Below are 144179 nucleotides of genomic sequence, written 5' to 3' on the forward strand. Positions count from 1 at the left end.
TGCAATGCAGTCATGAAGGATGAAACAAAATATATTTCAACAGTATGGAGACAGCCAGAAGGAAGGGTGGGGGTGAAAGTGGGCAAAGGGGAGCTAAATGGGGAGAGAAAGAGTCTTGACTTTGCGTGGTGAGCACACAACGCAGGATGCAGATGATATTTTATTGAGTTGTACCCTTGAAACCTATATGGTTTTATTAACCAACTAGAGGCCCGGTGCACAAAACTTCGTGCACTGGTGGGTGGTGGTGGGGGCTGTGTCCTTCAGCTTGCCCTGCACCCTCTCCCAGTCTGGGACCCCTTGCTCCTTACTGCCCACCTGCAGTGGAGGCGGGAGAGGCTCCCACCACTGCCACTGCGCTTGCCAGCCATGAGCCCAGCTTCTGGCTGAGCGGCGCTCCCCCTGTGGGAGCACACTGACCACCAGCACTGACCACCAAGGGGCAACTCTCCCATTGAGCGTCTGCCCCCTGGTGGTCAGTGTGCATCATAACGACTGGTCGTTCAGCTGTTCAGTTGATTTGCATATTAGGGTTTTATTATATAGGATATCACCCTCATAAATTCAATTAAAATAAAAACACACACAACGCAGCAGTGGCCCAGGCCTGGGACCACAGCTTACACAAAGTTATGTCACTGAAGTGTTAGTCTATGAGTCCAGTGACTGGCCCCTGCTATCCCAGTCACAAAGCAGAATGGGAGGCAAATAAGAGACCTATTTCTGCACTGCTGAGACAGGCACATGGGGGCAAGGAGGGGACAGTAGCGCAGAGAAAGAATACAGTTTCCACACAAGGTAAGTTTGTAAAGAACTCAAAATTACTTGAAAAAGAGAGCCAACAAAGTAAATCATTTCAGATGGAAAGTTCAGAGAGTAATAAAATAAATAGAAAAATGTGTAAAATGATATTAAAATGTTTAATATTTAAAAAAAAAGAGGGGGAATCATTAAATAAAAATAGTACTATGGAACAGAACAGGTTGGGTACTAACAATAGGTAATGTGAAAACCAACCGATACAAAATCTTAAAAATAAAAAATACAGTCATTAAAATAAAAACGCAATAGAGGGAATCAAGTCTAAATTGGTCATGAATGAGGATAGAATTAGTAAACTAAAAGCATGGATTATTTAATAAATAGCACTCCAGGAGTTGGCCATTATATATATATATATATATATATATGCCAATTTATATATTACATATAAATTATTGATTATTAGATATAGATTCTTAAAGTAACCCTAGAAGTTGGTGCTATTTTATTGTTTCCATCTTACAAATGAAGGCAAATATGGCATCTAAGGATTAGAATCCAGACTATTTCATCAGGGATTTAATCTTCATTAAGTTCCTTAATCTCATTAGAATGTCCAGATTTCTGAAACCAAAGAAATGGCTTTCTAATTGTGAGATTTCAGGCACATGTCGGAAAGACATCAAGCAGATAGCCGGGCCTCTCCAGAATCTCTGAAGGCAAATCTTTACTGAGGGCACGTCACTCAATAGTAGTACTTGGTCTCCTAAAATTTAGTTTTGATGCTGTTAAGACAACTAATTCTATAATATAACATGAAATTGTGAGGAGAAAAAAAAAACCTGACAAAATGATGGAGGGATATGTGCAAAAGAAAAAGTAAGTACTAAAAAAAGAAAAGAGAAAAAGAAAGTCTAGCTTTGGCGACTCCCAACGTGCATGTGCATGTCTGTGTGTGTTCCACCAATGACCATACACCGTCCAAATGTTCAGTGTCCCTCAGCCTTCTCCTGTCAGATGCTCATTCTTTATCACTTGCAACATCTGTTAAATATTTTTCTAGCCTCAACCAAGCCCTTCCCACGCAGCTAACTGCCAGGCATTCATTTTATCTACATCTGAAGAAGAAAGACGTAGATGAGTCAACGATGCCAGCATTTTAATGTGCGGTGTGAAAGAAGTGTGGGTGTTTGCAAAGTTGAGTTTTGCTCACTCCCCCAGGCTGGGGAACCTTTTGGGGATGACATACAATTTGTCCACTAAGCCTCAACGTCTATCCTGGTTAAGAAAGGCACTTCCCCAAAGGCCCTGGGTCAAAGCAGAGGAGATGGATTGCAAGAGAATTAAGCCCAGTCGTGAAAGTATATATCATTGGGCCTATGTGGCTATGTCGATTCCTCAAAGAGGACATGGAAGATTAAATGGGTTCTGGCTCAGAGTTTGGGGTCAAGGGTCATACCCACAACTAAATTCGAAGTGTTTTGTGGGGTAGGAGAGGCCATGGTCGGAAGGGAGGGATGACAGGATGTGATGTGGGTGCTGTCGTGTCTCGACCACATTCGGTGCAGGAGCCAGCATTAGTTTTCCGGGAGAGCCCGAATGAAGACAGGGTGAGGAGAGGGAGCAACTCTCTCTCTCAAGCTGTCCTGACATGCTCAACCTTCCTCCAGACAGGAAATTCCATCTAGCACCGTGTTTCTTGCCTTCTCTCCTCCTTATCTCTCTCATATCCATCAGGATCAAGGTGCTGAGAATGTCAGAGAACTTTCAAATGACTTTTCTAATGAAGCCTTCAACAAAAAATCTATATATATTCTGTATTGTGTCAGTGCTAAGTACGAATATATACGTGCATGAAATATAATCAGGATTGGTATTGGATCCCAAAGTTGGTCTCGGAAGTACATCTTCAGACACCCACCCAAAGAGGCCCCCTGACCAGAACAGAGAGAGGTCGTTATGATGAATGTTCAGGAGGCCCTGGCTGGTTTTGCTCAGTGGATAGAGCATCAACCTGTGGACTGAAAGGTCCTGGGTTCGATTCCGGTCAGGGGCATGTACCTTGGTTGCAGGCACATCCCCAGTAGGGAGGTGTGCAGGAGGCAGCTGATCGATGTTTCTCTCTCATCGATGTTTCTAACTCTCTATCCCTCTCTCTTCCTCTCTGTAAAAAAATCAATAAAATACATTAAAAAAATGTTTAGGAGAATTTGCACAATTGTGCTGCTTCCGCCCAGGGCCACACTCTAGCGCTCTAAATGTTCTGAAAGGGTCAGTCAGCAAGGATTTCTACTGACCAGAGAGAGTAACCAGGCTGAAGGGACTGAGGAGATTTTTATGTGTCTGAGCAAGAGACACTAAGAAAGAAAATGATTTGGGGAGCTTAAATTTCTGAGCCTAAAAAAAAAAAAAGGTTCTTCGCAAATTTATGAAAACTAGAGAACCGTGAGTAAAAAGTTCTATTTTAATTTTTGTTCCCAGATCTTTATTACAACTCATCTCTGAAGTGAGTGCCCAGGAAATTCCATTTGAAATCAGCAACCGGGCATTTGCATACAGAAAGACAGTTCACAGGCTGGGTGTGGACCTGAGGCTACCTAGAAACAGAATTTAGCTACATCTGTCTCAAGTTCCATAGCACATCTCCTCCAGAGAATCCAGCACAGGCATAGGGGGTAAACTCAGAGTGGGAACGAAGGAGAAGATTGAGGATAGGAGCAACATCTGAAGACACTTATGAGTTTCTCAGAGCAAATGAACTATGAGCCTTAATTTTCTCATTTGTAAAACTGGAAAAGTAGTACCTATTCTATCATCTCAGTCAAGAGAGTACCTGATAGAACCAAAAAGGCAAATGTCTCAGTCTGCTCAGGCTGCTATAACAAAATAGCACAGACTGGGTGGCGTAAGCAACAGGTGTTTATTTCTCATAGCTTTGGAGCCTGGGAAGTCCAAGATCAAGGTGCTTTGCAAGAGCTCTCTTCCTGGCTTGCAGATGGCTGTCTTCTTGCTGTATCCTCACATCGGGGAAGGGCAGGGGAGGAGAGGGAGAGAGCTCTGGCCTCTTCTGCTTATAAGGGCACTAATCCCATCATGGGGGTTCCCCTCCTGACCTCATCTAAACCTGCTTACTTTCCAAGCCCCCCCCCCTTCAAGTCCCCTCATATTACAGATTAAGGTTTCAACATGTAAACTGTCAGGAGCACCAATATTCAGTTTATGGCAGTAATGAAATGCGTTTCATAAATGACATAAAGCTCTATAAATTCATGATGGTATTATTATCATCCCTAACAATGTAAGCTTTATGTAACATCTGAGAGCCTGCCACAGTATTCTGTCATTTTCCCTTGAGGATCACAGAGTTATAAAGAGCTCATAGCATGTCCAAGGTTATTCAGTAATTGCTAAGCCAGGCTGGTTCAGAGGATAAGAGCTTTGGAAATATAAACCTGGCCATAAATTCCACATTCACGATTTTAATGAGTGGTGTCCTTGCAAGTTATGTAAGCTCTCTAAGGCTCGATTTCCTCATTTCTAAAAGAGGACTGATTAAAAAAAAAAAAAAAAAAACACCTCTATTTCATCAGAGTTGTGGTGAAGTTAAAGTCAGATGATATATGTTACATGCACACATTGTCCCATATTAACATCGAGTCAGAGCTTGATAAATATTGTTAGTGCTAAATGCTACCGAACGTTAAATACTTCTGCTATGTTTTGTTATTTTTAGTATTATCATTAATCAGAGAGCTGGAATAAGCCTCCAAGACTCCTGATATACAGTGCTCTTCACAAAAAGAAAGTGTCCAAATATAGCAAACCCATTACGGGCAAGAACAATTTCTTTCTTCCGGGGAAATCTTGCTGGATCTCTCAGCTGTCTGCTGCATCTAAACAGTAAAGTTGAGTGCGAGGGAAAACCGGTTCCTGGAAATAGTCATCCGGAGGCCAGTGGGTAGACTAGGACCCGGGTTATTAAGCTCAGCTGGTTTTAGCTGGGCTTTGTTGCTAGGGAACCTGTGTTTCCTGAAACCCAAGGGCAATGTACGGCCTGGTTTGAAGTCACAGGTAAAAGCTCTCTGTGCAAAAACACCACTGGATTGCCTTCTCTGCAGATAACTTGGCTGGGAGGGGAAACGCCTCGCACAGCATGTGCTTTCTTTCTGTGCTAAATCTGTTTCTTAGCGTTTGGAATTTCTACTTCAAATCAAGAACAAAAATTACCCTCCCCCCCAAAAAAAAAATCTCACAGAAAAACATGAGTGTCCAGTCGGAACTGGTAGCGTCATTCAGTGTCCAAGAGCCAAGTTCTCTGCCAGAGGGAGGCTGGATGTTTGCTTCATGTCCAAGCTCTCAGCTTGAGTAGGAAAAAAGTGAATGGATTAGCCCTGACAGATGACGGATGCTCTCAGCGAACAAGGGCCCCCAAGCCAGAAACCAGCCCTCTGTGCAGACAGCAGCCATGTCTGGGGGTGCAGGATGGGGCTGATAACAGGACCGGAAACCCATCAGAGACACCCACCCCCTTACCTCTGGGCCTCATCACAATTACCTGCCAAAGAGACCCTGCTCCAGACCAGCACCTTGTCAGCCTATTTTGTAATAGAAAACAGCTGCTCCTGTTAGGAGGCGGCGGTGGGAGGAGTGGAGAGACTGGGAAAAAGGACCATTCATAACTTTTCTGCTTGCGCAGAACTGTACGTTGCAATCAGATAGCAAGTAGGAACGGGAAATTCTAGGGACCCTGTGGGAATGATATTATCCTCCTCTAACGGGACTGATAGGAAATCAAAGCTACTGAATTTAAATCACAGATGACTGTTAATCCTTAGCCATGAGTTTAGCACAGGGGTTGCCACAGCAACGGGATATGGAGTTTGATCAGGCAATCTGGGCAGGGGGTGTCTCCATTACTGCACTCCAGTGCCTAGGACAGTGCCTATGGCTGGATGTGTGTTCAGTAAACACTTGTTGAATACATGATTAACGAAGTACATGACATGGATTTTCCAAGACTAGAAGGAGTGGACTATTTCTTTAAATATGTTTTTGATTTCAAAGAAAGGAAGGGAGAGGGGGAGAGAGATAGAAGCATCAAAGATGAGGAGAATCATTGGTCGGCTGCCTCTGCATGCCCCTACTGGGGATTGAGTCTGCAACCTGGGCACATGCCCTGACCAGGAATCCAACTGTGACCTCCTGGTCCATAGGTCGATGCTCAACCACTGAGCCACACCGATGGGCTGGAGGGAGTGGGCTTTTAAAATGAGTATGTCAGGGCTTTTGACTCAATGTTCATTTACTAGCTGTGATGTCCCAGGAAAGGTTCTTAATATATCCAAACTTTAGATGCTTTATCTATAAAATGGAACTCAAACAGCTATAGTAGATGATCTTAGAGAATATTAAATCAAATACGATTGTGTTCTTAAGTTTCTGGCATGAATTAGAAGCTCAGTAAGTGATAGAAGTTATCGGGGCCCCTCTGGTCAACAGACCACACATTAACTAGTAATATATTTAAAGGACCTCCACATTTCATAGGAAAGGATAGCAATGATACCACTAATAATGAGAAATGCTCATAACAAACAGACTGGCCTCTGGCTAACAGTAGCTAGTGAAGAGGGCCCTGGTATGTCAGTGGTACCCCAGTCACACACACACACACACACACACACACACACACACCATGCTCATTGTACCTAAGAGCTCACCAAGGGACAGTGGGCTAAAGAGGCCTTGTGTAGCCTGCTGAAGCCAGAAAGAAAGATCATTGAGAAAGCAGATACCATATGAACTGTAGGAGCAGTATGGCTGCCACGAACACCACTGTTCCATGCATTCAGATAGAGGCAACATCGTTCTTAAATCAGAGCCAGTCTCATTCTTTAAGGAGATAATCTCTCTGTAGAGACATGGACATATGCAAGTACACAATACACAGAGGAAAAAAGTTAATTCAAGAATTTAATAATATTATTTGAATCATTGTCCTCAAAATTCAAGTGTATATATTGCACTTAATAAGAGGAATAGGAAACTTTGCCTAAGGAACAATCAGAAAATAAGTAAGGTCTTCGAAATTCAAAACACAATTGCCATATACTTCCAATCTCTCTCTCTCTCTCTCTCTCTCTCTCTCTCTCTCTCTCTCTCATACACATACATAATCATGCATGTGCACATGTACAAATATAACTACAACCTCCAAATATTCTTCCAAATGTTCTCTGTGAACATTTTTTATGTAACACATTTAATTTCAGATGACGTATGATATGATTATCAAATTAGGATTCTAGCACCTCTGTACTCTCTCAGATTGTCATCTCTCTTTGAATGCTTGAGTCCATGCTCGCAGTTCGGCGGGGCTTCCTAAGTGGGGCTATGACACAAACTTTTCTGATAAAGTCTCAAGATTGCTAGGAAAGGCCTTTTGGTGCCCTTGAGTGAGGGAGTTCTCAGGAACACGTACGTCAGTGGCCCGTGACTCACTCTGGACCTAGTGAATATCCACCTTCTGTCGTGAGAGGGGACACTTAGTGTATCAGCACTTCCCCTATGAGGCTTTGTGTTTGTGAAGGACAGAGTGAGTAGAGCTGTGAGACCTTAAGTTCCTCTGAAGCCCCTTTGAAATGGTGACACGTTCAGTTCTGTCTGCCTCTCAGAAAACTGGGATATGTCTTATCAGCTGGGAGGACTATATGGCTTGAGACAGCGCCTCTAGGTGGTTCTTAATCACAGCACCCCCACCCCCACCCAGCCAGCGCTTGATTCAGAACTCTGGGTCAAAGGCACAGCCAACAGTGAGCGCAGGGCTTCCTACATCTCTCTTCACAGACCTTCTAGAAAAGCAAGTTTGGAAATGAACGAACTTAGGTTGAGAATTTAAGGGTCTGTAAAACCTTTTTCATCTACAAAGAAACAACTTTTTGCCAATGTCATTTAAGGTTCATGGGTCTTTATTATAACCTGGGCCTTTATAGGCAGTGCCTTCTCCTTAACATTTCAAGGTGTTGTGGTTTTACCAAACACAGAGAAACATACAGATTCATTTATTTGTTTTATTCTTATCATCTCCAAGCCTCCTATTCTACAATTGCAAAAGGTGACTTACTGTTAACCCTCAGTTCCACTGTGAGGATTAATTTATCGATATTACGTAAGGTATCCAAACAGTAGGAGGCACTTGCTATCTGGTAGCCATTATTAACCTCTCCTTGAATATAGTCTTATGACTACCTTGTATGGTCAGCATCGTATAATCAATATTGCATCGTCATAGAAAATCTCACGTTCACAATCCATTTCTAATAGTCTGGAAGCACTCTGAAATTTTCTTAATATTGGCATGATTCCTAGGTTTGCTTGAAAAGGTTTAGATCAGATTCAGACTATATTCAGTCTCTCTGCTTTTTCTCCGGTTCAGACACGTCCATTGTCTCCTTCAAGTGCCTCTGATTGCTAGGAACAGTTGGTTGTGAAATGTGTCTCAATGTTACATCTACTTGCAGGATACTGAGCTCTAACCCAGGCTCTGGCATTGCTCTCTGATGAGGTCTGTGTTTTGCCAAACTGAGTCACCCGCTCCCTCCCTTCTGCCAAAGACAACAGAAGCGCAATTCCAAGGAAGCTTTTGTTGTTGTTAGTTTCTCAGTCTCCAGTTTCATTCCTATCATAAATAGCATCAATTATCTGATGTGTAACTGACAGGGCAGTTAGTTGGCCTCCAATGCATCATTTAGTTCAGCTGATTCAGCAAAAACACTTGAGTGGGAATGTGCCTGTGTGTGTGTAAGACTTCAATGCCAGAATTTTCACATTAGTGGAAAAAAGCGATCCGTCTCTAGATTAATGATAAATGAGGTTCAGAACAGTCTCTAAACTGTATTTCACTTGGAGCTTCTCGAGCTGCATTTAGCAGATACTAAGTTTTGATGACCTTTGGAAAATTCACACATTTCCCAGGGTTCCAAGAGAATAGTTAGTAAAACAGGAGCCGAAGAACATAAGATTACAGAGTAATAAGAAATCGGGACTTTGCACAGTAAGTTGGCAGGCGGTAAAGAAATGAATAAAAGAATGAAGAAATGTCAGGATTTTCTGCTTATAATATCATAAAAGGAAATCAAATGCGTTACGTTTAAATTTCTACCACGCTTATGTTTCGGCATCATCAAGAGATGATGCTACCCATGACCTTTCACCTTTTACTTCGGAGTTCTTGCAACTGCCTGTACTCGGTGTCTCTCCCAGCAATCAATCAAGACATACAAAATGTTCCAAGAAAAAGAATGAAAGTTGACACATGTTTAATTACAATTCTAAAATGTAAGCTGGTTGATGGAGTTTGATTTTTTTTTTCCCTGATGTCAATATTAGGTAACAGGAAAAAGAACTCATTACATTTTTTTTCACACTTTTTCTTTTTATGGTTTTCTAGCAAAATCTGTAACTGATGAAACAACAAAAAATAAAACCCAAAGAGATAATTCATGATATTATATCTGTTACACTATGATACAAACATATCCTTTTCTAAGTAATATCAAATCTAAGGGAAAAGTAGACATTAACATCGAGGCTAAACTCTTCTCAATATGAATATCACTGTTTGTTCTGATGTCAATTACAAGGGTCCCTAAGCAGATATTTGAAATGCTTTCTATCCATAAACTGAGAAATCACAGAGCTACAGTTTTTGCATATGTGTTTATGTAAATTTTACTTTAAAAATATATTTTTATTGATTTCATAGAGAAAGGGAGAGCGAGAGCGAGAGATGGAAACATCAATGATAAAAGAGAATCATTGATCAGCTGCCTCCTACACGCCCCACACTGGGGATCAAGCCCACAACCTGGGCATGTGCCCTGACCTAGAGTTGAACCGTGACCCTCTGGTTTATAGGTGGACGCTCAACCACTGAGCCATGCCGCCTGGGCTAAATTTTACATTTTAAATGACAATTTCTAGTTTTCCCATTAAGTGAAATGCTACACTGAATAAATAAATCCAGTAACTCACAATTATGTGTCTTGGCTAGCCAAGCATTTTATTATTTTAAAATAAAATTTACTATTCCAAAAATATTGTGCTATTTTGGCAATTGTGTTTTGATAATTGTTGTTTGTATCAGAAATTGGACAGATCTCAGCACAGCACTCCCTAATATTTAAGTACAAAAGATTAGCTGTATTATTCATCTTGTATCAGTATTGAAAGCCCACAATGTAATAAATACCATGTATTGAGTTATTGAACATTTACCATATGCCAGTAAATTCACATTTCTGTCATGTAATCTTTTAACATCCCAATAGAGTAGTTAGGTTACTTTTTATTTTCAATGATAGATGGATAAAGAGAGGTTTGGAGAGGTTAGATAAATGAACAGATGAACCCATGTTAAAAATAAAAAGGTGGAGGTACTTGGAATTAAAACCAAGTTCAATAGGATTCTTTAGGTCATGAGCTATAACCTCTTCACTATCGTGACTTACACAAGTTGGCAAAAATAAATAATAAAAATAAATAAATAAAGCAAAACTAAGACAGGTCAAAGAGCTCAAATGCACATAAGATGTGCACACAGACCTTACATTTAAGGGATAACCATAGTCCAAAGGGCTGTGTATTTCTCGGCACTTCTCCTGAAAAGTTGAAGGAAATGTATTCTTTGGAGAGTGTAAGGTGTTGCATCCCCTCCATTGCTTCAGTGGCTTGCGTTTGAGGAGCATGTACTGAACCACACCTTTGAGTGGCTGGGTCTGGAAGGGAGATACATGCTTACATCATGGGTTTTAAGGAAGGTGTGTGGCAATCTACTCATCATGTTGCATGCTGTATCAAGGTCCATTGATATAATTCCTGAAGATGAATGTGATTTATTTTTAGCAATGTTGAAGTGTATGAATGTAGATTAGATCAAATTTTCTTAGGATGGCCTTTCTTTGACAATTGCCCTTGGAGTTTTAAAACAAGTTGAAGCAAAGTCTGAAGAATTTCACCGAAGTCTGCTTTCAGAATAAAACCCGTGGCATCACCAACACATCAAAACACCCCAACTATGTAACATTCAAGAATTCTTTCACTTCATTTTACCCTCATGTATTTCAGAGGAAAGCTTTTCTGGGACATTTATACTTATTTCAACAACATGCTACTGGGTAATCCTCTTGGGCTCTATAAGTTACTTCAGTGAGTGCTTTTAAGCCAAGATGCTGCAAATTAACAAGTGTTATTAAAAAAATGCAGCTTTCCAACGATGTCAACTTTGCTGGATATGTTCAAAGTCACAGGAAGTGCCCTAAATCACACTGTACTTTGCCAAAGATATTTGAGCGAAAACCTGACAGAGAATGGCCAAGCACCTTCAAAGCAGAGGAGAGGCCAAGCCAATCATTCTGACTAAGGTTCCTTCTATGAGATCTCTGGTCAGTTGTTAAAGACATGGGGCAGAAGAATTTGAACTAATAAATATAAACTGAAATTATACCTGTAAAACCACAGGGATCAATAAACGAAATCCAAGATTATTATCAATCAGAGTCATACATCCTTGGAGAGTGTGTTACTAAGTTGGAGTGCAGGACTCAGAGTTTAGCTGCCCTCTTAGACAGCTCTGAGCATGCTTCACAGGAAGCAGCCCTTCAGGTGAGACTCACCACCCACCAACACCGACAGCTGCAGAGTGGAGGAAATGGACCCCCACCCTCATCATTCCAGCAGATCGGCGACATTTGTACCCTGGAAGGTGTCCAGTCACAGGTGGAGACATTTGTCTTAAAGTCTAGCTCATTTGTATCACAGGGAATATGGATATTCTACAGTGAAAATGGATATTCTAGTACAGTGGTTCTCAACCTTTCTAATGCCGCGACCCTTTAATACAGTTCCTCATGTTGTGGTGACCCCCAATCATAAAATTACTTTCGTTGCTACTTCATAACTGTAATTTTGCTACTGTTAATGAATCATAATGTAAATATCTGTGTTTTCCGATGGTCTTAGGCGACCCTGCTACCGGGGTTGGAGTGCAGGACCATGTGGGTCACAGGTTGAGAATAGCTGCTGTAGAGCCTAAGACCATCAGAAAACACAGATATTTACATTACGATTAATAACAGTAGCATAATTACAGTTATGAAGTAGCAACAAACATAATTTTATGGTTGGGGGGTCACCACAACATGAGGAACTGTATTAAAGGGTCGCGTCATTAGAAAGGTTGAGAACCACTGTTCTAGTAGATTAAGAGCTTATATTTTAGGTACACACTGTCAGCATCCAAATCACAACTGCCATTCAGTGTCAGCCAGGTGTAAACTGCAGGACTCAGCTCAATATGAAAATGCAGGATCCCTTGTCCAAAAATCAGGGCCATTGTGCCATAAAGACACTAAAATGTAAACCTCTTTTCTTTTTTCTGAAGCCTCTCTCTCTCTCTCTCTCTCTCTCTCTCTCTCTCTCTCTCTCTCTCTCTCTCACATCATGATATTTTATTTGCTATTTAAAGTCAATATAAGTAAATAAAAATTTAAATTATTTGCACAATTTTAACATTTGTCTTTATATTTTGCAATACCAATGTAAATGCAAGAACATTTTTAAATGGTACACAGAATACTGAAATTACACAATCCATACGCATAGCTCATACCTGCATATTATTTTGTTCTTACCAAAACAGTAGAACCACAGCACAAAGCTAACACAACTGTGTTTATTTCACTTCTTGATATGTGAACAGTCTACCTACACTCTCTACCTTAGACTTACTAGTGAGTAAGGAAAAACGGAAAGAAAAGGGAAAAATGGATCATCCTATCTTTCCTTTTTGTCCTATGTCGTCACTTTAAGCATAAGTAGTTGGCTAATACAGGGAAGTAACATGGGAAAGGAGGGATATGATAGGCTGCCTGGGCATTAATATTTCTTAGAATGTCATTGCCTTCTTTCTGTGTTCAATGCAAGTTCAGCTTTGAATAGAAACTGTGGCCTCTTGGGGACATCAGTGCCCCCCCGTTCTCAGTCATTGCTATAGCATGCTTCCTCTGAACTTGCTTTGAATCTTTTGAAGCCCCATGCATTGTGGGTTGGTCCACTGGAACCCTGTGCCCATGGGGAATTGAGCAGCAAGGAAGAGCATATTCCTATATTATACATATCTCCTCTGCTCACATCTACACTCTATTATCCCACTGAGCCTCTGTTACAAAACACAAGTTTATAGATAAAATTATTAAGAAATGTAAGATAAATATGACATAGCATTAACCCAAGCATTGGGGCCCTCTGAGCATGAGGCCCTGTGCAGTTGTACAGGCTAAATATCCATGCAGCCTGCCTTACACATATTAGCTGTGTGACCTCAGGGCTATTACTAAACCTCTCTGAGCATCAGTTCTTTCTTCTGTACATTTGGAAAATAATTGCACCTGCCTCATACAATTATTGTGAAAAATAAGTCTATTCATATGTAAAATGCTTGAAATAGTGGCTGGCATATAGTGCAATATAATTAATATCTGTTATTGCTGTTTTATCATCATCATCAAATTGTTTTGGGGGCATGGAGTTTTCAAGATAATGGCCCTAAAATAAGATTAAAGGATGATCCTTGAGTTTATATATCCACACCACCCTTGTCCTCAAATTGTCACAGGGATCATAAAAACCTGTGGGGGTTTTGTCTACATTGGTATGATTGACATTTCAGGCCAGACATTCATTGTTGTCCTGTGGAGTATAGGATATCTAGCATCTTCTTTGGCCTCTGCCCATGAAAAGATAATAACCCCCCTCTCCCCGTCCCCATTTACAACAACCAAAAATTACTTTGGACATTGCCAAAGTCTCTAAGTGGACGAAATCCCCTTCCCCTCTCATCCTCCCATTGAGAAACACCGCCTTATGATTATACGGTATGCATAAGAACACTTAAAGCCATCTTGCCAAACAAGGATCAAGGGCCAAATAACCCCCATGGCATGTAGCACTAGCTCAGCACTCTTAAAACCCAACATAGCAAAATCCCAAAATGGTATCCCACTCAGACTCACCAGAGCCTTATAGCTATTTACTTCTTCCTCTCACTTCCTAAGGAGGGAGGGTCAAGCTGTTAAACAAAAGTGGAAAAAAAGAGTTCATTCAAATCTGGGAACTGTCAAGTCTCCGATAAGCTGGTCCAAGAAAACAGAAGTGAATTAAATCTGGTTCCCAGGATGGAAAGTCCTAGGAGGTATCACTGTCCAGACTCTGCGCTGGACCCGCTCCCTCCTCCCCCAGGGCAGCTCCTTGGCTTGCCTCTGCACAGACAAAGCCCTTATGGAAAGCAACACGAGGACTGTGCTGACTGCAGCGAGCTTGATTTATCAGGACTACTGGCATTCGCAAAAGCAAGTGGTCTGTTTGGATGAGATGTTTCCCAGGCAGAAAGAAAGAAAAAAATAATCTGGCTTGATTCTCCCTGCTCTTGGAACTTCTGAATGTCCTTGGTTCTTCTCAGCAGGGCAAAAACAATGGGAATCCCATCTGCAGGTGGCCCTCGGTGTTCTAGGCATGCCTCGCCCCTAACTCCCATCACCTCCTCAAGCACTTTTATTTCCTTACACAAGGAATGTTAATAAACCTACACTCGACACGTTTGTAACTCTGCGTACTCTCTAACCTTCCTCACCACACTTTCCCCATCAGGCCCCCTTCCATGTGATTTCCCCTCCCCCACCTCCAGGCCACCCCCATCTGTTTTCTGTTAGGAGTTCATTTTCAGAGTGCAGGCTGGTGGAATTTGGAGTTCAGACCCCCTCGAGTGATGAGAGTCCTGGGGCTGCTGATGGTCCCTTCATGCGGTCCCTGCCACCTCCCCCTCTTTTCCCTCCCTGTGCCCCATTCGCCCTTGTGCAATAACAGGCTGGAGCCCACATCTGTTTTCAATTCCATGTTCATTTGAACTGCTCTGGGAAAATGGAAGCTCTCACTAAAGGCTGGGGTCTTAAAGCAACAGCATGAATATAAACAACTTTATTTGACCAACAAAGGAATAGAGAGAGAGGGACCCTTCCATAGCCACACTGGAGCTGTTTCATTGAAGATCTGTCTGCCTACTCTGGTTCCTGGATGAGGCAATGTATAATCAGGAATTCTCAATTCCTTCATTCTTGGTTCTAATGTCATCTCTTACCCAATTTCCAATCTGGGAAAGTTGCCTGAATTCCACAATCTGAATCAACAGAGTGGATGTTCCCAGGCTCCGATCTCAATCTTCCTTTTATTGTCTGATCAAAACTGTAGAGTTTGTTCTCATTAAAAAGAAATAATGTAGGGGATTTTGTATTCTTTTTCTTTTTTCTTTTTTTTTCTTTTTTTTTTTTGTATCTGGTTGTATTGCCAAAATACAAGGTGAGTCACATATATGTCTTTTAGTAGGGAAGGCTGGTAAAATGTTCATCTTTCAGGCAAAGCTAACAAATGGATTTTTGAAGGTGATGCTATAGCCTCAGCCAAAATTCTGCTTCTTCGTTAGAAAAGTGAATTTGGCTATAATTATGAGGACGTTGTCTGTGGCTTACAAGCCACTGTTAAGTCATGGGGAAAATAAATCAAAAAGCTTTGGAGGCCAGAAAAAAACAACAACAAGTTTTGCTTTGTCATCATAAAAAAGAAACCCTAGTGATAGGAAGTTACCATAGTAAAGAGCATTTGGTCTTGTAATTGAGAGTGTAGAAGCTTCCTTTTCATCACTTCTCTACAATCAACCTGAGTGTATATGCCCCTGAATCATTTGATTGACACCAGAGTCACAGGTTCAGGCTAATGGCAAGAAAAGTAAAGGAAACACCCACTACAGGGATTATGTGTTCATTCATTTATTCATTATAGAAATATTAGTATTAATTTATTATTCATGCCTTATAAATCATACAACCAGAACTAGAGGCCCAGCACACGAAGTCGTGCACAGATAGGGTCCCTAGGCCTAGCCTGCGATCAGGGCTATCTTACACCTGCTCGCCAGTCCCCAGTCCTGCCCCGCTGCCATCTACCCAGTTCCCTGTAGTTCCCCATTCACCATGCGGCAATGGGAGCCTGCAGGCCAGGGGGAGGGACCGAGACCAAAAGGTGGTCAATGCACCTCACAGCGACTGGTTGAGTGGTCATTCCGATCTTCACGCTTTTATGGTCACTGGGCTTTTATTATACAGGATAATATTCATTTATTATAGACATTACATGTATAAGTAAAATAAATCAGAGAAATACAAATACATTATAATTTCACCTATATGTGACATGTAAAAAACACAATAAACAAACAAACAAACAAATCCTCTCATAGATACAGAGAACAAATTAATGGTTGTCAAATGGGAGGGGACTGGGGGGATTAAAAATACAAATTTCTAGCCGAAGCCGGTTTGGCTCAGTGGATAGAGCGTCGGTCTGTGGACTGAAAGGTCCCAGGTTCGATTCCGGTCAAGGGCATGTACCTTGGTTGCGGGCACATCCCCAGTAGGGGGTGTGCAGGAGGCAGCTGGTCGATGTTTCTCTCTCATCGATGTTTCTAGCTCTCTATTCCCTCTCCCTTCCTCTCTGTAAAAAAGCAATCAATAAATATATATATATCAAAAAAAAATACAAATTTCTAGTTATAAAAACAGTGATGGGTATGTAAAGTACAGCATAGGGTATTTAGTCTATAATATTGTAATAATTATGTATGGTATCAGATGGGTATTAGTCTTATTAGGGTGATCACTTTGTAAGGCGTATCAATGAGTAATCACTATGTTGCACACCTGATACTGACATTGTATGTCAACTGTAATTGAAAAATAATTTTTTAAAAGAACTATTAATTAAGAAGTAGCACTATCACTGATTTGTCAATAATAACCAGTGCTATTATCAAGTTTCTCTATTTTTACATTTGGTTTTTATATCAGTCTTAGAATATGACCAGTGAGCTTCTTACCCAAAGTTAGTAGCATTTGAGAGAAGATTGATTTGGACATTTAAAATATTACTCAATAGATTCACTACTTCCACAACAAACCCTATAGGTTACAAAAAGAATTTTTTATGGCATCAACTCTGAAGCCATTAATTTTAGGTTGATACCAACTTTAAATCCTAAGCATTATTGAGCACCTCTACAACCATGATCTGGCCTTTGGTTGAAACTTGGGTTGGATTAAGAGAATTCCCTTTCTTTCTAATAAGAAGCTGGTAAGGGAAGGTTTTGAAATAATGTTACTTCATCTCTATCCCCTCACTTTTTTAGCTAAGTTTGATATAATTTCTGAAATAATTAGATCTATTAATAACCTTAATCCTCCTCAAGATCCAGCTCACTTTAACTTAAATTGATCAGAAATGCAAAGAGTACAAAAGCTTTCATATGTGAAACAAAATATGTATGTGTTGAGTCACTGGGCCCATTAGAGCTTTGAGTGTCTTATCCCAGAACTCATACCCATCCAAGATTTAGCAAAAATCTAGTCAACTTTGAAATCCCAAAGGACTTTGGAAGTGTCTTAACTAAGGACAAAATTACCTTAAAGGAATAGTTTTTAATGAGCTCTTCAAAGGAAAAATCTTCCATGTAATCATTTTTTTTTAAATAAGGAGAAGCAAGGCTTAAAAAAAGAGACAGTTCTCAGATTAGTGAGAGAGAAAAATATCGGGGAAAAGCTACATTATCTCTGCCCATTGAGTTAAGAAAAGTAGTTTCTTGGGGAAAATGCAATGTGCTCAGAGGCACAGCTATGGATACGTGGGAAGATAAAGTCACATGGGATATAAGTATCATTGACTTGGGTAACAAGCTGCAAGTGCTTTGGAAGTGAGACCTGAGTTTAGGTATCAGATCTATCACTTTCCAGTTATGTAACCAAGAGTGACTTGCTAATGAAATGCACTTTAGCTTTCCTATATAACCCGTGCCTACCTGCATGCCTCCTTGTAAGGATGCCAGTTGTGCTCATTCATCTCTTTGTACCATTTAACTCAGCACAGGAGTTGTGCAACATATGCTACCTACCTGTCCTTATAGGAAAAACCATGTCATAGTAGAAGAATGTGGCTTTGGAATAAGGCAAGTGGTGCTTCAGAGACATGCCAGGCACTGACCTGCTGGTGTAATCATGAACCCTGTTGTCTCTTTTTAAAGAAGAATGACCAATACCCACCATGCTTTACATTAATATAATTTTTTATAAATTATGTAATCTCTGGCCTGTATGTATTATGTGCTCAGTTGAGGGTTTTTTGTTTTTGTTTTTGGTGTGTGTTTTTTTTTTTTTTTTTATTCCTGGGTATCTGACCAGAGGAGAAATCCCAGTAATAGCTCTGCTCATGCTCCATCAAAAACCCAACCTCCTCTTCCTCCCTGGATAACCACCAAGGTTCAAATACTCCAGGGGAAGAAAACCTCAGCCAGGTGGAGAGGTGGAAGGCCTTTATGGAGAGGGACACTTAAGGACAGAACACTATGCCAGATAATGACATATGCAGACACCCCACTCCTTAAATTAGTTCTGAGCTTTATGCCTTGGGGAGAGCTTGCTACTCTCCTGCCCCAGCAGCTCATGGCTGGTGGATGGAAGAGCAAGGGAGATGTGTTTGTCTCCCAAGGAATACTTATAAAATAATTGGTGAGGGTATTCCAGGGTTACTTTGAATGTATAAACTGTTTATTTTTTCAGTGCTGATTGGAAAGGCAAGGAGAAGGGCTAATGCACTTGGGTTCAGGGTTTGTTCCTCCTAAGGGGCTGAACCCAGGGTTCATGACTGTGCAGCCACCCCCTTTCTGGAATGGATACTATTCCCCAGCACATCCCGATGACACAAGGCCATGCCATCTCACCCCACTTCCTCCCTTTCAAACCCAGTGGGTACAAGTAGTAACCATCATTCCTGAAGCCCGTGCTTGGAAGGAATCTAGGGGAGTACTCACATGTGGGTACCCCAGAAGATTCTCTTGTACTTATTCCCACTAATTGGTTGGGGGAGGGACCGACTCTTTTCAATCAACCTCACATTAAATTGCACTTATCCCTGCATTTAGAGTTAACGAGGAAGATTTTTTTCTGAACAAATTCATCATAACTAACTCAGTCGTGACCATAAACATCTTTCACTTTTGTGAAACATAAAAGTATTCTGAGATCTGTCAAATAATGATAATAATGATAATTAATAATAAATGTTTTAGGTACCAGCCATTGTTCTGGGTGCTTTATAGGGATTAGCTTATTAATTCTCATAATGGTTATCTTCGTGGTTAAATATTATTATCCCTTTACAGATAAGGTAACAGAAACACAGAGGGGTTAGGTACTTAGGAGAAGATACTTAAGGGCAAGACTAATAAAGCGTTGAAACTTCAATCTGGAATGCAGGCACAGCTGATTCAGAGCCTGCCTCTTAGATTCTGCTGCAGAAGGCCATCTTCTTATATGACTACAGGCACTTGTGAGACAGAGGAGCATTCAATACACACTGGAAATGCTGAAAACTGATGGGGTGTAGGTCCCGGCCCTGGGAGGAGGCTCTCTCCCTATGTGTTCCTTCCTGGAGAGCTCTCTGTCCACACTGCTGGCAGGCACTGCTCCCTGTCTGCATTTCTGTGCTCAATAGCATTTTCTACCCCTTATGAGTCTGTAATCACCTAAGAAATATAAAGGGTATAAAAGCATCCTAATGGAAAAGACAATTTACTTACAAACATAAATAAGTGGATAGAAGACGTCTTCATAATGAAAATATCATTAAATATTCAATCTATAATTCTATGCCCGGTTCTACTCTCATTCATGAGGGACAATAAAAAAAGGTAAATATTGAAAAGAAATAACCTCATTGAAAGTATGTGTGTGTGTCTCTGTGTGTTAATTTTAATAAGGAAATGGAATACAAAGTAAAATAATGTGAAGGAAAAAAGCAATGATATGGTTAAAAGGTAAATTCAGTAAATGATAAAACATATACCAATTACCAATTTGGAGTATGTAAAGCATTGTGAGCAAAGGAAAGGAGATAGAATAGAGTAAAAGTGTGCTAAAACCTTTGTACATTAAAGAGGAAGTTGTAGATATTAATTAATTTTAGAGTTTTTAAAGTACTATGCATACTAAAAATTTAAAGATAATGGCTAAACAAATAAAAAAGGAGTGTGTTACTTCCAAAGTCATAGATGGAATTAGGGAAAAAAGGAAAACAAAAAGAATAAAAGATAAATGGAAGAATAAAGGCAGTGCTAAATAATGTGGTAATAAATCCAAAGATATCACTTACATAGATACATTGATTACACTTTCTAGTTTAAAAGCAAAGATACTCAAAGGAGGTTTTAAATAATCAAGTTAAAATTCTGCTTTTATTATGGTCAAACAGAAGCACCAGATACCATCCAGCTTATAACAGTTTAAACCTAAAAAAAAAAAAAATGGAAAACAAAAACATAGAAAACAGCCATCTGAAGGCAAATGTGAAAGGGAGTAAAATTTGAAAGCATAGAGGAGAATGGGGGTAGACTTACTATTTGTATTTCCTATGTGTGAGGGCAGTGTAGTGTGCATAGTATGCTATAAAACTTAGAGACCTGTGGAAAAACTTACTGTGTTTCTGTCCTGAAGAACAAGAAGACAGAGTGATGAGCAACCAGTGCCACTGTAAAGTGGGGGATTTACAGAAAAGAAAGAGCCAGATCAAGAAAACCCCACATTCTGTATATCAATTTTTCCAAGACCCTGGCTTACCCTTTAAGTATGCATATGCAAGGCAGAAAGCAAAGCAATTGGGCTTAAAATAAAATAAACTGCAATTTTAGCTGAATATCAAGGGATAAATTTTACAGGTCAGGTCCACCAAGTAAACTGTTTCATAAATAAAAATTTTTAACTTTTCATGGTGTATATCAGAATCCAGAACCCCCACAATATAACATTCATAATATTCAGGACACAATACATATTGCTCAACATATAAATAATCAGAAAAATAAGACCCCCTCCAAGGGAATTATTGGAAGCCAATCCCAAGATGACACAAATGTTTGAATAGAAAAAAAATTAAGGCAGCTATAAAAGTACGCTCTGTGAGATAAAGGAAAATATGCTTGTAATAAATTAAAAAACACAAAACCATTGGAAAACTAGAAATAAATGATAACTTTAGAATTAAAAAATACAATATTCATCTCACATACAGAGCTATAGTCTTCACTCCATTCTAATAATTAAATAACTGAACAGACTGAAAAATAAGTTCTTCCTGAATCAATAAAAGAGGACAGGACACAGGGCAAACTGTTGCCCCCAAGACTGGACTTTCAGATAGGCAAATACAGGGAGTCACCGTTTACCAGAGCAAACACAGTGGAAACCACAGAGGAAACCAGTGTTGGTGTAGGGAAACCGAAACTGGAATTGACAAATTGCTGGAGGCTTGGTATGGACAATGCTGAGAGTTAAAAATGCCAGGGGAACCCAGTGATGGGGAGTAGGGGGACACACAGTATCCATCATGGGCGGGGAGGTGCACACAATATGGTGAAATTGACCTCCAGGAGCTCCAGGAGTTCAATCAGGTTTCCATAGTAAATATCAGACACACACAAAAATCCGATTGTGATTCTGTCAGGGAGGGGAAAGGGAATAATTGTAAGCATAAACTAGCATACTATGCTTTTCTTATTTAACCAGCACTTAACCTTCTGCATATAATAATAGCCTAATCACTTTGAACATTGGTCTAAATGAACCAATTAAAAAACAGATTGTCAGAGTGGATAAAAAAACAACACTCAAGAATATGTCCTCTACAAGAAACCAACTTGAAATATAAAGATGAAAAGTAAATGAATGGAGAACTATATACCATGTTAGTACTAATCTAAAGAAAGCAGGAGTATCTATATTAACTTCAGACTGAGTGGACTTCAAAACAAGGAAATATGTTAGGGATAAAGAAGGGCATAAAAAGGGGTCAATTCCCCAAGAAGAAATACAATTTGGGGTTAGGCACTTAGAAACAGAGAGTCAAACTATATATGAGGCAAAACTGAGAATTATAAAGAGGTAGATTAATCCATTATCATAGCTGGAGACTTCAGCATGCCTCTGATTGAAATGGACAAATCTACAAGGCATAAAATTAGCAAGAACATAGTTGAACGCAACAACAAAATCAATCAACTGGACATAATTGACATTTATAGACTACTTCACCCAACAACAGCAGAATACACATGCTTTTAAAGCTCACGTGGAGTAGTCACTGAGATACACCAGATTCTGAGCCATAAAACACACCTTAACAAATTTAAAAGAACCCAAATTATACTGTCTGCTCTCAGACCACGATGGAATCAAACCAGAAAAATAGTTGGAAAAAATGCCACAATACATAGAATTGAACAGCATATTTCTAAATAACACATAGGTCAAAGAAGGAATCTCAAGAGAAATTTTAAAATATTTTAACTAAATAAAAGTGAAAATGTAATTTATCAAAATTTACAGGATGGCTCAGATCAGGTGGCTCAGCTGGTTGGAGCATTCTGCGCACCAGAAGTTTGTGGGTTTTATCCCTGGTTGGAGTGCATGTGGGAAGCAACTGATCAATGTTTCTCTCTCACATCTATGTCTCTCTCTCTCTCTCTCTCTCTCTCTCTCTCTCTCTCTCTCTCTCTCTCTCAAAGTCAATAAAACCATATCCTCCAGTGAGGATTAAAGAAAAAAAATTACAGGATTCAGGGAAAGCACTCATTAGAGACACATTTAAAGCAGTGAATGAATGCTAGTATTAGAATAAAATAAAAGTCTAAAATTAAAAATCTAAATTTCCACCTTAGAAAAATAAAAAAAAAGAAAAGCAAGTTAAGTCCAAAGTAAGCAGAAGAAATGATATAATATAAATTAGAACAAAAATCAGTGAAATTGAAAACAGAAAGTCAATAGAGAAAATCAATAAACTATAGGCTGATTCTTTGAAAAGATCAATAAAATTAATAAGTTTTTAGCCAGGCAAAGAGAAAAAAAATGGAGAAGACATGATATTCGAAAAGAGAGGACATCACTATAGATCTTAAGACCATTAAAAGGATTATAAATAAATAACAATTCTATAGCCACAAATTTAATAACTTAGATGAAATAAACCTATGCCTTGAAAAACACAATTTGCCAGAACCCATACAAGAAGAAATAGACAACCTGAATAGGTCTATCTATTAAAGAAAATTAATCACTCTTTAATAACCTTTTAAAACAGAATGTGCCAGGCCTCATGAAATGAGTTAGAAAGTTTTCTCTCTGCTTCTATTCTCTGAAAGAGATTGTAGACAATGGGTGTAATTTTGTCCCTAAATATTTGGTAGAATTTGCCAGTGATCTTATCTGGGCCTGGCAGCATGTGCTTGGCTAGTGTGGCTCAGTGGCTGAGCATCGACCTATGAACCAGGAGGTCATGGTTGGATTTCCAGTCAGGGCACATGCCCCAGTTGCAGGCTCAATCCCCAGTGTGGGGTGTGCAAGAGGCAGCCGATCAATGAATAACCTTTCTCATCATTTATGTTTCTATTTCTCTTTCCCTTTCCCTTTCTCTCTAAAATCAATAAAAATACATTTATAATCTATATATATAAAAGCCAAGCAACTGGAATGACTGGTCGCTATGACATGCACTGTGGCTGGCCAACTGGCCCAATGGGGAGTGGCTGGCCGACCAACCTACCACAGCCCCTCCTCCTGGCCAGCTCCCATAGGCCGGGATCGGGGCAGGCTGGCCAGATCCCACCCATGCACAAATTCGTGCACCAGGCCTCTAGTAATAATATTGAAACTAAACATATGATACAGAAATTGCACACTTTGATATTTATCCAACTGTGACAAAAACTTGCACTTGGATTTTTACATTTTTTACTAGAATCCCAGTGCATGAAATTTGTGCACAGGTAGGATCCCTAGTCCTGGCTGGCTATCAGGGCTGATCGGGGCCTTCCAGCTGCCAGCTGAGGCCTTCCTTCCCTGGCTGTCAGCTGCTGGCAGGGCCTTCCTTTGTTCTGTGCCGCCCCCTGGTGATCAGCACACGTCATAGTGAGCAATCAAACTTCTGTCTCCTGGTTGAACTCCTGAGGGTATACTTTGCATATTAGTCTTTTACACATATATAAATATATAAATATATATATATATATCTCAGATTTATTCATATTTGCCCAAACCTGGAAGCAACTAAAAGTAAATGAGCTACCAAGCCATGAAAAGATATGGAAAAACATCAATTGCATATTATGAAATAAAATAAGTCAATCTGAAAAGGCTACACACTGTATAATCACAACTATATGACATTATGGAAAAGGCAAAACTATAGAGAACATAAAAAGTTTAGTGGTTGCCAAGGGTTTGGGGATGAGGGAGTTAGGGATAAATATGTGGAGCATAGAATTTTCAGGACAATGAAAATATACCATACTCTGTATTATACCATAATGATAGAACATGCCATTGTACATTTTCCCAAACCCATGGAATGTAAAACACCAAAAGTGAACCATAATGTAAAATATGGAGTTGGGGTAATTATAATGTCAATGTAGGTTCATCAATTGTAACATTTCTACCACTCTGGGAATATGATAATGGGGAGCCTATGTTTGTGTGGGGGCAGATAGTATATAGGTAGTATATAGTATCTTCTGCTCAACTTTACATATAAGCTTAAAACTGCTCTAAAAATATAATGTCTTAAGAAGAGTAAAAAATAAATAAATTGCTGCAAAATGAGCAATTTTACTCAGTGTCTTAACCAATAATGGAGATAACAAAATCATTAAGCTATTTAAATAACAAGTATTTAATCTGAAGAATAGAGAGAAAAATTATGGGGTAAGAAGCCTCAAAAATATAAGGTATAATATTAAAAATTCTAATATTTGTACAGTCATTATGGAAAACAGTATGAAGTTTCCTTAAAAAATAAAAACATGACTACCATATGATCCAGAATTTCTACTACTGGATATCTGAATATATATACAGTGAATGGCCAGATTATTATGATCTCTGAACGCATAATAATCTGGCCACTCAGTGTGTATGTGTGTGTATGTGTGTGTGTGTGTGTGTGTGTGTGTGTGTGTGTGTGTGTGTATTAGAGGCCCGGTGCAGGAATTTGTGCATGGGTGGGGTCCGGCCAGCCTGGTCAGGGGGAGGGGACATGGGCGGTTGGCCAGCCTGCCTGCTGGTTGAACTCCTGGTCGAGGAGACAATTTGCATATTAGTCTTTTATTATATAGGATATACACTGAGTGGCCAGATTATTATGCATTCAGAGATCATAATAATCTGGCCACTAAGTGTATATATGTATATGTATAATATATAAATATATATCATGTATGTATATGATAAAATTAGCATCTCACAGAGATACCTGCACTCCCACGTTTATTGCAGCATTATTTAAAGTAGCTAAGATATGGAAACAACCTAAGTGTCTGTGGACAAATGAATACATTTTTAAAAAGTGACTATACGTACATACAATTCATTATTATTAATCTTTAAAAAAAGGAAATTCTGTCATTTGTGAAAACATAGACAAAGTGGAGACACATTGTGTTAAATGAAACAAGCCAGACATAGAAATAGAAATAGTGTCTGATGTCACAAATGGAACCTAAAAAAAAAAAAGTCAAACTCATAATGAGAGAGTAGAATGGAGAGGAGCAACAAAGGATCCCTCTCAGAGGGATCTAGAAAAAAAAGGAAGTGAGGCCTAAGATTACCCCACCTGACTTTTTTGAGAGTGCCCAGGATGTAATTCAGGGCTGGGTAACCCAGGTAAAGCCTGGAAATCTCCCTGGATTGAAGAGACAGAACTGAAATTCCAGATCAAGAGGGTTTGATGTCAGGAGCAAGCCACACAGAGAGAAAACTCCAGAAACAAGCAGAGAATTCTCCTTGAGTATTCAGCAAAGCACTTATCAGTACATGTGTGTGAGAAAACAACTTAAATGGGGGAAAGAAAAACCCAGAATGATTAGAGGGAATAGTAGCAGACACATACACAGTGCAGGGATGTTGCCTGTTACAAGCAAACAGATGGAAAAATCTCTTAATTTATGAGTCATGGGGTAGAGGACTCAGAAAAGTCTTGCCTCAGTCATGGAAAATAATTAGCCTAAGACTAAATTCTGCCCTGATTCCCCTAACGAATCTTCAAAGCAAGCAAGAAAGTGATCAAACTATTTGCAAGTTTCTTAACTAAGTCTCAGGACACAAACTTCCAGAGATAAAACTGAAATCCAAATGTTGAAGAGTAAAGGTAGACGGAATGAGAATAACACTGATTAAACATTAATATTAAAGGTACAGCAACTGTCCAAATGATTCACAGAAAAAAATTAATGGAAATTTAAAAAGCCTCAGGGAGCTCTGGAACAACTTCAAGTGACCTAATATGTGTATTTCAATCCCTGAAAAGGAGGAGAAAGGGACAGGAAAAGAATGACAAAACTTTTCCAATTTTGGTGAAAATGATAAGTCTACAATTTTAGAAGGACAGTCAACACTAAGCACAAGAAACATGTAGAATATTACAGTGACTAATAATTAAATTAATTAGAAGAAAATCTTAAAAGCAGCCTTGGGAAAAAGAAACATTACAAAAATAGCTAAGGATGATGATGGACTTCTTGTCTGAAATAGTATCAGTGTAGCAGTATCTTTTCAGCACTGAAAGAAAAAACTCTGAACCTAGAATGCTATACACACAGAAAATATTTTTCAAAATGGTAGATGGAAGTTGAAATAGTGCATCACCAGAAGACCAAACTATAAGAAATGTTGCAGGAAGTCCATAAGACAATCCTATATAATAAAGAGGTAATATGCAAATTGACCATCAACCCTCACACAAGATGGCCACCCCCATGTGGTCACAAGATGGCTGGCAGGGGAGGGCAGTTGTGGGCTATCAAGCCAGCAGGGGAGGGCAGTTGGGGACAACTGGGCCTGCAGGGGAGGGCGGGCAGTTGGGGGCGACCAAGCCTGCATGGGAGGTAAGTTGGGGGCAATCAGGCCAGCAGGGGAGCAGTTAGGTGTCGATCAGGCTGGCAGTGGAGTGGTTAGGGGGTGATCAGGCTGGCTGGCAGGCAGAAGCGGTTAGGGGCAATCAGGTGAGCGGTTGGGAGCAAGCAGTCCCAGATTGTGAGAGGGAGGGTGCAGGATGGGCTGAGGGACACCCGCCCCCCCTCCCCTCCCCAGTGCACAAATTTCATGCACTGGGTCTCTAGTTGAAAATAATATCATGTGAATACAGGCCAGGCCAGCATGGCTTAGTGGTTGAACATCGACCTATGTGCCAGGAGGTCATGGTTCGATTCCTGGTCAGGGCACATGCCTGGGTTGCAGGATCGATCCCCAGTATGGGGCGTGCAGAAGGCAGCTGATCAACAATTCTCTCTCATCATTGATGTTTCTATCTCTCTCTCCCTCACCTTTCCTCTCTGAAATCAATAAAAATATATTTTAAAAAAAGAACTGATACAGCAAAGACCAAACACTGTATTTTTTTCCCACTGATAGAAAATTCTAGGAAATGCAAACTATGGTGACAGAACATTCATCAATGATTGTCTGGGGCCCAGGTTGGGCTAAAGGTGTGGAGGTGATACTGTTGTAATACTTGGTTGTTATTGAACAGGAAAGGAGTGAAAGGGGAGACCTAATAGTATAGACATGCCATTTGTTCAGCTTTGCCAAAAAGCTGCACTTAATACTCCAAGTCTGTTCCTGGCCCATTGATGGGGGAAGGGACTAGGCAAAGGCAGGTTAGACACATGCCCATTAATTTCTGAGTGATGTAGGAAATGCTTGCCTGTCAATCACAACTGGAAACAGGTAATTGGCCAGAATGGGCATAGCCACAGCAAGTACCTGTAATCTAAATATATAAACTTCTAGACAAAGGAAGTTCGGCCCTGATTCCTCTCTTGGTTCTCACACACAGGGCCCTCTTGGGACTCCTGGTGCAGTGGGGCTTAGCTCCCCGGTGCCCACAGGGCACATTGCCATGTTGGGCTACAGGCATGGGCTGATGGGCTTTAATCTGGCCTGAATGCTGAACCACACCTGGCTGCATCATGGAACGGAAATTCTGGATGCTGGCCCTCTTTCTGGCTCCCCTGATGTCCCAGCTGCCCCTCTTTCAGGACTGGCTTAGGGAAAAGGGGGCATTGCAATCCGACAAATGTAACTTTACTTCTTCCACATTCCATCCTCCATGCAGACTTCTGGAAATGCTTCTTTCAGTGGCACTTCAAGAGCCTCACTCCAACTCGTGTCTGCGAAGGCTGGCCCTTTAATTTCTCCAGCATCCCAAGAACCAGAGAGAGGGATTATGTAGGAACAAGAGCAAGGTTTTGGAGATTATGGACACTTTTACTATCTTGATCGCCTTGATAGCTCATAGATACCCGCATATGTCAGAAGTTATCAAATGATACATATAAAAACAAAAATCTATAAGCAAAGTCACTATTCTCAGGCTTTACAGAAAGTTCAATTAAACAATCCTAGGTAATAAAAGGCTAATATGCAAATTGTACCCTCTGGCAGGAGTTCAACCAACTGTGCCCTCTCGCAATCCAGGACTCCTTGGGGGATGTCGGAGAGCCGGTTTCAGCCTGAACCGGCAGGCCAGGCTGAGGAACCGCACTGGTGCACGAATTCGTGCACTGGGCCTCTAGTTAAATCATAAATAGTCTCTATTCAATAAATCATTTCAGGAAATAGAAACAGAAGGAACGCCCCCCTAATCATTTAACGAGGCTATTATCACCTTGAAACAATACTAGACAGGATGGCATGAGAAAGGCAAAACACAGGACAAATCAATACCTTGGTTGTGGGTCCTCAGCTGGAAAAAAAAATACTACAAGGACATTCGGCAGCTCCTCCTGTGCCATTAGATTTATGAGGATCACTAGGGCGAGGGCTGAGCTCAGCTCCTCCAGCTCCATGTGCTCCAGCTGTTCTAGTCTTGATGTTTACCAAGCAACCAACTGTTTAGAGACAATTTAATTGTAATGAGCCCTCATAGCTAAGTGGTCTTTTATTAGCCCAAATGGAGCCCCATGCATCGGGAGGGGCCGCCTTCCCCCAAGTTCCTTCCAGTCCTTCCCTATTAAAGTGAAATATGGCTTTAATACAGTCACACCTGGGGGAAGTGCTCTCTGAGGCCACAGCCCTGGATGTCCACCCTCCCCCATTTAGGGTTGCCTCTTATTTCTTTATTCCTTGGGGCTGGGCTTTGCAACTTTTTGAATGATCAGATTCGTTTTAAAGTCAGGTAGAAACACAGCACGTGGAAAGCAAAATTGCTGGCACTTATGTGCTTTGCAGTGGACTTTGTCATAATTTAAGTTTTAAAAGAAAAGAAGGGGGGTGGGAAGAGAAAAAACAACAAATAGCCCATGGAAACAAGTGTTAGAATGTCTTTATTCGGCATGTGCTTGGGGAAACTGCAGAATAAATGACTTCCTCAAGTCCATGTTTGCATGTGTCTTGGGCTCCTGAAGCATAGGAAAGGCCACATGGGCCAGAGCATGTTGGTCTGAGTCTGTGGGAGCTGCATGGGATGGGGTTAGGAGGAGTGTTAATAAGAAAAAAGGGCCACGCATCAGCTTTTATTCCTAAGCTACTAGAAGCAGAAAACAACTCATTCAGTGCACAAATCTCAGATGAAACATTTCATCATGGACATGTCTAGCTACCTATGCACACACAGGGCTTTGCTGCCCTGAAGAACTATGTACTCAAATTCAATACAGTGTTCAGTCTGTGCTCAATCATGTTAGCAAAGGCTCAGAGCCGTTAATACCTTTGGGAAGGTCACACAGCTCTCCTGTCTTTGACTCCAAAGTCTGTGCTACAGAATATGTTCCTCTTTTCTTCAAAGTGTCTTGACAAGTTCTTTATTTAGCTAGCTTTGACATTTTCAGCCTCCTGCTGTTTTTGAAAAAACTCAAAAGTATGGCCAACTCAGTCCTTAGTAGCTTCCTCCTACACATTTTGTATGATCAAATACTCTTTCCATATGTGACATATACACGGATATGTATTCCTGAGGAACTTGTGTCCACTGGCCCTATCTTCAATATAACTTTTATAATTGCACAGTTCAAAATATCACCCACTTTCAGCTTTACATATCACCAGGCTTCATGAAGATCCAGCAAGTACCTTTGAGCTGAACCTTGGGAATTTGCTTTAGTTGACTTTTCCTCCTTAAATAGTTTGTTGGGAATATTCCCATATTACAGAAAAAGACCACAAAGCAAACATTCAAACAAACAAACAAAGAAACAAATAAAGACTGGTGAATTCCAAGTACCTAATTCCAGTGAGAGAGAAAAAAAATTATGTTGGAAGTCAGAGAAATTCTTTTGATTTATTATCTGAAATTCAGGTCAAATTCTAAACTTCTTTTTCCACTCCTTTTCCCCTCTTGCCTCCCATAGTTTTATTGAGATAGACTTATATGTCATAAATACGCCCATTTAAAAGATACAATTAAATAAACGTTAGTATACTCACAAATATGTGCAAACATCACCACAGTCAATTCTGAACACTAAACTCAAGAAAAAGTTCTATATTCTTTAAATATTACTTTCTTATCTGCCCTTTCCCCTCCCCACACCCACCCCCAGCCCTAAGCCACTGTGAATCTATTTTCTGTCTCTATAGGTTTTTCTATTCTAGATTTTCATAAGAATGAGATCCTACAGTATACAGTCATTTGTGGCTTTTTTTCACATAGCATAATGTATTCAAGTTTTGTTTTTATTCAAGCCATTCTAGTGGGTGTCAAGTGGTAACTCATTGTGAATTTGATTTGCATTTTCCTATTGTTGAGCATCTTTGCATGTGTTTATTGCATGCATGTATTGGCCATTTGTATATCTTCCTAGAAGAAATGTCTATTCAGATCTTTTACTCATTTTTAACTGGGTTCATTGTTTTTTAATTATTCAATTATAAGAGACTTGTATATATTTCTAGACACAAGCTCCTAATTAGGTATATGATCTGGCGAATGTTGTCTCTCATTCAGTGGGTTCTCTTTTTTACTTTTTTTGTGGTATCCTTTGAAGCACAACTTTTGTTTTGATGAAATTTAATTTATCTATTTTTTCTTTTGTTGCCAATGCTTTTGATGTCATATTTAAGAATCTGTTGCAAATCCAATGTAATAAAGATTTATTCCCAAGTTTTCTTTTGAGAGTTTTATAGTTTTTGCTCTTACATTTAGGTCTTTGATCAATTTTGAGTTAAGTTTTGCATATGGGTGAACAAAGATCCAACTTTATTCTTTTGTATGTGCCTATCTGCTTGTCCCAGCACCATTTATTAGGAAGACTGTTCATTCAGCATTGAATCGTCTTTGCATCTTTGTTGAAAGTCAGTTGACCATAGATGAATGGTTTTGTTTCTGGACTTTCAAATTTTATGCCATTGAAATATATCCTGGTGCCAGTACCATACTGTCTTGATTACTGTTGCTCTGTATGAATTTTTTAATCAGCAAGTGTAAATCCTCTCACTGTATTCTTCATTTTTGAAATTGCTTTGACTTTTCTGCAACCTTTTCAATTCCATATGGATTTTAGAATCAGTATATCAATTTCTACAAAGAAGTCAGCTGGAATTTTGGCAGCAGCTGTGTTAAGTCTGCAGATCAGTTTGAGGAGTGTTGCCATCATAGCAATGTGAAGTGTTCCAATCTGTGAATATGGTATGTGGCCCCTTTATTTAGATGACCTGTAATTTATTTGAGCAATATATTATGGTTTTTAAAATATAAAATTTGCCCTAGCCTGTTTGGCTCAGTGGATAGAGCGTTGGCCTGCAGACCAAAGAGTCCCGGGTTCGATTCTGATCAAGGGCACCTACCTTGGTTGCAGGCTCTTCTCTGGCTCGGGGCCTGGTCCTGGTCTGAGCCCATGCAGGAGGCAACCAATCAATGTGTTACTCTCACATCGATGTTTCTTTCTATCTTTCCCTCTCCTCCTCTCCCTAAAAATCAATGAAAAAGTATCCTCTTATGAGGATTAACAACAAAAATATATATATAATTTAACTATTTGTTAAATTTATTCTTAAGTATTTTATTCTTTTTTATACTATTGTTAATGAAATTGATTTCTTTATTTTATTGTTTTTTCAAAACACGTCTATAGAAATGCAAATTTTTTTAATTTTGGCCTTATATCCTGCAACTTTGCTGAACTCATTTATTCATCTCAATAGTTTTTAGTGCATATCTTAGAATTTTCTATATATAAGATCAGACCATTTCTGAGAAGAGATATTTTTTTACCTCTTCCTTTCAGATTTGAATCCCTTTTCTTTCTTTTTGTTGCCTTATTTCTCTGGGTAGAATATTAAATAGAAGTATTGAGAACAGGCATCCCTGCCTTGCTCTCATTCTTAGGAATAAATTATCTCTGTAATGTTTTTGCCACTTCTTTTCCTTATACTCACATCCTTTTTACTAACTCTTAATTATCCTTGGGATCTTGGCCTAGAGAGCCCTTTCTTCCTGAGATGTCTGCTAACATGCTTTCATAGTATCTTGTCATTAACACCCATGCATAGATAATTATTATTTAGTTATCTGCTCTCTCCAGTAAAATCGGAGATTCATGCGTGAGCAACTCCTCCCACATTATCTGGTCAACAAGTAGTTACTGAGCATACCAATAAATCTTTGAATGACACATAGCATAGTTAGTGCACAAAGAGGTAGTTAATAAACTGGGTATTTAGTCAATAAACATTTATTAAATACCAGTAATTTGCAAAGCATGGCAATATAAGGATTAAAAAATCATTTTTAAATGCTTTTCTTCTTTTTCTTCAAGAGGTGTTCATTGTGGCAGTATATGTTTGGGGTGGAGGTGGAAAACAGAAATACTGTGAAAGATTTAAAAGTTCAGGTGTGAACTGAGTCAGGACCAGCTAACCTCAAGGTTCTACGTGGGCACATGAATGCTATGATCATGAACATTCCTTTAATGCCCTTTAGGAATAGCAGCAGCATTCTAAATACCAGAGTCCTGTGTAGGTGTCATATCTGGAGAGGATGTGTACTTTTAACTTAATATGTAAATTTATTTAGCTCCTGTGCATTCTACTGGAAGTTAAAAAGCCCACCCTCATAAAAAGAATAAAGCAATATCATTTAAAGGGCCAATATTTTAGTAGAAATATTCCTTAGATTTTGAGAGTTGATAAGAAAGGCCCAGAGCACCACAAAGCTGGCCTTCTTAAGGTCCTTTGAAAAGAAAGCCGATACACACCTTTTTGGTCTTTGTCTTTATTAGAATAAAATTGCTTTCTAGACAGATGGCAGATGGTTCCATGTCATAAATAGCTGTTGACTTGTGGAAAACCAAATCACTCCAAAACAAAACCCAAATATTTTATTATAGGCAATTTTACTTTCAGATCATGTTTCCTGTGTTATTCTTGCAGTTTCATTTTTGTTATTACTACCAATATTTGCATGTAAACAGGATATCCGTTGCCTAGCAATTCATTATGTCTGTTGTTTCTTCTTTGCTGGAACTGATTTAGCTCTCTAGTAGGGAAGAGAACTGTCTAAATTCTCTCCCATCTACAAAATATACCCCATTTTAAAATCTGAATATGTTTGGTTTTGAAACAATTCACTCAAATGTTCTTTTGACTTATATTTGTGTTCTAATTGTTACCAGAAATGAGTTGAACTCATTACATTTAGTCATTATTGCTGTCTGCCTCACTGTATTTGTGATGACTCTATACCTACTTTAGTCAGTGGAGGTCCCCGAAAGGATATTCACTAAACTATTTTGGCAATTGAGAGAAATTGGAATGAAACAGATTTCATCAATAGGGGACTGGCTAAATATATTGTTGAATTTATGATACAAATGTACAGAGAAACTATTGTAGAACTGTTGATATTGATATAAACCTACATGAAAAAATGACCAGGATATATATAAAAGTGTGTTTTGGGGAAGGGATAGCAAGTTGTTCTGTTGAATTTTGGGGTAGTTGATGTACCTTTTTTTTTAATGTTGTTTTAAAAAATTTACCAGTACATAAGTATTATGTTTTTAATAGCTTTAGATTATCACCAGCATAATTTTAATTCAAAATATACTATTCTATCATATAGGTGTGTGTTAATTTGCATACTCTTTCATTTATTATTGAGCATTTTTTGGCTTTATAAATGATTCTGAGATGAACATAAAATGTATATGGTTTTTCTCTTCATTTCTTGGATGAGTTCACTTAAACATGTCCCACAAAGTGAGCTTAAGACTTTAAAAATTATAAGTATGATCTGGATCTAGGCAGATGCTATGACATTGCATTGGAGGTGATCATTTGTTTGGACAGACACGCTATTTTATGGTCATCTTGACAGCACTGAGAATTATGATTCTGATTTAATTTTATGAAAATGCAATAGATATATAATAAAACTCAGAAAGATTATATGCATTTATTTAATATTATATGTATTATATGTATTTATTAAAGGAGGCTACAATTGCCCAATTTAAACTTATTTACAATTTATCTTGTGTGCAATATTCCCTTTATGAATTTGGTACATTAAGGGGAGTCTTCCAGTTCCCTTTTTAGATGGCATTTTATACTTTACACTAGAGAACCGGTGAACGAAATTCGTGCATGGGTAGGGTCCCTAGGCCTGGCCAGCAATCAGGGCCAGCCAGGACCTTCCTTTGTTCCGTGCCACCCCCTCGTGGTCAGCGCATATCATAGTGAGTGATCAAACTCCTGGTTTCCTGTTCGAACTTCCAAGGGGACACTTTGGATATTAGCCTTTTATATATATAGATTATATTATGTCATAAGTGATTCTTCATACTTATTGCAGATATTACAGCCCTTTTTTCCTTGAAAATTTGATAAACATATAACTGCATTTTTTGCTGAGCTTTCTATCTTTTTATGTATCTTCCATGACCTTATAGTTAAACAATAAATTCTTATTCAAAAGATTCAAGATATGAGTACAGAATAAAATATGAAAATATTCCCTGAACCACTCCAATCCTCAGTACCCTCCCCATAGGTAAGTATCCTATCTAATAAAAGAGTAATATGCAAATTAACCATCACACCGCGACAAAAATGGCGGCACCCATAGCGGCCAGGGCAGATGCTGGCGGCGTTGCCCCGGCAACAGGAGCCCAGAACCTGCTCCTTGTCACGGGGAGGGGAGGGGGGAGGGAGGGACCTCTGGCCAGAGGATTGGGCACGGGATGCTGAGCTCATGTTGCCCCCAGCAAAGCGAGCCCAGCGTCTGTGCCCCAGATGTGAGGAGGGAGGGAAGGGGCCTCTGGCCTGAGGCCGGGGCGAGCTATGCTGGGCTCGCGGCAATGCGAGCCCAGCGTCCCTGTCCCGGCCGCGCAGAGGGAGGGGAAGACCCAGAAAAATGGATCTTCCCAGTTCCTGACACTGATGGAGCCCTATGGGTGCCGGGGTCCTCCGCCTGCACCCCTAGTCGCAGCCCAGCAGCCCCAGTTGCAGACTGGAAGCCCCCTGCCCACATTGCGGACGTGGCCAGCGTGGTGCCACGGCAGGGAGGGGGTCCAGCAGGCGCGCTACAGACATCAAGTTGCTGTCACCACAGCCACCCCCACCCCCACCCCCCCCCGCGCTCACAAGTAGTACAGTCCAAGGGGGCAACTCCTGAGGCACAGCTCCCACGGCAGCTGATGCGCACCATGCTGGCGGGGAAGCAGGACCTGGGAGCCTGGGAAGCGGGACCTGGGAGCCCAAAACCCCGAGTACCTGATCTGCTGGGCGTCATGGGCTGGGGCCCTGAGGAGGCCCCAGGACAAGCATCTTCCCAGAGGCTGTGTGGAGGGAGGGGAGGAGCCTCTGGCTAGAGGCCGGGGTGAGGGATGCTGGCGTTGTTGCAGGCTGGGCTGAGGGACACCTCTCCCCGCACCCCCCGTGCACGAATTTCAAGCACCGGGCCTCTAGTTATTGATAATTTAGTGTGTTTATCTAATTCTCTAACACTTTGACCTCTCTTTCTCTCTCTCTCTCTCTCTCTCTCTCTCTCTCCACACATACACACATATATATGTTAAAATTTTATATTTACATACATGGAATTACAAACATCTTTTTAAGACTTGCTCTTTTCATTTGATAATGTCTTCAGTCCCTTTCTATCTGTATCAGTCTTTTTAATGGTCACATTACATTCCAGAATACAAAAGTTTATCTGTTCAAGGTGTGTGTGTTTTTAATTGGGTTGTGAAAATATTTTCATATTACTCTTTGTAAGTATTGATATGTAACAAATTTATTGAAGTGGATTAATTGAATAAAGAACAAGTAAGTACTTTTTAAATTTGGAAAGATAGCCTGGCCAGTGTGGATGAGTGGTTGAGCATTGAACCAAGAGGTCACTAGTTTATTTCCAGTTAGGGCACATACCTGGGTTGTGGGCTTGATCCCCCAGTAGGGGGCATGCAGGAGGCAGCTTATAGATGTTTCTCTCTCTCTCTCTCTCAAGTCAAGAAAAACATATTTAAAAAAATAAAAAACAGCAGATGAGATACTTTTATTCATTCTTCTTTCATGAATTTGGCCCAAGCCTCTCACATCAAATTATAAGCAAAGCTTGGGCATCCACAAAGTATGAAGCAGTTATAATGTCCAATATGCCAAATGAGCTTTAAAAAATGATGGGGAAGAAAAAGTTTCCTATCCCACCTTATGCTATCAGACACAGTAGGGTCAAGATTTCAGCCCCATTCACTGCTCATTGGTCTATGTTTTTATTAATGTTTAGGGCCTATTTAAAGGTTTTTATTCTTTTCTTTTTTTTTCCTTTCTTGTTAGTTTAATTTTATCTGTTTTGACTAGACAGAGTTTTCTGTATTTCTTTATTTTTCCCAATACTGATTTGGCTAGAAATAGAAATGCATTCCATTTCTATTCTGTTGGCATTTACATTTAAATATTTAACAATCAGATCTTATATTTTTCCAACAAAGGTAAAGTATTTATCTTTCCTGTGAAGAAGTAATGACCTTAGAGTACATTAACTTTCTGACTAAACCTTCTCTGAATCCTGTAAGTTATATTTGTCTAATAGTTGAATCCTGTCCTGATTTTAAATATTTAAATACAAAACATTCTTTTTAAAGTCTACATGATTGTAGATATATGAATGTTTTACTAGTATTTTTGTTTATCAGTATTTTTGTTCTACGCAATTTAGTTTTTTCTTCTTGATTCATTTTCTTCTTGCTTAACTATGACTTTTAGTTTTTTCATTGAAGCATAAAGTTTCTTTAGATGTCTTTTATTTTTCTCATTCTTGAAGGGTAGATTAGCTAGGTACCATATTTTAGTTTTACAGCTATTTACATCTTAAATATACTATTTGATTTTCTTTTATTATCCAGAGTGTTTTTATGAGAAGTTTTATGTTTTTTCTTTATAGGAAATATTTAATTTTTTTTTCATGGTAACTTTTAGTACTTTTTTTTGTGCTTAGTATTCTTCCATTTAATTATAATATGCGTGGTGTGATTTTTTTAAATTTGGGTTTATAGTTTTTACACTTTTTAAGTGTGAGTACACTTGAATTTATTCATTTCTGGAAAAAATCATTAATTATCATTTCAAATCTTGCCTCTTCCTCATTCTCTGTAGTCTCACTTTATAGAACTTCTATGAAATAATTCTACACCTTCTATTGCATTTAAAAATTTTTATGTGCAGTCTTGATGATTTACTAAAGTCTATATTTTTAACTCTCTTTTTACTATTTATAATTTTTTTACTATTTTTCTAACCTATCTATTAATTTTTTATTTTCAATAACACTTTTTAACTTTAATATCTTTTTTGGTTCTTTACTATATCAATTTATTCCTTTTTTATAATTGTGTGCTTGTCTCATGAATTTAATTTCTTCCTGTATTTTTAAACTTGTCGTAACATCTTATATTTCTAGGTCTGTGAATATAAGTTATTCTATTTATTGGATCAGTGTGCTGTATTTTTAAGTACATCCAGCCCTTGTTAATTGAAGATTTTGTATTTGTGAACTCACCTTATGGCTAAATTTTCTTTGGAACCCCCAAATCAATACTGAGGCAGCTTTGCAGTGATGCCCATGCAAAGGACAGCAAAACATTTTAATCTTCCAATAAGCATGTCCTCAGATGAGGTTGAACAAAGTTACACTCTGTCTCCTTGTTTAGATGCTCACACTGTAAACAAATGTCTTTTTTGAAAAACTTAGTTCCATGTTTTTCACATTTTTGTGATTCTGTCAGTGGCTTTCCTGTTTAAAATAGTCCCCAGTGTGTACTGAAATGCTGTCTAGTGTCCCTAAGTGCAAGGAGGCTGTGATGTGCCATAAGGGGAAATACATGTGTTAAATAAGGCTCGTCGGGCAAGAGTTATATGAGCTGTTGGCTATGAGCTCAAGGTCAAAGAATTAACAATAAACAAGCATACCTCATTTTATTGCCCTTTGCTTTATTGTGCTTTGCAGATACTGTGTTTTTTATAAACTGAAGGTTTGTGGCAACCCTGAGTCAAGCAAGTTGATTGATGCCATTTTTGCAATAGCATTTGTTCACTTCATGCCTCTGTGGCACATGTTGGTCATTCTCACAATATTTCACACTTTTTTGTTATCCTTACATTTGTTAGGGTGCTCTGTGGTCAGTGCTCTTTGATGCTACTATTACAGTTATTTGGGGGTACCACAAACCACACCCCTACCAGACAATGCACTTCATCGGCAAGTGTTGCTTGTATTCCGACTGCTCCACCACACAGTTGTTCCTCGGGCCTTCCTATTCCAGGAGACCCAACAGTGTTCAAGCAAGAGGAAGAGTTGCAAGTCGCTCACTTTAAATCAAGCTAGAAAGGATGACGCTTAGTGGGAAAGGCATGTCAAAAACCAAGACAGCCCAAAAGCGAGGTCTCTAGCACCAAACAGTTGGCCAAGTTGTGAGCGGAGAAGAAAAGTTCTTCGAGGAAATTAAAAGTGCTATTCCAGTGAACACATGAATAAGAAAGCGAAACAGCCTTATTTCTGATATAGAGAAAGTTGTAGTGGTCTGGATGGAAGGTCAAACCAGCCACAGCCATTCCTTTAAGTCAAAGACGAATCCAGAGCAAGGCCCTACCCCTCTTCAATGCCATGAATGCTGAGCAGGGAGGAATCTGCAGAAGAAAAGTCTGAAGCTGGCAGAGGTCAGTTCATGAGGTTTCAGAAAGAAGCCATCTCTACAACATAAAAGTGCAAGGTGACACATGCAAGTGCTGATGTAGAAGCTGCAGCAAGTTAACTAGAAAATCAAGCTAAGATAATGAATAAAAGTGGCTACACTGAAAAACGGATTTTCAATGTAGACTAAATGGCTTTGTATTGGAAGAAGATGCCACTAGGACTTTTCTAGGTAGAGAGAAGAAGTCAATTCCTGGCTTCCAAGATTCAAAGTGTAGGCTGACTCTCTTGTTAGGGGCTAATGCAGCTGGTAACTGTAAGTTAGAGCCTATTGTTCATTTACCATTCTGAAAATCCTAGGGCCCTGAAGAATGATGCTCTCAAAACTATTTATAAATAGAACAACAAAGCATGGATGACATTTACAGCATGGTGTACTGACTATTTAAAGCCCACTGTTGAGACTTACTGATCAGAAAAAAAAAAAATTTCAACATTCACTGCTCATTGGTCACCCAAGAGCTCTGATGGAGATTGAACAATCAGATTAATGTTGTTTTCATGCCCACTAACATCACATCTATTCTGCATCCCACGGACCAAGGAGTAATTTGGACTTTCAAGACTTATTATTCAAGAGATATATTTTGTAAAGCTGGATGCCATAGATAGTGATTCCTCTGGAAAGAACTGGCCATTCCAGATGCCATTAAAAACATTGTGTTTCCTGGGAAGAGATCAAAATATCAACACTTACAAGAGTTTGGAAGAAGTTGATTCCAACCCTCGTGAATGACATAGAGGGTGAAAGACTTCAATAGAGGGAGTATCTCAGGCGTTGTCGAGACAGCAAGAGAACTAAAATTAGAAGTGAATCCTGAAGATGTGACTCAATCACTTCATTCACATGATAAAACATTAAATGGATGAGGGGGTGCTTCTTAGGAATGAACAAAGAAAGTGGCTTCATGAGATGGAATCTACTCCTGGCAAAGAGGCTATGAAAATTGTTGAAATAACAACAAAAGATGTAGACTATGACATAAACTTAGTTGATAAAGCAGCAACAGCACTTGAGAAGACTGACTTCAATTTAGAAAGTTCTAATCTGGGTAAAATGCTATGAAATAGCACTGCCTGCAACTGAGAAATTGTTCTTGAAAGAAAGAGTTGATCTATGCAGCAAACTTCACTGTTGTCTTATTTTAAGAAATTGCCACAGCCACCCTAGCCTTCACCAACCACCACTCTCATCAGTCAGCAGCCATCAATGTGGAGGCAAGACCAAAACAAAAATATGACTAGCTGAAGGCTCAGTTGATGGCTAGCAACTTCTGGCAATAAAGTATTTTTAACTAAGGTATGTACATTGATTTTAGACATAATGCTATGCCATCCTTAGCATAAACTACAGTACAGTGTAAACATAACTTTTATATGCACTAGAAAACAAAAAATATAATTATGTGAGTTGCTTTATGCAATATTCACTTTATTGCAATGGTGTGGAAACAAACCTGCAATATGTCTGAGATATTTCTGTACATTAAATAAATTGACTTTAAACAGAAATAAACATAAAATATAGTTATTAACTGATCAGTTGGCATAATGTTGTTACCAGAGGCTTACAGGAAGCCCTGAATTTCCCCTAGGAGCAATGATTCAGTATTCAGTATTTTAGTATTTGTGGCCACTTTCTAAAACATAACTATGGTGAATAACAAAAAGCAACTGTGTTATATTTCTGTGTATGTTTATGATTTTTACCTAAGTGTTTATATCCTATTGATGTCATCTTCCATAAGAGACATGCAGAATCTCACATTGTGATGAATCCCAGCTTTACTGATAAATAACTGACATATATGTCAATTACATTTCAATTGTATACATTTAAGGTGTACAATGTGATGATTTGACATATGTATTAATGTGGAATAATGACCACAATAAGGTTGGTTAACACACAAATCACCTTACATATTAACAAGTTTGTGTGTGTGAGAATATCAAAGATCTTGTCTCTTTTTAAAATATATTTTCATTGATTTCAGAGAGGAAAGGAGAGGGATAGAAAGATAGAAGCATCAATGATGAGAGAGAACCATTGATCAGCTGCCACCTGCATGCTCCCTCCACCCCCACTGGGGTTTGAGCCACAACTTATACAGGTGCCCTGACTGGGAATTGAACCATGACCTCCTGGTTCATAGGTCGACACTCAACCACTGAGCCAACTTGGCCAGGCAAAGATCTACTCTCTTCACAACTTTCAAGTATATAATAGAGTATGGTTGTCTGTAGTCACCATGCTGTACATTAAGTCTCCAGAATGTATTTATTTGATGAAAGTTTGTCCCATTGACAAATATCTCCTTACTTTCCAAACTTTCCAACTCTTGGTAGCCACTAGTCTATTCTCTATTTCTATGAGTTTGGCTTAAAAAAAAAAAAGATTCCACATACACGTAAGATCATAAATATTTGTTTTTCCCTGTCTGACCTATTTCACTCAGCATAATGCCAACTTCATCCATGTTGTTGCAAATGGCAGACTTTACCTTTTTATGGAATCGGGCTCCCTCCTCTCTGGTTGCGCCCCCCCCCCCCCCCCCCCAAGAACCACAGCTGCCCAGTCACCACAGCTTGGCAGCTCCTGTGTTAAGCATCTGCCTCCTGGTGGTCAGTGTGCGTCATTGCTACTGGTCAGGTCAGACAGTCGAATGGTGGAATGGTTGCTTAGGCTTTTATATAGAGAGATTTTTGTTATTCAACTTATATATTTTAGACATTTTAGATATTAATCCTTTTTCTGATATATGGTTTGCAAATATTTCTCCTATTCTGTAAACTGCCTCAACATTACGTTCTTTGCTTATTTGGTTTACATTTATTTTTTTATGTTTACATTCATTTTTGTTCCATTAGTAAGAGGCATGACTTTGGGTAAATTAAAATCCTTACAGAATATTAATTTTCTCATCTGCAAAATGAGGCTACTATGACTCATTGTGTGTGGTTGTAAGTCTGTAAGATGGTCACCCATGACCGCTCCTTGATATTAACACCCTTGTGTACTCTCTTACCCTTCAGTGTTGGGTGGAGTTACTGACTTGATTTTAATTATGAGAGTACTGGAGCAGGGGTGGAATGCCACTTCCAAGATTAGGTTACAAGTAGACTGTGGCTTTTATCTCAGGCTCTCTTTCATCTCACTCAGATCACGGTCACCCTGGGAGAAGCTAGCTACCATGCTGTGAAACAGCAATGGGGAGAGGCCCACAAGGCAGGGAACTGAGGGCTGTCGACAGCTATGTGTGAGGCCTTTGACCTGGGTCCTCCCTGAGTTGAGCCTTGAGATGTCTTCAGCCTCTGCCAAAACTTTGGTTAAAGCCTCATGACAAACTTTGTGTCATAACCATGTGGCCAAGCCACTTCCAGCTTCATGACTCACAGAAACTCACAGAAAATAAGTGTGTGTTGTTTTCAGCAGCTAGGTTTTGGGGTGATTTGTCACAGAACAAACAATAACTAACAGACTTTGCCAGTGGTATTATGATGTAAAACCTGTATGTTAAGATTTTGAGAGAGCAAGAAAAAGAAGGGAAGGTCTTGAGAAACAATATTAGGAAAGGATACCAATACAGACTTCTGTCAATTGTGAAGAATACTTATTATAATTTGCTTCTAGTTCAGCAGTTAGTGAGGTGCCACCCCACCCTCTGCGTGGGGTTTTAGAGAAGACATTTAGATGTTTCTGTTAGAAAGCTTCCCAGGAGAAACTGAGCTAGGGAGTGAGAGTCACGTGGTGCCATGTGTTCACTGACAGAACTGACTACCTCTAATGGTTACCCAGTAGATCATCTGAGGTCCCTATTGAATATCTCTTCATTTTATTTCCACTTTTAAACTTGCATGAATAGTTCTGATGATAATTACCAAATGTTGATACATATGGAAAAATCAGCATTCCACAAATATCCAGCTTGGCCAGATTTTATACACGTGTGGCTGCTTGAAATTCAGCAAATTTCATTAGAATCACATGTTTGCTTAGAAAAATAATAGCCAAAAACTGTTCTGAGAACACGCACACACACACACACACACACACACACACACACACGCATGCACACATGCGCAGGTATGCAAGTAGACAAAGAAAAGAAGAAATCTTTTTTAAAAAATATATTTTATAGATTTTTTACAGAGAGGAAGGGAGAGGAATAGAGAGCTAGAAACATCGATGAGAGAGAAACATCCATCAGCTTCCTCCTGCACACTCCCTACTGGGTATGTGCCCACAACCAAGGTACATGCCCTTGACCGGAATTGAACCTGGGACCCTTGAGCCCACAGGCCGACGCTCTATCCACTGAGCCAAACCGGTTAGGGTGAAAAGAAGAAACCTTAACTTGAACTTGTAAGAATTGTAAGTTTCTATTTGGATCTTTTGAGATCCCTCCATGCTACTACTACTACTACTACTATATCCTGAATATATCTTTTCATACTTATTCTGCCTCAGTAGATGGCTATGTTTAATGAGATAATAATACTGTCATATATTGCAGGATTGTTCACTGCCTGCATTTTAATTATTATTTTATGTATTCTATGCTAACCAGCAACTTTGCTTAATTGCTAAAATTTAGTGTAATTATTATCAAGTACATATACAGGGTGGGGCAAAAGTAGGTTTGCAGTTGTTCCTATGGAAAATAATACAATAATGAATAAATAATAATACAAGAATATACTCTGTGCTTCATGTACTCACAACTGTAAACCTAATTTTGCCCCATCCTGTATGTAGTCTCCATTAAACTGCCATTTTTCAACTACTTTACATAAATATATCTCCCTCCCTATCTTCCCTTAGCTTTAAGAATGTCATCAAGAAAACATTCCCTTATTTCTTACAACTTCAGTTCTATCTTCAAGTGCAGTCTTTTTTTCCCCCTTCAGCCTATCCTGCTTTTATCTGTAAACACCTGAAAGGCATTTAACAAGAATTATATTTATGACCCATACTGCAACCTGAGGTTCTTTACGTTTAACTCTCTGACTTTCACAACGCCTTCTGACCTTCACTCACACTCTTTTAACGCTTAGAGATTCTCCACTTTCAGGATCACCGTTGGCCATCTTCAACTTAATGTGGCCAATGAGAATTCTTGATTTTCTACCAATCCTTATCCCCTTCAAAACCTACTCCCCTGTAGTCTTCCCCATCTCAGTAAAAAGAGTTACCTATAGTTTAAACCAGACATTTAGGAGTTATCCTTGATGCCTCCCTTTCTTTTATTCCCACTTCATGAACATAAGCATGGCCTGGGAACTCATCACATGGCTGCCTCTATCTAGTCATTCAGATCCTGGCTTAAATAGTCTTTCCTCAGAGTCCTTCCTTTCCCACTCAGTGTATGGTAACCACTGCCACCTGCAATCACATCACTCTATTTAAACCATAATCACCACCTGATGTTTTCCCCATGTTTTTGTTCCTTTGTTACCTATCTCTTTCCGCCTTCTGTCCTCACTACTACAATAAAACTCCATGACAGCAGGGATGTCACATGTCTTATTAACCATAGTTGCCAGGCTCATAGTTGATAGGAAAAAAATTTTTGTGGAATTAATATTAATCTTAGGCCTCCTCCTTTCTGACTAAATAAAACCACAACAAGGCTCCTCGCTGAAATCCCTTTGGCATGCTCTTCTCATTGTCACCTGCTGCTCCTCAACATATCCCTGATTTCCCAGTTGTCCGGCCCATTTCTGAGCCTCATGTGACCCGGTCAAATCTTTGCCCTTTCTTCTTACTTCTAGTGCTCATTTCTGAATCCTGCTTTCTTTTTTTCCTACTTCTTAGCAGCCAAGAGTAGCCCAAGAAATGTGCCCACAATTAAGGAAGCTATCTAAAGTCAGTTGACCCCTCATGCATTCTTGGTTACGTTTTTTCAGCTTAATCACTAGTTAACTCCTTACCAAATTTCACAGGGCTATAACAAAATGCTGTCACTCTTCACAATCCTAGTTCTTCCTAACTTCTTACAGCAGATGGTTGGAGTCATCTATGAGGGCTTCTTTCCCATCTTTTCTCTTCACTTGTCACCATTTTCTTCTTGTTGCTTTGATATCTCAGCATCTTCATCCGTTAAATCCTTAATCCTTCTCTAGAGAATAAGGTAATCCTCTTTGCATTCAAAACGTATCCATCACATCCCCACCAAGGCTGCCTTGGCATTTTATTGCATTAATTACTTTTTCCTCATGTATCACGAATTTTCCCTTCCTATAAACATGTCCAGACCCTCATCACTCTAAAAAACTATCTTCCTTTTACATAACATACAAGATATCTTCAGTCATTCATTTTACATTTAAAAAGATATCTAAAGGTTTTTTTAAAAATATAGTTTTATTGATTTCAGAGAGGAAGGGAGAGGGGGAGAGAGAAACATCAATAATGGGAAAGAACCATTGATCGGCTGAGTCCTGCACGCCCCACTCTGGGGATCCAGCCTGCAACCCGAGTATATGCCCTGACTGGGAATCGAACCATGACCTTCTGGTTCATAGGTCAATTCTCAACCACTGAGCTATGCCGGCCTGGCTATATCTATAGTTTTCACCTCAATTTTCTGACAACCAATTTACTTTTAAGTACCTGGCTGCTCTGCTTTATTAATCTTCTTGACTATTTGGTGGTGGTGGTGGGGGGTGTGCTCTATCCTTTGAGTTCTGGCTAAGTTCTGCCTGATCATTTTCTCCAATGTTCTGCCTTTATTCCACCCTCCTTCTCGTGCCCTCCCAAGGACTTCAGTTATTTTCATTTGAACAATAAAAAAAAAATCTATATTCGTGGCCCTGATTCATAACCCTAACCTCAGTACTATGACTCAACTATTCACCAACATTTTATCAGGAAAGTACCTTAAACATCATAAATTTACCAGCTTTCAATCCAGACTTATTATCAAACCTACCTTCTTTTCTTCCCAATTTCTATGAATTATTCCCTCAAATACTTGTTTACCCAAGTACAAAATTTTGAAGTGATCCTTACACCATTTTGTTTTCTTCCAGTCCCATAGCCTGTCACATTTTCAGGTAAGCCTGGAACCCACAGGTCATAAAACACTGGTCTTAGAACAATATCCGACCAGTATGTACTGGTTACTGGTCTGTGATGCAATGAGAAAAATGAGACAGTCCAGATAGTTAGACACAGAATTAAAACTCAACCTAGAGGTCTGCCTGAGATTATGTTTTTTTTTCTATCTTTTCATGTGTTAAATGGTCTTGTATTCTTAAAGGAGAGTTGATAATGTTTGATTTGTTTTAACATGCTCATACAGCAAAACCATACAAGGTTTATATTTTAATTACCTATTAAATCCAAAACTCAAGGAAGTTCTCCTCTAAATGCCTCATCTGCAGTTTCTCCTTTCCGTTCCCACCGACACACCTAGTCTAGGTTTTCTTTTTCTCTTTTTCTTGATAATCGCAACAACCAATGTATTGACTCCTATGTCATTGCTCTCTCCCAAGTACCTTCTATACAGACCACTATCTGAGGACACTTCTAAAACCATGGCCTCCAAGTGTCACCTCCCTTCTCAACACCCCCTCTCAGGCCACCACCACTGTGGCAATTTCTCTCTTCTGCTGAGGTTCAGGATGGAGCTAAATGGAAATTAGAGCACGCTTCCTTGTCAGTCCTGACTAGTCACTTCTGGCCTGCTACCTTGATTTATTTTCTTCATAATGTTTTCACTATCGGGAATCCTCTCATCTATTTGTTTTGAGTTTACTATTTCTCTCCTTCAAACACATACTAGAATATAAGTTAATTGAAGACAGGAATTTGATTTATTTATTTTTGGGGGTTAATTTTCACCTGATGATATTTTTCCATTGGTTTTTAGAGTGGGAGGGTGGAAGAGAGATAGAGAGAAACATTGATGTGAGAGAGACACACCTATTGGTTGCCTCCCACCCAGGGATTGAGGCTGCAATTGAGGTATGTGCCCTTGGCCAGAATCAAACCCAGGACCCTTCAGTCCAAGGGTTGATGCTCTATCCACTGAGTCAAACCAGCTAGGGCAGGAATTCGATTTTTGTTCAGTACTGATCTCTAAGGCCTACTCCATGGTACAAGTCTTCTATAATTAGTTGTTGAAAATTATAAATAGGGGGAAAAGAAAAGAATGAATAAGCAAAAAAGAAGAAATGGGATCTCTCCCACTTCCAACACCTTTCCTCAGGTCAGTGGTTCTTGATGGGACGATTTTGCTCCCAGGGTCAGATGGCAGGTTTGTCTTCCTTCCTATGGCAACAAGGAGAAACTCAGCCATGTTTGTAAGGAACTCAGCGCCACATGGTCTATCCATTTATCACCATCTATTTTAGAGGGGAATGGTGTCATTGGTACCCCTGAGCCATGGGGTGGGGGGCAGATTTGCTGGTCTCCCTACCAGCAGTTGCTAGAAGTTCAATGAGTTACGCATAAAAATATATGAAAATGGTGAATGTGCATAGAGAAGAACAAAGGGCAGTCCAAGAAGAGGCTGTCGCTCTGGAAAGCCAGTCCAGCCTTCAGCAAAAGGACTCATAACGACTCAATTGTCAATTCAGCCGAAATGTTTGTGAATGGAATGCTTTCTGTTGAATGAGTGAATACAGCTCCATAACTGACAAGGTCTGATTCAAAGCGAGCTGAGAGATCCCAGCATGATCTGACGGATCAGCGACAGCACATGTGTTCCCTCCTGTCAGCCACAGTCATTTCTGGTTTGACTTGGCCACCCAGACATGAGGGAGCCAGGTTGAGGGAGAAACCCAGTCATTGACAATGTGACCAGAGAACTGTCCCTCAGCTATTTTCCACCCTGATCAGCATTTCTGATCTGAGGACAAAGGTCTCCAGGGCCAGGAAGACCTTTGCGCTGGCAGCTTTCTTCCCGTCGGAAGAATCCGATGACACGGCCTCGTAGACCCGAAAATCGAGAAGGTCATTCATTTTTCTTCTGTTGTAGAAAGGTGGTGCCAAATTCACTAGAAAATACGCTTAGAAGAAATATGATTAAAACTTTTAAAAAAGGGATACCCTTGGTGCCTTCAGGAAACTTGTTTCTGGTCTCTCAATCAGAGAGCTTTGTGTGGTTGTTTTGATGTTGTTTTTTCTTTCAATATTAGACTGACAAATTATCTCTCTAGCTGTTCCTTCTCATCCCATCCTCTATGAAGCTGGCAGGACTACTGAGAGTTGGCTTACTTTGGAAAGAGGTGTATAGTGAAGAACTGACCCTACGATTTTCCTCTATGACATGCAGATTCTGTTGAGTGAGTGATTTTATTAAACCAAGGTACTCAGCAGTTTTCCTAGAGCCTCATTTCCAAAGTATAGTTTTATTTAGTGCTCAGTCCTTCCAGAAATGCGGAAAAGACGCAGAGAAATTGCACTGATAGTCTTACCACATCTGTGTGTAAGTGCATCCATAAATGTGGATACACTTGATCTTGGCTTTTCATCAAACTAGAAGCCTAAATGTCAAGTAAAAATGAGTTGGCATACAAATCTGTCCATCCTCAAGTCTGGGTGAAGGTGGTTTTGTCTTCTACAAGCCTACCACTAGAGGGAGTAAAAGCCAGCAGTCTGCACACCCACCCGCCCGAGGCCCCCGCCAGGTTGGCTGTTTTACCTTTCTCTTTAAACAAATGATCCTCAGCTCACTTGCCCCAGAAAAATACCAGCATCTCGTAGGCTGTGTTTGTTCTGAGGTTACTATTTCTAAAAATAGTTTTCTGCAAAATTACCCTCCTGGGCTGGGAAGTGCACAGGCGGCGGCGTGGTGAGGAGGAGGTTCTCCTGCCTCAGGGACCCTGGAGGCTGGCAGTGTGGGACAAGAATGTACTAAAACGGCCCCAAACTGGTTGACGTGTGAGGACTCCAGGTGCCCCTGAAGACTGGGTCAGGCCAGATTCACCAAACCCCATCGAAGCAGCAGGTTGGCTGAGACCTGTGGCCATCCCCGTTGAACCCCAGACGTGAGGAAGCAGCCTGAGTCTGTGGCACCCCCGACACAGGTGGCAGGGGGTGGGGCAGCTCTGGATGAGAGATTTGCTTTAGCCCGATGGTGACAGATGTAGGAGGCCTTGTCAACTCTCTGGGTCTTCCAGACAGCACAAGGCCATGCATGCCTGTGTGTGTGTGTGTGTGTGTGTGTGTGTGTGTGTGTGTGTGTGTGTGTTTCCCATGCATATGCTAGAAGGTGGAAAGTGGAGACAGCCAAGATTTTCGGGTGTTTTTCCATTTCCCCCAAGTTTTCTCCCTACCCAATCTATCTTCAAATTTCTAGTAAAATGCTTTAGAGTCATTCTTCTTTTTCTATAGACTCCATTCAAAAACCCCCTAACCTTTTGCACTCGGATGTCGAGTGTGACTCGACACGGTTAGCATTAGAATAAAGGAATCGAGGAAAAAGCAAGCGAGTGCAAAGGGCTAAAGACCTAAAGCAGAGAATCTCAATATGGGATGTCTGCCCTGCATTGGGGCAGTGTTCTTGGATATCCCAGTACGGAACTGGTTGTTCCTCCTCCAGTGGCCAGTGGATCCTGCGTTCCCTGCCTGTCTGTCTTTGCCGTGATGCCTTAATGGGGAGAGTTCAGGACTAGCCTTCCCTGTGCTGGGGACACAGTGGCTGTCAGGCCCTGGGTAATGCCACACAGTTCATGGGGGAATCCAGCACACAGACCACACTGACCCAGCTGCTTCCCTCTGACATAGACCCCGGGGCATGTAGGAAGCCATTCGGGGAGGTCGCCTCCCAGGCAGGCTGCTGAGGACTGGGCTCCTCTGTGCTACCCCGATGAACTCCTGGGGGAATCTAGTCGATGGGACCCCCAAGAAGTCCACTCTCTGAGCTTTCAGTGTGATTGCTAGGTCCATACTTTCCCATTCTTTGTGTTAAAGCAGAAGGCGTACCAGACTGGGCACTAAGAGGATTCTGGCTTCTAATGCCTGGTCTGTTCATATCTAGCTCTGTTTTCAAACAAATCATTGAACTCCTCTGAGCCTCTTCTTCTGTAAAAGGAGGATGTCAGAGGAGACCTGCGTGAGCTTTCTGATTGAAAAAGTCCGTGATTTCTGTCTGGTGAATAGAGATTCTTCTACAATAGCTGGCCCACTGCTTCCACCTAAAAGTCAAGAGAGAGAGGTCCGGGTTAAAGTGCATTGCCAGCCCCGGGGTGCGGAGCCGTACTGTGTGGGAGGAAGCAAATTTAGGAGGAAACAAGCTTCATTTATTCTGCCCGATATGGTTATCTCTCTGAGGCTTGTGCCCAAGCAAGCGGAGGAAGAGGAGGGGGACACACTGTCAAATGTCAAATGTTGAGCAAAGACTTTGAAGTCTGACAATTGAGACTTCCGGTAACTTTTGTCTCTACTTTGGCAAAAAAGAAAAAGAGGGAGAGGGGGAAGGAGGGGGGAGGACTAGGGGGAGACAGACAGTGGGAGAGAGAAGATAAAAATAAATCCAAATGTGAGAGATCCTCATGTAGGTTTTATGCAAAGATTAGGCAAATAATATCTAAATGACTTGGAAGGAACCTGAGACTCTTCTTTGGCTGCCTTTAAGACTATTCCTGGCTATAGCTCCGGATTAACGCTGAACTCCAAGCCATGGTGACACTCTCACGTGGCCACAGCGCATGTGCTGAGAGGAAACATGCGTGGTCCCCACTGCTAAGGTCTCCCTGTGCCAGTGTAGGATGAGAGCCATCCTAAAGCCTCCACTCTCCAGGGCCATATGGATACTCGAGGGCATAGGAGATACACGTGCACGAATGCACAATGATAAAATGCAGCAGATCCAAAGTATGCTAGAGGGCTGCGTTTTACTAGTATACAGTCAAATACACACAGATCGGAAACACATCTGTGAGCCAGGGTGGTCTAGGAAGTCTTCATGAATGAGGTGAGTCTGAATATGTGTATACCGGGAGGTGTATTTTGAAGAACAAATCATACACAAAAATCACATTTAGTTATCAACTGCCTCCTCATCTACAAGTTTAACCAACCAAGCACATAAAATATACCTCTCTTTCTCTCTCTCTCTCTCCTCCCTCCCCCCCCCCCCACCAAAAATTTGCCCAAATATCCAGGTAGTAACCAATAGAAGGCCTAGAGCAAACTTATCCAGTTTAAATTCTGATAACTGAGGATGGAAAACTGGTGAGGCAGCAAATCAATTCTGTAGGAAGGTCCCTCATTTTGTCTGTTAAGCTTGGGCATGCCCAGCCACTAGTGACAACTACTCAGGGAACCACTAGGACCTCTCTATGTGAAAAGGATGCTATGAGTATAGGCAATTTTAGGGACACCCTCTGGGGATTTCTAGAACATTCACATACAGCATTGAGTTAGCTGGCTTCTCCACGGAGAGGACAACATCACGAGGTCAAGGAAGTGCTGGCCCCAAGAGGACCTCTGGGACACCAGGCGTGGTTCAATGTTGGCATCAGAAAAGAAAATGTGGTGAAGCGGAGCTGCTGGGGGATTTCAGGAAGGGAGGGCCTCCTTTGAGACCCTCCAGGGACAGCTGAGCGCGTTCTTGTCCATGATGCCTCTGTTCAAGGAAATTGACACTCCCAGAGCGCACGATGGAGAAAAGGGTCCTTAACTATTTCCTCTGGAAATCACCGCGGAGTGACTGCCAGGCTGTTCTAGCAGCTCACTCACCGGTGCTCTGGCCTGTGGGGCGGGGGAGAGGTGAAGTACAGGCCTGGCAGGAAAGTAACCGAGTCCATGGCTCTTCTTCTCCAACCAACCCCCACTCATCTGCCAACTGGAGAATTCTCCTGGGTCAGGTCCTATCAGATCCCAAGGAGGCCTCATCGCGTGTAGAGCAGAAAAGAAGCCACTGAGGAAACACCAGGGAGGGGGTTTCAATGTGGTGTGATTTCAGGAACCCCTTTGCAACCCCCCCCCCCCAATTATTCACAGTCCCCCAAATCCTCCTAGTAAGAGGCAAGGGCAGAAAAAGTCCTATTCCAGTTCTGTACGGGCTGCCTATGGACTGAACAAACCATGAGCAATGTCCAGGGACTCTGGTTTACTCTTTCTGCTCTGCCTTATTACCCCTCCAACCCCGGAGAAAAAAGAAACAAATGATACACAGACACAGGATGGGAGTGGGGGTGCAGTGGATGAGAGCAGGATTGTTTGGTAAGAGGAGGTATCTGTGCAGAAGGTTAGGGGATGGAGGTTGGGAGCTGAGGGAGAGGCAGTGGCCTCAGAACCAACAGCGCCATCCATTGAGGTTAGGGTGATACAGGGCCCACGAAGGCTCATAAGCAGGGGTTGGACTCTCCAACTGCAGGGGCCACAGAAGCCCCCAGTGGGCTCTAGGCCCCGAGACCTCCAATCCCAGCGACTCCATCCCTGCTCCTTTGTCTCCTGCTCCTCGCCTGCCTCCTCTGCTCCCCGCTCCGTCTCCATCCTGGGGAGCCAGCTGCAGCATGTAGGAGGAACAGGCCCTGTCACGGCTGTCTCTAGTGTGTTATTGTTAGTGTTACGTTACAAATCCCGTTTCCATGCCGGGGTCCCTCGAGGGTCATAACCAGGAGAGGCCGTGACCCTGTCAATAAACAGAACCCCAATCCTTGATGTAACCACTTTGCATTCGCTGGTCCTGCCCCACGGGTTACAGATCAGATTCCTCTCCCAGGCAGAACCGCTCCAGAGAGGCTCCCCTGGAAATGCAAGGTACGGGGTGAATGGAAGTGGCCCCGAGGTTGATCCTGGTGGCAGGTGGCAGGCTTGGCCTGTGCTCCCCACCGCGCCCACGTGTCATAGCAGGTGTAGTAGGTGCATTACCACCCATCTGACGTTTCTCTTCCTGCTGACTTCCCACGGGATGAGGCCAGGACATCACTCTTTGCTAATGGGCTACTTCCCTTCAAAGCCCCTCTACAACAGGGAGGCTTAGCTGACTGGTCCTGTTGAGCAGGGGGTGAGTGGGTGGATGAACGTTGAGCAAGGAGGAAGCTGAGCATGGAATAACCTGGCAAAGAGACAAGCTTGACTTCAGCCTACGCTCAATCTTTTTTGCAGATTAATCTACCCAGTGTAGTGTTTTCCTTCCCAAAGCAGGGCCAGCTGATAAAGGGTGGGTTGAACCAAGTGGGGAAAAAGGACTAGAATAGAGTTATATTCATTCCTTCAACAAACAGTCCCCCAGCATCTACCACATGACAGGGACACAGTGCCCACCGCATGCCGATGCCACACAGGTGAAAGAGACAAAGGACAGTGTGATTGGGGCTGTGGATTAAGGAGTATTTTTCTTTTTTCCTGTTTTGCATCTAGACCCCAACTATCTCAGGAGCTCTCGATGTCATCGCTTTGGCCTCCATACCTATCACTCTCCATCCACCCCCTGACTAGGCATAAAGAAAAAAATATTCCTGAGTGTCTATTGTAGGGACTGAAAATTTTAGAGAGAAAGACTCTGCTCATGAGCCTAGCTTCAAAGTTATACTGACATTTCTTGGTTTGTGTCTAAGATGTAGCAAAGTATGTCTTTGGGTATATGGGGAGGATGATAAGGTAGTTGAGCTAAACAGGGTGGTATTATTTCTGCTGTTCATTACAGAGCTAGAGGGAGCCTTGGAGAGCTAGAGTTCAGCCCTCTTCCCATGAATGAGGAAATCTAAGTTTGGAAAGATGAGGTTGTTTGTCCTCAGTCACAGACTCAGCTCCTGGTTTTGTCTAAATGTGTAGGGTAGACGAAGAAGCAACAGCAAAGGGATTGAGAGAAGCAAAGGAGGGGAGTCGGGGGCCAAGAGCAAGCTTCCCTTTGCTTGTCCTGGGTCTTCCCAGAAATCCTACCCCCAGGAAGGGCCATCCTCGAAGACCAGTGACCTGCAGCCTGAGACGCCAGAGGCGTACAGTCACTAAGAATGCAAGGGGTGCTGTTCCCTGCCATGCCCTGAGCACGCCAAACAGCGCCCTCCCACAGTAGGTGCTCAGTAACTATTTAGTGAATAAACAGAGCTACCTTGCAGGTCTTTCGTGGCCAAAGATCAGGAGTGAGGGGAGAGCAGGAGGAGGTCTCACAGAGGCCCACCCCCCCTTATCCAGAGCAGCTCTGAGCACATTTGCTTTACAATCTGGGCTTCCGAATCCACCTTGAGGAACCCAGAGGAACCCACTGAAAAGAACAACCATCTGGGCCAGTGTGTCCCACCCTGAGAGACTGTAACTCTTGGGGGCGTAGAGTTACTACAGGATTCGCCAAACGTATGTCTATTGTTTGAAAAATAATATCTCTGAGACAAAACAAGCATGGCTATCTCCCAAATAAGTGCAAACAGGGCTGAAATTAATACATATAAATCCATTTTTTTAAATTACAGACTAAGTGGCAATCTTTTGTCATTGTATGTCTGTGAGTATAAATGCAACCAGGTATTTTCTTATTTTATTGTTTTTCAAAAGGAATCCCCTGCTCATAATGTTTGGAGATCACAGCTCTGGACCTATTCCTTCACTTCACAATGAACACTTTAAGGATTCTTCCAGAGAAGGAGAGGGACCGGCCAAAAGTCACTCAGTCCTTTGGTAGCAGAGCCAGGTATCACTCCAGGTCATCTCAGTCCTTCTCACTTAGGTGGCATTCCCCCCAAACCCCTTGTTCTGAAGGGACAGCCTGATTCAACTTAATTTATTTTTGAAACAGAAAAACTAATTGTGTGGATTTGTGCCAGGCACTGAAATCACACGCATCATGGCTGTTGTCTTCACATTAACTCAGTGAGGCAGGTGCTATTATGCCAATTTTATAGGTTAACCTCCCGCCCCCCAAAAAAGGGGGGCCTGGAGGAGGCACATAGTTTGCACAAGGCCCCATGATTAGTAAGTTACACAGACCGATTCAATCTGTTTGACTCTGAAGCCCAGACTCTCACCACCTTCCTCCACACAACGTCAGGGGCTCACATTTGTGCAAATCACTGGGATCTACAAAACTCTAGGGCCTTGAACAGCAGCCTCAGTATGGCCAGCTCCAGCCCCATAGCCACCACTGCAGGCAAGGAGGGGTAGCAGGCTCGGGGCCCCAGGGAGTCCTGTTAGAGGGCCCGTTTCTCAAGCAGACAACACAGACCCTGAACACCAGGCCCTGCTCTGCAGCAACTCAAAGAGGCTCTCTGGTGTGGAGCTGGGCAGCCTGCAGTTGTTGCCAACACCCCCGCTGCTGTTGAGCACACCCACGTTTGAGAAACAGAGTCCTGAGAGACCTCAGAGAAGGGCAAAAGCAAAGGGCCCCAGAGAGCAAGGCTCAGCAGCCGGGCCAGCTCCCAGCTGAACCCCAGAGAGCAGCCTGGCACTTCACACAGGGGCCACGCCCTACGCCCGGCCTTCTGAGAGCCAGGGGGAGGGGCGCCTTTTATGTTTCTGGGCATGCAGAAGGTCTGCGTTTGTTTGTTTAGAACAAAGCCTATACTTAACCGGCAAAGTGAAGCAGATTTTATAAATAGATGTGAGCATGAATGCGTTTTATGATTAGCTTGTTTTCAATCACCATGCTTGACCGGTGTCTGTGCTGCACTAAGTAAATATTTCTATGGTGATAGTATACACAATACAATGGCCATTATTTAATGTTAATACAAGTACCATATGGGAGGGCTTATCATGCTGGAGCCCCAAAGCATAATAAAGGCAGATAGGAACAGATAGGCCAGGGTGGGCCCTGCTGTACAGTAGGCTTGATAAAACATCTGTTCTTGCTAATGTTGGCCATGCAAGTATTTATGCAGTGATGGTTCTCTCGGGGGATCTTAGGACCAAATCAGATCGCCAGCGTACTGTTTTTTCCTCTTACTCACTTGGCGACCTTGGCTAAATCTCTGCGTGTAATTGTTTAAACATGCATGCCTCAATTTCCCAACTCTTAGGCGCTTCGCATGCCTCTCTGGAGAGTAATGAAGGTGAACACCTGGTGGAATCTTGAGTTCTTTATTTAGAACAAAGCAACGGAGAAAGCTGGTGCTAAAAGGGTGCTTTATTATTTTAATCAATCTGCCATTATAAAGGGGAGACAAGCTCGTACATTTTTCATCTGCGTCATGAAATCTGAGCAAACTTGAAGTTTCCTGAGATTAGCACAGCGACCACGGAAAGAATAGTCTCCGGGGAAATGCACAGGGCTTCCTTCTCACTCACGGAGGGACCCCTGTGACAGTAAAGCGCACAAAACTGGAATCAAGCTCCGTGGACAAAGGGCCAGTGAGAACCGCAGAGCTGTTGGTGTTGTGAAAGGAGCATGTGACCTTGGCTCAGTGGTTGAGAGTCCACCTATGAACCAGGAGGTCACAGGTTTGATTCCCAGTCAGGGCTCCAGCCCCAGTATGGGTTGTGCAGGAGGCAGCCAATCAATGATTCTCATCATTGATGTTTCTGTCTCTCTCTCCCTCTCCCTTCCTCTCTGAAATCAATAAAAATATATTTTAAAAAACCCACAATTCTCTGATGAGCCTTCTGCATCTTAACCTAATAATAATCCCCCACAGTTCAGTGCAGCGGAATGTTCAGAGTCTGTGTGCATATGATCTGCTTTTCCTTCAGACCTGCTGTGAAGCGATACCAATATTCAGTTCTAGGCCTTGTTGGGATGCACCTATATGTCCGAAGGAAAAATATTAGGAATAAGAACTCTTAACATTTGTCTTATACTTTGCATCTACAAAGTGTGTTCCATCTGTTATGTCCTCTGATGATCATAGACACAGAAGTCTGGCAATGTCAGGATCCTCATTTTAATGATGAGCAGCGCAGCTGATGTGGCTCCATGATTGAGCATGGACCCATGAACCAAGAGGGCACTGGTTCAGTTCCCGGTCAGGGCACATGCCCGGCTTGCAGACTCGATCCCCAGAATGGGGTATGTAGGAGGCAGCCAATTGATGTTTCTCTCTCATCATTGTTTCTATTTCTCTATCCCTCTCCCTTCCTCTCTCTGTAAGATCAATAAAAACATATTTTTAAAAAATAAAATAAGCCGAAACCGGTTTGGCTCAGTGGATAGAGCATCGGCCTGCGGACTGAAAGGTCCCAGGTTCGATTACGGTCAAGGGCATGTACCTTGGTTGCGGGCACGTCCCCAGTGGCGGGTGTGCAGGAGGCAGCTGATCGATGTTTCTCTCTCATCGATGTTTCTAACTCTCTATCTCTCTCTCTTCCTCTCTGTAAAAAATCAATAAAATATATTTAAAAAAAATAAAATAAAATAAAGATGAGCAGACTAGCTCAAGAGGTTAAGATTTGTCGAAGTGCAGGGTTAAGCGAGCGTAGACCTAAAACTCAAACCCAATACCCATGAAGACTTTCTCATCGGTAATTTAGAACCCAGAACTGGCCCAGGGAAGAGGAGCTGTCCTTTCTGCGTGGCCGGACCTGCTCTGATAAACTCCAAGGTTAGGCTCAAGGCCCATTGTTTCTTTTCCCAAGGACTCTGCCATCTCCCTGCTTCCGCTGGCAATCAGTTTGGCTGGAAACGGGGCATTAACCTGTCTCATTTACTATCAGAAAGGAAGTGAGCATAGGTGAGAGGAGAAGCCGCTTGACAAATGTTTAAGGAAAGAGATTTGAATTCCCAACTGTGTTATCTAATGTAATAGGATTCTTTCCCATTGATTTAGTGCAGTTGCCATAAATCTGGGAACAATACGTATGTTTTCAAACATGTGGAATGGCCACGAGGGAAACTGTAGGTTAATACAATATATGACATGTGGGCGAAGAAGGGAATTGTACAAATGGGGGGCCAAGGAGGTTATGTGACTAAGTTAGCCAAGCGGCCTCAGCCCCTGGCTTCCATGTGCTGGTGAACATCGAGGGGCAGAAAGGTGGGTTTACATGGTCCAGGCAAGACCATGTTCCAGCCCCTGCACTGAAGCCACCGACCATCATGCCTCCTTCCAGAGCCCGGAGCATTGCTTCATCTGACCCGAGGAAATAACCCATCCTGGTAATGAATGGAGGCTCCTTTAAGTGGCTGTGGGAAGTGTGTGTGCACATGCGTTCACAGGCTTATGGCCTGCACATTTAGTCACTGAAGGCAAAGGGTGGGGGGTGTTAGCAGTACAGGCTGATGCCCTGGCCGGTGTGGCTCAGTTTGGTTGAATATCATCCCATGCACCCAGAGGTCGCCAGTTCGATTCCTGGTCGGAGCACATGCCCGGGTTGTGGGCTCAATCCCCAGTAGGAGGTGTGCAGGAGGCAGCTGAATGATGGTTCGCTCTCATAGATGTTTCTCTCTCTCTTTTCCTCTCCCTCCCTCTGAAATCAATAAAAACATATTTTAAAATAAAAAAAACAGTATAGACTGAATAGCGCAGGCTGGTCTGGTGCTGATTTCTGCTCTATTCTGCTTTCTTGCTTGGACTGCAAGCATATTTCTTACTGTTCTGTGGATTAGTCTTGCAGTGATGGGTGGGAAAAGGCTGGTGAAGCAATGACTCTCTCGTGCCCTCTACACAGTTCCCACAGTCTTTGTTAATGCCTTGGGGCCTGTCAGGGTTTAGAATTACAACTTTCAGTAAATATTTTTAGACCCACTCACATGAGCTGTAGTGAAAAAGCACCAAGTCAGTCATGATAATTCTTCACAAATCTGTGTGTCCAAACATTGATCTGAACTGAGGAATCACAGTAACTACAACCCGTACCATTTGTTGAGCGTTGAGCACATGCCAGGCACTGTTCCAATAACTCTACGTGCATTCGCTGATTTAATCTTCACAACAATGGTAGGAAGAAAGTGATATCATTATCCACTTTTGCTACATGGGGAAACTGCGACACAGAGAGGTTAAGAAATTTTCCAAGGTCACACAGCTAGGACTGGGACCTGGACTGACCATCAGACCTCAGCATCTGTAGGCTTCGCCTCTTTTCAGGAAGCCAAGAGTTGAAAAGGGACAGAGTTAGGAGTTATTGTGTCACACTAATCCTAGCATTTCGAATTAAAGAAACAAAACACTTATCAAATAAGAACCAGTACCCCCTCCTTTACAAACGGGGACATTTTAAAGTAAGAATGATGCCATGTTTGTATCTCCCTGTGGTTGCCAGCCCTAAGCTTGTGGCATGATTATCCCCTTTCAAAGGACTTTTGTGGAAGGGCCTATGGGAAGCTGTTTGGTGGCGAGGGCTGCTGGGTTCTGCATAGCACAGTGACACTCCTGATCTGATGTGAGTTAGGCATCTCATGGTGGCGACAACTTGTCTTGAGCCACCTCACCTCCATCTTTTCTTCTCTGTTGACTCTGGGGGGGGCAAAATACATTTGCTGGGGTGTTTTATTTTCTTCTACCCAAAACTAGACAACCCAAGTGAGGCAGCTTCGGTAACTCTGTCCTAGCCAGATGAACCACCATTGTGGTTTTCATAGGACAAGATGAGACGTTTTGAGATGGGACCGATTAGAGTCTCTCAAGTGTGGCACATGCGCAAGGTGCTTATGGGAAACATTTGGAGAAAGGCAGCGGAGGCGAAACCAGATGGAGAGAACAACTGTAAGGCAGCAGCCTCTGTCTGAAATGCTTACATTTCAGTGTGTTCATCCAGATTCTTTCTGGTCATATTTTAGAAATAAGAATACATAATTTTGAGAACTATTTTTCCTCATAGGTGATAATGTCAATTTAACTCTTGATGATGTAAAATTACCTTGGGATAGCACTATCCTAACCTGAGTCTAGATCTTATGTTTAAAAAAATGTTGCAGTGTTAGCAATCAACTTTAGTGACCCAGGCAATGGTGATAGATCTGAAGAATAAGTCACGCCCCCTAAATCCTTCTTATTTTTTAATAGCAAGTGTTCTTAAATTATTAGGAAGATGTGTGACATGTCATTTTAAAGCTATAGCTACCCTTCCACTTAAATTAGAAAATAAAAGACCCACTTATATACTGCTAGCAGAAAAATAAATCCCATGATCTTCCCCAAAAAGAATATTAACAGAAGCCTTATCAGCAAGTGTAACTGAGAATCAACGGGGAAAACCCCTTTAAGTCTGTCCAAATGTCCATTAATACATGCTATGCATGATACATAAACATAATAAAATAATATATAGAGAATAGAGAATATTTAAGTAACATGAAAACATGGCCTGCTATACTGTGAGGTGAAAACAGTCATTTACAAAAGAACGTAGATAATGTTAGCCCACTTTTCAAAACACAAAAATGTACACGTGGTTATATATGTGTGGTGTGCATTGTGATATTGGTAAAGAAAGACAAACTCAAGAAAGGTATATATTTCATATATACCGAAACAGCTATTTATGTTTTGGCGGTAGGCCTGTGTGACTTTTGGTTTTGACTCTTTGCTTGCTTACATTGTATAAGTTTTTAACAATAAAATATAAACTGAATAATGACAGAGTGAAATTTAGAATTATATTTTGATGACTCTACTCCTTGGTGTTGGCATAAAGCTGGATGTATTTACCAGCATAATTAATTCTACACGTTTTGCCCCCACTTGTCTCTGTTTGACAGTTCTTATCCTGACCAGGCCTTTTAATCAAAGTGGTTGCTGTTTGGCCAGCCAAATCACTCAAGTTATTTCTTTGGTTTCTTTTTATAATTAGGATCCATAAGTTATTGCTTGTCTTTGGCATTGATGATTCTTTTTTATTTTTCTGAGCTTCGTTAAATCATTAATTAGTTCATCCTTGCAGTATGTTTTCCATGTCTTGAGCCATGAGATTTCAGTTTATGGGCAGTGTCTTCAAGCTGTACCTCCTCAAAGCAATATAGCCATTCAATCCCACGGTTATTTCTTGAGTACCAACAATGTGCAGAACATGACTCCGGGCAGAGTGGGAATGGCACCAACGAACCAGACAGAGAACTCAACATCTGGGGATTGGGAAAACGCAGTCATTCAGTAACCCCCATGCAATGACCTCAGAAGCAATAGACTAACACCTACTCCAACTCCTGGATCCAGGCTGCACCTCCACCAGCTCCGTACAAAATGCTGGGTTCTTGTTACAATATCACCAAGTAGGAGAGTGTGATATTGCACCACTTCGATAGATATCAATGCTCAGAAAGCAGGGATGTGGTTGTATTTTGATGTTGGTTTTCTAACTAAAATCCAACCCACGCATTAGGGAGCCAAACTAGACAACTTATCGGTTTGTGTCATCCACATTCAATGGCTTATCACCCACTGTACACCCTCCTGAATTCGAGTCACGTAAATGTTTTGTTTGCAGGTGAGGAAACAGGAGCAGAGAGAGGAGGTACTTTTTTTCCTCTCTGCCCAGAAGCCCACTGGGAAGTCTGGGTGAGCTCACAGCATCGCTGACCAAGAGGTGGGGTCCAGATCCTTCATCTGCTTTTCCAACTGCAGGATCCCCTCCATTACACTCAGAGATCAGGGTTTGACAAGGGATGAGGAATGGGCGCTGGAGGCAACTACTGCCATGCCATTGAGCAGAGGAGAAAACTCGGCTTCATGTTTGCCAGCAGTGTCTCTTTCTGCCTCTTACATTTGCAATGATGATCGGTATCTCGTTGCCTCAGACACTGTCAGACCTGGCATCTCTGTTTATCTGTAGAACACTTGGTGGTTTCTGAAAACAGGTGTGGCCTGGTTGAGCAGAGCGTAGCCACAACTTTTTTAAGAAGTTGCTTTGACTCTGGCGGCTTTTACCAACTTTCCAAATGTCACTCAGTCTCTCTCAGGGGCTATTTTTCGAAGTTGCTGGTAAACTAGTCTCTTACCTGTTTTGACTCTGTATGTTCAGAGATGCAATTCCAGATACACAAAAAGCTTATTGAAGCAAAAAACAATTCTAAGCGACAATTGTGCTAGGGTGGCCTATGCACTGGCAATAGAGGCTCTGGTCCTCTTTCTGCTGCTGTGGCCTGTGGGGTAAATTGCATGAAGAAAACCAGTTGTCACTGGGTAAACTCCAGTGGGTCCAGAGCTGAGGATACTACCACCAACAACCCTGCTTGTAGCCCCACTGGTACCACTGGTACGGTGCTTGTGACCAGCAAAGTTACTGAAAATAAGTTAATATTCAGCCAGGTCGAACAGAAACTCATTTATTCACTTAAAAGGAAAAAAGTGTCCAAGAAAAAACCATCTAGAGAGAGGCCTGAAAACCCACTGCATATGGGAAGAGTGAGAGACCTTGAGTATATTTTGCTTGGGAAGAGATGTTTAAGAAAGACTCTGAATGTTGGGAGAACAGCAAGTGAACAATACAGGTAACCAGAAAGAACTGGGTCAGAATGGTGGACTTCGCTTAAAAGGAGATAGGATCTAATTCCATGTAGGCTGAGAGCCTCTAACAAGAAGAACTCATCTAACAACAGTGGAATGGCTGCCTTGAGACAAGTGAAAATTCCCTTCCTGGGAGCAAATGCCTGATGGGTATTTGTCAAGTGCTGGGGGAGGATCCTGTCCCAGGAGGGAGATTGGATCAGACCTCTAGGGTCCTCTCCAAATGCATGATGCTATCTGTCTAATTAATTGCCAGTCATAGTCTTAGGTGTTTTCGTGGGCTCTCATCTGAGTCATTGACATTTGGATTCACTTCTCCTTAACTGTTGGACAATCAATTGGAGTCACATCTTTAAATCAGCTGTCAGCAGGCACAGTGATGGAGAACTGATAAATTCCCAATCTGATTAATTAGTGCTCTAGAGTCTTGGTTAGGAAGATCCAGGAGACCATGGCCCGGCAGAGTTGAGTGTTAATAACATGTGGAGGGAGCCAGGGGCCCATCTCAATTTGCCTTCTCTAAAGACAAATAATTTCCATTTTCTTTTCGGGGTGCTTGAGTTTGGGGTGTTTTGCTCTTTAGGGGGGTTATGAGGAGGTTTTTGGTTTGTCCTTTGGCCTGCAGTTCCAAAATGCATCATAACAAACCCCTGGGCGACCTACCCTCTGTTGTCTCCCTTGTTGATGGGAGTTAAAAGCACACAATTTGCAATCAAGTTTGCCCTCAGCTCAGTCCCTTGTGAGCTCGTAGCCTTGTGTATGCTGCCTCATTTTTATGAGCCCACATTTCTTATGCCTGAAGTGGAGTGAGCAGTATTTTACAAGTTCAGAGGAATCAAATAAGAAAATAAGTGTGAAATTGTATCACGTGCTTTGACCCACTTTTCAAAACTTAACTAGAGCTATTCAAATGGTCTCAGCTTTGTGCAATGGTCAGTGTAAAATAGAAAAAGCTCAGTTTTCACTCTTGGCATTAGAGTTTTGTTTGTTTGTTTGTTTGTTTGTTTTGCCTCAACATCAACATCTCTTGGTGTTCTAGTAAGTTCTGTAGAACAATAAATGCTCAATGAGAAGCATCATTTTGAGGCTGCACTTGTGAGACAGAACATGAAGTGAACATCTGGGAAATTGCTTTTCTCAAGCTCAACTCTAGCTTGGCAGAGATGAGCAAATAACACTAATAGCAGGAATGCCTGGGTTTTATTAAACAAGGCTAACAACAAAGGTAAACCTGGAAATTCACAAGGAATGGAGACTCTCTCTAATATCAAGCCCCATGCTTCAATTACGGGTGGTTATTAATTCTGAGGACTATTCCCATCAGCACTTCTGCTCTCAGTTGAAAATGTTCACAGAGAGTCTACCTACCAAGAGGTAAGTAGACACTTCCCCAGTGTAGGAGACCAAACATTTCAGGACTTAACGGGGCTTCTCAGGTGCTGGTGGGAATAAGACTGTGTGACCATGCTACATCAATAACCCCTGACAATAAATATTTTGTTGCTCGAGTCGAGCTTTCGCTGCCTAACATTGGGTCTATATTTTTGTTTTCTTTAAGCACAATCATAGAAGATAAGTAGCCACAAAGCCTCATTCTATTTTCAAAGGTGCAGTCAAAATGTTACACTTCTCAATTGTGGCAATGAGACACACCCTGAAAAGCGAGAGCCTTCCACCTTCACAAGAAAACAGAGAAACCAAGATATCTTGTGGCAGCTTGTAGGTACCAAGGAAACCGTGCCCTGACCTTGAAAGCCATCATAAGGGTGAGCAGGACCGGGCAGTGGTAAAACCAAGAAGCCTATCCCTCCTTGTCCACTCCCCCCACCTTTTTTTTTTTTTTCCCAAAAGGACACCTGGGACTTTGAGCTAATTCACACATCACAGTTTCACCCTGGGGCCTTACATATCTACCCGATTTCCATACTTCAGGCCCAAATATTTCCTGACATCAGGTTTGTCACCAAGACCATTTCTGCGGCCCATTCTCTTAGGGCACGTTTCTCTAGTGACAGGAGCTAGGCCCGTCACCTCCTCTGTGCTCATTGACCTTGGTTATGATGCCCATTCCAAGGGGCTGCTGTGTGTGTAGAATGTGAGCTTCTGCAGACACAGCCTCATGTGTGAGGGGTGATTTTAGTTGCAGAAGTTTCAGACATAATGATAAGCTGGCAGAAAAGACTAGTTGCTGATAAACTCTGAGGACCTGTAAAATCATACCACACAGAAAGCTGCCCAACTTGCCCAGGGCGGAATTCAGGGCTGTGAGAAAGGACAGACTCTGGTGCTTCTACAAGTTCCGGAGATGGGGGTTCACTCATGGAAACAGGGTGATGCTTTCATGCCCGCACTTTTACCCCAGTCTCCAGTCTGTCTGTGGAGTAAACTGAAGGCTAGGTTATCATGCTTTTATGAACAAAAGTTGAAAATAATATATTGGCGCACAAATGTTCTCAATCTCCCCCACCCCTTCTCTCTCTCTCTCTCTCTCTCTCTCTCTCTCTCTCTCTCTCTCTCTCCCCTCTAATCTTTATTCTCTCCATATCTATTAAACACATAATTTTATTGATACATGGACTATGGCAACTGAAAACTGGGCTTGAATTGAGCACTAAATTGATGCATTTGGGCATTCAATCCTTCATCAATTAGGTTTCAGTTATTTAAGCATGTATCCCATAAATTATGTTTAAGGATTTACTACATGCTAGATGTTCTGCTGGTTGCTGGGGATAGAGAAAGAGCAAGGCATGGTCCCTACCTTCCAGAAGCTTATAGTCTACCAAACAGACACAAATGAACAGTAAATTAAGATGCAGTTGTAAGAAACTCAGAGTAGCATGGGAACGTAGAGAAGGGGCACCTAGAACAGTCTCTCAGGGTCAGAAAAAGCTTCGCAGAAGACATGGTATCTAAGTTGAATTCTGAAAGAAGCAGAGAGAGGCAGCCTGTGCAGACAGACCAAAGGTTTGCATTCTTGGCAGTGACTTCAACCTAAAGGTGAAAGAGATCAGAGTATATAACAGGAACGTTGAGTTTTTTTCAGTCTGACCAGACACAGAGCAGGAGAGAGAGGATTGAAAGATGAATTTGGAGAGAAAAAGTCATGAGGAAGATCATATTGGGTCTTGGTGTCTTTTACTTCCATAGGGCAAGCTGGATAGAACTTCTCCAAGGGTACCACTCAAATGATGAAGGTCATGGAATTATGTTAGAAGGCTGTTAGAGGTAACTTAATATAACGCTCACCCCCAGTGTGTAAGTAACCTGCATAATGTCTAGACAGGCCCCCCCAGCAGTCCCCTAGTGAATACCTCCACTGAGGAGGAATCCACTATTTGACAGAGCAGCCCTCTCCCTCCATGACCAAAAGCCTATGACATCTTTCTATTTTTCTTTTAAAAAGATAATTTTACAGTTCTGACCTCAGAGGGTCTACATTTTAATCATTGTGTGAATGATCCATTTTTTGCTCGATAAAATATTCTAGAAATAACCACACAGATAATAACATAGCAGACCAAGCTGTGGCATCTCCAGGAGTTCAGTCTTCTGGATTTATGTTTTTCCTATTTCTGTGACTTAAGATACAAAAGAAGACAAGACACAGTCTCTGCCATCAAAGTCACTGTGGTGTGAAGGCTAAAACATGTAGGTGATCACTACCCACCTATTAGAATGGCCAAAAGCCACAACACTGACAATACCAAATGCTGACAGGGATGTGGAGCGAGAGAAACTCATTTATTCATTGACAGTAGGAACATAAAATGGTACAGCCCCTTTGGAAGGCAGTTTGGCAGTTTCTTTCACACCCTTTCTATGTGATTCAGCAATCATGCCTTCTGGTGTTTGCCCAAAGGATTGGAAAATTTATGTCCACACAAAAACAGGAACATAACTGTTTCTAGAAACTTTGTTCATAATTGTCAGAATGTGGAAGGAGGAAGAATGTCCTTCAGTAGGTGGATGAATAATAAACTGTGATACATCAGATAATAACATATTACTCAGTGCTAAAAATCAATGAGCAATCAATACATGGAAAGACATGGGGGGGGGTACTTAAATGCATATTACTCAGTGAAAGAAGTTCATCTGAAAAGGCTACATAGCTCTGGTTCTAACTACCCTCATTCCACTTTCTGCAATTTCAGTCACATGTGGTCATCCACAGTTCAAAAATATGAAATAAAAGGGTGGAGGGGACAAGGGGGAAAAAGAGAGATCATCTGTAATACTCTCAACAATGAAGATTTTAAGAATAAATTAATTAAGAAAAATTCCAGCTCTAGCCGGTTTGGCTCAGTGGATAGAGTGTTGGCCTGTGGATAGAAGGGTCCCAGGTTAGATTCTGGTCAAGGACACATGCCCAGGTTGCAGGCTCTATCCCCAGTAGGGGGCATGCGGGAGGCAGCCGATCAATGATTCTCTCTCATCACTGATGTTTCTATCTCTCTCTCCTTCTCCCTTCCTCTCTGAAATCAATAAAAATATATTTTAAAAAAGAAAAGAAAAATTCCAGTCACAAATAATTCAAAAGTTTTAAATTGCACACCATTCTGAGTAGTGTGATGAAATCTCACAGGATCCTGCTCCCTCTCCCCCAGGATGTGAATTATCCCTTTGCCCTGAGTTTCCACACTGTAGATGCTCTCTTCTCTCCAGCTACTTGGCGGTCAGATTGACTGTAGCAGCATCACAGTGCTTGTGCCCAAGTCCTCCTTATTTTACTTAATAATGGCCCCAGAGCACAAGAGTAGGGATGCTGACAATTCAGATATGCCAGAGAGAAGCTATAAAATGCTTTCTTTAAGTAAAAAGGTGAAAACTCTCACGCTAATAAGAAAAGAAAACAATTGTCTGCTGAGGCTGCTAAGATCTACAGTAAGGACGAATCTTCTATCTGTGAAGTTGTGAAGAAGAAAGAAGAAATTCATGCTGGTTTTGCTGTCTCGCTGCAAAAGCTATAGCCACAGTGTTGATAAGTGCTCAGTGAAGATGAAAAAGGCATTAAATTGTGGGTGGAAACCATGAACAGAAAACATGTTCTGGCTGATGAGAACATGGTGTGTCAAAAGGCACTGAGCCCATACGAAGACTTCAAGAAACAACTGACCACATTCACACAACTTTTATTACAGCATATTGTTATAATTGTTCTGTTTTCGTATTAGTTATTATTGTTAATCTCTTACTGTGTCTAAGTTAGAGATTAAACTCTATCCTAGACATGTATGTATAGGAAAAATCATAGAGTATGTAGAGTTCAATACTATTTGGGGTTTCAGGTATCCATGGGGGGTGGGAGAAGAGGGGAGTGATTAACTGGGGAACTTATATGCATATATGGACACAGACAATAGAATGGTGAAGGCTTGGGAGGGGCGAGTGCAGGGTAGAGGGCGGTCAGTGGGGGAAGAAAACACCCACAAACAAAGGGGACATCTGTAATACTATCAACAATAAAAATAAATTTTAAAAAATAACAATAAAATAACAAGTTAAAAAATGTCATTTGATAGGTAAAATCTCCCGCAGGAGCCGCTCCATCCCCAAATCCTGTGAACCTTGACCCTCACTTGAAAGAGATGCAGCAGCAGCAGCTAAAATCCAGCCAACGAGGTTGTTGAATTGACCCAGTTTCTGTGCAGCTCACTTTCACACCTTTCGTAGTGCCATCTCCTTTCTGTTGCCCCAGCTTCCTTTCAGTCACCCCTCACAGACAAAGGCCCAGGATTTCTGAACTAACCTTACTGTCTGCCTTTCTCTCTAGAAGGCCAGGGTTAATATGCAATCACACATGAGTTGCATTTTGTCCTTACCTATTGACTTATACACATTTTTAAAATTTTATTTTTTAGACCACTTTTAGATTCACACTGACATTGAGAGGAATGTACAGAGATGTCCCTGTATACCCCTGCCCATGCATAGCCTCCCCCATTATCAACATCCCCCACCAGAATGGCACATTTTTTATAATGGATGAACCTAAATTGACACATTATTATCACCAAAAGTCTATAGTTTACACTAGTAGCCCTGCACATGAATCTGTGCACCAGTAGCTCTCTGCAGGGCCTTACCGCTCTGTGCCAGCTGCCCAGAGGCTCTCTGCGGCTCATAGGCCCATCCGAGGCTGGGCGTGGAACACTTGCCTCGTCGCCTGCTGGGGGACTCCGTCAGGGCTGAGAGGACTGGGCGCAGCCATCTTGTGGCTATGGGTGCCGCCATCTTTGTGATGGAGTGACAGTTAATTTGCATATTACCCTTTTATTAGATAGGATAATGGGTTCACTCTTGGTGCTGTGCCTCCTATGAATTTGAACAAATGAACAATGGCATGTATCCATCCTCATAGTATCAGTTGTTTCAGTGTCCTAAAAATCCTCTGTGCTTTGCCTATTCATCCCTCACTCACCTTAGCCCCTGGCAACCACTGATCTTTTTACTGTCCCCTTAGTTTTGCCTTTGTGTCATACACAGCAATCCTCCATTATTCATAGGAGCGAGGAAGGATTGGTCAGAGCAGCAACAGAAAGAAGGTGAAGAGCTCCGTGGTGGGAGCAAAGGGAGATCTGGACATGCAACCAAGAGTTTTCAGTGTGAGGGAAGAGTAGGAAACCTGACAGTAGGAAACCACCAACCTGCAAAGTGCCTCCACATGGTGTTGACAAATCTAGATGCACGTGGCTACATATTATCATTGTCAGGTGTGGTTTCAAAACGCATGCTCCTGAAGAGATGGGGCTGTGTCTTTATTTACCGCTCCAGCAACAGAACCCAAACCAGTGCCTGGCATACAGCGGGCAATCAGAACATGTTTGTGGGGTGAATACATTATTTCATGAATAAATACAGAGATGAAGGCACCGATAATAAATTGCACTCTAGACCAAGGATGGAAATGACAGTGCTGACTTGCCTTTCTAAACACCTGACAGAAGGCTGCCTATCACCACTTGTCTTTGTCTGTCTAGGGAGGCCAGAGATGGGGCCTTAAGTCACAAACAAGGCTCCTGCTGCAGATCTAAATAGGAAGGGAAGCTTAAGGCTTTTTCTATGACATGCATCCTACAGACGTTCCTATGGGCCTGGTTTAAGAGTCCCACAAAAGTAAGAACAAGTAAAGAAATGGGATTATTTCTAAGAACTCTCTTGTGTTTGCAGCAGCCCATCCTCATCTCTTTCAAGGGACCTTCTCCTTCACACTGTTCTCTGAGGAATAAACCCACTTGCTATCCAGGACTGAGAGCCACTGGCTAGACCAAGCTATCAGCTGGTGGAAGAGAAGCCTGCAGACAGGGAACCTGACAGAGTGAAGTGTGTTAGACTAAATATTGGCTTCAAATCAAGTCCCAAAGCAATTAATTGCCACACTCTTTGTATAAACAGTTTTTCTTTCTTTCCTCCACTTTGCCTCAGCAGGTCTTTCAATTCTTTCCAGAGTCCCTTTGAGAATCGCCCTCAGCCTTTCTCAGTTTGGACCCTTAGAAATGGGAATTTCTATTATTTCTGTTGCAGTCAATTGGGGCTCTTAAGATGGAGTTTTGTGAATACAGCCAATCACAGTTGTTCTTCCAAAAAAAAAAAATAATTTGCATCTATCAGGCAGAAAACCTAAAGTGGGAGAATGTGGCAGGAACAGAACTAGAAGTCTTGTTCCACTGTGTACCTGCCCCCTGGGAGTTTACACCTGAACATCTTCACCTCTTTCCAACTCCACTCCTTTGTTAGGAGAAACCAAAATGGCCCTTGACTACTCAGAGCAATTTCCCAGCAAGGAACAAGAAATGAAATAAAGACTGGGGCAAGAGGGACAGAGGAGTCATCGTAAGGGTGGGGATATAAAAAAGAACTGTGACTTCTCAGGACCCTCATCCCCAGGGGCATTCCCCCTTCCTTGCCCAGCAGGCCAGGCAAGGGCAGCAAATGCCACTTTGCGAGTGAGCCTGGGGGTGTGTATCTCTGAGTGAAGTCCCTTTTTCTGAAAGAAATGAGTGCTCATTGTGGTGGATGGCAGAGAGTCACGTGAGAAGGGAAAGAGGAGAGCATACATGGGCACTCTTGCAAGAAAGACCAACTATCCAACAAACAGTTGCTTAATCTCCTTATCTCTAGAGTGATAGATGAATGGCTAACTGAATGACTCTGCTTAATCAATGTTTAGAGAAAGGAGGTGGCAAGCCCCAGCAGAAAATGGCTCCACCTCACAGTTAGCACTTGGCTCTGGCCTTGGAACAGCTGCTGTGGTTTTCATCTCCCGGGTGGACTGAGGTTGGAAGTTCAATCCATGCTCTCTGGTGAGGTCAGCAGTACCTTCCATACTTTGATTTCATGGGTCTCCAGCCTCCCTTAGGATAGTGCTATTAAATGGACTATAACTTTGATTTTCTTGGTTTGCCCACTCTTTTGGGATTTTCCTATAACTTTTAAGCAGTTTTCATCAAAAATCAGTTATATGAAATTGTTTAATTAAAGTCCCCCTCCCCAAGGAAAAGAGAGGGGCAACATGAATCTAGCGCATTTGCATTTAAACTTTTAGTACATTTCCTTCTGCCCAGGCTCTTCATCAGGTGCCTGTCCTGGTCAACTATACCCAGTGTTTCCTTCCCATCACCACATACCCTCCAGGACTTTTAGAACAACCCTCACATGGTGTATACTAATATATAAGCCTAGGTTTTCAAATAGAATAGCTAGCCTAGGAATACTTTCAATTAGATAATAGATAGGCTGGAGGTGTACTATATATATTTAGCTGAGGAAAGTGAGCAAGCAGATAAAACAAAAAGAGTTTAGGGCTCTCAGTGCAGAATGCCCTACATGAGTGTATTTCACTTTGCACACCAGGGAAATCCTGGGAGAGTTCAGGGAGCTACCCTGAGCACATCTGTTCCCAGGGGGTCCTCTCTTTACATGTAGCATGTGAGATTCGGGACTGGGCATCTATCACCAACAGGAGACGATGGACAAGAGAATGCAGTGAACTTGTTTGGTTGAGGGACAACCTGGAAAGTAGAACTTCAAGGACACTCAGCAACTATTCCTGCAGCCCATGGTGACATAGGACATCGACACAACACCATTTCAATTCAAAAGATGTGCTCAATTGTGAGCCTCAGTGGGGTAACTCATCTTGTGTTTACCAGGGTAAAGGGGGGAACAGAATAAGGGGAACAATAGCACATTAGCTCCTGTGTCCCTCTGCCACGGTCTGAATCCCAGCTCTCTCTCTGTTGCCCAACCTGTATAATGCATGTAACTTGAGGTAAGATACTTGATATGTCTGTCTTAGTTTGCTTTTTTATAACATGATAAAGACAATAGTGCCTATACTGTAAGTTTATTGTGAAGTTGCATATGAAGACATAGTTAGAACAGAGCTTAGCCATAGTCGGCATTCAGTAAATTTTAGTTATCATTATTAATAATCTTCCCAGTAATATGTCTTGTATAAGAGATGTTCTGTTATCAAGGTACCAGTATTCTGCAGCATCATTTTCTGCTTATTTTCAATCAACAGGAAGTTTCAAGAGAAGTCGTCTAAATCCCTGTCCTCTGTCCTATTAGGCTCTAAAAGTTAGAGTCTTCCTTATCAAGTTTTTAGAATGGATTAGGTTGAGCCACTGAATGTAACCTGTACAAACATAATAGAGAGACTGCAACCATGACTTTTCAAGAAAATTGATGGCCTTAGGTCTTGATCCTATTGGCCCCAACAAATCATTTAAAAATGAGAAAACCAGTTAATAATTGCCTTTTGCACTCTACTCACTTTCATTAAAAGAAAAAAAATAGGAAGCCATCATCAGCAGAATTGAAAGCTGTGAAGCGAGTTAATAAATATATAAGGCTAAGGTGTGGACTCTAAATTGTCCAATATAATATGATCCTGAGCAGCCCAAACTCCCTTTCACGTCGTCTTGAAACTCCTGGTTAGAATGCTGTCCCGTCTGGGTCTCGTTACCATTTCTATTGACAGGGGCCTGTCCTGCAGAGCCATCTAATAGCCACTCTCTGAATGCTCAGATCTTTACTGTCCCTCATCAATGTCACCTGGAGGGTCACAGCCTCTAACAGCTCATCTAGTCTCTCATCACAAGGAACGGGTTGTCTGAACTCCTGAGATGTATATTCTGATCCTGAATTTAGGACAACTCCAGGTGCCCACCTACTGGTCTCTGGCCAGCCCTCCAATCCATTCGCCATACTGTAGCCAACGTGATTATATCAAAACAAAAATCTTACCCAGTTACCTTTTATGAAACCATAACAATTTAATAGCAACAAACCACCCTCAGTGGCATCCCACTGCTTTTACTTTTGTTGTTGTTGTTGGCACTATTACAGAGGAGGATAAAACAACCTTTTTAAACATGGCCGACTAGTCTCTGTAGGTCCCGGCCTCAATCTCAGCTTCCTTGTGACAGCCCTCTCCCTACTCCAGACAGACAGGCTGTCTTTTTGATTGTTAAGTTCACTACCAAGAGCACTTACCCAGGTGTTCCTTTCTCCTGGAATGCTCCTTCCCTCGCTACCTTGAGATTGGGCTCAGGGAACTCAGACATGCATTTGGTCTGGCACAGGTCCATTCGTGGCCTCTTGTTATGTGGATTCACAGTGCCAATCTCAATGTTTAATTACATATTTATCATCACAAGTATTTAATTAATACGTTAATAGTCTCTGTCTAGGATACAAGCCCCCGGAGAGTAGAGAATGTTTGTTTTACTCATCCATGCATCCCCAACCCTTAACACATGGTTTGCCTACACAAACTATTTATTGAATGAAATAATTTTTGTCTTGATTTGTTTCATTTTATATATAATAAACTTTTTAGTTAAAACAGATAAATCAGCCGAAACCGGTTTGGCTCAGTGGATAGAGTGTCAGCCTGCGGACTGAAGGGTCCCAGGTACAATTCCATTCGGGGGCACGTACCTTGGTTGCGGGCACATCCCCGGTGGGGGCGTGCGGGGGCAGCTGATGGATGTTTCTCTCTCATCAATGTTTCTGGCTCTCTATCTCTCTTCCTTCCTCTCTGTAAGAAATAAAAAAACCAGATAAATCAGATGAACATCAATTTCATAATCAATCCCTTCATTTTAAAATGGAAGTTACCCAACTCCACGATTTTCCTAGAATATTACCAACATGACAGTCTTGAACCAAACATTACCTTCTCGGCAGGACTTTGTTGAGCAACTATTTCTAAAACTTAAATTCCTGCCTCAAAACTCTCTATCCCTCTTCATCCACTTCAGTGTTTTCCTTATCATTTATAGTCATTAAATGAGTTTAACCATTTGCCTAGTTTAATGTCTGTCTCCCACTACTAGAATGTAAGTTTCATGAGGGAGGAAATTTTGACTTTTTTTCATAGCTTATATTCCCAGTGCATAGAACAAAACTTCGAACACATTAGAAATTCAATAAATATTTGTTATTCAATACTATATCTCAAATTAGCACTATTGGACCTATTAATTTTTATGCTAATATCCTCTCAACAAAACCACATGTGCCATAACAAAAACATACAGCTTTTTCTGATGTGATGGGATTTATCCACTAAGTGTGGTCCATGCAGGAGTCTCCTGCCACGTCCCACTGAAACATGGCAAACTGACATGTGCAATAAATAAAACATTTGCACTGCATTTCAAAGAATTAGCACCAAAAGGGAATGCAAAACATCTCACAAAGAATTTTATATTGATTGTATGCCAAAAGATAATATTTTGAGTACACACTAATTTAACTAAAATATATTAAAATAAAGTACACTTGTTACTAGAAAAAAATAAATATGTGGCTTGCATAATGTTTCCATTGGAGAGTATCCCAAAGCCTTAAAAAAATGGACAGGGGAATGGTGGATGTTAGGATGCAAATCAAAATGTAAAGACCCAACCTCTTCATCTTCTATAGGGAGTTCATATTATTTGTACATAAGGAATGAAGATGTTAGAAAATTAATTCCCTTTACATGCGGTTTTAATGTCTCCTTTTCCAGACGGGAAGCAAAGGAATTCTGGTAGAACATAGAGTGGGTGGTGACCCTGGACTTGGGAAAGTGAAGGGATTGTTTCTTTGTCCATTATCTGGCCTACAATCATTATTCTGAATTCATAAATGCAACTGACCTGATCTGTCTTATGGTTGCCTTATGCTTACGTCTCAAAGTTATATTCTTCCTGAAAAAACAGATGCAGGTTCCTTAGAGGTGAGATCTCCATGTATAGCCCAGGCTAAAAAGCTTAGTTTTTCAAGGGCCACTCAGCTGAAAAGAGTAGCTTACATCAAAGAAAACACCCAGTCAAATTCATCAGCCAGCATGGCACAAATGAGTGTGCATGGAAGTGGTCTAGAGTAACATACTCAACACATCTGTTAAGAGCTTTTGCACTGGTCAGTAGGGTTTTCAGATGATGACATGTTAAGCCTATCTTTGAGACGTTTCTAGCTTAGTGAAAAAGATAACACATAAATAGTTGGTTTCAACATCATGTAATAAATTCTCTGGTAAAGAGAAGAGCTGGTTTGATAGCAGCACCAAAAAAAAAAAAAAAAAAAAGAGGAACTAGACCCAGCTTGGTTAGTGCCTGTGTGTGTGTGTGTGTGTGTGTGTGTGTGTGTGTGTGTGTGTGTGTGTGGGGGTACTGTGGTCATGGAAGCACTAATGCTGTATCTCCAATTATGGATCCATGCTGTTGATTACTTAATAGTTAGACCTTCCTTGTTTATCACCATCTGATGACAGATGTACTAGATTAGTTTGAAAGTGATCGCTTCCTCCTTATCAGGACTTTCACTATAACTGTCCCTAATGGTTTGCGATAATAAGAAGTAATAAGGTCAAAGGGATAGGACCGCTGTGATGAAGACTTTCTGCATTTCTTTACTTTCTAAGAAACTGCTCTGGAAAAGGACATCTTTTTTTGCTCAAGTCTGAGGGCATGGTTGGCTGTGGCTACGCAGACAGCCATTCCTGTGGGTCTGAAGGGTGCACGCAGCGCTCTCTTCGAGCATTTGAGCAAATCCAAGATGACTTCTGGCGAGAATCTGGGACCTGCCTGTGGAATTTCCCCAGGGCCCATCCTGGCAGGTGGAAAGGCCTCTCACTGAAGTAGAAGAAGATTCTGGACCCTTCCAATGCCTGGTAGGGTGTCCAGGCTCTGTCATTTGCGTGTCCAGTATTCAAAGATCCTGGAAATTCTTTCCATGAGGGCAAAGCTCTGAATCTGGCCAAAGACTTCAAATACAAATGAATAAACTTCAATTCCTACCCAAATCATACATAAATAAGTTAATTTTCTTAAAAAAAAAAAAAGAGGCCATGTAAAGACAGAGTAAATTGGTGGTTATCAGGCACATGGTTTAAGGTACAAACATGCAATTCATAAACAAATACACACACCATACGCACAAGAAAATAAATAATAATTATATCCAATGCTGGAGGTGCTAGCTATAGCTACAATGGCAATCTTATTACAGTATATAAATGTAACAAATCAACATGTACATAGTAAGTTTGCACAATGTTATATATTTTAATATTTTAAAAAGGAGTTCAAAGTAGTCTAAAGTAAATTATTGTGATTAATTAGGATTATCAGAAAGACCAGGCCTAGTCCTCTCCTCCTAGTGTGAAATGTCTTTACCTAAGTTAAATTTCCAGGCTATATCCTTGGCTTGTACCCAATGTTAAATAGAGTTAAAATTATAATTTAACTCTATTATATATATTTATTTATATATATACTAGCTTTCCCGTTGCAGGAAAAATCCTGCAATAGGATTTCCTGCTGCACTCTACCCCGCCTCCGCTCCGCCCTTGTCGCCGGCCCCGCCTTCTCCTCCAGCCCGCCCGCGTTTCCCTTCGCCCCCGGCCCCGCCTCCGCCCCACCCATCTCCTCCCCCCAGCTTGCTTGCTTCTTCGAAGCTTTACTCCCTTCTGCAGCTCTTGGCTTCTTTGGACGCTGTCTTGATATGCAAATTAGCCGCCATCTTTGTTGGGATAATTTGCATACTCGTCCTGATTGGTTGGTGGGCGTGGCTTAGGTGTAGCGAATGTGCGGTCAATTTGCATATTTGTCTATTATTAGATTAGATATAAATAAAATAGAGAAATATGCTAATTAACCAGGACTCCATAACGGGTCCTGGTTATGGTCCAGACAGGAGGAGGTTGTGCGCACAGCTTTGGGGGTGGGATGGCAGGGGCCTCCATGTGCCTGTGCTGAGGGAGGGCCTGATCAGCAGCTGCTTCAAGGGCCAGAGAGGGAGGCAGGGCTGGACCAGAGACTCAAGGGTGGGCGGCACCACGTGTTTTCGAATCATGTGCTGGGATCCTAGTAGTATGAATAATAGTAATATTCATTATTATATATTTCCCATTAAGCCAGTGTTAAAGAGATAATTCATTATGTAGTCCAATAAACATATTGTATTTAAAATGTCATTTCAACTTAGAATCTGAAAACCAAAAAGATAGCCTTCTTTCTGATGAAAAAACTATAACACCTGTTTCTTTAATTGCCTTGCCTACCAGGATGTGCAGCTAACATTCACAGAAAGCAATGGCGTCAGCCTGGGTCAGTGTTTCTCAATGGGTTCTCTGCAGATCTCTACATAGAGATGCCTTTAAAAACATGTGTTTGCTCAGCCAGTGTGGCTCAGTGGTTGAGCACCATCCTATGACCCAGGAGATGCAGTTCAATTCCTGGTCTGGGCATATGCCAGAGTTGTGGGCTTGTTCCCTAGTATGGGGAATGCAGGAGGCAGCCGATCAATGGTTCTCTCTCATCATTGATGTTTCTGTCTCTCTCTCCCTCTCCCTTCCTCTCTGAAATCAATAAAAATATTTTCTAAGTGCGTTTAATGGCCACAAGTATGAGAAAAGAGATTTACAACTCCCAGTAGCATATTAAAATTCTAAGAGATGAAACAATATTTTATTTTGTTTTTCCCAACCTTTCTTAAATTTGTCTGATTCTGCCTTTGCATAACACCTGTAATCCAACAGCATGTGCAGTGAGGAAAGGCTGAATGATTTTCTTTCCCTCTTCTGGAGATATGTGTTTCTACTCTGTACCTACCTTTCACGTATGCACTACCGAGAATGAATACATTGTGAGTGTGGGTCTGCGTGTACCTGTGTGTATGTATATATGTATACACTCATTTACAGAAAGGTGTGATGTCTGCCCTATTATTTTCTTTCTATCTCCATAGCTGTCCTTTATTTATGTATTGTGGTGCATGTATGTAGTCTACGGAAGGTCTCATTTTCATTGGGCCTGCCCAGCTGCCGGCTCTCAGCCTGTTCCTGGCAGGATCTGCACATGAGCGAGAGCCTTCTAGGGAAAACCCAGAGCCCTTCAGGAAGTGGTCTGTGAGGATGTGATGTAGTAGCTGGTGAGTTTCCTTCTGAGTCAGGGCTGCCACAAGGGGGTCCCCAGGAATTGATATAAAGATGCTAGGGCTGAGGTCACGACCGGCTCTGCCTTGTTTAAGAGCCCTTGAGGGCTTTTCCCAAGTCAGAGATTAATAGAATTCAAACCAGATTTCAGTCCGGGTCCTCCCCTCTCTCCCAATCCCCCTTACTTCCCTGTTTTAATACTTCCTTGGAATATCCTGGGCTGCCCGGTTTGGGTTTCACATGTTTCCGTCCTGAAAGACACATCCCTCTGCTCCATCCAGAGCAGCATTATAAAGATGTCCCCCCGGGTTCATTTTACGTTCTCTCCCAAAGATTTTTCATGAGGAGACTGAGTTGAAAGGGCGCTAAAGAATACCATATGCCTGGGGCAGCCTAATAAGGCTACCTCGCGTGTTTATAGACCTTTAAGCTATGCTCCACTTCATCCAGGCTCGCTGTCTATGCAGAGGCTGGATTCTGTGGGTCTCTGTTGGGCTGCTTCCTACAGAAAAAGACTCCAGGGCTGCTTTGTAAGGGCCTTAGGGCCCCCCTGCCATTTAGTCACCATCGTACTGACATCAGGCTGAGATCACTTGCGATTTGAAATCACCACCGCTCTCAAGTGTACTTGTGTGTGTGTTTCCTTCACCCTCCTGCCTGTTGGCCTGGGTAGAGCTTCTATTGGCCATTCTGGACATCCTCCTCACCCAAAACAGTTCAGGGACATGCTACGTTCTTAATACATGTATGTTGAGTCAACGAAGACGTAAGACTAGCACCAGGTACTGGGGAGACGACAGCAGATTCATTCGCTTGGGGAAGCAAAACCAGGGCACGAAAGATCTGGGTCACCCACCGTCATATGAGGAAATCCTTCTTGAGGCTAACACATATCCCACCCGATGCAGCCCAAGCACATTTCTTCGGTGACGGCAGAAGGCGGAGGTCCCCTGTCTGAATGGACCCTGTGTTCTGTCAATGCCAGCAAATGAGAGATACAGAAATCCCCTAATCATCTTCCTCTCAGAGCTCTTCTCATTACTGAGTTGGCTTCTGAGGTGTCAAACACACTGGCCCATTTCTCTTTGTGTCTGCTGCTTTCTAGAAAGTTCTGACCCAGAGAATAAATTTGCATCCTAGAGCTTGTCTCTCGAGCACTCCAGGTAATTGTCAAGCCATCCATGCTCTCCTTATCCTTTGAAAAGTGGAAACAAGCGGCCCAGTGAAGGCAGAGATTGGGCTCCACTGAAACCATCCCAGATCCACATGCAGACCCCAGGCCAAGGCTACTTCCCCCCTACACCCAGCACAGCTTCCATAAAAAATAAAGATGAGCCACTGTACCTAAATGCATATATGCATAGCCTATGGACAGACAATAGTGCAGTGAAGGCTGGGGTTGGGGGTGGGGGGGAGGAGAAGGCAGCAGGATGGAGAGGGTTAGTGGGGGTGAAGGGGTAGGGGACATCTGTAATACTTTCAACAATAAAGATAAATTTTTAAAAAATCAGCGTTTCTAAAACCTTGGCCCAATGAATCAGAATCTGCTGGAGTGCTTATTGAAAGACTACATTTTAGTGGAGAAATTGCTGAAATCTGAATAAAGACTGTAGTTTAGTGCACAGGGATGTGCCATGGTTATGTAACAAAGTAATGATAGGCATCTGGGTATAGACCCAAAGTAACTGAAAGCGGAGACTCAGAGAGAGATCTGTACACGGTACTGGCAGCAGCACTGCCTACAATAGCCACAGGTGGGAGCTGCCCACATGTCCACTGATGAAAGAGTGAATAAGCAAAACATATATGTGTATATGTATATCCATGTGTATGTGTGTACATATGTATATGAATGTATATGTGTATGTGTGTGCATATATCTATCTATCTATGTATATAAAAGCCTAAGCGACCACTCTGTTAGACTGGTAGCTATGACATGCACTGACCACCAGGGGGCAGACACTCAACGTACAGGCATGGAAACATAGAACATACGGATGAATCTCAGAGGGAAGGGGCACAGGGACAGCGAGAGGAGATTAACCAAAGATCTTATATGTGTACTAGAGGCCTGGTGCACAGATTTGTGCACCAGTGGGGTCCCTCGACCTGGCCTGCGAGGATAGGGCCGAAAATGGCAATCTGACATCCCCCAGGGGTCCTGGATTTCAAGAGGGTGCAGGCCAGTCTGCGGAACCCCACCAAGTGCATGAGTCTGTGCTCTGGTCCTCTAGCATTATATAAATGGATTATTATTCAGCCTTATGAAGGAAAAATACTCTGACACATGGTACATGGTACCATGTGTATGAGCTTTGAAGACCTTATGCCAATTAAATAAGCCAGTCACAAAAGATAAATAATGTATAATTTCACTTATGTAAGGTAATCAGAGTAATCAGATTCACAGACTGAAAGTCAAATGGGGGGGGGGGGTGGGGGGTGGGGGCCAGTGGGGAGGGGGAGAATGGGGAGTTGTTGTTTAATGGGTAAATTTCTGTTTGGGAATATGAAACACTCTGGAGATGGATGGGATGATAGTTGTACAACCATAAGAATATATTTAATAGCACTGAACTATATTCTTAAGATGGTTAAATGGCAAATTTTATGTTATATGTATATTTACCCACAGCCTTAAAAATAAATTAACATTAGGGGAAATAAAATAAAGGGTATACTGAATTTTAAATACTCCTTTTGAAAGTCTTTGATAAATCCAAAATTATTTCCACACCCCCCCCCCCAAAAAAAAAGTAAGTTTATTTAAGAAAAATAAAAACACTAGTGGACAATTTCATGAGCAACAACAACAAAGATGTTTCTGGCCTCCATATTGCACTGTAGTAGCATCTCTGGGATTAGGAGAGGGGAGTGTAAGAAGCCTCATTTTATGAAGTTCTAAAATTTAAAAACAACTATTTTTTAAAAATATATATTTTATTGATTTCAGAGAGGAAAGGAGAGGGAGAGAGAGAAAGAAGCATCAATGATGAGAGAGAATCATTGATTGGTTGCCTCCTCCACACCCCCCACTGGGGATCGAGCCCACAACCCAAGGCATGTGCCCTTGACTAGAATTGAACCCGGGGCCCTTTAGTCCTCAGGCTGATGCTCTATCCACTGAGTCAAACCAGCTAGGACTAAAAACTACCATGTTTAAGACATTCCTAGTAACTATATTACAAATTACCTTCTTTTTAGCCACCTCTTTTAATCAGTGATGGAATGAAATCTCTGCTAGAATTCCTGGGCACCCAAACTCCTCTTGTGAATGTGCTTTGCCCGTGCTCTGATTCAGCTCTAAGCTCACCACGGGCCACTGGGACTGCATGTGACCCTGGAGTTACCAGGCATCCGCCCCCCTCCCGTCGCCCCTTCTCCATGGCTCCTGCTTCCCCCGCCCCCTACCCCCCCCCCCCAACTTCCATCCTCCACCTGGTTTTAAAGGCTCCATTCCTGAGAAAGGTAGTAACCGTGGGCTGATCGGGTCATGACCAAGCTTATTCCCCTCTCTCTCCTTGCCCACTTCCAGTGACCCTGTTCAGCAGGGGTCAGAGCCAGATTTGTAACCGAATACAAGATCAACAAGCAAGAAAGGTGACGAGAGCATCCAGTCATGCTGGCTGCTTTAAAGCCTCTTGATCGATAAAAAGAAAGAATGAGCACAGGCACGTAAGGCTGGAGCTCTGAGGCCAGAGAGCAGGTCGTGTCCTCCCTGGAAGCCAGGCCGCCTCGCTCCTCAGGGCCTCGGCTAACCACGTGTAAAACAACAGAGTCAGGAAAGAGAGACTGGGTGGGTCGGAGTGGCTCAGTTAGTCGAGCATTACCCTGTGCACTGAAAGGTTGCCGGGTCGGTTCCTGGTCAGGGCACATATGGAAGGCCATTGATGTCTTTCTCTCTCTCTTCCTCTCTCTAAGCATGTTCTCCAGTGAGGATTTAAAAAACAAACAAACAAACAAACAAAAGAAATCAAGAAAAGAGAGGCTCTGAGGGCTTTCCTAGCTCTGATTGAATAAAACAAGACCATCCTGACTTAAAACATTGAATGCCCAATGTGTCTCATCAATGATGAGAGAGAGACTTGCATGTTTCGTAGCTCAAAGTTTTTTGACTAAAGATCTGGCACTAGGATGGCGCAAAATAAACCTCTGAGAGCAAGGAGGTCAAAAGCGTAGTCAGCTTTTCCAGCTCCTCAGAATGGGAGGAGTGTTGAGAGGAACGTGGCATCTGAGAGGCAGTCAGAAGGGACTCTCTTCCTTTTTTTAAATTCTTCATTGTTTAAAGTATTACATGAGTCTCCCTTTTTTCCCCATTGACCTCTCTCCCACCTCAACCTCTCCCAAGCACAAGCCCTCACCCCCGCTACTGTCTGTGTCCATTGGTTTTGCTCATATGCATGCATACAAGTCCTTTGGTTGATCTCTTACCCCCTCACTCCCCGCCCCCACCTGCCTTCCCTCCTAGGTTGGGACTCTTCTTTCACGTGTGTGTCTGAGTTGCTGTGGCTTATCAGGTATTGAAAAGAAAAGGCACCTCTGGCAGGAACAAGTTAGGGGTTCAGAGAAGGTGGGGAGGGCTTCCTTATGCCCCCATGCCCTCTCCCACCTTGTTTCCTGACCCTGGACCTTCCTTCAAGCAGGCACTTCTCTGAGGAATCTGACCTTGATCTAGCTGGGCCGGCATTGGAACGTTGGAATCTGGGAGTCGGCGATTTGGGGGCAGCCTATTTCTCCCCGGGGTTGGTAGTGTGAGCACTTAATAAAGTTGGGGAACTATCCAGCCAGCAGTGATGAAAAGAGCCCCCAGAGTGAGCTGATACAGGGAGGCCTATGGAGAGAAAGACAAGAGGGCAGTGCAAAAATCCCAGGACCAGGGGCTCTCTCCAATAGAATTGCCCTTCACAGGAGGAGATGAAGGAGAATTAGACATAGTGACTTCAATAAGTATCCCCATTGGCCCTTCCCTCGGCTCTGGGGTGTAGACATTTTGTAAGCCCTGCCATAAGATTACCAGAATTTTGCTTACCTCTCCTCCTGTTGCCTTAGTTCTCTTTTATTTTGTATTTATTTATTTATTTTAAAAATATATTTTTGTTGATTTCAGAGAGGAAGAGAGAGAGACAGAAACATCCATGATGAGAGAGAACCATTGATCAGCTGCCTCCTGCACACCCCACACTGAGGATCGAGCCTGCAACCCAAGCATATGCCCTAACCAGGAATCCAACAGTGACCTCCTCATTCATAGGTTGAGGCTCAACCGCTGAGCCAGGCCATCTGGGCGCCTCAGTTATCTTTTCGATTTGGGAGGTCATTCTGCCTGGTTTATGAAGCCTTGATTCATTCTTGTTGCACCTGAGGCTGCTGGGATGGTTGGTGGGTTTCCTTGGGCCTGGGAGGGTGGATGGCAATGCTTTCTCAGTTACCAACAGGGTAATCTCAGGAGAACCCTATTTCTTGGACTCTGGGGATCAAAGGCAAAATGCATATTGGGTGAGACATCGGTGGCTCAAGAGAGTGGCTGAGCCTGGGAAGAAGCGGTGGCTGTGGCCAAGGCAGGCCAGGCCTCAGCAGAGCCCAGGCAGGGATGGCTCCAGATTGTCAGTCCCAGCAGACACTGGGGAAAAGGACTCAACTCCCAGGCTGGGGACATGAGCAGCCGGAGACCCTACACTGGGCCATGAGGACTCACGGGGCCGAGTTAGAGCCTCGCCTGCCTGTTTGCACTTGAGAACTTCAGACGTGGGGCGGCAGCGTGGGCGGCAGGCATGCACAGCGGCCTGTTCATCGCAACTCCACCCCTTGTTTGCCTGGTGACCTTGGGCAAGTTACTTGACTTCTCAAAGCTCAAGTTCTCCATCGATGAGAAACAGTTTGAAATATCCCAAAGTTGAGGGATCTGGAAAATTGCATTTCTCTTTTCCCGTGTGCCCCTTGAGACATGCTGTCTTTCAGTGTCTTTTGGGGAAAAAAAAAAAAAGGATTACAACAAATAACTTCTCCTAATGGTTCTCAACCTTTCTAATGCCGCAACCCTTTAATACAGTTCCTCATGTTGTGGTGACCCCCAACCATAAAATTATTTTCGTTGCTACTTCATAACTGTAATTTTGCTACTGTTAATGAATTGTAATGTAAATATCTGTGTTTTCCGATGGTCTTAGGCTCTACAGCAGCGGTTCCCAACCTGTGGGTCGCAAACCGCTGGCTGGGTCGCCTAAGACCATCAGAAAACACAGATATTTACATTACTATTCATAACAGTAACAAAATTATAGTTATGAAGCAGCAATGAAAATAATTTTATGGTTGGGGGTCACCACAACATGAGGAACTGTATTAAAGGGTCGCGGCATTAGAAAGGTTGAGAACCACTGTCCTAGAGCAGGTGTCCTCAAACTACGGCCCGCGGGCCACATGCAGGTGTTTTTGCCGTTTTGTTTTTTTACTTCAAAATAAGATATGTGCACTGTGCATAGGAATTGGTTCATAGTTTTTTTTTTAACTATAGTCCGGCCCTCCAACGGTCTGAGGGACAGTGAACTGGCCCCCTGTTTAAAAGTTTGAGGACCCCTGTCCTAGAGTTAGGGGAAGAAATTCCCCTGCCAGGTAACCTCTTTAGTTACTGGGTATGTCACTGACTCACTATGGACCCGTGATCCAGTTAATTCCCTGCTCCTTGCCTCAATTTCATCTGTAGGAACTCCCTGCTTCCTACCATCCTCAGTTCCACTGAATAGAGGTCCCCTGAGCTAGGGTCTCCCATCTGCCCCCCACACTAGGCCAGCTCGGGTCTCCCATCTCCTCCTAAATACAAATGATTGCCACAAGCCCATGGCATTATGGGTGTCCGATTCCTACCACTGAGTGTTGCTCTATCAGGCAATGTCAGTTAGAGTTTACCGAGTATGACTTTTGTAATAAAGATGAAGCCCCGATAATCCCTGCCCACAGCATGATTACTATCTAATCCTGTCCCAATCGAGGGTTACTCTTCTCTTTTGAGTCATAAGAAATCCTTATTACATGAAACATATCCACTTGGGAAGCCCATCAGAAATACCATATGCACCTCACCACCCCCACCCCCACCACCCTCGGGGCTGCAGGGGCAGCCAGTCCGTCCCTTGGGTTTGGGTACTGACGTCTGTGGGATGCCATCTGTGAGCTCAGAGGCAGAGATATTTTTAAGAGCAGAGAAGTGGCTTAGAAAGACTATTTATCTATGTACATGTAGAAATGCTTTAGCCCAGACCCGTGTTCACTGCATGTGCAATTTCTCTTGATTATTGTCATTAGCAAGGGAGAAAGAGCCAACGCTAAAAATAAACAACCCGAGAGACAAGAGACACAAAGACATCTTTCAGAAGCTTTTCTGGGCCCATTTCCGGGTCTGACATGCACCCTTGGACCCCACTGGAAACTCAGCGGTGCCTCCCACCACGTCCTGGGAGCAGGGTGCGGGTGCACGCTGGCAGCATGGGCAAGCCCCCCGCGAGGAGTGGGTAGGGCTCACCCCACCTCTGTGCAGAGTACACAGCTCGCCAGGCCCCGTGCAGCCCTGGCGGCTGATCTTATCGGGCGCTGTCAGGGAGGTGAAGTACATGTGTCGGGGTTCGTGCCTGTTCATCGTTGTGGTTGCCCCGAAGTGGAGCGGGCCAGGTAACACGTGGAGCCATTTCTGCAGAGAACTGCACAAACAGCAGCGGCTGCTGAGAGTCAGTGGTTCCATTGCAGATCGAGAAAACACCCACAGCTCGGCAAAGGCTGCTGGAGAAACACCACAAAACACCCAGCAACACACACGTACACACACCCCCAAACAGAGTTTAAACTAAAAGTCCCCCGGGGGCCAGAGGAAGTGCTCGTGTGCCAACAAAGAAGCAGAAAACGCAGAGGAAACCTGGGCTGGGTGGCAAGAGGGTACAGGGCTGGGCGATGGTGCAGATACATGGACGCACGCGGCTTTCTTTGAAGAAGGCAGTTCTGAGAGAGAAAGAGACAGCAGCCAGCAGTTCTCAGGACTTGAAACTGAGAGATGCTGCTTCAGAGAATTGAGGCGCATTTCTTTCTGAAAGGGAAGGTAGAGGCGGCAAGAAAAGCCCAAATTCGAGTCTTTCCCGAGGCAGTGGCCATGGTCAATGTCTAAGTAGTCAAGCACGCAGGAACTAGTGATTGTTGATAATTCTTAACAATTGTTCTTGTATAAATAAGATTTTGTATCAAGATCTTAAATGAGGAAATTTTTTTTTCCCTTCACAAAGTAAAAAGACAAATCACGACTCGATTAAGTAAGGCTTTGAAACATTGAAATTCATGCCCCAGTTACCACTTTACATGCATCGATTTGGCAAACACAACCCCAGAGCAAATGAGACAAACCTTGTCTTGCTCTCGTATAACAGTTTGATCTAGAAGGGGAAGCAGACATTAAGGAAATAGACACTGAAATAAATTACAAGTTGTAGTGTCTTAAAGAGAGAGCATGTAGTGCTATGAGAAAGGATGTCTGTTTTTACCTAGAAGTTTGAGTCTATTCAATAAGCATTTTATAAACAGCCACGATGTGTAAAATGATAGAGATGTATAAAAGTGATTGAAATATAATAATTCCTTCCAGGAGTCCAAAACCTTTGAAGGGACTCAGGTATGTTAATACATAATATAATAATACTTAAAAGTAGAAAAGAGAGCCCGGCTGGTGTGGCTCAGTGGTTGAGTGTTGACCTATGAACCAGGAGGTCATGTTCGATTCCTAGTCAAGGCCTGGGTTGTGCACTCGATCCCCAGTAGGGGGCATGCAGGAGGCAGCCAATCAATGATTCTCTCTCATCATTGATGTTTCTATCTCTCTCTCCTTCTCCCTTATTCTCTGAAATCAATAAAAAATATCTATATATATAGAAGCCTAATATTCTAATTGTCCTCTCCGAAGACGAGTTCAATCGCTCGCTATGTCGTGTGCTGACCACCAGGGGGTGGCACGTAATGAAGGAAGGGCCTGACTGGCCCTGATCGCCAGCCAGGCCTAGGGACCTTACCCATACATGAATTTCGTGCACCGGGCCTCTAGTATTTAAAATAAATAAATAAAAGTAGAAAGGAGAGACTTATCATTATTTTAAATGCTACATTTTTTTTCTAGGAAAGAATGGGAGTAGGCTTTGTGCTATATATATATATATATACACATACATATATATGTAGTTAGAGAGAGAGAGATTCTTGCCTCTGTTATTTATGCAGGTCTGTGAGATTCCTTATAATTAAGCTTAGAACACGTAAAAGACATGACCATTCACCTGGTGAAAACCATCCAACGCCTGGACACAGCCCCGAACCGCAGAGCTTCTCCAGCTTTAGTGCACATCTGTAATTTGCTAAGATAAAGATTCCTGTTCAGTTGTTCTGAAGTGAGCCTGAGATTTGACACTTTTATAACAATTCTACGAATAATAAGGATGCTGGTGGCCTATGGACCACAGTTTGAGTGTCAAGATCTCAAAGTAAGGAATCAAATTCTATAATATTAAGTTCAGTTAGTGTTCTTTTATTCAGCATAAACTTACTGGGTTCCAACTATGGAGCTTGGCTTATACTAAGCAAATCAACCCTTTCCTAAAATAAAATAGAATTTTAACAAATAGGTGTTCACAAGCTAGAGATGTAATGATATGCAGTGTTGGGATCTGGTAACCTCTTTATCTCTGGTATAAGTACCCAAAGATTGGAGAATCTACCAGGATGCCCACGCAGCATCAAGACCTCTGACCCCCATGGTGGCTCTGTCAACGGTGTCATTGGGGTGGGTGACATAAATTGATATGAATACACATAGATATGGCAGAGGTTGCTCTGGAACTCAGCATGGCTGGGTTTGAGCTCAGATCTCTCCCTCACTCCCCGTGAGCAGAGACCATCTTAGCACAGAAGGCAATTTGCTTTTCTTTCCAACTCATAGTCGATTTTCCCCGTGGTCCTTCCATTCAGCCGTCTTGCAGGCAGGCTGCCTGAGAGAGGCTGCGGGCACGCTGCTGTCCCTTCCCACAGTGACATTTATCACCCAAATGAAACCTGACATGAGAATTGTCATCTTAGTGAGAAGATGAAAAAGCTCATTTAACCTTGCCACTCGATTGGCTGATAATCCCCTCCCCTGTGCCTGATGAGCCCTGTGATGTTTGCCCGAGGGAGAGACCCAAGTTCCATGGGGCACGCTCATGCCTGTCTTTCCTCTTCACATTAGAAGTTCATTTCTACCCAGTCACTTCAAACTTCACCCAAATGGAATTTCCAAACTGGGGTTTGAAGAAAGCACCTTGATCTCTTCCCACTCACATCGTGAAGAGCATCAAAGGCCTTGGTAATGGAGGTTATATGCTGAGCACGGATGGAGGCCTTTCTCCAACACCTTTCCGACCGTCAGGGAAGTAATTGACGTGCAATAGCTCCAATACCCTTTGTCCTGGTGAGAATTAGCCCTGCCACTTTGTCTACTTCTCTGTAAGAACCATTCCCTGCCAGAAACTTGTCATTGGGGGTATGACTACTTGCATTTGATGGCAACTGTAATATTTAATATCCCTCAAATGGAGGGTAATCCTGAACATTTAAGAAAGGATGGCACATTTACAAAAAGGGAAAAAAGAATTGTTCTTCCTCCTCTAACTGCAAGTGAGTTGCTATCTTCAGTCTCTGACTGATTCAAATCCAATTCTTAATAAAAGGAAGAGCTAGTCAGAGATTTGAGAAATCATGTGAGTAAAAGGCTGCCAGGTATGCTGTTGCTCATGTCTGTTAAAGATATGTTATACACATTTTCCATGGGAAGGGACTATTAGAAACTCCATCCATTGTTTTTAGGGGAAAGTTACTCAGGAAAGGAGGAGGAGCAGCTAAGAGAAGATGTAAGATTCAAAAGCGCACACTGAAAAAAGAGTGTGATCAAGTGAGAAAAATCCTGGGTTAGGGCATTGAGCTCTAATCCAATTCTATTCTTACCTGGTTGTGAGAATTTGAGCTGGACTGAACTGGCTCCTAATGTCTTCATTTATAATGAAAAAAAAACAAAACAAAACAAAACAAAAACTAAGCCCATCATGTTTTATGTGATTAAAACCTACCCTCCTTCCAAGAAAATTGTGTGTCTCCCAAACCTTTATCTTGCAGATGATTGCTGGCTTGATGCTAATTCACTCAACATGGGAGAGCAGGGAGATATAATGTAAGATTTATCCCCAGTTCTCTCAAAATATGTCTGCCCAGCCAGATGTGGCTCAGTGGTTGAGCATTGACCCAGGAACCAAGAGGTCACAGATTCGACTCCCAGTCAGGGCACATGCCAGGGTAGAAGGCTTGATCCTTAGGAGGGGGCATACAGGAGGCAGCCGATTGATTGATGATTCTCTCTCATCACTGATGTTTCTCTTTCTCCCTCTTCCTCTCTGAAATAAATTTTTAAAAATGTTTTAAAAATTATATATGTTCTGTTTGTCAGTGCGTCACAAACGAAGAGATAACCTGATACAGTCAAATGATGTCTAGGTATCTTGGCAGGTATCTACAGAGGGCATCCTTCTGCTTTCAGAAAACAAAAACTCACAAGAAGACCAAGGTCAAAATTAAAGTACATTCTCCCATTAATTTTACTCTGAAATAAATGTGCACACATCCTAATGTTACTCTGTGTCATTTTTGGTTCTACTAGGGTCATCATGGAAAGGACATAGCCATAATAACACAAAACTAGAACCAAATCATGTCTGCTCCTTCTCATTTCACTTTTATAATATCCCTTTGATGTCCATTATGCCCTCCGATTTCTAGGTAAAGAAACTGAGCTTGGAAAGGCTACCTTACTTCCCAGAGGCCATGCTGCTTAAATATAGGCGAGACAGAATTTGAACCCAGATCTAACTATTGCTATTCAACCTTAGATACCGGTACAAATGCATCAACAATACCTAAATCAGAGTTTTGCAGAGCGGATTCAATGATAGGATGTATACAGAATGTCTAACTCCGAGCCTGTGCCATGAGGCACTCAAACTTTATTGCCTTCGCAAATACAAGGAGACTCGGCTCTATAACGTGGGATTTAGAAACCAACATTCTCACTCCAGGCTGGGAAAGTAGGAAAACAACATTGATGAAGCAGTTGGACGAACTCTTCCAAGACCTTTCTCCAAGTCAGTTATCTTCCCCGGGTTCCTGTTATTACTTTCTAAACGGCTTTGTGCTTATGAAGCAGATACAGACTGAGGAGCCTTCCTTGTGTCAGGTCAGCACGCTGGTGCTCCTGCCTGCGGAGGAGGTGAGCACTCTCTCTGCAATCTTGACAGGAAATGCACTCCCCCCCACCAATGCCACCCCCGCTCTCTCTGGGAGTCATGGGTGAGGAAGATGTTTCCTGCCATTCTGTACGGGACAGAGAGTCACTGAACCCTGGTTTCATTATCAGCGGAGTAGCCGGCAACTGGACCTCTGCCCCGAAAGGGAACAACAGCCAGCCCTTTGCCATCACCCCGCCTCGGTTGCAAGCAAGCAAACCTGTCACCTTCCTGTTTTATCTGCGCATGGTGTTGGCTTCCTTTGACGTGGATTCTTACACTCGGGGTGGGAGGGATTTCTCGAAAAACATTTGTTGTATGCCACTGGTTCCCTGTCTCCCCACCCCTTTCTCTTTCCTTTTCAAGGCTCCAGGAATTGCTAAATGGCACGTCCTGAACACCCAACACTCTTGGCTAAAAATACCTTATCTTCATCGGTGCTTCCTCTCCGGGGACTTTGCAGACGCTATCTCATTTATCCTTAAAAACACCCTGCGAGGTCAGATGTGGTCCAGGAATGCTATTCCAGAAAGGTAGGGAAGGCCTCGGAGGAAAGGCCAGCTTTTGAGGTTCTATTCTGAGGCCCAGCAGACAAGCTCAGGTCTTTAACGTCTCAGTGTAGAATTCCAATCCCGTGCACTTCCTCTTGGAACTATGGGAGTCCATCTACAGCAAACATCAGCCCAGGACTCCTGGCAGGTAGGAGGAAGCCAGGTTCAGATGGATTTGGACCCCCAGGATGCTTCCTCTGATGCCTTTGTTTCATCACATCTTTAAAACTTGTAGATCAGCATCCCTTAGCCATCTTTTCAAACCACTCTACATATCCAACCCGACTTACCTCCTCTGCCACCATGGCTCTAACTCCCACCTATAGAAACTGATGGTAAGCACCAGTTTCCCCCCTCTCTCCCCCTCTCTTCATGGTTGAAAATACAAAAACAGCCTAGTAGCAGTTCTGCATGAATTTGTCAATGCACTTCAAAAATTGTATTCCAAACAGAATACCTCATGTTCTTTCTCCCGTCATACATCTTCCTCTATTTCCCATCTCAGACCTAGAAACAATGACCCATCCCAAAACGTGGGACTCCTGGCAGATTCCACCCTCTGTCAGTGACCACATGTGAATGGTCACTGAGCTGGACCTTCCAGATGCCACTCCAGACGCACCCCCTCCTCCCAAGCACATGCCCAGGAAGACTGACTTATACCCATAAACCATACAGCTCCCTTGCCCTCTGGCTGCCAGTTGGGCGTGGTCTTTGTGGAGTACTGGCAGGAGATTGGAAGGAGGCAAGAGAGTATTGAGTATTGAGTCCCCCTCTGTGAGGTCACCATGGACTGCCTACATCCTGGACACAGGCCAAGTCCCATCATGCCTCCCTTTCCACACAGTGCTTTCTGGATTCTGATCACCATCCCTTCCTGCTGCCCATCAGGCTTGGTGGTGGTAAAGGCTCTTAGCCCCTGAGGTTACTGACCCCAGGGCACTTCTCAATCGCTGCTGCATTTCTTAAGCCTCACCCACACACGCTCACACTCTGTAAATAGTCCCTGTTTTAAGCTTATCATAACATCTGGCTAGAGGGTACTGATGTGACCCCCACTAATACAGTCACCAGTTTTTATCTTTCCATGTGATTCAGAGGGCCATATTAAGTCCCCAATACATCTGACCCTACTATCATGTCACTTTCAGATCTGTCACCCTGAGGTTCCCCAGCCATTGTTCAGATTGGGTCTCCTAAAATGCCCAAGTAATTACCTCAGTCCGGCCCTAGTCCCCCACAGGCTCCCAGTGCCCATTAGCACACCGTTACTTAGTGCCGTCCGTCTGCCTTCCTAGAGTAAGTCCTTTATCTCTACTTCCAAGGCATCCTGCCCTCAATAAATATTTATGAAATGAATGAGTATTGAATGGGACTTTAGTTCTTAAAGGAAACATAGCTATTTCCCTTTACAATATTATTTTCTGTTAAAGTGCAATTTCTTGCCCCACTGACTGAGTCTCGTGGCTATGGGGATAGACACCTGGGTGCATGGAATGCCTTCTATTGTGCAGAACTCTGGTCAAGGCGGGGTGAGAGCGTGACAGAAAACAAAGGCTCTAGTTCACTTTCTTGTTTCTCCACTAGTCCTGTGACTTGGGCAAGTTACGTAAGATGTTATATCTCATTTACTAATCTATAACATGAGGTTAGTAACGTCATCTAATTTGTGGGTTTGCCACAAGGATTAAAGAAATTAACCGATGCGAACCGCTAAGATCAGTGCCTGGCACTTGGTGAATACCCAATGCTATATCTTGTTTCTTTCTTTTTTTAAATATTTTTATTGATTTTGGAGAGGGAGAGAGAGAGAGAGAAAGAGAAACATCAATGATGAGAATCATTGATCGGCTGCCTTCTGAACACCCCACACTGGAGATTGAGCCCCAAACCCAGGCATGTGTCCTGACCAGGAATCAAACCATGACCTCCTGATTCATAGATCGACACTCAACCACTGAGCCAAGATGGCCAGGCTACCTCTTGCTTCTTAGTTGTCTTTAGTTCATCTTGTCCTCACTCATCCTATGGTGCCTATTTGTAGTTTGTTTAGCTCACTCTTTCACGAAAGCAGTCCTCTACCTAAAAACCTTCTACTGCCAGCAACATTACAACACCTAGCAATTGTGACCGTGGCTACTTCACCTCAGGTTGGCATTCATGCGGCTGCCACTCTCCATGGTCTCTGCTAAAGGCATTCTTCATAAATTATCTTATTTCCATTCAGTGGCTTGTCGGCAATGAGACAAAGAGTCCAGGGACTTAGAATGTCTTTGTATATTATATTTGTGATTCCCTCAGCATGTTTTCCAAAACCAAAAGACTATTTCCTTCAACAACACCAAGCCTCTCTCTCCTGCTCTTTCTCCTCCTCTTTTTTCTTCTTAAAGCAGCTCACTCTCTATCTACATTTCTTCCAGAGATTGGCAGAGAAGCACAATTTTGGAATTTTAAAAAGTAAACTTACCAAAGCAAGGATTTTTTTAAACTTATTTTAAAATATATGTTTATAATTACAATTTTAGAAAAAGCATAAGAAAAAAAGAGAAAACTACCATTCCAACATTCTAAATACATCACTGCCTTGGCAAACTTACATTTAGGAGAAAGGAGTAACTATAAAATAATTGATTACCCAATTAAGTGTTTAATCATATTAATAATGAAGGGCTGGAAATGGAATAACTGATATAGGGAACACTCAATCTGGTGCATTTATAATTTCTACTCAAGGTATAGTCATATGTCACAACTATCTCTGTACATGGAAATCACCCTATTATTTAGAAGCACCTGTCAAGATTAAAAATGCCATTTGATGACAACTTTATCTTTCTTTGAGTTTTGTGCCATCACACGTGCTCCAAGAACAATTGAATATGTGCTCATTTCCCTAACACTGTCTACATGTCAGGATTAAAGATGAACTTCTAATGCTCAACAGATAATGGCTGAGAAAAGATGAAAAATAAGCTTATCTAAAATATTTTCTCATAATGACATTCAATGAGAAACATGGTGTGGTGAGGGGATATTAAAACTCAAAGAATTTTAGTGATCTACCCCATTCATCATTTATCATTGGAAAGAACTAGGAACTACCCATGAAAGAAATAATCTAAATCCTTTAGGCAGATTTAAAATAGTCACACACTCACCTGCTTGACCAGCATGCCACAGTTCATGATGCACAGGTGACAAAGGATCATATTTTGGTTGAGGGCCTTTCCCATAGCCCTTCACATGTTTGGTCCCATATGCAAGATTCTATTTTCTAGATGCATCTCCCTCCATAGCAAATGAGGGGTGATGTCCTAATCCATCCATCCTCATCCACCACACCAAATGGATCCAGGGAGATTAAATCAAAGGGCAACTCTAAGAGTACCATCTGATTCTCTCTGTCCCTTCCATGACCAGGTTTTTGTTTTTTGTTGTGTTTTTTTTAAAATATATTTTTATTAATTTCAGAGAGGAAGGGAGAGGGAGAGATAGATAGAAACATCAATGATGAGAGAGAATCATTGATTGGCTGTCTCTTGCACATCCCACACTGGGGATTGAGCCTCAACCGGGCATGTGCCCTGACCAGGAATCGAACTTGACCTCTTGGTTCATAGGTGGATGCTCAACCACTGAGCCATGCCAGCCGGGCTCCACACCAGGTTTTTTTAATCAAGATTTCTTTGGTGCTGATTTGCTTAAAAGGATGAACACAAGGAAGAAAATGTGGCCAAATAGCCCACTCTCACCACTGGCGAGGAAGAGCATCCTCTGAATGCCTGAGTAGCCTCCGGTAAATGGAGCAAAAACAGAAATCTTTGACACATAGGGATCAAGGAAAAGTTCTTGAAGGAACAATGGGACATACTGTCATACTGTGGGCTGTTTACAGAATCTCCCGCTCTGTGTTGTGGCTACTGAGTCCCCTGGTGATTTGCATTGTTTAGTTCACAATCCCCAGGCCTCCCTCTGCACCCTCTCACCCCCACCAACTGCCTGCTCAGCTATTGTCATTGACGGAATCATCCTGGCCGTCCCTACCCCCCACACCCACTGCCCGCCATCATCATTTTCCCTATTGTTTGCTGGGCCTGGCCCTGACCTCTGGATATTTATAAAGGCCACTTCCTGCTGCATCATTGTGTGCTCAGCGGCCCTCAGCTCCCCGTGTTTCCTGACAATGGGGGGCGGGGGGGTTTGTTAACAGCCGGAGTCCAGCTCCCAACTTCCTCCATGTCCTGTTTACTATGTTCTACAAGCATCTCTCAGGCCACTCCTCAAACAGAGTCCACCAGGGCTGATTTACCCCAGCCCGGGCTGCGATCACATTCCTGCTTGATTCCAAGAAAACAGCCCAAAGAGCGAAGGACTTTGTGCAATGGCCCAGAACCTGAAAAGATGTTTTGGTCTTTGGAACAAGCTACTGGTGTCCTGAGTCAAAACTGAAGATGTTGGACGTGGAGAAATACACACAAGCCTATTTGCCTGTGTTCCCCAGTGTGTGGCACCGATGACCATCACAATCTCACTTTACCTCTATGTTCTCTGGAGTCGGGAGCCTGAGATTATCTACTACCAGTACTACCATTAACTAAGACAAAGAGCCCAGCCCTTGGAGGTAAACATCAGGGGAGGCAAATGTGTCCCAAGGCATTTTAGGATTTGTTTTTGTTTGTTTTTTTCTTTCATCCCTGCCTTGCTCTTCGAAGAATTGTCTCTCTTGCAGAAAGAATGCATTAAATTACATAGTATGTTGGTAAAAGGGAAAGAGTAAAATGTCTGTGCATCTGTGACTATAATACTCCAAACTCTACAGTGTGTTGTCTATTTTCAAACTTAATTTGAGAGAGAGTCCCTTTCATTTCCCACACACAAGATGAGAGCACCAAAGCTCAGTTAGTGTAAGAACTTGCTCAAGATCACCAGTCTGTGGCAAAGGCCATTTCCTACCTAAAATCACTATGGGTTATAGCTTTGGTCATTGACTCATTCTTGATATTGTCCAAGTCCTTTCTTTCCTCAGAGCTTTAGTTTCTACCACCTCCCCATCTCCTACGTTAACCTATGTTATCATGAGCATTATGGGACCTCTGAGGTAACATCTACAAGAAATGTATGAACTCCTTTCAGAAGAATCTATTGTCAAGCCCTCCAGACCCATGGCTGTTAGAGAAGAACCCCAAGGCTTCACCCCCTGGGATGAGCTCTAGCCCAGACTGGCTTTTTGGGATGTTGGATCTCTCCCACTAAGGAACCTGTCAGGAATTGAGATTTTGGCTGCTCCTTGTTGTTTATCATTGCAGTCAGAGCTCCGCAATGAATGGGAATCAGAGGCAAAGGTGACTGGAGCCACCAACGCGTCAGCTATGGCTGCCCTTCATGCCTTGATTGTTTAGTTTGACAGAGCCATGATCTTTCCCTAGCGTCTGGGTACCAACAGCTAGACACTTTCCTCCCAGGGGCTCAACTGGCCACTCTCTTTATCCCTGATGCATCCACATGTCCTCAGGCACTCAAGCTGAGCCTGTATGTGCACTTGGTCTGGGCTGCATCATCCTCCCAGTCTGATGGTCTCCACCCTGCCCCCTCTCTCAGCAGGCATCCTGTTTCATTCCTGGCTCAGCTGCTCCAGGCTGCGGAGCTCCTGGCAGGCGGGGCCCCTGTCCCGGGGACTGGTGACAGGGTGAGTGATGCACAGGCCAGCCAGCAGGTCAGAGGGCAGCTGCTCCTGGAATTGATCTCCTTAGATGAGGAGGCCTCTAACCAAGATCACTCGGTGGAATTAGTTCCCAGAGCTGATGGGCAAGATAAAGCACATTAGCAAAACATGCCCTCTTTGATTTTATGCCACAGGAGGCAAGAGCTTGCCTGGAGGACTTGAACTCATCACTGACCTCTCCTAAGGCTGCTGCCCCTCCATGAACACCCTTATCAGCACCACAGTCATCAGATAACACAAGAATGCCAAAGCTAGAGGAAGCACCCACAAACCCTCCTTTAAGTCACCAGGAAGGTAAGTTCCAGAGGGCGGGAGCAGCCCACTGGAATCTGCACCCAACTCTCCTGCCCATCCCAGTGACCTCTTTACTACATATGCCACCATATGGGACAGGCCTCCGTGGTGTAGGAAGGGTGTATTGGAAGGAAGAGCTACAGATAAAGGCATATCCCGATTTCTCAGATTAGCCTCAAAGAATAAAAAGATGAAATACCAGGAATGAGCTCCTCACCCCACAGACACATTCTTACTTGCAGGTAGAAAGAGACATATAGACCCCAATTGTCAGCCCTGGGATCAGTTCCCTCTCTACCCCTCACTCTAACCTACTCCATATAAAGCTAAGTCATAGAGCCCACGCAATAAATGCTAGAAAAAGCAAAAGAAGTGAGGATCATCACCAGATAACCTGTCTAAAACCCATAAATGTGTACAGACTTGGGTAGTCACACCAACATCATTCAACTCCAATTAGATAAGTTCAGTCTCTGACGTAGAAGAATATTCAGTCAGTCAGTCGGTCAGTCACTTAGTGAGTTGGTCATTTCTTCCCTCAACCAAGTTTCCCTGGCCTTGGCTTTATTGCCTGAAACCCCACCCAGGGCCTCCTTTCAGTCCTTCTACTAGTAAAAGCCAGTTACAAAGCAGACAGAATCTCCCTATGGGAATTATTCATGGGAAGGGCATGGACCACCTCGCCCGAAGCCCACTTTAATTTGATGCTTTCTACATTGTACTTCCTCGCGTACTTTAGCTGCAGGGCAAGCGTGCGCAGCAGCTTCGTTTATTTTGCTTTTGGAAATGGAAAGAAATCTTCCTCAGCACTGGCAAGAATGTGAGCAGGGAAAGAGAACACCAGAAGAGAAACAGGACTTCAGACAGGAGTGCGGAGGAAGGAAGCGGAAACAGAGACCAGATGGATTCTGCTCTCCCACTTTCAACCTGAGACTGCCTCCCAGCTCGGCGGGTTCCCTGGGCTGGCAGGTCCTCCAGCATCCGGATCAATGCGCACATTTTCATATCAAAGGGAAGCACACGGGCTGCAGAGGTCCTCAGCCACAGAAGATCTGAACTGAGAAGCAAGGGAAGTTGGGCTCCTGGGCACACATTTAGAAAAGTTTAGACTCAAGCAGCTCAGAGCTCATTTTTCTACCCCCAGTTCTAAATCATCTATTGACCAAGCCATCAACCCATCCCCTCCTCAGACTTCCATTCATCCACTGAAATGCATTTCAGGATTGTTCAGGCATAGCTAACATCAAACATCTCAGAAACATAGAATTGTTCTATTTGTCAGGCCTCAGAAGATGACCTAGGGCAGTGGTGGGCAAACTGCGGCTCGCGAGCCACATGCGGCTCTTTGGCTCCTTGAGTGTGGCTCTTCCACAAAATACCACGTGCGGGTGCACATGTACAGTGCGATTGAAACTTCATGGCCCATGCGCAGAAGTCAGTTTTCGGCTCTCAAAAGAAATTTCAATCGTTGTACTGTTGATATTTGGCTCTGTTGACTAATGAGTTTGCCGACCACTGCCCTAGGGCTTCTAAGGACACTGGGAAGAAAAAAAATCTTCCCTCTGCTGTTCACATGCAGGTGGAAATGGAGAGAAGATGAACACAGAAATCTTCCAGAATCTTTTCTCACCTCCAACTTGAGCTGAGCACACTCACGGGAGGAATGAGAAGAGTTGGAAGAGATGCAGGAAGCGGAATGGGGGCAAGAAACCAAGTCACTGAGAGCACCACGCAGATACCCTCTGTGCACATGGCCCCTTGGGGAAACGCATCGATGGGCGAAGCCTTGGCACCACTGATGGGGATCATGGGATCAGGTTAGTGAGCCATGCTTGGCCTCCAAGGAAAACCCGCCCCCATCAAGTGGCCTTTCCCTTGGAGAAATGAACTTCACAGTAGCCTCTGCCGTCAAGCAGGAGGGATGGAGCCATCCCAGCCAACTCCAGGCAGCTTCCTAACCAAAGCGACTCATTAGGCTGGAGCTGTGCAGTCAATCAGTCTCCCACTTGCTCCAGAACCTTCCCAAGCCCAGAGCCCAGGCCAGGAGTTCAAGTGGGACCGTCAGGCCATCACTGGGCAGGCGGCTCAGACATTGCCATAGAAACGAAGGCTTTGTTTAGTTTACTAAAAAGAACAACACAATAGCCGGCTGTCATTGAACAATAGGATCACATCATCTGAGCCCTCTTGCCCAGGTGACAAGCTCAGCCCCCACTTCTGTCCCCCTGGGGCGCCCCCACTTCTCTCCCCTGGGCCGCCCCCTCTCATTCTGCAAGAGGTGAGCCTAGCAGGCTGACTGCTCAAGGCCAGGAGTTCTGGTGCCGAGAGACGTGTCACTGTGAGGCCGCCCCTGCAGATGTTTCCTGGCTGAGCCTGAGCAAGGCTGGGAGCAGGCACGTTGGCAGCAGGAAGCCATGGGAGGCAGCCCTGAACTCTGAGTCTTGATGGCCCTCCCTGAACATACAGACCAGGTGCAGGGCTGGTGAAAATGTCTCGTAACAAAGGCTCCTAAACAGCTGTTCTTATTTTCATTAATAAAAGAACTTAGGGGGTGAAAAAAGTACCATCTTTCTGGCTGATGATAAATAGCATCATTTTGATGACTGGCTCATAGGAGATCCGCAGGAAAACAAAACACAGTATGTCCTCTCCTCTTGCCCATCATTCATGACCTACGCTCCTGCCCTCCCTTCTCCAGGAAGCGTCTTTCAGTGACTCCAGTTCACACAACTTTATTTTCTCTGAATTTCAACATATGTCATAGTGACAGCAGGAGTGATTGCTCTGCCTACTGGGTGTCCACTCTGTGCCAGGCATTATTCAAAGCCTTTAACATCATTACCCCTTCCAGCATCCTCAGGAGATAGGGACTAACACCATGCTCATTCTGTTGGTACTGATATTGAGGTATGGGGAGATTAAGTAACATGGTCACACGGGTAGCATGAGGCGAAGCCTGCACTTGAATCCAGAAGTCTGACTTCACACTTCACTTACTATCTCCCATTAACTAATTGATCTTTTTTAAAAAATATATTTTATTGATTTTCCACAGAGAGGAAGGGAGAGGGATAGAGAGCTAGAAACATCGATGAGAGAGAAACATCGACCAGCTGCCTCCTGCACACCACCTGGGGATGTGCCCGCAACCAAGGTACATGCCCTTGACCGGAATCGAACCTGGGACCCTTTAGTCCGCAGACCGATGCTCTATCCACTGAGCCAAACCGGTTTCAGCAACTAATTGATCTTTTTAATCAATCAAATATCCTGTCATATCCAATATGACAACACATTTGGCTCAACACTGAGTGAGAAATGAAGAGGGACACAAGTCCATCTGAACTATGCACTCAAGGTACTTACAACCTGCACATGCATAAAACACACCCCCAAATAAGAATATTATGAAAACATGTGAGATTCACATGATAAGTAATGGTTGCCATAGGAGGACTGGCATAAGCTTTGTGAAGAACCCAACACTGATACTGGAATTTGAGAGAAATAAGGCTAAAATAGAAAGTCTTTAGGACAGGAACATGTTCAAGCATAACACAGCAGAATATGTGTTTGTGGACTGTGACTTTGTAGATTGGTAAGGGGAATACACATATGAGTGAAACTATGGGTGATAAGGACAACATTGGTAGGTTACAGCCAGAAAATAATGATTACTTAATGTAGGGTTTATTTGTAGACAAAGGCGAATCAAAGAAGGTATTTGGACAAAAGAATGATGGGATGAAATTGTGCTTTAGAAAGAGTACACTGCAGTGTGCATGATAATTAGGATGGAAGAGGGAGAAGAAATGGAGGACCAAGTAGGAGACTACCACAGTGCAGGCAGGTGATAATGATGTTACACAAGAAAGCAATGGCAGTGGGAGTGGAGAGAATAACTGATGGGAACACACAGGAGAAGCTGAATTGAAGAACCTGTTGACAGACTACATATAAGCGCCAACTGAGGAGAATGGCACTCAGCCTGGGGCAGGAAGAATATTGTGCCACTAAGAGAAAAAGAAAGTTATGAGGAGGGTCCCATTGGTGGAGAGGAGGGGAAGTTCTGTGTGGACAGCCTAGGAGAGTTTGAGCTTGACATATATGTTAATATGTAAAGCAGGAAGCTGAAAATCTTAGACCACAGTTTAGGAGAGATTTCAAATGTCCTGGAAGAGATTTAAGCATCCTCCACATAATGATGGCAGCTACAATGGGAGACAAAGATGAAGGACATGAAAATTTGTACAGAACCTGCAGAATTTTTTTATATAGAAAGGAAAAGAATGCAGGCGCTAAGCTCCTGAAGGTGTCACATTTCCTGGATGTATATTCAATGCCTTAGTTTGGTCAGAATAGGCATAAAGGAGATATTTGTGGAGGAAATAAAACTTGGTAAACTCAGGGCAAATTAGGAAAATGATCTATTTGGAAAGTTGCAAAAACTTTAAATTCTGCCCTGTATAACATTCTAGTAGATAAACTAAGCTGTTTTTTTTTTTTTTCAGAAAGGGTATCAGGAACATCCATTTAGATCTATAATCCCCCCTTATGTTGATGGTTTCAAAATTCAGACTTATAGGAGCTTCCAGCTCCACAGAACAGAATATCAAATTGAATGTGTACACCTTTTTCCTCTAAGTCTTCAGCAATTTTTTAAAGAAATATAATATTTTTAAAGGTATTTTTATTGATTTGAGAGAGGGGAGAGGGAGAGATAGAAACATTAATGATGAGAGAGAATCATTGATTGGCTGCTTCCTGCATGCCCACATTGGTGACTGAGCCCACAACCCAGGCATGTGCCCTGACTGGGAATCGAACAGTGGCCTCCTTGGTTCATAGATTGACACTCAACCACTGAGCCACACACTAGCTCTAAAATGTCAGCCTTTCAGCATGGTGACCATGTGGGCCATGTCACCACATCCCATCCATAAAATGGGGACAGAAGTCTCAGCTTCAACCCTGCAAAGAAACATCCCTTCAGACTCCTTGCAGGAGAATTTGAGATGCTCTGAACTGCACAGTACTTACTTAGGTGGCGGCTTTGAGATTTTTTAAAAATTCCTTTTATCAGGAATTGTTTCTAAGAATTGCTTGGCCTGGTTTCCAGATGAAAGACTTTGAGTTAAGGCTCCAGTAGGTTTCCCCCAAATCAGAGTCGGTCATGTGGGAAGATTGTGGGTCCCTGAGAGAGGTCGATGTTCAATGACCAAAAGCACAGTCAGAGCAAGTCAGCATCCAGTCTCAGGATTTCCATCTGAACCTTCAGGTCCGCCCTCTAAGCGGTATTTGGGGCAACATGATGACTATGCGTGGTTTTTCTTCAGCAGATCTGCGTAGTTTAAGGAGTGGTCGGTGAGATAAACAAGGAGACAAACAGCGTTACCACAGATACCTGAATTTGTTTTTTCTCATCAAAAGATGTTCACCGCCCACTGGTTCCTTTTATCTCCTGCTGGTCCCTATCAAAGTCACTGGCTTGCACCCTCACCTAATTCACAAATCAAACTTTTAAAAATTTAACCTTCAAAAAGGACTTAATGCACTGTTTCATCTCATCTTTTACCTCTTTATCTTACTATCTTTATATTTTCCAGTAAAGCATATAATTAAATGGCCGCATCTCAGTCTTATCTGCTAGGGGAAATGTTGAAATTTGCTTTTTCTTGGAGCTAACACCCAGATATAGATTCAATTTTTTTTTTCTTATTTTCCAGGCTCCAAGGAAGATCAAAAGCCTTACCCGAATCACCCAGCAATTGAGGAGCTACAGAGGGAAATGAAATTCATGGCTACTGTATCCTCAGAGCACAGCGCATGAGAAAACCAAAGACCATTCCCTCATTATCCTCAGCTCCAGTAAGTCACTAGGTTAATGGGTCAGAAATAATAACACAAAGAATTGTTAAACCTAGGTTTAAAAGTAAAAGTAGACTTGGGATTATTGTGTTTTTATAAAATTCAGATGGGAATGGGAAAGGGGATGGTTCAATAAATCTACCTCCATTCCATGTTATTAGCTAAAACACTAAGCAACATGTTTCACACTTCTGCAAATCCATTCTTCCTCCCTCTAACAGATGTACAGAACACCACAAACCAGAAACATGGAGTCATCCTAAATACCTTGTTCATTCCCTGTTCTTCATATATAATCAGTTTAGTCAATTAATAGACCGATATTCATTTTTAAGTTTGCTCAAAGTACATACATACACACACACATACAAATTAGGTCAAACTATTAACACGAAAGGAGAATTTTGCCCCATTGAAGGGGTATTTTATATATTTAGCCTGCTATTGTTTCTGTGTTTTCAACTTAAGCCATCTTTTCATGAAAAATGCCCATGCCGCCGAAACCGGTTTGGCTCAGTGGATAGAGCGTCGGCCTGCGGACTCAAGGGTCCCAGGTTCGATTCCGGTCAAGGGCATGTACCTTGGTTGCGGGCACATCCCCAGTAGGGGGTGTGCAAGAGGCAGCTGATCGATGTTTCTCTCTCATCGATGTTTCTAACTCTCTATCCCTCTCTCTTCCTCTCTGTAAAAAATCAATAAAATATATTTTAAAAAAAAGAAAGAAAGAAAAATGCCCATGCCTGTGACTAAATTACACAGAATTTGTTTTTCCTTGAAGATGTTTGAAACTTTTTCAGCTTGCATATCGCATTGAAGACCCAGGTTGGGTTCACACTTTGGTGTGAAGACCCCTATAATCAAGTGTCCAGAATCTTGCCTGGGCTAACAGGGAAACTTGAATGTTCGCATTGTTCTTCAGGGCCAAAGGATATAAAGAACACACACAGCATAACGGATGCTTCCTACATAGTAAATACCTCAGAGCTATGCTGAAATCCAATGTTGAATTGCTTCCAATTTGTGGTAAGAAACTACCAAGGGCAAGAAAGAGCATTACTCCACTCGTATTACACTTCCAGTCATTGTACAAATAAGCACAGGTCCACACCCACATGCACTCTCACACACTACCAATTGAGAGCGGTGAGTCAGGAGCTATAACTTGGCAGTCAACCTGCCAACAAGAAGGATGCTTTTAGAAATTCAGCAGTTTTTCTGAGCATAGAAATGTTAGTCTGACAGGCCAAGGGTTGGTCTAATGCAGAAACGAACTCGGTTGCTTTCTCAAGGTTCTTAATGATAGAGCAGTTCACCATTTATGAAAGGGCATTCATGACAGCTGTGGCAGAACGTGACATCACCTGTGTGCCTAACCCTCTACAAGTGCCTGGGCACACCAGACCACATGGAACATACTACACGCAAAGGCCTCTGTTCGATGGAAGAGGATCCTTTGGACATTGGAAGTATGGGCAGAGCCTGAGAGAATGAAAAATCTACCTGTCACTCTTGAATTCCCAGAACACAACGACAAATACCATCAGGGATTATTTGGGCGAAGGATGTGTGTGTATAAGTCAATGAGTGTATAGTTTATGGATCTAAAACAAAACGCACAAATCAGATCTCGGCCACGTAGGTGCTAACAAGGCCAGATTGATTTTCCTGGGATCTGCACAATCTCAGGGCTGAAGGAGACATCATCGAGCCAGAGAGGATGCTGCCTGGTAGAATGTAAACAGCACTCATCTTACATTTTGAAGACAAAGTTTGGGACCCCTACTTTGTTGCTATCCATGAGCCATTACCACCATCTGTACTCACTTTCTTTGTGGGTAGGATTGGACTAGTTAACGTTCAAAATTCTTGCTAGTGTCGAACTTTTGTAGCCTTAACTTCCTAAGTGTCCGATATTCTAAGCTAATGGACTTCAGTGTTTGCTTCTTCATCCTCAGAGGAAACTGACTGTAACCCAAGAATGCATTATAATCTAGAAATAATTTTCCCAAACCGAAGGAAGATAAAAGTCTGACCACAGGTAGGAAGAAGAGAATCAGAGAAATGTGACCAGAAATTCAGTACTTATAGTTCTCCGAGGAGAACGCCTACCTTTTGCAACAGCACCCAGGGAGACATAAGGTAACCAAAATCCCCAGGAGATTCTTCAAATCATTCTCCTAGAGGAAGTGGATGGTGACCCCAGAGCAGAAGGAATGACTGCCAAGCTTCCCAATGGTATAGCCCTGGGGAGCTGCATTATTTAAAAACAAACCTGTGTGTGTGTGTGTGTGTGTGTGTGTGTGTCTTATTGATTTCAGAAAGACAGGAGAGGAAGAGAAAGATAGAAATATCGATGATGAGAGAGAATCATTGATTGGCTGCCTCCTGCACACCCACATTGGGGATTGAGCCAGCAACCCAGGCATGTGCCCTGATCAGGAATCAAATCATGACCTCCTGGTTCATAGGTCGATGCTCAACCACTGAGCCACACCAGCCAAAAAAAAAAAAAAGAAGCCCATATTGACACCTGCCCATATAATGTAACCATCACTGAGTGTATTCATCAGTGACTGTCCCATATGTATGGCCCAAAGCTTAAACACCATGAGCAGAAATGGTGGTTATCTAGAGAGCTCACAAAGTCCCCAATTCCGAAGATTCCACCTATTCTTCCCTTTGCCCAACAATTTGAGTTCCCTGGCAATTAGCTAGTCCAAAACCTTCTCTCCTGGTGGACACATTTTATCAAAGAACCTACGAAGAAGAAGCTATCTTCAGCAGCAGGAGCCCAGAGCATCTGGGTTACATCCCAGGCTGTCAATCTTGCTAACTTATTAATAACAGAGGGAGATGACTAAAAATCTGGATTAAAAGGTTATCAGCTCCTCTTCTTCCCTCCCTTGCATCTTCCCAATGGCCTTGATTGATGCCAGATTGCCTGGCAAGAAATAGACGTGTTATTTTTAGTTGGCTCTGAATCTGAGGGACTTTTATTTCTGCTTGTGAACCTTTATAAATATTTAAGAGAAAGGAAAAGCATGAATGGAGGAACATGTGGCCTCACGGATATCCATCAGGGCTGTCTGTGGAAATTACAGATGTGCATGGGAGTGTAGCTGCAGAGCTGTCCGGAGGTACAGGGCTGCGTGTGTATGAATAAAAGAAACCTCTCAAAGCCTTGGAGGGAACTTCAAAGTGAAGAGGAAATCAAGGCTAATAAGGTGCACACGCTGGGCTCTTCATTCAGCGCCTTCACCACCTTCAGCCTCTGTTTTCCAGTCCCAGACCAGACACACTTCCCTTTTTTCCTCCTGGAAAAGGGGAAAGGCTGAGTGGGAGAAGAGGTCAGAGAGTTGGGTTCAAGTGTTGGATTTGCAAACGATCCCATCCATAAACCACAGTCAATGCATTGCACAGCATCATGAACGTTGGGTATTTGCACGAACCAGCCAAGCATTTCGCGCCCCCCGGGTTCTCAGGGTCCCTGCATGTAAAATGAGGGCAGGGCTGGCTTCCAAATCTAAATTTGTACTTGTAAAAAAAAAAAAAAGCCCTCTTTCTTCTTGTAAACTGTATCCAAATTGTTTTCTTTATTTCAGAAAAAAAAAAATATCCAATGTCTTGTCTTTTGTTTCCTTGCATGGCACATTAAAAAGTCAATTCAACAGACATTTCCTGCATGTCTACGACACCAAAAACTCCAGTGCTGGCCTGAGGGAGAGAGGAGGCTCAGGGGAGGATCGTGTTCTCTGGTAGAAGAGGGGATAGGATTCTCTTCAGGTCCCTCAGGTTCAGCTTCAAAGGGCAGCAGCTCCCTTCAAGAGAGAAGAGTCTGCCCTACTCCTTCCTTTAGGAAAAGACCTGCGATGGATCCAAGTTTTCGCCAAGATTCCACCCACCCCTTCCACTTCAACAGAACTACTAGCTCCATACCCTGCAGGGCCAGAAAGGAGAGCAAGGCCAACCACACCTCTGACCAATGATTCCTTCAATAATTGCATAGTATTCGCTGCACACCCTCCAAACCACGCACTAGGCCTGCAGCATAAACTGGGCAGCAGCCACAATTCCTGCTGCTGGGGAGTTACAACCCAGTGAGGAATCCAGGCAGTAAAATGAATTGCAAACATGATGGGTGTGCCCAGGCAGCCATGGCCTGGAAGCCCACAAGAGGGGTTCTAAGCATCCCGTCCACAGTGAACCTCTTCACTGATCTCAGACCATCTCCATAGGATGCCACAGACAACTCTTCCAAAGAATCCCAGGAATCTGAAACCAGCCCAAGAAATTCCTCCAGACCACTCTCCTCTCCCTGCATTGCCTTCCAACCTCCTGTCGGGCCTCATCGCTTAACCGTGTGTCTCAGATCCCTTCTCTCATCCATTCCATGTTCATGAGTCCTGGCTGCAGACTGTCCACTGTACTTCTCATTTGGCATATCTCAGGATGCCAGCTCAAGCAGCCACCTTCCCACCATTCAGGTGGGCACTGGCAGAACCCTACACCCTGCCCTCGACCAGCCCCAGCCTCAGCCTCAGCCCCTTGGCCTCCCTTCCATGGATGAAGGCACCTGCAGGTAGTGAAGCAGCGGGTGTGAGCTCGACCCTTGGAGCAGGGTGGGATGGGGCTGGCTTCAATGCCCAACTCTTCGACTTGGTACCAAACTCTCTGAACGTCAGCAATTTTCTGTGCACACAGAATGCTGAGAGGAAAAATGAAAGAGATTAGTTCTGTGAGACTTCCTGGGATTCCTCAGAAGCACAGAATAAACTCAGACTTCCTTCTATTTACAATATGAAAGCAGTGACAGCATGTCCCCTGTGTATCTTCCTAGCTGCCTTCCTTTCCCCACGCACACATAAAACCCCAGCAAAGCAACACTTCTTAAGGAGCCCCTCTCCAGTCTGCAGTTTTGCACCCGTGTTCTTCCACACCTCTCTCACTCGCTTCCCATCTAGCAAATGCCTACATTTCTACCAAAATTACACACAGGTCACTCCCCTTGGAGATTCTTCCCTGACCACCACCTACCACAGAAACATCTCATCTCCCAGCAACATTTCTCCAATAGCGATTTCTCATTTTATTCACATGGAGTCATTCTTTTAACCAACGTTTATGGGGCACCTACCACGTGGCAGATTCCGGGTGAGTTTTGGCAAAACTGTCTCCTCCGCCAGGCTGAGCAGCTTCGGAAAAGAAGCCATGTCTTTTTGTCTTCGATGACTCTACACGTCTAATAACTACTGGCCACTCAGTGGACGACTGATCACTTCAGGATCTGCTGTGAGTGAGTTTTTTAAAAAGTTGATAGACATTGCCCTGGCTGGTTTGGCTCAATGGATAGAGCATCAGCCTGCAGACTGAAGGGTCCCAGGTTCGGTTCTGGCCAAGGGCACATGCCTGGGTTGCGGGCTTGATCCCCAGTGGGGGGGTGGGGGGGTGCAGGAGGCAGCCAATCAATGATTCTCTCTCATCATTGATGTTTCTATCTCTCTCTCCCTCTTCCTTCCTCTCTGAAATCAATAAAATATATTTTTTAAAAAAAGTTGATAGACATGAATTAGCAGAAAGAAGACCTGAAGAGATGTCAAGGGAATTCGACTCTGTGAACAAAATGGAATCAAATTTGACTAAATGGGTCTCTTGCAACATCACAACTTCATTCTGCAGGGGCAGTCTCCACGTTATGGCAGCTCTGCTCTGGTTTCTGTTTCCCTGCGGGACCCCGGGAAGGGATATAATCTATTCCACAGGCCATGCCCTCTTCCCCCTTTCGCCTCTGACTCTCCGCATTGCAGAAATATCGCTCCCAGAAATAAACTGACCTTTTGAAAACTAACCGAAATCACACATTCCAGCTGAGGACAATGAACTTGATGTTTAAAAAGTATATAAGTTTCTGTGCCAAAATAATGACCTTTTGGCTACTACTGTGTTCTCTCAGTTTTTGAATAAACATAGATGTGATTCCCAAACATTTGTTTTAATAAAAGGAAACGTTGTTGTTGTTGTTTTTTTCTTCCTCCGTTAGGCAAATGGTACGGAAGGTCCAGTGGGGTGGTTAAACTCTGCCTTATATCCGAGCTTAAGACTCATCAAGACTGTGGGATTTTTTAAAATATATTTTATTGGTTTTTTACAGAGAGGAAGGAAGAGGCATAGAGAGTTAGAAACATTGATGAGAGAGAAACATCGATCAGCTGCCTCCTGCACACCTACTGGGGATGTGCCCACAACCAAGGTACATGCCCTTGACGGGAATCGAACCTGGGACCTTTCAGTCGCTCTATCCACTGAGCCAAACTGGTTAGGGCAAGACTGTGGGATTTTTGTTTCAGAACAGTGACCAACCCCCAGTGACATGTGTCATGCTGGGTAGACTCAGAGGCGAGTACACAGGATGAAAGCTCAATTCCATGGCAGTCAAGGTAGACGTGACAATGCAGGCCCTTTGCCCTGAGTCAGCTGGCATTAACAGTGATGGCTCCTGGCAACAGCACTTGACAGTTTACCAAACTGTACTTATTGTTACACTGGCCTTCTGCCAGAGTAGGGAGGTGTTTATTATTACGATCATTGTCTGTATTTTATGGATGAAGACACTACATTTTGGAAACATTACATGATTGGCCAAAGGACAAATGCATGACAAGCGAGGAGACATGCATGGTATGGCAGACAGTGTTCTGCCCCAGCCAGACAGGACCTGGTTTAATTCCCTACTTACTAGCTCCGTGACCTGCACCCATAGCAGCCATGACAACCAGTATTGATTCAGTGCTCACCAGGTGTCAGTCAATGTTCTCAGCTCTGTGAATGACTTGTATTATTTAATCTTCATAAGGGCTTATGAAGGGACTTAATTCCATCATTATCCCCTCCAACAGCTGAGGAAATAGAGACCTGAAGAGATGAGAAACGTGCCCAGAATTTTCTAACTAGTAAATAGGAGAAAACAGAATTCGAACTCAAGTAGTCTGACACAAGAGTTTAGGAAATACTGTTTTATCTCTCAGCATCAATTTCCTCATCCATAAAAGAGAGGTAGTGGTAGCTACTCTGCAAGATTGTCTTGAAAATGAGAAATAATACCCACCAAGTGCCTAATAATGTTGCTGATACTTGGGGAACCCTCACTAAAATTTCAGATCTTACCAACTCACATGATATTTTCCATGATGCACTGTGCTGGGGCCTCAAGCCCTGAACCCATACATGGGTCCACAAATGAGCTTCAAAGAAAGAGCAGTCCTTCTGGAATAGCATCCAGAGTGTTCTCTCTCTCTCTCTCTCTCTCTCTCTCTCTCTCTCTCTCTCTCTCTCTCTCTCATGCATAAATCTTTCTAGAAAAATTATCTATAGCTTTCAGCAGACTCACAAAAATATTCATGTCCCCGAAAAACATTTGGCACCACTGCTGTATAAAGTAGAAACTAGTCTCTCTTTTTTCACGTGGAAAATTATTTCACCATTTTCTTCAGTCAGCACCCTCAGAAGAAATACCTTTGCCTGTTCAATGTACTGTCCTCCAACATTTAAGCACAGGTTATACACTGAGTGGTCAGATTACTATGATCTCTGAATGCATAATAATCTCGCCACTCAGTATATACATATATTAGAGGCCTGGTGCATGAATTTGTGCATGGGTGGGGTCTGGCCAGCCTGGCCAGGGGGAGGGGGCATGGGCAGTTGGCTGGCCTGCCTGCTGGTCAAACTCCTGGTCGAGGGGACAATTTGCATATTAGCCTTTTATTATATAGGATATACACTGAGTGGCCAGATTATAATGCGTTCAGAGATCATAATAATCTGGCCACTCAGTGTATATAGTAAGATCTACTGATTTAGCTGCGTGTAACAGTGAGAACTTGAGGAAAGGAATTTTTGTTCTCTGTGCCTTCTGTATTCCCTGATGGCTCTATTTGGAGTTGAAGGGACGTTTTCATAAGCGTGTGTGAGTGCTTGTGTTTACCTGGGCCCCCAGGGTAAGTGACTTCTGAAGGTGGGCTGAGCGCCTCTCTCTTATCCAACAGCAGCATGCACATTTATGCTGGTCCCTAACTTATCCAACAGCAGCATGCATGTTTATGCTGGTCCCTAACTTATCCAACAGCAGCATGCATGTTTATGCTGGTCCCTAACTTATCCAACAGCAGCATGCATGTTTATGCTGGTCCCTAACTTATCCAATAGCAGCATGCATGTTTATGCTGGTCCCTAACTTATCCAACAGCAGCATGCATGTTTATGCTGGTCCCTAACTTATCCAATGGCAGCATGCATGTTTATGCTGGCCCCTAACTTATCCAACAGCAGCATGCACATTTATGCTGGCCCCTAACTTATCCAATGGCAGCATGCATGTTTTTGCTGGCCCCTAACTAATCTCATCACAGCAAACAACAGACTACCACAGCGACACGAGCCCTGGCATTTGGCAACCATGCAGAATGATGGTGCATCCCTGTGGCACGTTCCTTGTTTGTCACCAGGGCAGTGCCACCCCAGCCACAGAGACCGCACCTCATTGGACTCCGCCAGGCTGATGGCAAGAAGAGGGTGTCAGCGAGTGCACTGGCCCCACAGCCAGAGAGCTTAAAGGGCAGGGGCAGAGCTGAGAAGTCCCTAAGCTCATGTGGTCAAAGCACAGCAGGGGCGTCCGATGCTCATTTTGATGAGATTTACAAGAAGTTCAAATGAGCCCGATCCTATTTTTAACCACAAGTTGGTGTGATGACAAAGGACCTTAGCGACTAAATCGCCCACTCTGAGAATTCAAGGGTAAACAGATGATAGAAACAGCATGAAACTGTGACACCCACCCCCCCCCCCCCCCCACCCCGCCCTGTACTTGCTTCCTCACCTTCTCCTCTATTTCTGCTTCTTTGTCAACACTCTGCCACTTCCTTCAGCTGGTTCTTTGAGAAAAGCAGCTGAGCTTAATGAGTTCAGTGAGTGGGACTAAATATTCCTGGAGAAAATGTTGGCATCTCCTTGAGTAAAAATATTCAGTGGTCCTGCAATGATTCTAGGGAAGTATATATGGGTTCTCCAAACCCCCTCATTCACCCATATTCACTTAGGGCTTTTCCACTTGAATGTTTTATGCATCTAAACATTAAAATGATGATTGTTCAAATGTACACAGCTCAACTTAGCAGAGTCTCTGACTTTATCATAATCATCTGTGAGTTATGTAAAGGAGGGTAGAAAGAAATAATAATATATATATTTTTACATAATTGTATTGAGTTCAGAGAGGAAGGGAGAGGGGAGAGAAAGATAGAAACATCAATACTAGTAATGAGAGAGAATCATTGATCGGCCGCCTCCTGCACCCCTCGACCCCCCCGCACTGGGGATAGAGCCCACAACCCAGGCATGTGCCCTTGACTGGAATGGAACCTGGGACTCTTCAGTCCACAGGCTGACACTCTATCCACTGAGCCAAGCCAGCTAAGGCAAGAAATAATAATATTATTAACTGTATAAAGCTTTACAGGTTTTAGACCCAACCCTTATTTTCTAGGCTATGACCTAATGTGTCATTTTAAAAAAATATATCATATCCAAAACCTTTAATAGCTGTCTAAGGTTCAATATTAAGCAGAGGAGTCAGTTAATAAAGTTTGGTTTATTCTGAAACTGTAGATAACACTTAGTGGAGGTGTGAATAAAACTTCAAATCTATGGTCTCCTTTATCTTACTTTTGCTTCCCACTCAAACTACCACTTACCTCTCACCTTCCCTGCACAGTCCCATTTCTTATTCCCCTCGCACGTATTCCCCAACCCCTTCTAACTTAGGTTCTTCTCTCACCACCTACAGAAACTGGTTTCTTAAAAGTGACCTAGCGATCTCCAAATACCACCCCTCCCCCCATCTCAGACCTCTGAACCTACTCCTAACTCCTAACCTACTCAACCTCTCTGAACCCTCCATGGAGATGACTACTCCTCCCATCCTACTATCTCCCCTTGCTTTCTGTCATCCAGCTCAGCCCACTACTGGGGTCCCTGCCACTAATTTGACTTTCCTATTCAGATCTTTAATCAAAGGCTTTACCTTAATTTTCCCATCCAGTGTACTCATTATTCACATTTTCAGTTCATTTATTTTATCTTCTAGTATTTTTGTTTTGTTCTGTTTTGTTTTTGTTAACCCTCACCCGAGGATAAGTTTCCATTTATTTTTAGGGAGAGTGGAAGAGAGAGTGAAAGAAAGAGAGAAACACCAATGTGAGAGAGACACATTGATTGGTTGCCCCCTGCATGCCCCTGACCAGGGCCAGAAGCCTGCAACCGAGGTACATGCCCCTGGCCAGAATCAAACCTGGGACCCTTTAGTCCACAGGCCGAAGCTCTATCCACTGAGTCAAACCGGCTAGGGCTTATCTTGTAGTATTTATTAAGTGCCAGGAATGTGCTTCCAACAATATGGCAAACTGAAAACTTCTCACTACAAAGCCCCTAGAAACCCTGGATAAATATATAAGAAATTATTTAAATTGGGAAAAAAATATGATTCAGGAGACATCATAGTGGGGGGGGGGGGTCAAAATCAAGTATACATGATGATAAGTAATCCTGAGGCTGTCTTCTCAAGCAATATCCAAACTCACATTTTTGACTACCTACTACACAGCTTCCTCTATGTTATAAAAAACTCATATTCAATGTGATAAAAAAAAAGGAGCTAAACATGTTTCTTTCACAATGTTTCCTCTCATTAGTTCTCAGCCTAAGCAAACACAATCACAGATATTTAATCAGTCACTCCCAGAATTTGTGAGCCATCCATTACCTCCCCTCTCCCCAGTTCCTACTATAACTTGGTGTCCAGTGCATCTGAGGAGTCCTGGCACCCATGTGTCTATAGAATTGACACATACTGAGTCTGTCTATTTTATAAATCCATGTGTCCTAGCTTCTGTCTTGCTCATCCTATGTATTCTACAAACCCTCTGCTGAGACCAAAGTCCTGTTGTTCTAAGTAGGGGCCCTGGCAGTGTCTAATTCTTACCAAGCCCCTCCTTAGGCGTGTTCTGTGCAGCCACAGCATGACCTCAATGATTCCTCCATGTCATTTTGAACATCACACTTACCTAAAGATCTTGAGTGTCACAATGAGCCTACAACTTCAGATCCCCAGCCCTCAGCCAAGATATTGATGCCAGAAAATTTAGCAACTTTGTAGACTGATGACTACATAATCTCCTCTATCCTTTAAGTGAAAATGTTTTAGGAAAGCAACTTGAACCCAAACTTAAATTCTACCAACTCCTGGGATTCACGTATGTATGGTAATATACACCGAGTGGCCAGATTATTATAATCTCTGATATAGTGTATATCCTATATAATAAAAGGCTAATATGCAAATTGTCCCCTCGGCCAGGAGTTCGACCAGCAGGCAGGCTGGCCAACTGCCCATGTCCCCTCCCCCTGGCCAGTCTGGCTGGACTCCACCCATGCACAAATTCATGCACCAGGCCTCTAATATATATATATACTGAGTAGCCAGATTATTATGCATTCAGAGATCATAGTAATCTGGCCACTCAGTGTATCTGGAAAACTAGTGTATATTGGGTATGATGGTAGCTACCCAAAGTTCCCTTGCATGAGGCTATTATGAGCATGTTGGGAGGAAAATATGAGTCAATACATAAGGCATTGTATATCCCTCCAGGCCCAGCAACTCATGAAATCCTGTGTGTGAGCTCCATGGAAAATATGTGTCAGTTACATAGATGAAAAGAAGTTATTAAAGGTTCCTGATGCTGTGGTAACTACCAGACTGAACCCTGGCTGCCTTCTTATACCCTCAAAAGCACAAAAACCTCTTAGGCCTGGATTCTTTGGGAGGAGTTATTGGGAAAGCAGCCATTTGCTCTCACAAATGTTCATGGGCTAGAAACTCTGGCTTCAAGTTCAACATGGAACCAGAAAGGAAGGAGAGGTTGGGGTGACATGAGATGAAGGAGGATCCAGGCAGAAACAATAGACACAAGAGTATAGTTTCAACATGTAGACTTGGGACCAGCACCTCAGCTTTGAGAAGTTCTTACCTAGCCCCTTTTCACCCAGAAGGCCTATCTGTCACTAAAATTCACCATTGCACACTTCCTCCCACCACCACCAATGGAGGTCATCAACATGTAGCTGTGGCAACTACTGCTAGATAGAGAACAAGGTCATGAGGTGATAAACTAATATAACCCACACATACACACCAACAGTCCCATTCAATGTGGCTGGTCAAGCAACTGAGAATTGCTTAATTGTAGATAGCTCCCCTTATCTGTCTTACATGTCTTCCTCTTCCTCTTTCCCTTATCTTTATTTTTATACTTGGGTCAAATGTGTGTTTTTCAAAGTCTCCCTCCTTCTTACCTTGTTAACAGTGTGCACAGTCTCATTCAGATCCCCTGAGATAACTCTTGGGAAATTCGTATTGCAAGTATGCCATAAAAATGATTGTGATATCCTGCTCTAAATAACAAATAAATAACATGTCTGGTCTAAAGACCAGCAACTACGTGGAGACAGAACAGAGGTGATTCTAAATATTCCCATAAGCAAAAGGAAATTGGTCTCACATTGAGTTATATCCACTTGATACTGACAGAATAGCTTGCTGTGTTTTTAACAGGAGAAATGCCAGATGAATAACAGATGGAATCATATTGTGGCTTCATAACTCCGGAGTGTACATAGATCCAAGTGTTTCTAAGCACCCTGGACAGTTCCTTTGCTCTCATCTGTTCTACCCCTTGAGTCTTCCCATTTGGATAACTGGGTCATATTATTATAACACAGGTTTTAAAATTATGCATGAGAAAGTATCTCAACTGTCATCTCACACAATCCTTTTTTGGGAGGTGAAGAAACTGAGACCCAAGGGTGAATTGCTTTGTCCAGAAATAAAACTCGGGTATCCTTAATCCGATTCTGGAAGTATTCTCTACAACGTATGTATGTTTCCTAATTTCTTCTTAACAAATATTTAAAAAATAAGAGAAGACAAAAAGAATTTGGCACACTCTAAACATGTTTATTTGCCAGTTACCTTTCTTTCCTTATTCACTCATCATTATATCTGAAAATGTCATTTGGAAACCTGTCACTCTTTCTATGTCTTCCATGTCTGGATGAAGTTAACACTCCTTCAACTCATTTACACATATATTTATTTTTTTCCCACTTCTATGTGATCGGGATATGGAGATGTCAGAAACCAGTATCGCTAATGAACATGTTCTACATGCAGGAAATGGGAAAAGGCTGTATTCCCTCTAAGACATTATCTTATAAATACATAACATATGATGGATTCAAAATACTCTTAACCTGATAGTAAATCTTTAAATGCTAATTGCACCTTAATTTTCAGCACACATTTGTATCAACACCCTGGTTTTTAAATCACTGGGGCCTTTTGCTCTTGTTGAAAGCTAATGCTGGAGGTGATGTACCCATATAAACCTCTAAAGACCATTTTAATATAGCATCGTTTAAGCCAATTCATTTATTTTTTTTCTGCATTCCTGTTCTATTGGTAGTTTTCTTTTAAAATCAGTTTCTGTTAATGAATTTTAACACATCACATTTAGGCTCTTCCAAGGTAAAATAAAATAAATATATCCTTTCAATATCCACCTCCATGTCCTCTCTTCCTTATTCTCCTACTGCAATGAAGGCTCCTTCCTTTTCTTTAAAGTCCTTGATTTTGACCCATTCTTTTACCTACCATACTTTTAAAATACCATATTTACCAATGGAACTATTCTAGAATACATCTATTCTCAATTCTTATAATCTCATATATCCCACTCCTAACTTCACTTTTCATCCTTTCTGATCAACTAAAGTAAAACTTCTGCTACCCCGTCCCCCATTGCCATCACCACCCCCATCACCAGCACCAGCACCAGCACCATCACCACCTGGCCTTTCTTCTCATCTGCAGGATCAGAACTGTTGCAAGAGTTTCTGTTGCTAGAAAAAAAGATGATAATAACAGTTGATTTTCCACAGCCCATACAAGTAATTGACATCCCTCCCCACCCTCATCTAAAACCCATATTATATAGCATTTCCCATATTAATATGGAGTGGCCCTATTCTCATAAACTACACACATTTTTTTTAGCACCAACCCTTCTACAGAGACACAAAAGCTATGAGACATAATATATACCTCCTAACAGCCACAGGAAATGTGTGAACAAATAATTCAGGGCAAGGTAATAGAGACTCAAAGACAGTTCGGATGGTGAGCAATTCATGATGGATAAAAAGCTCAGAGAAATCTTTCCTGGCCAGGTCCAGGTTTGGAATGGTCCTGAAAGGATAGCATATGGTCAAAGGAAAAGGAAGAGGGACATTATTACATAGGTTATTTCTTTATCTTAAAAAATTACTTTTATAACATTGATAGATACATAAAAATAGTTCTATTCAAAAATATTTTCAAAGATTTCTCTAAAAGAAAAAAATAGCATATATTTGTGTGCATTAAAGCAAACATTTAGAAGTTCCTTTATATTAGTTTTCTGACCATTAAAAACATAAGCAGAGTAATTATTCTTGCATATCTTTATACAATTTAACCCATTTCTTAGCTGTAGCTGCATCTAAAACTCTCCCAATTAATTTTCTGAAGAATTTATATTTATTAAGGCAGTATTATTATTTATATTTTTTTCCTAATGTTTCCTGCATCAAAGTTGAATTTTTAAAATTAATTTGACATTACCAACATTGGAAGTATGCTCCACCCAACTTTGCATTTGTATCATCATCACATATAATTTTGTCTCAATGCTGAGATTTTTAACTGAATGTATAATAGTATCCAAAATAATGTCAGAAATTTCACCTTTGAAAGAATAAACTTACAAAAAGCTTTACTTGATTATATCACTAGTTGAAAAACTATTCTTAGAGTTTCAATTAGAAACTTGAGACTCAGCCTTTTCAACCACAGTTCTTTAGCGGGGTCAAACTCTAATGCTCTGAGACATCCCTTGTATGTCATCATATGCACATCTGGAATGGAATCAGTTATGTACCATCTTTGGCAGAATTGAGAAAACAGTCTCTCGCGTCACTGTTCTGTGTTCTGTGACTCACATGAAAAACTGCCATCATTTAACTGCTAGTGAACATTTTTTTTTCTGTAAATGGAGCCAACTCAGTAATAATTATACTTTAGTTTTTATATTATGTACACAAAAAAACGGGATAAAAAAATAAGAGAATTGATCAAAAGAACAGTCAAAAACTCACAGGACAAATCAAGCTTCACATGCGAGCACACCTGGACTGCAGGTATGAAGCCCCATCTTCCGGCATGGTCTCCTTAAACCAGGAATTCCCGGTGGATGCTGACACATCCCAGTAGGTTTGTGTTCTTGGTTCCCTGCGGTGAGTGAGGGTCCCACAGCCTTGACAGTGAATGGTAAACGTGGACAAAAGTTTGGTGCAAGTTACATATTCATCATCAACTTTCTGGAGAATGAAAAATGTAGTACTTAAATTTTCATAGAGGAGGCACCTTTCTTTATCTTTATTTTGAACGTACGTTGGTCAAAAAAGTTTACTGCAAAAAATAAACAAATAAATAAATTACTAAAGCACAAGCACTCACACTACTCGCTATGTGATCTACAGGACCAGCCAGCTATGATTCCAGGCACACATTTCACATCTGTGGTAGATGTTGTCAACCAGGGGCTTGGGAGCTTTGGCGAGAGTCATGCCAAGACCATCTCACCCTGACTGGCAAGAAAAAAGTGGCCACCAGGGCAGTAACTTCAAATGCCTATCCCATCACCACCCAAGACCAGAAAGAATTAGCTATTCCACACTGCTTCCATGTGAACACATTTCATTTTATCAGTGAGCACCTAACATCCCCTCCTTGCAAAGGGACATCTATTAATTGTGTCTAAGAAGAGGGATTTCACTACAGGTTAGCCGGAGACCTCTGTTTACCATACATGCAGCTCCCGCCCACTGGAAGGCATCAGAGCAGAAGTCTTAGAATCAAAGCAGAGGCCTACTACACCCAATCTAATAAAGCAATGCGTGATTTTTAATGCAGCAATTAATCACAATACTTTGTTAAAAGGTGAAAAATCCAGAGTAAATGCTACATAGGATGGAGTGCTGGGCAACCGGCAAGACCTGGGGACTGTTACAGGCAAACTGAGACAAAGATCCCCTGTCCTGTAACAAACAAAGAATTTAAGCAGAATTTTTTCCTAAAACATTGAAATTTCCATATTGCAGTGTTCAGTACAGATAATTGTTTTATTGTGTTTCTCTACTTTAAGAAAAAAAATATCTGCTAAAATGTACTTATCTACCAAATTGTCTTACAATATATTAGGTTGGACCAAATGAAGTTGCAATCTTTATCATTCAAAAATTATGAAAAGTATCAGCAGCTTTGTATTAGTAATCTTACTACTTAGAGACAGTCCCTAAGCTCAGAATACATGCAGTTGAAGCTGAAGAGTAAAAACAATTTTGGAGGAAAAAACAACAGTAAAACTTGAAGAAAATACGCACATTCCAGAAGAGAATTAGAAAATGAAAGAGCAAGAACCATAAGCATTGTATAAAGATCTTGGCTTTAATTGTGGTCCTAAAATGTCATTAAATGTGTTTTGAACAAGGTTTACCCCTGAAGTATTCTCAAGAGGGTATGAGTTCAGAAACCAAAAAGAAACCAGAGGTTCATAGAGGAGACCAGTAATTTGTCGGGCACTTTGCAAAGTGAGAAAGAGAATTGAAAACTGAATGGGACTGATTAGATGAGAAAAAGAGAGAAAAGCAAGACCAGATTCTCGGGGAAGATTGGGCCTTGCCTTGAGGTGTACCAGTCACGCACTTAAAACCCTTTAACATCAAAACCCTGTTTAACACATGCTAACGCCCAGCTGGATATGATTTTCAATTCTCCTCTTAATTTTTCTCAGGTGCTGAACTCATAAGGACCCAACTGCATGGAGCTCGTGTCCTGGCTGAAGCTGTCTCACTCTATGCCATACCCCAGAGCTCTTGGTTGCAACAGTGAGTAATAAAGCAAACTATCTTATTTTCATTGGGGGCAGCAGGCAGCAGTCACTATTGGAGGAAAAGGCACTGGTCTCGGTCCTATGATCAGTTACAACTCTTTGGCAAACTACCTGTGACACCCAACACATCCCTTCATACCTCTAGACTCCTTCACCATGAAAGGCGGGACATGGGCCAGCTAAACTCCAAGATGATGGTTCCAATGCTACCTTCCTGAAATTAGGATAATGCAAGAATAACAGAGGACTTCTGTTCTCAATACTTGTGTTCTTGGTAGCTCCTTGGGAAAAGGAGGGGAAAAGGGAGAGCGAAATACCAAGAATTTTTCATTAATACTAAGAAGTTTCAAATTCAGCAGATTCAGGGCAGGGGCTTTTGACCAAGCCCACCTCTGGGAGCTGTGAAAATGGAGCATCATTACAGAGTGTCTTTCTTCTTGCTGAGGTCTGTGGGGCTGCAATTCAGCCTTGTTTTATCCTCCTGCTGTTTTTCTGTTTGTTCAGAAATGAGCATTTGAGAGATATTTCAACACACACACACAAAAATACCATAAATAGATTACAGGATAAAGTTCCATGTCTAGAAAATTCCTCTCTCTCTCTCTCTCTCTCTCTCTCTTTGGTACGTGTGCGCGCTCTCCCTGCCGCCCCTCCCCCACATATTTGAGGAACTTCAAAGCATGTGTTGTTAATCATTCAATTGGCATTCCATTACTGTGTACAACTCTGACTTATTAAATCTAAATGAAACCCTTATTGGAGACATTTACTATGTGTGCAGTGTGCTGGGAGTAGAGTGGGAAGCCCTAAAGGATAGAGGACACTGATGTTTACTCGTGTCTTTCAGGGGAGCATTCTTTTCTAGAAAGTTATCCTTCAGGAGAAAAAAATGCCATTGTTAGTTGTTGTTTGTTTTTCCACCACTCAGGTATTTTATTTGTCGTTAACCTGTTAGTGGCTAATTTGTTTTAAAATATCGGTTATTATTTTTCAGTTACACTTGATATACAATATTACATTGGTTTCAGGTGTACAACCCAGTGATTAGACATTACCTAACTTATGAAGTAGCCACCCTGATAATTCTAGTACCCATTATTGATGTTTCTCTCTCTCCCTCTCCCTTCCTCTTTGAAATCAATAAAAATATGTTAAAAATAATTTAAATTTTAAAAATAGAATGATTAATTAGAAGTCTTTATGGTAATGGATTCCCAAATTCCTGAATGTCCACCCCTTCCACTCAGTTAGGCATCTGCCCATCCTTTCTTCTCAGAAGAATAAAGAGCTGTTTTCTGGACATGCCACACCAATGACATTCTAGAGTTGGAGACATGAGGTCCAGCAGGCTGTGGGGGTACTGTACTGAAAACAAGTGTATTAGGTTAAATCACAGTATATGATAAGATCCTTCTCTGTATTCCTCCCTCAACTTGGCTTTCAAATGTATGCCTCATCTACAAAAGATCAGAGATTCCTCTTTGGGGAACTACCTAATGCGCTAAAAAATATTCTTATAAATGGAAAGTCTCAAAAAAAAAAAAAAAAAGACCAATCAAATAACCTAACAGTGTAGCCCACCAGGCCACAAGCCCCACTCAAGCCCAAAGAGATTTCAGTTTTTAGTGCATTATTTTTAAATATGGGGGGAGGGGCCAGAAAACCAAGGAACATCATGTATTAGAGGAAATTCTTTAATATGAAAGTCACATTCAAACAAACAAAAAATAATGCAAAAAGCTGAAGAAAACAAAGGGTATCTATAATTGAGATCCTAAGACAGATAAACGTTATTAAATAAATGGACCAAAAACGTAACATCTGGCTATAAAAAAAAAAAAACATTTAGAAAGTTTTTTAAAGGGCTTTGGGTTACTAAAAATATCTATATATTAGCTCCAAGCTAATAAAAGTCAAAGTTAAGACTGGAAATTGAGCCTTCTGACTCGCAGTGCAGGAACCTGCCCTCTACAGGTTGGTATTGGGGAGCGAGGCCCCTTCAGGAGAATGGGACATGCACTGCACTGTGGAAATTCCTGGGCCCAACATGCGCTCCCTACTCTGGTCCTGTGCGCATCGTATTTATGCGGCCTCAGTGCTTTCAGTCAGGTTTCCCCCAAATCTCCTCTCCTCCTTTTTACTCAAATCCCACCCAGCCTTCAAGGCTTCGTCCACATCACACCTTCTTGGCAGAACCCAACTCAATCGGCAGCCTCACTAATGACCAACTCTTTCCCCAAACTCACAAAAATCGCTTTAATGACCTGAGCCAGATTGCGTTGCCCAATCACATTGAAGTGTACTCAAGGACAATGTGTGCTTCATTACCAGCTAGCACCACCTGGACGTGTGTGTGTGTGTGTGTGGGGGGGGGGGGGGTGCATATGGGAGATCACGAAACAGCAGTGAGTGAATGATTGATTGATTGCTCTTTTTCCAGACCTTTTTTTTTCCCCCCCCATCTGATGCTCTCCTAGCAGGGATGTGCATGCCCCGCTACGGAAGGGGCACTCTCCACCGCAATGGCAGTGCAGAGCCCCTGGCCCAACGCTGCTGGCCACGATTCGGTGCTTTAAAGGAAACATCAAAGCGGAGGCAAGACAGGCCTGGCACACAGAAGCCAGTCTCCCACTTGCTCCTGATGCCTGAGACAGCCGAGTGCCAGAATGAATCTCTCTTCTGAGCTGTGAGGTTAATGTGGCCATTTATAGATAGCAGGAGGAGATTAGGTATGTTGAAAGGGGAAGGTTTTTATGCTTTGCGTTTGATCCCGTCCGGCACTCCCCAGAGCTGCCATGTGCCCCACACCTGATAAATACTGTTTTATACACGGCAAAGAGGAGAATGTAAAGCCATAAATCTATCCTCCCCCACCCTCGCTCTTTTATGGATCTAAAAGATAATTAAAACCATGCCCTTGCCTTGCAAATGCAGCCTCATCTTTCTGGCAGGCCCCGTAGCGAATGAACTTGAGGGCAGTGTCAGTGCAAAGGGCGGCCTTAGGTGGATGCCCTGTAGGCCTTCATGGAGCACGTCCGTCCTTGTAGGTCTCAGGGTGTGTGCCCACCACCCAGCGTTCCTGCCCTGACCAAAGGCCTCTACACAGCCCTGCTTGGGCTCGGAACTTGGTTTATGGTGGTGCTAATGAGGGCCACTTCAAGACTGAGAGAAACAGCCAAAATCTGTTTGGCTCAGTGGATAGAGCGTCGGCCTGCAGACTGAAAGGTCCCAGGTTCGATTCCGGTCAAGGGCATGTACCTTGGTTGCGGGCACATCCCCAGTAGGGGGTGTACAGGAGGCAGCCGATCGATGTTTCTCTCTCATCGATGTTTCTAGCTTTCTATCCCTCTCCCTTCCTCTCTGTAAAAAATCAATAAAATTAAAAAAAAAAAAAAGAAGACTGAGAGAAACAGAACAAAATAGGACTTTCTTCTTTGGTCAAAGACTGCTCCCCCAAACTTTAAGCACTTCTTTTGGTTTTTCATACACACCAGCGGACTGAAAAAAAAAAAAAAAAAAAACAATATTAATGGATCAGGACTTCCAAAGAAACAATGCTAAATATTATGTAGCCATTAATTAAATCATTGTGAAAGCTATGTAATACCAAGGAAATGTTTATGACGCAGCCCTAAGTGGAAACCGCAGGATATAAAATGTTTCTACATCAGGAGAGTAAAAATAAATCATTTTTAAAATGTATCTTCAGTTATCAAGTGGATGTGTGCACATGGTTAAAATAAGAAATAATATAAAGGGATTACACATGGCTTTTGCCCCCATCCCTCCTACCACTCATTCCCTCCCCAGAGCAAATGCTTTTAACTCTTTTGGCTGTTTTATTCCTAGGAGTTAGTGCCATATCTCTCAATACTACATGTTATTGCCTCTACTTATTTATTTTATACATTAACTTTTCAATTCCAGCTATGATAAATCAGCATCTAGCTCATACAAACTCACCTTCCCCTCCCCTCTATCCAATATCTTAGTAAATAAAAATTGTTATGTCCTTTAGTCTTTACCTTTTTACAATTATTCTCCTTTTATTTCTTGTTCACCAATTAAAGGGCAACTTTTGATTGCTTATCCCTCCACTCTATCAGATAAGAATATTAGCATCCCTGTTAATTTCTTCTGCTCTCAGCAGTTCTTCCTCATCTTCCACCTCCCAAATTCTCATATGTACAAAATTAATTGACGTTACCTTTATTCTAGAACCAACTTCCAGTGATGGGTTGATTTTAGAATTTGCAAGTCGACCAATAATATCTCTGTTTTTATGACCATGATAATGTTGAACACACCAGAAATAAGTAGTACTTTCATGATTCTAGTTCTTTCTTCAAATGCTTTTTCCAGAATTTTAAATGCCCATTTTGGGAACTTTTTGCCTTTATGATAATTTAAAAATTTTAAGTCAAGTATCACATACTCTTTTGACATAGATTTTTTTTTTCTACCTGGGTCCCTCCATCCTTCTGATCCAATCTAGACCTTTGCTCTCTAGGCCTTGTGCGTTGTTCTGCCTGGGAGTTCTTTTTTCTCCTTTCCTGGATCAGTTCCACCATATCTCTACTGTCTTCCTGTTGGTTTCATCCCTGGTTTGCTGCTACATTGTAACATTCACCTATCTCTGCTCATTTCTAACAAAATCTTATTTTTATTTGAGTATCCTACCCTTCTCTTAATGATTCTATACTTTGCTAATTCAATCATGGTAATACTTCATCTTGTTAATGATTGGCTTAAGAGTGGGCATGTAATCTATTCTAGATAATAAAACACAAGAGAAAACTTGCTGAGAGATCTTCGATGAAGTCTTTAATTAAAAAGAAAAAGACTTTGCTGCCTGGTGTGGTTCAGTTGGTTGGGTATGGTCCCGGGCACCTAAAGGTTGCTGGTTTAATTCCTGGTCAGGCCACGTACCTGGATTGTGGACTCAATCCCCAGTAGGGTGCCTGCAAAAGGCAGCCGATGGATGTTTCTCTCTCACATCAGTGTTTCTCTCCCTCTACCTTCCTCTCTCTATAAATCAATTTAAAACCTTTTTTTTTTAAGAAAAAGACCCACAAGAAAGAACCCCTTCTCTTTCTCTTTCTGTTATCATATCTGAGTGTAATATCTAATTGCAGGAATTATTCTCTACAAGAGCAGAGCTGCCCAAGGACTATACAGCTCACCAAAAATGACAGAAGAGAAAAATGGGGAGAACTTAGAACTTTGGTGAGATGACTGAGTCAACCACCTGCTTCTAGGTTTCTTATGATTTGAGATGTTGTCTTTCTGTGTAAGCCAGTTAAATTGGAACTTTTTAAAAATATATGTATTTTATTGATTTTTTTTACAGAGAGGAAGGGAGAAGGATAGAGAGTTAGAAACATCGATGACAGAGAAACATTGATCAGTTGCCTCCTGCTCACCACCTACTTGGTATGTGCCCGCAACCAAGGTACATACCCTTAACCAGAATCAAACCTGGGACCCTTCAGTCCACAGGCCAATGCTCTATCCACTAAACCAAACTGGTTAGGGCATGGGACTTGTTCTTCTTGCACTAAAAGCATTCAATTCCAACAGTGACATCTCTTTAAGAAGCGTCCAAAAATGAGTGTGAAGTAAATTTTCTGGGTCATTAAAAGTAAGAAATTATCTTTATTTTACCAGAATAGTTTGACTGGGTATAGAATCTTAGTTTGAAAACTCATTTTCTTTAAGAAGTATAACACTATTAATGCTATTGCTCTAATGTCTTCTATTTTGTTTCTTTGTAAGGTAACAAATTCATGTTCTCGCCCTATCTCTATCTATCTATCTGTCTATCTATCTATCTATCTATCTATCTCTTTCAGCTTTTCGAATCTCTTTTCCCTTTGGTATTCTTGATTTCACAATTATATATCTAAATATAACCTTCTTTTCATTCATTGTGCTAGATATTCAAATGTGATATAATAGAAATGTTCCCTTTAGCAATGTAAATGAACAAGCAGAACAGAAACAAACTCAGAGATACAGAGAATATTTTGACAGTTGCTAGATGGGAAGGGTTAGGAGATAGGTGAAAAAGGTGAAGGGATTAAGAACTAGAAGTTGGTAGTTACAGAATAGTCGTGGGGATGTAAAGTACAGCATAGGGAATACAGTCAATAATATTCTAATAACTATGTACAGTGTCAAATGGGTACGAGATTTATTGGGATGATCACTTAGTAGGTTATATAATGTCTAATCACTAGAAATTAATATAAAACTGTGTGTCAACTGTAATTGAAAAATAAAAATTGATGTAAAAATACTGAAGGAGAAAGGATGCCACTTGCATTGAGTGGATGAGGCCAGAGATGCTGCTAAACTGTCTACAATGCACAGAAGAGACCTCCACAAGAGTCGTCCAGCCACATAACTCAACTGCCAGGTGGGCGCGCCTGCGCAAGGCCATTAACTTTCTTTAGAAAGGAGGCCTCCGCTACCTCCATTTGTTTGTTTGTTCTCCTAGAGAGGTAGCCACCTGGTTTCTTTAGGCTGCATTCATTTGGGGAAAGGAGAAGCTGTTCTTTATACAAATTTTAAATTAATGTCTTTTTGTTCAGCCCTATTTTATTCGCAATCACCACATATCCCCCATGTGAGACTCTCTGTGATCCAAATGGGCTGATAACTGCATCCTCTGGCATTATCATCCGCAAATACATTCAGTGGTGGCTCCCTCCCCTTGTTCATCAGTTATCCCGCTAACATGTGCTTTCTATCTTCTAAAAATTGGTCAAAATCTCTGATAACTGCACTCCTGTTCTCTATCTTTTAAAAATTACTTTATCACAACTGTAGGATACTCTGATGAAATAAAAGAAACAAATCTATGCAATCAGGTCTCCATATTTGAACAGAAGGCTTTTCTTGCATAAGTCACTTCCTTTTTGATACTACTTTAGCATTAACAATACACTAACACTCATACACACACACACACACACACACACACACACACACATACATACACACATACCCACACACATATACACACACACATTTAAGTTCTCTTCCCGTTCATATTTCAATAACTTTTAACAAAGTCACCTAGATTTTCTGTGCCTCAGCTGTTTCATCTTCAAACAAAATAAGGGTAATACTTTGTACCAATTTGTTGGAGTTAAGTAAAATAATAATGACAGATGTGCTTTGTAAGCTATACAGTATGTGCTAAAAATACATGAAAGTCCTGACTCTCGCTTTTCTGTGTCATTCATAAGTGAGTGGACATGTAAATCATATGTGGTGTGAGGCTGAATTGTGTCCTGCCAAATTTCACATGTTGAAGTCCTAACCCCCAGGATTTCACCATGTAACCATATTTGTGAGTAAGTTCTTTAAAGAGGTGATTAAGTTCAAATGAGGCAACTAGCGTGGGTCCTAATTCAATCTGACAGGTGTCCTTAAAGGAGAGGAAATGTGGACAAACATAGAGACACCAGAGGCATTGACGCATAGAGGGATGACTATGTGAGGAGAGAAGGTGGACATCTAGAAGGAAAGTGCAAGGCCTGGAACAGATCCATTCATTGTGGCAACAGAGGGAACCAACCTTAGCTGTGTATTAACCTTGGGCTTCCAGCCTCCGGACCTGTCAGAAAATACATTATCTGTTGGTTAAGCCACCCAGTCTGTGTATTTTGTTATGGCAGTCCTGGCAAACAAATACATATATACTAGTACATCCTAGTGGGCATTGGTCCAACCTGAGCTGTTCAAACCAACCTCTTCACTAAACAGAATAGTAACTGTTGAACCCAGCAGGTAGATCTGAGGCTCTCTCTTCCCCACTGCTGTGAGGCCACACAGGCATTTTTACAGGCTATCTGAGGGAGAAGCAGAAAAGGTTGAAAGGGAATCTGAAAGACCATATTCATCTGAAATACTATTTATCCAAAAAAGACTAAGTTAGAACTTTCGATGCATTCTTTTCTGACAAATGTAACACACACACAACACACTACTAAATGGACAGTGGCCCTGGCCAGTGTTAGAGAGCTGGCCTGAGCACCAAAGGGTCTTGGGTTTGATTCCCAGTCAAGGGCACATACCTGGGTTGCAGGTTCTATCCCCAGACCCAGTAGGGGGCATGTGCAGAAGGCAACCAATCCATGTGTCCCTCTCACATTGATGACTCTCTTTCTCTCTCTGTCTTCCCTCCCTCCCTCCCACCTAATTCTGAAAATTCACTATCTCTGAAAATCAATGGAAAAAATCATCCTTGGGTGAGGGTTAACAAAAATAAATGAATAGACAATGGCTCATGCAGAAAAAATAAATTAGAAGTATTTATTTTCCTATACATCAGAACATACTGCATAAATTTGGGATCCAGCTACACATGTGAGGGTTTATGTGCACACTGGCAACCATCTATATATTTAGTGATGTATCCCTGAGCTATTCTAACAAACAGCACCCAACATCCAGGGCTGAATTCCATTGGAGATCCTAAGAGACCAGCATGCTTCACTTTCAGGTAAGAGCGACCATATTGCTCAGTATAGCAATGTTCCTTAGAGAAGGATCCAGATGAGCGGAAGGTTCAAACTTGCTTCTCAACCAGCAAACAGGTCTTCGTGTTTTTTATTCCCTCCCAACTCTCATTAAAATGTCTATCTTTGTCCCACTCCCTAGATGTTCTCTCAGCTGCCCAACCCTTTTCATCTCCACCCACCCACTGTATCTCAAGGGATACAGGTTGAAATAGCTCCAAGCTATTGTGCACACATCATAGGCCAGAATCTGGGCTAGAGTTATTACATAATAATCCAATGTAACCACCCAGGGAGAATTAATACAGTCATTTCACAGAGGAGAAAGCTGAGGCTGAAAGAGGTTAAATGTATCTAAGTTCGTACAGTTGAGGAGCAAGAGCCTAAACTGAAACCCAGATATGTGACTCCGAAGATCAGCTCCCTGCAGCCCTCACTTATTCACTCATGTACTCCCAACAGTTCATCAAAGATGTGTTTTCTAGAAGAGCATATCTTCTTAAAATAGCCTGGACCATTCTCTCCATAAGCATACCGGTGCTGGTCTGTGTGTCCTCACGTTTAGTTTGAAAAAAAAAAAGTCTACTTGAAAGCTGCCCAAGCTCCAGGGACAGCCCCCTTACACCCTGTTTGTGTTTCCTGTTGTTGTTGCTTAGTTTGGTTTTATTTTATTTTTTACTTCAACTTTACCTCCAGTACAAAGTAAGGCCCATTTCTGGAGGGAGAATCAATTATGCTATATTTTGGAACTCTCAAATTTTTTATCCTTCCTCCATCTGAATATACTTGATACAAGAAATAGATTTTCCCACCTTTCTACTTATTTTTTTCTTTACCTCTTTATTATCTTTCTCTACCCAATAGATTGTAAGCTCCATAAGGAAAGAATCCATGGCCCAAATACAATAATCAAAGTATGGATAGATGATAGATAGATAGATAGATAGATAGATAGATAGATAGATAGATAGATAGATAGATAGATAGATTAGATAGATAGATAGATGATAGATAGATAGATAGATAGATAGATAGATAGATAGATAGATAGAAAGGAAGGAAGGAATGCAGGCCTAGCACATAATGGATATTCAATAAATGTTTCAAAGGCCAGCAGATATACCCTGCTGCTCATATCCTAAACCTCATACATCGGGCAAAATTTTCCACTGATTTTCACACTTCTTAGAGAAGCAATAATATGAAAGCGAAGCTGTGTTGGCTCGTCATTCTGGCCCAGCTGCAGCTCTGCACATTAGGCTCATATTTCTCTCCCCACAGCCCCTCCCTCCCATTATATGGTCTTGTTTGGGTTTGAGCTTGTGGGTGTGAAAGTCTGAGTTGTTTGGCTTGCTGCGGAACAGGGGCCTATCTCAGGGACCCTTGTTGCGCACCTGCAGTCACCCTACCCAAGCCTCCTTATCTGCAGCGCCGTGATTTTGTGATTTTGATCTCTGTGACACCAGGCACATTTTTCCAAAACCCCCTGGAAAGAGAAAACTGGCTTCAAAAGTGAAAAGCGATCCGAGTTTAGCATGCTCTGCCCTGATGAACACGGCCAACAACATCGGACAGCAGGGCTCCCACTGAATAGAGACTTGGACAACTGACAAGGGCTTCCTTTTTCCAACCCTCACGCTACCTGTCCTTCAGTATTTCCACCCACTTGGCACCTAATTATTGGGTTATACATACGCCATATTTATCTCCAAGTTCACATTTCACCTTCGTCTTTCCTTTGCTTTCCAATGCATTAATTTATACAAAATGTGTATTGATCATCTCTGAGTTGCCAGTCACTGTATTGGATACTGGAAATATAAACACACACACACACACACACATTCATTACTGATTAAACTCAACCTCAGTCTCTTCAAAGCAGCCTTCTCAGATCTTCACAGCCTCCATGATCACTTATTTAATTAGGCACTTAATAATCTCTTCCACGGGCTTTGCCATGGTTTCATGTTGGTTTGTCCTATCTTCTCGACCAGATTTAAAATTCCTTGAGATCACAGACCACATCCTTATTCCTACTGGGTTTCCTTAATAACCATAAATGTAACCAGGATGGGCTTCCTCGTTCCTCTAGTCCAGTGGTCGGCAAACTCATTAGTCAACAGAGCCAAATATCAACAGTACAACGATTGAAATTTCTTTTGAGAGGCAATTTTTTTAAACTTAAACTTCTTCTAATGCCACTTCTTCAAAATAGACTCACCCAGGCCGTGGTATTTTGTGGAAGAGCCACACTCAAGGGGCCAAAGAGCCACATGTGGCTCGCGAGCCGCAGTTTGCCGACCACTGCTCTAGTCAGTCACTTTTTGCACTGAATACGACCTTTCTGAAAGCCTTTGGGATGAAGTATGTGCTGCCAAGAAGGAAGAGAAGGGAGAGGAGCAGGAAGAAGACTCAGTATCTTCTCTCCATTGTACCACAACAATTTAGTCCTGCATCTGGGCCTGTCCCCTCAACTATGCCCCAAATTATCAAGGGGAGGAGAGAGACTTAGGTCCTGACAATGCCCATGTCACAAATCCTCCCTGGGTTCTGACGACTGGAAGACCTAATGCTTCTCACAGACTGGATTCTTTTGCTCCATGTGCATGTTGACATTCCAAGACCAGGTCAAGAAGGTCAGCAGAAGCACATGTGTGGCAAACAGGCACTCCCTGAGCAAATGAGAGGGGCCAGGCTGGTGACCCTGAGTGTGTCCTGTGCAGGAAGACAGCTTCAGACCCTGGTGGCCACAGAAGGACGGCCAGGATCCCACAGAGTCTAGTCAGGGAGTACAGAGAGGCTGGAGTAGGGGCCAGGATAGAAAGAGGATGCCCCCTATCTTGACCTGGAGTGAAAACCAAGGTGAAAGGGGAAATCACTGGGACAAGGTAGTGACCAGGAGGCCCGGCCAGAAGTAAAAGCAGATGTGAAACATAAGCTGGCAGTGTCCTGCGGGCCCCGGGGCCTACCCTGAAGGAGATGACCCCAAGTAGGATGCGCCATCTTTGACAAGTCTTCACTGGGCCGCTACTTGGCAATTAGGGCTGAACAGCCACAGGTTTAAAGAACTGAGCAGAGCACACAAGATACGTTGTTTTTCTAAAGCAGCAGAGAAGGAAGGGGATATGCCCATTCGAGCCTGGAAGATCAGCCTCCTTTCCAGCAATTGATTTATTTGACAAATATATGCTGTGCTTATTATTGGCTCAAGAACCCAAGAATTCTGAATTATATAAGCCACAGTCTCTGTCCTAAGGTTACATATTAATCAGCTATGTTAGTGCCAAAAGAAGAATTCAAAATGACTGTCTCTTATCTGTGAAGAATAAAGAAATAATAATAATAATAAAACTCCCTTGAATGTGTATCCTAAAGAAATCGGTTTCTAGCTAAGATCTGGAATCAGCCCAAGTGCCCATCAGCAGGATAAAAAAGGATGTGGTACATTTACACCATAGAATACTAGGCAGCAGGAAAACAAAACAAAAAAAAGGATATCTTACCCTTTGAAACAGCAGGGAGGGATCTAGAGGATGAGTGCTCTCCAAGGGGGAATTCCAGAGACCTGACAAGTGTATAAGATTTGTTCATATATCTTGCATGATCACAGAGCACAGACTCTGTCTCACTCTGGGCTGTAGTAAAGCATTGGCTTACCGCTAATAAAAGAAGAATTTAGCCCTTCTATTTCTGATTTTCCTCTATGTACCAACCGTAGGCTGGTCCACCCAGCACCCAATGTTGCTTATGTCAGAGACACCAGATATTGCTACAATATTTCCCTGAATGCATCCCAACAGGACACCTGCCCTGAATAATTCTCAGGCCAAAATCTTCAAAGTATCCATTTCCCCAGCTGAGATTTAGAGCGGAGGGACCCAAACCTGAAGCCTCACTTTTAATAGTCATGAAGATTTGGTTGGTGCTCACTCTCCATCTGCATCCCTCAAAAAGCTACCCTTGGTCACACTGCAGGCTTATGATGTACACATGATCTCCCTTCCAGAGAACACCTGAGCAAGAGGCCCTGGAGAGCCCTGGAAGCAGGCTAAAGGCCACTTGGACAAGGAATTCTAGGGCCACAAGTACCCTGAGTGAAAACCAGAAGGGGTGGTATGAGGCCCAGCTAAGGAGCCAGAGCAGGGCCCTCTGGAATAGGTCCTGTTACCTGCAATGGGTGGTCCTGACTCCCTTGAATGTGTATCCTAAAGAAATCGGTTTCTAGCTAAGATCTGGAATCAGCCCAAGTGCCCATCAGCAGGATAAAAAAGGATGTGGTACATTTACACCATAGAATACTAGGCAGCAGGAAAAAAAAAAAAAAAAGGATATCTTACCCTTTGAAACAGCAGGGAGGGACCTAGAGAGTATTATCCTAAGTGAAATAAGCCAGTCAGAGAAAGACAAGTATCACATGATCTCACTCATTTGTGGAATCTAAAGAACAAAATAAAATGATGAACAATATAGATCCAGAGACATAGAAACACAGAACAGACTGTCGAATCTCAGAGGAAAGGCAGGGGTGGGTTGGTGGATGGGAAGAGATCAAGCAAAGAATTTATATCCATATATGCATGACCCATGGACACAGACAATAGTGTGGTGAAGGCCTGGAGTGGGCTGGAAGGGGTCAATGTTGGGGGGGGGGGGGGGGGGGCATCTGTAATACTTTCAACAATGAAGATAAATTTTAAAATAAATACATTTTAGAAATTAATTAAAAAGTCAGTTTCTCTTGGAAATGATTGCAGAGTATGGCTCAAACTCCTGTTCCATTTCTGATGGAGTTGAATTCCTGGGAAAGCCCTGTTTCTGTCTCCAAAGAAGAGGGAGAGCTTAGCCTACTAGTCCCAGGGACGAATTGAAGTGAAAGCTGGTTAGATTTCTGTTATCTAAACTGTCCTTGTTACTGAGATAATAGGCCTGAAGAGGGAGGGGATTTCAAGAGCCAACAGCATGGGCATGCAATCTGTTTTTCCAATGTTTTTCTAGATAAAAAAGAGGTGGAAAAACACAAATGTTTCATATCATTGCCAATGAGTTTCCATTTGATCGGGGCGGGGCGGGGGGGGGGGGGGGCGGCGAAGAAGACAAAGAAAATGCTATGTAGGCAGTCAGCAAAGTGGTAAAACCAGCTGTTTGATGCCCTGGAAGCTCTTTAGAGCTGCCTCCAAATGGAAAGAGAGAGAGAGACAAATTGCATGAGAACCTAAGAAGCTCTTTTTGATAAAAGGCTACCACCAAGTCTTGATAGGAACTGAAATCCCAGGGAAAGCAGCTTAAGCAGCTGTGCCACAAGACCTTCCTGCTCAGCTCACAGAAATAATCAGGGTGAGCTGGGGCCAGGTAGGGAGGTGGGCGTGGCATCAGTAGAACTCAACTCCCTCTGAACTGAACAGGAACCCAAGAAAGTTTGTCTCATGAACATTCTCAATGAATCTTAGAAGACCCCAAGGCTTCCTACTGAATTTTAGTTAGACTCAATGATTTCTTTAAGATATTTTGAAAGACTTATTTACTAAGGCCCTAAGGCCTTACCAGGCCATGAGTCCCTCTTAGATAGTCATTATTCATATTTTAGAGATCATTCCCATGTAGAGAAGAGCAAACTAAGAGGCAGAACATTCATGGAGCATTGTCTCCTTGCGGAATCATTTCATAGTATCTACAGACCATCAAAACCCTTTCAACCAATTCGCCAATGTCAGAAGGGGAAAATGGAGCAAGATTAATTATCTGGCAGAATAATTTCACTGGTTTTTATCGTTGTCCGTCTTTTGGTTTGCTGTACAAACTGAGTGAATTTTCACTTGTCACATTTGGTTGAAACAAACGACATGACCCGTAGTATTTTAACACTCTGCCTTCTTGAATGTCCTGTTTTAATTTGTGTCTGTGCCACATCTGAGCCACTGATCCCTGTGGTGTCAATGCGCTTGTTTAGAGTGGTCCATGTGTCCTAAAACATGAATGCTCTGCTTTTCCTTCTGACTGTGGGGTTGACATCCAAGGGAAGCTAATAGCAGAGAGGACTTGGTGCTTTTTGGAAGCTTTTGCTCTCTGACCTTGGTAAGGAGGGACATGGGAGAAGATGAAGATGAGAAGAACTGAGAGGCAGGTATTGACAAGTCATTAAAGGTTCCAGGTCAGGTTGGGGGAGGGGGGTGGGAGGAGTCACTGGAATATTTATGGCAGAAGTTAACTTTCAAAACCATTTCTAAGACTGAGTTCATTCACTCCTAATATATGTCTCATGTTTACATTAGGTAATAGATATACAAATGGGGAGAAGGCTTAATAGAGAAGCTTTCAGCTGGGACTGAAAGAATGAGTCACATTTCTGTCGTTGGAGAAGAGAAGTACAGCCAGAAAGAGAGCTGCCTGGAGACATGCAGGCTCCAATGTTTAAAGACATAGTGAGTGGTATTAAGAGGGAAATTAACCAGGTAGCTGTGAAATCTAAAGGCTTCTTTCTGTCTTTGGCCAAACCATGGCCCTAAGGAAGAACAGTTGTGTGGATGGCATTTTTCTCTCCTTATACAGCCTTTCCTACCTCAGCCAGAAACATTTAAGAAGTTCCTTTCATTTCTCCTTGCTGATTTCTCACTTCCCCAAACTATGTGCACCAGCTTACACACCACATACATGCACACCTATCTACAAGACACATGTGCACATTTTGCCTTGTGCTGTTAACCTGTCCTCCATATAAGGTTTTGTCGTTATAGTAAAAAGTAGGATTCTTGAAGACAGAAGTCTGTAACCATCTTTCATCCGACTGTAAACTCCACCGTCTCCAGCAGTTTTAGGCATAAGCATACACTTAATAAATATTTGCTGAGTTGAAGTGAAGGAGATCAGCTGGCGGGATAAGACACTGTATGTGCAAAGCTTTCCCTTGGGGATCTTAGCTTTGTATGACTTTGTTCCCAAACACACAGAAGACTTGTGAGAAGTGGATGTGATCCTTTCTCTCAGTTCAAGAGCCAAAGAAGGAAACTGACAAATAGTCGTGTCTTCTATGGGTTTTACTTGCACTCATTTCATTTTATTTATCTAAACTCTCCCCTGTGTTACAGTCAGGGAAACTGAGTCTCAAAGAGGGAAAGAGCTTGGAAAGGCTGCACAGCTGCTCTGCAGGGAATGGGATGTACACTCACAGCGGCAGGATTCCACGGGCCCTGGTCGCCTCGGGCTTAGCATCTTCCCCCAACGTGTTCTGGACTCTGAGCAGGCTCTCATTTGACTCAAATAAAATTCCTATTCTTTCCCTTTAAAATGAAAGGTTTTTATCTTCATTCACAAAAAGAAAAAAAAAAAGAAAGAAAGAAAGAAAACTTCCTCTGACCAATGGAAAAAAACAATCCAGTGCTTTGCTTACTGGCAAAAGGCCCGGTCATGCGGGCCAGGCTGTGAACGAGAGGGAGAGAGATTCTCATGGACAGCAGCCGCTCCACCCACTCATGTTTGTGTTTCTCTGAGGTTAGCCTAGGCCCCCCGACCCCCCAGTACTTCACGCTGGTGACGGTTCCCACCATCAGCTTCCAGATAGCAGGGAGGGCTGAGGTATTAGAATCTTATCACCCCCATTAAAAGATAAAACCTAAAATCCAACCCTTATCAATATAAGCTTCATGCACTCCGTTCAGCACTTTCAAGGAAAACAGACAAAAAAATGTTTCTGTTTGCTACTCTGGGCCCAGGCGGCATTGGCATGGCTAGTGCAGCCTTGAAAAAGGTAATTAAAAACAGAGTCCTCTGCTTTATTTTGATATTGGCCAGACCTTCTCTTTAGGAAATATATGGTAATAAAATAGATGAAATGGGGAGTAAAAAGAATGAAGTCAACATCCTTTCTCAAAGTCAACCAAATGGTTTGAGAAAAATTCATGTTTCTCCCATGTGAACTGTTCACAGTTATTATCCTAGCCCCATATAGCTCATCTGCCCATTCATTCATTCATTCAGTCAGTCAGTCAATGAATGTTTGTGAAATGACCTCCATAAATTTCTATTGCACTAATCACTGAAATATAAGCTGGATAAAACAAGACCCCCCTTCTCTTAAAGAAAGGCGAGAATAATGGATAGTAACAAATATTAGTTTTGGAATGGATCTTCATCTCCCTCTGTCGCTTTGACTCTCATCACTTTTACCCTCAGCCCCTACTGCCCTGCTTGCCCCCAGCAGTATTTCCACTCTTTGTTCTCCAACCATCCTGATGATCTGCATCCAGATGTGCCTGATGTTTCTGCTTTTGCTATTAGCCTGCTCGCCTGCCCTCTCTTCCCAGTTAATTCTTACTCAGCTCAGATGTCAATTTACTCAAAAGCCATCAATAATATCTTCTTCCATAGGTGACAGGCCCCTCCCATGTGCTCCCAGAGCACCCCCAAAATGTCCCGAACAAACCCTTTACATACTGTACCTTGCAATTTTCTGGGGATTTTTCTTTCCCCTCTAGTATATCAAAAAAGCGAAGAGGGAAATGGGCCATGTTACAATTGTTTTGGAGCCTAGAAAAATGTCAAACATACACTAACGGCTCAATAAATGTGGAAAGAATAAATTAGTAATTTATTTTTAGTAATTAACAATGTATTAATACAATAATGAATGAATAAACATAGCACAATGGAGAGAGTGGTCAACTTTGGAGTAAGGGTATAGACAGGGCCATGGAGGACTTCACAGGGAAGACTACTGAGCTGAATCTTGAAGAATTAACATAAAATCACCAGACTGGCAAGTTTGCAAAAGAAACTTTCCAGGCAAAGGCAAACAGCATGTGCAAAGCCATAAAGAAAGAAAGCATGCATTCAAAGAAATGTGCCATAATATGGCTGGAGTGTAGATTATCAAGTGGTAAAATAGGAAGGGATGAGGTTGAAAAAATAGGCATGGACTATGGATGGCTTTGAATATAAATATAAGAACTTTGCATATTTTACCCTGTAGGCCTGAAATGGGGAACTTATTCCTTCCTGTCTCTATGCCAGCATATACATGAAATGTAAATCTAGTATAGAAAAAATAATCTATATTTTTCCTGAAATCAAACAGATACAATTTTGGATTATTTGTTGGTTTTGGATTATCCATATTCCTACTTAGTTCCAGCAACCTGGGTAATGATGGAGTTTATTAAAAAACAAAACTAAAAACAATTATTTAGGCTTTGCCTCAAATCAGATCAACAGACATTGGGATATAGGCATGCATGCCTAAAAAAAAAAAAAAAATCTCCACAATTAATTCCAATGTACACAATAATAGAGAATGACTTAAACAAACTGGGCCCATGAGGACACATGATATCTGAAACCATTGTCCTATCATTTGCCCTCACTGATGTGTTAGTTACTTTAAAATGGTAGGTTTCGAGTCTTATTGTCTTTTGGTTCTGAAACCAGGTTTTAACACAACCCATCTGACATCTGAAGAGGCTGAGTGAGACAGACTGCCAAGGTCAGCACAGCTGATGCTATCTCGGGAACTGAAAGACGGATGCACGTTCAAGGGAGACGTGACTCTCCTTCTCATGTTGGTGAAGAGCCACTAGACAAACAAACCACTGGGGCAGGTGCCGAGGTGTTGGACCAGGCACAGTCTGCTAATGTGCTGATCACTGATGGACATCAGCCAGCTGGCAGGGAGAGGCTCCAGTCTAAGGGGAATACCTTGCACTCCAGTCTTCCTCAATGGAAACTGCTGGCATCAAGTGTAGTCAAGGTCCCAGCTAATCAGATTTTCCTCCATAGGTTAAATAAAGCTAAACTCTTAACATGTCTCTGATTGCCACCTGTTCACCCAATCCCACATGTAGGGATGTCTGGTATATTTACAATATTCCATAGTTCTTAACTCCAATCAGGACAAATGATTGTATGAGTATTTAATAAAGTAATCAAACATGGAGGCCATTTGACCAAGGTGGCAATAATGCTTTGGTCGCCTACATAAGCAAACCAAAACCTAAGCTAGATCCAATTCCCATAAACACACTCATATCCAAGAACACAGAATTTAAGAACAACCAATCACAAAGAGCCAGCGAGACTTACCCAAATAAGGCAACCACTTAAGCTATAGCCAATCAGATCACTTCCCTGCTTGGCTTCTGCATCTGCTCCCTAAGGCCTTTCCCCTAGCTCCTGTCAGTGCAGTACTCTTAACATTTTTAGTTTGGTGCTGCTTCATTTAATCTACGGTTTCTCAAAAAAGTCTTAAAATTTTTAATGACCTTAGTTTATATGTTAACAGTATAATAGTAGTTTCAGGAACCATTGGGGGAATTCAAATCAAAACCACAAGATACTACTTCAACTCACTAGGATGACTGGAATCAAAACTACAGATGATACAAGTGTTTATGAGGATGTAGATACACAGAGAATTTTATACACCGCTGATGAGAGTATAAATGGCACAAGTACTTTGAAAAGGTCTGACCCAGCAAAACCTGGGTATATACCCAACAGAAATAAAAACATATGTGTTCACACAAAAACATATACAAGAATATTTGTAACAGCTTCAGTCATAATAACCAAAATGTAGAAACAACCCAAATGTCTATAAACTGATGAATGGATACATATACTGTGGTGTAATCACAGAATGGAATGTTACACAGACATAAAAAAGTGAAGTTCTGATACGTACTGAACATGGACGAGCCTTGAAAACATCATGCTAAGTGAAAGAAGCCAGTCACAGAAGACTGCATATAGTTCCCTTGACACGAAATGCCCAGAATAAGCAAATTTATAGAGAAAGAAAGATTAGTGCCTAGCCTATAGGGAGAGGGTGTGAGGGGAAATGAAAAGTAACTGATTAAGATGATCTTTGCATAATTCTGTGAATACAATAAAAACCATTAAAGTATACACTTTAAAAATAAGCTAAAGGGAAGTTATGAATTTAAAAATTAAAAGAGTAGCTAATGGGAATAGAATATTTAAGTTCAGCTCAGCCAATAAGAAAGCATCATGGAATCACTATAGATAAGCATGACATTAACCACCCCCCCTCCTCCTCCGCTCTCCAAAGGAATCTAAGGACCCAGCTCTTCATCATTTTGCCTCCCACTGTGGTCAGCCTTGATGATGCAATATCAGGTCTCAACCTAGCACCTCTAGTCAGATGCTTCTTCAACAACAGACACAAGTAGATTAAAAAAAGTATCACTTTGAGTAAAAAGCAGCCGTAATATCCAGTCACCAACCAATCAGTCAGAGTCCAGGCAATCAGAATGGAAGCCCAATCAACGGAAATGTCTACATTAAATGCCTGACACCTGAATACCAGCCCTTGGAAGACAGATTTCTCATAAAGTGAACAGTTTTTAGAATAGATGCTATTTGTCTCTTGGAAAAGTATTCATCATTTTTTTTTAATTACAAAGAATACAGATATATTCTGTCTTGTTTTACTGGTAATCACCCAAAGTTCTAGCCATCCAAAAGCACTCACCATACATTTTATTGCATTTTTGTCCAGTCTTTTTCCCATTACATGACATATTTTTAACATTACCAATTTTACATATACTTTTCCAGCTGTGTTTTTGTCTTATTACATCAAATATACTTTTCATCTAAATACATGCTCTTCAAAAACATACATTTTATGGCTGTGAAAACAACACTATTGAACCCCTTACTTAGTTGGTTATTTTAGGTAATGATAATTTTCACTATTTTTATAGTAATATAATAGACATGCTTGGGTAAAAGACTTTGTGCTCTTTTTATTGTCAGATTTAGGTTTATTTTATTTATTTTGTTATTTGTTTTAATCCTCACCTAAGGATATTTTTCCATTGATTTTAGAGAGAGCGTAAGAGAGAGGGAAAGACAGAGAGAAACATCAATGTGAGAGAAACACATCAATTGGTTACCTCCCGTACACGCCCTGACCAGGGCCCGGGCCAGGGAGGAGCCTGCAACCAAGGTACGTGCCCTTGACTGGACTCGAACCCTGGACCCTTCAGTCTGCAGGCCAATGCTCTATCCACTGAGCCAAACTGGCTAGGGCTAGGTTTATTTTATTAAGGAAGAATCCTAGAAGTGAAATTGCAGTTATCATTTTGCAGGGATCAATGGTGATGGAAGTCTTGACTTCAGGTGGTGAATACACAATACAATATATAGATGACATATTATAGAATTGTATTATATTAACCAATGTCACCCCAATAAATTCAATAAAAAGAGTGAGTTTGGACATGTTACAATAATTAGAAGACTATCAAGTTAATTAAATATATTCTGAGACTCTACTACCTGACTCAGTATACTCACAGAATAAGCATAAAAGTCAGCATTACATCACAGACACTTAAAGCTGGAAGGGGTATACTACATCACTGGTTGGGTTGTAGTGTGTGTGTGTGTGTGTGTGTGTGTGTGTGTGTGATTTTAGATAGATAAATATAGACAGAGGGAAAGAGAGAGATAGAGACAGAATAAGAAACACCAAGACCTAGTAACCTTGAGTGAGGTCCTTAAAGTCAAGAGCAACTTAATGGCCGACTGAGATCAAAACACAAAACACTGTTCTTTCTGGTCTCATGCTGTTTCCACTATATCAAAATATCATGTTAAACAGCTTACTTCAAACCACACATAAGGAGCTAAACTTACTGAAGTATTACAAGAACACGAGGAGAACTTTCACAAAAGACCTAAAAGAGGAAATTAAAGATGCAAATAGTTTAAGAAAACCTGTATTTGATTCAGAAGCTTGAGACTAGTTACTTCAAAATATTCTTGAAAGTAAAAGAAATAGCCACATTTTACGCCAACAAAGAAAAGCCATGTTCTGGGCATTTACTAAATATTTAGATTAGTCTCAGTGTTAGCACCAAGAAACTCAACTCCAGTTACATAGACCAACGTGACAAGAGCCATGTATGTGATCAACTGTAATGTTGATCGCGTGCGTGTTTATGTGTATAATAGGAGGAGTGGTTTGGGTGAAGAATGGCTGTTGTGTTCTCAAGTAGTGTCAGGCTTCATGCTTCTGAGATGTTTCCCAACTAAGACCAGATCTAGAATCAATTAACTCTGACAGTCCCTGCTTTATTTCAGGGTTTAGACTGGATAAATGACTATGTCATTAAATCCTCATTAAAATCCTGTGTGGTGGATATTCTGATTCTTATTTTTCAGGTGAGTTAACTAAAACTTAGAAAGAGGCCCAGCCGGTGTGGCTCAGTGGTTGAGTGTCAACCTATGAACCAGGAGGTCACGGTTTGATTCCAGTCAGTGTACATGCCCAGGGTGAGGGCTTGATCCCCAGTAGGAGGCATGCAGGAGGCAGCTGATCAATGATTCTCTCTCATCATTGATGTTTCTGTGTCCCTCTCCCTCTTCCTTCCTCTCTGAAATCAATAAAAATATTTTTTTAAAAAATTGTTTAAGCTTAGAAAGAAGGTAAATAATTTACCCAAGTTCCAGAAATACTAAAGGAAAGAAATAAAATTTAAACTCAGATCTCCTGTCTTGAAGACTAGCTCTCTATCCACTACAACATATGCCCAAAAGCATGGCTGCTGAGAGCAGAGAGTGAAGTGAGGAGGCAGTCATCAGATGGCCAGTGTGTATTTTCCTTGTTGAAATAGTTCAATCTCTTGCTACAAGAATGGCATGTGAATAATAAAAGCTTTTCCCCCCACATACTACTCTAAAGCAGATCCTTAGAAGTCCTTATTCTATTTTTAATTCTTTATGTTTTTCTGGTTACTGAATTCCTGCACAATTAAAAAAAGAAAAGCAAGGGAGAAGAAAGGAAAATATTCTTTGGAATTTCTTTCATGCTCTGTTCCCAGCCTGTGCCTGTATTTCTCAGTGTGTTTTTTTAAAGGTTGCATTGACTCAGCAACAGGATAGCCAGCTACGTGACATTTCATCTCTGGTTTCTATTACCCATGATTAATGCCAGGGATTGTGTTTATACTCGAAGTCTACACACCAGTTAGGGAATTTGGTTCCGGCTCTGATAAAAAAAAAAAAAAATGCGGGGGTGGGGTGTGTAGACAAAAGTGAGCCAAGCAGCTCTGCAGAGGACTGAAGTCATTTTACAGGCCATCGGGTGAGAGGTGATGGGCAGAGTAAAGAGAGACACACCAATCCTGGATTCTGAGTGAACAGTGTATCTGTCCCTGTTCTTGATGACTGCCAGACTCCACTCAGGGACACCCTTAGGAGAAGATGATGGAAATCAGAGCTGAAAGCTGTGTCTTTGTCAGATCAGAGAGGCCATCCCCATCATTCAGTTAATGAATGAACCCCTGCCAGCAATGAGTTTATTATAATCAAACTCAGAGTGGGGATGGGGTGTTGGGGGATAAATGAATTGTTGAAAGACTGCTTTGAAAGAGCACCAAACTTCATGTTTGTTCACTGGGTAGCGGTCCCTTCAATGCTTTACAGAATAAATTCTATCTCAAGGTCGGTATAGACCTTGAAGGTCACCTAGTCCAACCCACATTTCATGTTTGATGTCTTCTATCACTTCTCACCAAGGATCAGATCTGGGTAATTCCAAGGATAAAGAAGACCAGTCCATTTTGAGGCAGCTCTGACTGTTTGAAAAACCATTACTCATTTACTCAACAAATATTTATTAAGTGACAACCAGGTGCCCAAGCCTATTTTAAACATCAGAGAAAAGCAGTAAACAAACCAAAAAAGTCCCTACCCCCAAGGACTTCACCTCCCTTGCATTAAGCCAAATGTTAGTTCAACTTCTTCCCTGACTGAACTACTATAACCATCTGAGTTCTCGCTTTAGGGGGAAAAATCAAATGTGCTTAGTTATTCTCCCTTGTCAATATTTGCACACAAGTTAGTGTCCCCACTTGGTTTTGTCTGTCCGTTTCCTTCGACTATCCCTAGCTACAAAGTTCCAAGACCCTTTGCAAAACTAGTTCCAAATTTCTGAACTTATTCTAGTTTGTCTATCTTTCTTCCAAAGTGTGATGCTTAGAAATTAACAAGACAGCCCACAGGAGTTCTGACCAGAACAGACTACAGCAGGGGCAACTTTTCTTGTACTAGTTCTCAGATGTCCATTTTTACAATCTGCCTTCACCTTGCCCTTTTTGATGTCACCATTCATTTCTGATTCATATGAGTTCCCAGCTAATTTTTTAACCCTGTGATTATGTTAAGTTACTTATCTAAGTTGGAAATAGGTCCTACTTTCATCACTAGCTAGTAGCAACCAAACTACAGAATGAGATGTGCCTGAAAAACAAGTTTGAGGTCCCTCAAAGAGGTCTACACTGATTTTTTATTTGATTTTAGCCAGCCTATGGACCACAAGTATCCCCTGAGGCCAGAATTTTCCATTGAGTGAGAAGTTATAAATGTCAAATATAAACCTCAGATAAAGTATTTGAAAAAGATGAGGCAAGAATAGCTCTAACTTGGCATAGTATTTATAATAACCAAAGCTAATACATTAAAAATGGACACCCGAGACCTAGAACAAGAAAATGACGCCTCTGCTGTATTCTGTGCCAGTCAGAATTCCTCTGGATTATCTTAAGCATTACAAACATTATTTCATTTAATCTGCATAACAACCTTTGATGTGCGTGCTAATTCTACACACTTGATGTATGGATGAGAAAAACATGACATTGAAATTAATAATGGGTCCAAGATCAGACATATTTTATTTTATTTATTTTTTTAATTTCTTTATTGATTAAGGTGTCACATATTTGTCCTCATTCCCCCCATTCCCATCCCACACCCCTCCCCACGGATGCCCCAACCCCCTGTTGAACTTAACCATTGGTTAGGCTCATATGCATGCACACAAGTCCTTTGGTTGATCTCTCTCCCCTCCCCCCACCCTCCCCTATCCTCCCTCTGAGGCCTGATAGTCCGATCGATGCCTCCT

The sequence above is a fragment of the Eptesicus fuscus genome, chromosome 23 (genome assembly GCF_027574615.1).
Source record: "Eptesicus fuscus isolate TK198812 chromosome 23, DD_ASM_mEF_20220401, whole genome shotgun sequence".
NCBI classification, from domain to species: Eukaryota; Metazoa; Chordata; class Mammalia; order Chiroptera; family Vespertilionidae; genus Eptesicus; species Eptesicus fuscus.